Source organism: Akebia trifoliata, chromosome 12 (genome assembly GCF_017979445.1).
Source record: "Akebia trifoliata isolate Shusen 1 chromosome 12, ASM1797944v1, whole genome shotgun sequence".
Taxonomy (NCBI): Eukaryota; Viridiplantae; Streptophyta; class Magnoliopsida; order Ranunculales; family Lardizabalaceae; genus Akebia; species Akebia trifoliata.
The window spans coordinates 2575724-2719902 of record NC_141386.1 but is presented as its reverse complement, the minus strand read 5'-3'; the positions used below and the strand labels follow the sequence as shown (position 1 = coordinate 2719902).

General features: G+C 34.5%; 6 protein-coding genes and 1 pseudogene across 12 annotated transcripts; all 7 read right to left on the bottom strand.

The window, feature by feature from the left end:
* Positions 1-3736: 3736 nt before the first annotated feature.
* On the bottom strand, positions 3737-6758 carry LOC147388594 (large ribosomal subunit protein eL22y-like). Its single transcript, XM_086418917.1, has 2 exons — positions 6475-6758; positions 3737-4039 (listed from the first exon to the last, which is right to left on the bottom strand). Exons 1-2 carry the CDS (start codon positions 6705-6707, stop codon positions 3895-3897), a joined length of 378 nt encoding a protein of 125 aa, XP_086275043.1. The 5' UTR covers positions 6708-6758; the 3' UTR covers positions 3737-3894.
* Positions 6759-9327: 2569 nt separating this feature from the next.
* On the bottom strand, positions 9328-29652 carry LOC147388593 (putative serine/threonine-protein kinase SIS8). Its single transcript, XM_086419244.1, has 13 exons — positions 29083-29652; positions 26987-27427; positions 25351-25454; positions 23193-24370; positions 22745-22785; positions 21627-21695; positions 21150-21250; positions 13131-13209; positions 12956-13054; positions 10702-10770; positions 10480-10529; positions 10200-10376; positions 9328-9555 (listed from the first exon to the last, which is right to left on the bottom strand). The coding sequence occupies exons 1-13, from the start codon at positions 29476-29478 to the stop codon at positions 9474-9476; spliced, it is 2886 nt and encodes a 961-aa protein (XP_086275370.1). The 5' UTR covers positions 29479-29652; the 3' UTR covers positions 9328-9473.
* Positions 29653-36249: 6597 nt separating this feature from the next.
* On the bottom strand, positions 36250-43840 carry LOC147388592 (uncharacterized). Of its 3 annotated transcripts, none has more exons than XM_086419026.1 (12): positions 43680-43840; positions 43519-43563; positions 43355-43406; positions 43172-43245; positions 42948-43078; positions 41558-41676; positions 41251-41428; positions 40866-41148; positions 39877-40760; positions 37796-37891; positions 36625-36692; positions 36250-36420 (listed from the first exon to the last, which is right to left on the bottom strand). In XM_086419026.1, the coding sequence occupies exons 1-12, from the start codon at positions 43702-43704 to the stop codon at positions 36417-36419; spliced, it is 1959 nt and encodes a 652-aa protein (XP_086275152.1). In that variant the 5' UTR covers positions 43705-43840; the 3' UTR covers positions 36250-36416. The 3 variants fall into 3 exon arrangements, with proteins under 3 accessions (XP_086275152.1, XP_086275155.1, XP_086275153.1); XM_086419029.1 differs by having other exon boundaries at positions 43172-43250; positions 43680-43839; XM_086419027.1 differs by having other exon boundaries at positions 39877-40737; positions 40852-41148; positions 43680-43839.
* Positions 43841-46589: 2749 nt separating this feature from the next.
* Positions 46590-50861, bottom strand: LOC147388591 (WAS/WASL-interacting family protein). Of its 2 annotated transcripts, none has more exons than XM_086419094.1 (3): positions 50712-50861; positions 50435-50608; positions 46590-47111 (listed from the first exon to the last, which is right to left on the bottom strand). In XM_086419094.1, the coding sequence occupies exons 1-3, from the start codon at positions 50755-50757 to the stop codon at positions 46798-46800; spliced, it is 534 nt and encodes a 177-aa protein (XP_086275220.1). In that variant the 5' UTR covers positions 50758-50861; the 3' UTR covers positions 46590-46797. The 2 variants fall into 2 exon arrangements, with proteins under 2 accessions (XP_086275220.1, XP_086275221.1); XM_086419095.1 differs by having other exon boundaries at positions 50435-50605; positions 50712-50842.
* A 17077-nt stretch (positions 50862-67938) lies between these two features.
* LOC147388590 (disease resistance protein RGA2-like) lies at positions 67939-72807 on the bottom strand. 2 transcript variants are annotated; one of them, XM_086417516.1, is made up of 3 exons: positions 72385-72525; positions 68869-72176; positions 67939-68207 (listed from the first exon to the last, which is right to left on the bottom strand). In XM_086417516.1, the coding sequence occupies exon 2, from the start codon at positions 72034-72036 to the stop codon at positions 68932-68934; it is 3105 nt and encodes a 1034-aa protein (XP_086273642.1). In that variant the 5' UTR covers positions 72037-72176; positions 72385-72525; the 3' UTR covers positions 67939-68207; positions 68869-68931. The 2 variants fall into 2 exon arrangements, with proteins under 2 accessions (XP_086273642.1, XP_086273641.1); XM_086417515.1 differs by having other exon boundaries at positions 68869-72807.
* LOC147388588 (disease resistance protein RGA2-like) lies at positions 68307-136086 on the bottom strand. Of its 2 annotated transcripts, none has more exons than XM_086417518.1 (2): positions 132381-136086; positions 68307-68762 (listed from the first exon to the last, which is right to left on the bottom strand). In XM_086417518.1, exon 1 carries the CDS (start codon positions 135915-135917, stop codon positions 132435-132437), a length of 3483 nt encoding a protein of 1160 aa, XP_086273644.1. In that variant the 5' UTR covers positions 135918-136086; the 3' UTR covers positions 68307-68762; positions 132381-132434. The 2 variants fall into 2 exon arrangements, with proteins under 2 accessions (XP_086273644.1, XP_086273643.1); XM_086417517.1 differs by lacking the exon at positions 68307-68762 and adding an exon at positions 127477-127878 and having other exon boundaries at positions 129237-136086.
* LOC147388589 (mitochondrial uncoupling protein 3 pseudogene) lies at positions 97829-103842 on the bottom strand (annotated as a pseudogene). The gene is made up of 5 exons (XR_015170589.1): positions 103618-103842; positions 100836-101255; positions 99376-100749; positions 98467-98529; positions 97829-98379 (listed from the first exon to the last, which is right to left on the bottom strand). The product of XR_015170589.1 is annotated as a mitochondrial uncoupling protein 3 pseudogene (transcript).
* Positions 136087-144179: the final 8093 nt, after the last annotated feature.

The window sequence follows — 144179 nt, the reverse complement described above, 5'->3', positions numbered from 1 at the left end:
CCCCCTACGCCCCAATCATAGAATTGTAGATTATTTACCTTGGGATACATAGAATCATAAATCCTTTTATTTTATATCCCAAGGCAAATGATCTACGGTTTTGTGACGGAGGAGGGGGGGGGGGGGGCATCAGACTATCACGACTCAAAAAAATAATCTCACATAAAGGTCAGTATGAGATTTCACAGAATTTTAGATCGACAAATGACACTAGTGTGTCTCGTGTGATTATCATCTGGGATTCTATGAAATCCTTAATTAACCTTTTGTAAGTTAAAAAATTATCTCAAAATGAAGTATGGACCAAGAGGTCAATCCCCGGAGTCTTCATGGGAATGGATGTTTGGACATGCACTTTAATTGGTTCATAAATTAGAGGGAGTGAAAGTAAATTGATTCACAAGCAACTAATGAAATTGGCTCAACTAATTGGGTGAAGCAATTCTAGAAATTTGGTAGTGCTTTGTATATCAATCAAAAGAGCAGCTAATAATGAGATATACTAAACCTCACGAGGTTGCTGAGCGCAATGAGGAACTTGGGATTGCAATTCGGGCGGATTGAATTGGGTTGGGGATCAACTTGTGCCTGTGATCAACCCGACCTCAGGCATAAAATGCTCAATCCAAGCCCAACCCGATTCGGGTTGGCTCATTCCTCATTAATATAGTAATAATAATGAATTATAAAAAGATAAGTGGAATTTAAAAAAGATGATGATGAATAACTAAAGTTTGAAATGTTTATTGTGAATGAGAAAGAATCAAAGATATTTAAAAATATTTTTAAATTATAACCATATTAAGTTCGGATTCGAGCGAATCAAATTCAGGCAATCTGTTGTTTATGTCCGAACCCAATCCGTCTCATTCGGTCCAATTTTATTTTTTATTTTTTTGTCCAAACCTAAGCTTGAACCCTACCTAATTTTGCTCAAACATGACCCAAGGTCAGGTTGAACCAATGCCCACACATGTTGCAGACTTAGAGGTACCATTCACTTAATTTCACATTTATTTGATCACCATGTATTTATCTAATCAAATTAGGAATGTCATGCTCGATTACCTCACTCTTCTTTCCACTTTACATACTTGGAAAAAAAATTGGGAAAATTACTTAAAGGACCTGGCGGAGGAACTTGTTTTTAAATAGTCTATAAGTTTTGGGTGATCTCTTAATAGTTCATTTAGTAAAATTTTCTTTTCTTAATAGTCACTGGACCTCATCTCATGTTCATGTCTTTGAAATACTCCAAATGCCATTTTCTCATTTTCTTCGCATAGTGAGATTTTTCAATGGTGATTGTGATCATTTCCGACGATCTTTGATCACGAATGATAAATGGAGAATGATATTTTCTTAATTTTGAATATTTAAATGTATTTTTTTTAATGTTTCATTAAAATAAATGAAAAACGAAGTTGAGATTCTAAATTTTTTTATGATTATGTTGTGATTTTTTTATTTACAACAATGATTTATGAATTTTGGGTTTTTCAAGGAGATTTACCCAGTATTGAACTCAAAAAATAAAAAATCTCAATCACATTTACAATGTTTAGTTCACCACTTTTTATTGTCAAACTCACCACTTTTCATTTGTTTAGTTCAACACTTAATTATTGTTGAACTTGACAGTTTTTTTTATTTATAAAAATATTGTCAAACTCAATAGTAATAAATGTTGAACTAAACAATAAAATGTGGTGAACTCGACAATAAGTGGCATTGTAATGTGAATAAGGATTTTATTTTTTCGACTTTGATACTTGATAAATCTCTCCAAAATACTCAAAATGCATATATCATAGTTGCAAATCAAGAGTTGGGATGTAATCATCAAAAAATTTATCTCAACTTTGTTCTTTATTTCTTTTAATAAAACATCGAAATTTTAAAAAAAAAATTAGATGTTCAAAATTAAGAAAATATCATTCTCCATTTGTCATTCATGATCAAAGACATAGGATATGATCCCCACTGGAAAACTTAAGTGAAGAAAATGATAAAAGAGTAGTTTGGATATTTCAAAGGCATTATAAACGTGAGAAGAGGTCCAAAGACTATTAAGAAAAAGATAAATTTATTAAATTGACTATTAAGAAATCACCCAAAACTTAGGGCCTATTTAGAACAAAGTCACTCCGCCAAGGTCCTTTAAGTAATTTTTTCAAAAAATAATTGATCCTTAGGAGAAGACTCGTTTGAATCATCTCAGTAACATTTGTGAACATAACAAAATGAAAATTTTGATCTGAAAATCATGTTTGAGATGCAAAGTGACTCATTCAATATTATGATACATTTGCCCAATTTATGAGATCAACCAAATCAATCAAGTTCACTGTTTGTATATAATCAAAATTTTAATGATTTAAATGATTGTAATCATGTTTTTTAAACTGTCCATTTACTAGTTTCACTAGAAGAAAAACAATTTATTATTTAAATATAAATATATTATATAGGGGAATGCTAACTTTCAAAACTTTATAGGACTGTTAACATTCTCCAACATTTTTTTTTCCCATAATACTCAAATTCATTTTATCTTTTAGTGTAATAAGACATTTAATTCAAAATATTAAATGCCCTTAACATTTATTATGTGAGAGATAAGTAGTTATTTATCACTTAAATAAGCATTTATTATGTTTAAAAAAAACTTATTTTACATTAAAAGATAAAATAGATAGAAGTATTATTGAAAAATAAAAAATGTTGGAAAATAGTATGTCCCTTAAGATCTTGAATGTTAACATTCCCCTATTATATATTAATAAATAAATAATTTGATATTAATCTAAGAGACCGACTAGTTGCACACCACCGACTGTTGATTGTCCACCAACCTTTAAAAATCCTTTTTCTTTATTTATTTTTTATTTTATAAACCTCTATCTTAACCTACTTAAGGTTTAAGCTTTATTAAACTTGTAGTTTTTGTATTTTTCTATCGTGTTTTCTTTAGCTCCAACTTAATTAAGGCACTGATTTTCTTATCTTTGTTTAGAATTTAATCTTAAGCTGCATATTTCAAGAGAAACACATGGTTCTAAAACGAAAAAAAAATTTCTTGCAAAAATTATTGAACTAACAATAATTTCTTTTGACATAGTTAAGAGAAGAACCAACAAAAAAAAAAAGTGCAATTTTTTTAATTATTTTTGAAGTGTAATCATCCAAATGGAGTGCAAAGGTGATGGAATGTAATTGGCAATGGGTGGTGTGCAACTAGTTGGTCCCTAATTTTAAATATATCAACCTCAGTGAAAATCGCCATGACACAAGCTATCTTTTCCATTCTCTCGAGTCATGAGCTGTTTAAGAAACTTCGTTAAAAGGTGGATAAAGAGCCTAATCTATTTTTGTCAAACCTGCCCAAGCCACCTTTGTTGAACAGCCACCGCATCAAAGCTTCAACTATAGGCCCCAAAATCAACCCAATCTCAGTCAATAATTTCATGGGCATTGCATTCATCAACCACCAAACTTGTCATCCTTCGATTGTTGTAATCAGATACTTCATCTCAAGTAAAGTGTAAATTGAGGTCACACAAGCACGACTCACAATGGAATCATAAATATCACTCATATGAAAGTTTAATAGGGGTGACCTATCTTTTTCAAGAAAATTATGCAAGAACAAACAGATTAAGACAGTGGGCTTGTAATGGAAAGTAATGCAAGGCATGTTGGCTTGTTGAGAGGTGAGAATGCACCACAAATAAACTCAGCCAGAAATAGAAACTAAGTCATAAACAAAATATCTGGAAACAAAAAATAAGAAACTGATTAATTAAAACTAATCAGAAAGGCAAAAACAGATGCTTTGTTCTAAAGATGTTCAAACAAACTGATAGAAATATCAACGTAAGCAGGCCGGATTAATCAATCTTCTTCCTCAGCCTCGTTTTCAGCAATGTTGAAGTATCGCAACTCATACATGTTCCGGTCTTTGTTGGATGAGATGACTCGCAACCAATCCCTCACATTGTGCTTCTTCAAGTACTTCTTTGTTAGATACTTCAAGTACCTAGTGAGCCCATCACCCCAAAAAAACAAAAAATGTTAAATGAATAGTGGAAAACAATGGAACATTGGCAAATGGACTACAAATAGAAACAAAGAAGAGGGGGTAAATCTGTAATTGCATATTTGGTTGAAGCATCCTATTAATAAAATACTAGATCAGCCACATCAAAGCTCTAACAGAACTATGCAAACAAGGTGCTTGCGGCCCAGGGGCGGAGGAGCCAGAATTTTACCCATGTGGGGGCAACCAAGAGTAGAAAAAAATTTGTGAGGACACTAAGAGAAAAAAATAGTTGTGGGGGTAATAGTGGCAGATTTTTTATCTGTCTGTCGCAATAGCTCACTAATCCATAGACTTTGAAAATTCTTTTTTTTTTTTGGTGGAAGGTGGGGGGGAGGGGGGGGACGCACTGTAAATCTGCCCCTGTGCTTGCCTAACAACAAATAGTAACACTTAAAAATTAGTCAAATAATTACATCAATGATAAGTAGACCTTATATGTTGTTATAGAGCTCTTCAACAGAATGACATCAGGATTGCTCTATTGTCAAAATTATACAAGTTTAATGGGCCACCTGAGTTAGAAAAATAATGGTCTAATAATCAGTTCCAAACAATGTTAATTCTCTTTCTTATTTTGTGGCGGGTAAGCTGGGATTGAACCAGATTCTTTTCTTCATGGTCATGAGAGGAAATCTTCCTCACACTTCCCTAAATCCATCCACATCCACATTACATGGAATCTTCTAGAAGGATGAAATATCTTTGTCAAACAGATGTCAGATTCTGACATTCCTCGACTGTAGTTGAAAGAAATTAATTAAATGAAATCATAGATCATAACTTCTAACCTTATCGGTAGTCATTTTCTTCACTATATGTGTTCTCTAGTTTATAGGTATATAAAAGCATCATAAGATATACCATCACATAATCCATTTAATATCATTTTTACTAATACACAAACATGCCTCGACTCTTATAGTTCATGATAGAAATGATCATTATTATACACAAAATATAAAGCTTAGCCTTCCAATCCAATCACCTAGGGATTGCCAAATCCGATGCCTCATACATGTGTCCAACTCTGATGCCTACTTGTATCCCAGAAACATGGAATCGAAGTAAGAAATGCCATTAAACCTAAGTCAGGGTGCTACTCCTTGATATCCCAATAATGCTGATAGCTGCTAACATAGTAAACAAATTTGGATTCAACAATTATTCCTCCAAGGGGAGAGAAGTTTGGTAAATCTGATTAATTCTGGAATTTTTTATGAAAAAGGAAAAAAAAAAAAATTGGGTGGAGGATAGGTTACGTGACCATATGTGAGAAAGGAGTAGAATAACTATAATGGATAAGGTTGCATGGGATAGTTTTCTGGGGAGGGTAAATTAGTTAAGATAGAATGGGTTTTGTGGGATCATTCTTTGTTGAGAGAATGCTGGGTACTACCATAAGTGTGTGGTACATGGTTTTAAAACTCGCTTTGACGTCTTGTCTCGGACAAGTTTTCCAATACGTTTGGGTTGTCTCGATCAACAATGAGACAAATGAACCATGGTTTTAAATCTCGTCCAATCCATTTGACTTGCCTATCCATCTCGTTGGTGGACGATACCGAGACGGGTCCAATGAGTCGTCTCAGTCTTGGACGAGATTTAAAACCGTGATGTGATAGTTTCATAAGTGGGTAGGATTCTAGGGTTAGTTTTCCAATGTGGTAGGGTTACAATATGTAGAACTCTTGTATTCAAATCATGTAGTTGCTTCAAATAAAATTATCTAGAGAAAATCTTGAACCCTAATAGATTTAGAGACTCACCATCTCAAATTTGTTATTTTGGAGAACCAATCTCCCTCGAACGAGATCATTTTCAATCTTTTGCTTCTCTTTCTACTATTTTGCGATCTAATCTAACTAGGCACATATCAAATAGGCTAGAAAAAAATGTTACCAGCACAACCCAACTTTCGAGGGATTTTTCAAAATTTTGCCAAATTCAGCATATTTTGTTAAATTAAACTATCATCATGTAACTTAAATTCGAACACCATTAACTCCTGTTGAAGAATCCAGCTTAAGCCCTTCAAAAAGGACTCAAATTTTTACCCAACTAGTTGTAAGGAAGAACCCACATTAATAAACACCAACTCTCACACCTCTCGGCATTGAATCAAGTACAACATCTAAACATATTTGTAAGTTCTTATTTCCATTTTAAAATCAAAACCATAATTTTTAAAACTACACAAATATCCAAACATGCCTCAACATTCACCAATAACAGTCCAATTGATATTTGAAAAAAAAAAATTAATAAAAAAATTATAATCGAAAGACCCAAACAAAGAGAATCAATCAGAAACATAAATGACAAAAAAAATCTAGAAATTGAAGAAAAAAATCTATGGGTGAGACTAAATATACCTCTTGGAGAAAGGGTTTTCGGAGGTGACAGTGATCTTGCTTTTTTCGCGAGAGATGGTGATGGAATCACCTAGGGCACCAGCTTTGCCTCCAACCTTGATACGTTCCTGCAAGAACTTCTCCAAGGATGCGATGTCCATGATCTTGTCTTCGACTGGCTTTGCGCAGTCAATCACGAAACTCGCTCCCTTCTTCTTACCCTTTGGGGCAATCTTCTTGTCTTTGCTGCTCATCTTTTCTCTCTCTCTTCTCTCCTCTCTCTCTCTGTAAATGAAAAACCCTAAGATGGGAGAGAGAATTTATATGGCATTTCCTTTGGAACCCTAATGGCCTAATCCTATTAGGGTTTGATAATAGGCTTGATTTATAATTGGGCTTTCATGGGCTCAAACCCAATTTTAGTCCAATGGGTACACAGGGATGCAAATGAATCCGATCAATTTCGATCCAATAATCAAATAAGGATTGGCTCTGAATTGATTACTTCGCAATAAGATAAAAGGGAAATGTTCAACACCCTACACTTTACCAAACGTGTTTTGTCCTACATGGGTTAGAAGTTTTGGAATGGGCTGATTTTTGGTGAGGATGATCTCTACGATTAAAAGATCATCCTCATAAAAAAAATCAGCCCATTCCAAAATTTCTAACCTCATGTTTACAAGTTGAAAAATCGTGGACCGTTCATTTTTTGTAAATCATTTTTGATGGGGTTAGAAGTTTTGGAATGGGCTGATTTTTGGTGAGGATGATCTCCTTACCATAGAGATCATCCTCACCAAAAATCAGCCTATTCCAAAACTTCTAACTCATGTAGGACAAAACACGTTTGGTAAAGCATAGGGTGGGGACCGGGACCCAAGATAAAATATAAGAAGTTATGTAAATTGTATTATATTTTTTAATTGAAGTATATGAAACTTATTTATATTTTATATATCAAATGGGATTTGATCCTATGCAAATCTGACAATGGGTCAATCCGATTCTTGTCGGACCAATCTTCTTATCAAATTGATCCTAGATCGACCAAATCCAATCTAGACCCGATCCAATAGATTTGATGGGGGCGTACTAACCTTACACACAAACATTCATCATATTTGAATTTGAAAAGTGTTTGTGATTGATTGCTTGATTCTTAATATTTGATTTGATATATATAGAACTTATCAAAAGAAAATGCAGAGACTGGAGAGTTAGCAAATATATGAAATATGAAACATGGATTTTTTGAGAAAATGACTATGGAAAATTGAATTCCATATGAAAACCAATCTATAATTTGATTGGAACTAGAAAAAAAAAATGTGGAAAAGAGAATTGATGTTTTGTTTTCGGATGAGACTTACCATGAGAGCATAACGTTAGGAGATTGGAAAATCATTTCCTAGGGGCAGGTGTGAGAAAACATTTTTTAGAAAAAAAAAAAATTGTGATTGAAATTGAATTCTAAGGAAAATGTACAATCATATAACATGTAAATCACAATTTCCTTAGAAAACAAATTTTCCTGTCCATATTCCATACACCAAGATTTGGCATTCTTGATTTTCTGTTTACTAATAAGACCTCTGTTTTTTTTTTCTTCTGAAAATTTACTTGGATCACTGGGTTAAATCGAATTTTACTGTGTTTTATGCGATCAAAATTATTTTTCTTCAATTTTTTAGTTTAGGCAAATGATAACAAAAATTTATATTGAGTCGTGATAATATGACTACCCCACCCCACTTGGCATACTCTATCGATTACCTGATGTGACAAGTTCAGAAACCTTAGATCTGCGATCCTTAAGAAACATGTTTCTCTAGAGATGCAAATCTGCATCCTTAAGAAACATGTTTCTCTAGAGATGCGCCTTTTTTATGGGGAAGTGCCACCTGTATCCAGACGAGCACAAATCAACAGTTTCCAAATTTGTCACGTCAGGGTAGTCCAGTCAGGGTAGTCCATTGAGTTTGCCACGTGGGGTAGTCAGATTTTCACGATTCATTTATATTCTTTCGCCACCACCATCATCATTAGAATAGGTAAGATTAAAGATAAAATACCAATAGAATCCTCTGTTTTTTAGCTGTACTTTGAAGAAGATAACATGATAAGGACCATTAAGGGTTTTCAAATTTGTTTGCTTGGATAAAAGACCAAGCATTTCTCACAAGAGGTTGAAGACAGATATTTCAGTCATCAGAGGAGGGTCCGCAGCAAGTTGTTCCTCAAATAATCAACAAAACCCAGAAGGGTTTATCCTAATAATCCTTTACTCTACTCTCAAGTTAGTTAATGTTAAATTCCAAGCCATCATCCAGCATTTATTTACAAGTTACATAAATCCACACAGAGAAATTAGGATCTTAGATGAAATAATATGCACACAAAAACAAAAAAAATCAAATCTTTTCTGAGCCCAAAAGGATCCAAATCACCATCAGTAATTTTGAATCTTTGAAGAAACCAATATGGAGAAGAAAGGAATGCTGTCTTGTGCATTCCCCAAAAAGTTTTTTTTTTTTTTTCTTTCTTACTTTCTTTAGTGTTTCCTTTGATTTTTCTTTTTTCAACAACAAATTATCAGCAGAGATCAGATGTATACACTTAACGAAGCTCCAAGCTTCCATGAATTAGAAGAACCCCCCAAATACACAAATACACAAATAATCAGATTGTATAGTGTACCCTTTCCTTTTCTTTTTTCCTTGTCTTTTTTAAGTTATTATTCCTTCTTTTTTTCCTATTAAAATAGGATGGGCAAAACTACTACTTACTTCCCTATGATGTCCACTGCACTTTGCACGGTTGTTTGAGATCTCCAAATCGCAAACAGACCAGTTTAGCTGCATAGTGTTGTGGTCCCCACTTCGAATGAACCAACAACTTGGATTAAATCTTCAAACAAATTATGTGTCAAATGTCTCTGAAACAAGAATTTTGCCATCCCCCCACTTTTGAGGAGCAGCTGTTTCCCCTCCACCATCACTTTCGTTTGGATCTTGAACCTATGTTTTCTCGATGACCAAATGCTGCAGACCCCTTAGAAGGGACATGAGCTGTGAGAAAGAAGGGCGCAATTTCGGGTCACTGCACAAGCAACCAAAAAAAAAAAAAAAAACACATTAAAAATGAATTGAAGCACAAAGTGGTCCATCATGCAACATAGTGTCTTTAGACTTGAAATTTCTGAGATTCTGGTACTGCAGGAACTATAGTCATAGTAACCAAGTTCAAATTCTGCAATTATTCGCGGGGTATCAGTTCAGTTTAATTCAGATAAATCCGGAATTTTTTTTTAAATTTATGGCAGGGGTTCCGGACCCATAGGCAAGGGGCGAGGCAACTAGCCTCTTAGAGCACCATATCTAGTGAGGGGGCTTGAACTCAAGACCTATCCCCTTTTGGAGGGATGCCTTGGCCACTTAAATCCAGGAAAGTATAAAATATGGGGATTATTAAATTTTACCCTAGATGTTGACAATGACAGAATTTTAGAGGGAAATGAAGGAATATATAATAAAATTTTAGAAGAAAAAGAATCGGGACCAATAAACCATGAACAAGAAAAAAAAAATTTTGATTTGCCAATTCACCCCAATCCCAGATTAATTGGTGAATAGGCAAATAAATCCAATTCATGACCAAATTTTGTGACACTGATTGTATTCATGTGCCACACTCCTATACCTGAACTCAATGACTGGCGGAGACAGATATAACTGAAAACTTACTTCTGCCAACAATCGGAGATTATCTGCGCAACCATTGGATCAACGTCTTCGGGTATCTCGAGACGCCTATTTTGAAATCCCACTGCTCCAACTACTTGCATTGGGTTCATCCCACTCCATGGCATTCGCAAGGTAATCAACTCCCATAGTATCACACCAAAACTATAAACATCACATCTGAAAGCAAGGAGATTCAATTATATCAGCAAAAAGATATCAAGATGAAGAGCTATCCCAATGATTAGGGTTTCTGACAAATAAATAAAAGTTCTATACTCACTTCTCATTGGATGGTTCATTTCTTAGAACTTCTGGTGCCATCCACTCTGGCTGCAGTTCATTATCAATAAACATTAGTCAGACGTAAAAAAAAAAAAACGGCACCCTAAAACTTTGTAAACATAAATTGCAAACCAGGTAGAAAATATAGAATAAAAAGAAGATAAATATCAAGACACAGAAACGGTTCCTCAATGAGTAACAGAGTTAAATGAGGCATTACAGTTCCAGCTGTGGATTTTGATGACAGAAATGTATGGTGCTTCAGACGTGATAAACCAAAATCGCAGACCTGTGGAGACATGCCAAAAAGTTATCAGAAACTCAATTGCCTTTCCAAACTGAACATAAAATATATTAACTTGTACGAGTAATCTTTCCAAGAAGTTCTGTTTCCACCATGGGGATAATGTTTTTTTGGGTGTAAATTGCATAAAGGCCCTAGGTGTCTCTTTTTTAGAACATTTTGTTCAAATGGGACTCCTTTTGCAGTCTTAGCGCTTAAGGCCTTCTTGTATTCGCTGGCCATGTCAACGGCTGTTTGTACTTGGTTTTAAATACAACACAAATTATGGTTTCTTTTGGTGAAAAAAAAATACGATGATATTGACAATTCTGAGATTTCTCGTGTTTGGGAGTTGGCAATCTCTGGCCTTTTTGGGTAGGGAGAGGAGAGGGTAATATAGTATCTAACCCCTTTTATTCGTTTGTTGGTGGTGTCTTTGGAAGGAGAGGAATAACAGACTTTTTGTAGGGAATGAGCAACCTTTCCAAGAACATATTGTTTGATTTGTTTCCTCCATGAGGAAGATATTTTTTGTGTAAGTTGCATAAAGACTCTAGGGGTTTCTTTTTTGAAGACTTTTTGGTCAAATGTGACTGTTTTTATAGTCCTAGTGATTAACACCTTCTCGTGTGGTATTTGGATGTCCTTTCTTACTTGTTTTCAAGTGGATTGGGTTCTACCTCCAACTTTCTTCTCGCTCTTGGAAGGGTAGACTTTCAATCTTCTCTCTTAGAAAAGACATCTTTGGGCTATTCTTCCTTCGGCCATTGCTTAGGATCTTTAGAAGGAGGGAAACAACAAGGTGTTCCAAGGAAAGGAAAGTATGTCTCATACTGTGGTAATTGAGATTTTGGGCTTTCTTTACTTTTGGTTGAAGTTGAGCAATGATGTTATGGGGGTCTCCTTTGAGGATTTTTTTTCTTAGTTGGGATTCTCTTTGTGACTCATAGTTTAGTTTGGGTGCATGTTTGTGACCTTGTTTCTTACTTGTTTTTGTTGTTTTCTTTGTTTTTTCTTCTTGAGGGGTATCTCAGCCTCCTCTGTATTTTCAGCTTTCTTAATAAAATTTTACACTTATCTTAAAAAAAAAAAAAAAACGTCTATATTAACTTGTCTATTTTTTTTATTTTTTTTGTGATTGATAAGGCAAAGAAAGGAACACAGATACAGCAGCGAGAGTCGAGATGACTGTCCAAAAGGAAAAAAACAACAAAAGAAAAGAAACCACTAAGGCATTTCAATGCTACAAATGAACTCCCACCTAGACAATAAAAAAAAAAAATCCTCAAAAAAGATCCCTCTAAACACTTGAAAGATTTTGCACCAAAAGAACAGAAGTCCTAGAATTGATCTAATCAACTATTGAGACACTTTAACCTTTCCTTGAAAAATTCTAGCATTTCTGTCTAATCAAATGCCCTATAGCACCGCGAATGGCGTTAAAACTCCAAATTAACTTCTTAGCATTGGCGAAAGCTCAATCCCAAATGAAGCCACTCTCCAGGGACACCTCTAATGGATCCCGGAGCGCAACAATCCACCCCAAACAAGGAGAAAACATGATCCCACACCAACTTTGCTACCTCACAATGCATGAGTAAGTGGTTCGCGGATTCCTCGCTAGACAAACACATACAACACATGTTCGATCCACAGAAACCCCTTTTCCTAAGAAGACCTTGCGTTTGAATTCTTTCCCACACTGCCATCCAAACAAAAAAAAATTTGATGGCACCCTTGGACCCCAAACTGCGACATGAGGGAAAGTCGGATCTCCTCTCGAACTAAGATCCTTATAGAAGTCCTTAACTGAGAACAAACCTTTTTTAGATCCTTCTTAACTTGTCTAGTTACCAATAAACGAAATTAACTTGTCTAGCTCAATTTTTTGACAGCCTAGAAAGGTAAGAATTATAAATATTTCCTTCCTAGTATGTCATGAACAAAGTACAATTCATTTTTGCAAGCACATATATGAATAAATTAGATAATCCTAAAACTCCAAAATGCATATCTGCATTAGAGAATATTCCATAGGCAAAACAGAATGTGGTTTCCCATGCAACAACTCCAAAATAGATCACCCATAGACAGCTTAAGTTATTAATATTTAATCTATTAGAAGCATAATGAAACCAACATCACATACACTCAGGGAACACTTGTATCATAAATTTTATGAGAAACAAACCTTAACAACCCAATTTTTATCAACAAGAAGATTTGGGGACTTCAGATCCCGATGAACAATTGTAGGGTGGCTTGTGTGCAAGTAATTCATTCCCTTGGCCTGCAAGAAAATAGTGGAGTTTAGCAGACATAAATTTAACCAGTTACTACATTAATTATAATTTGCTGACGTATACCACATCCAGAGCCATACGCAATCGCCGCTTCTCATCAAGTTGTACGTTGGGGCGATGCAACAACCTATACAAACTCCCCCTGTAAACAAATAAATGAGATTAAGAACTTATACAACATGAATTAACTCCATAGGCTGCTTTCTGCATCTCACGACAACAAAGTGCATCTTGAAATTTAGTAATTGTTCGCTATAGACAAAAGCATGAGCAAGTGGGTTCATAAACTGACTTTGACAAACATTTCCAAACTTGAAAATGCGTTGGTTTCTATATCTCACAAATTCACAATAACAAAGTGCAGCTTAAAAGTAATTGGTGGCTGTAGACAAAAGCATGAGCATAGTGTCAAATGGGTACAAACAGGATTTTACAAACATCTCAAGACTTGAAAAATAGCAAATTTTTAAAAGAGTAATGATAACCTGAACATCTTTTTGAGAAGTTTTTGGGTGATAATTTCTAGGAAAATTTGATATACCTCCAAGAAATTTATGTTCTAGTTCTTTAGAAATATCATGAAATTTTTACTAGATACTCACAAGTCACTATTTAATGAATAAAGAAATTAGTTTCCCCAGCTGAGATTCCTGAGATCTAGTTCAGTCACTCCGGATATGAAACAAAATCATAGTTCACAGTTTCTTCATGACTTTTAGACGAAGCAACATGCATGAATGCCGTAAAGTGTTGCTTTTAAAATGTATCCTGAGATCTAAAAAACTAAAATTTGCTTTTTTTATGAGTAAAAAATAATAAACAATACAACTAGTACATTCAAGAGAATATCGTCTTAAAGAGAGACTTCAATCCCACTGCTGGAGTTTTCTCTGTGGTTTCCTTCTAAGCCTTTCAATGGCTTTTGGAACCAGAGAGATCATTGTGGAACGTAAGGTCTTTGTGCTAAAGGAAGTTTGGGTGCAACAAACTAGAGGGATGGATATTAAGGAAAAGGCAAAAGGTGGGAATCGACACTTCAGCTACTAGAGGATGAAGCGTTTTGGGTTTCTCAACAACTGGACCTAGCGAGAACTTCGTTAAAAACCTTTCGGAGTAAATATTCTAAACAAGGTAGAATTTTTATGATTCAAGGAGAGGTTAATAAGTTCGGCAGGTTCTTGAAACTTGAACAGTTTTCGGATAGATTACGAACTCGAAGGATTGTCTTTCCAGAAGGTGCAGGAGAAAAGGGTTGGGGGGAAGTAAGCATAGCTATCTCAACACTGTTAAAACCAGACGAGAAGATGAAGGCACCTGTGGAGGAGGGTGGTGTGACCAACTCGTGGGCGAAGGCCCTCTATCCCGCCCCAAACTCTGAGTGTCCTGAGGCCTCAGGAGAGCAGTCGAACAAGAATCATGTAGTCAACCAAGCTCACAATAATGGTGCAACGTTTGGGAAATGGAGATGGGCTTTTATCTGTAGATCTAATTCACTGGAAACAGATTGGGATGCTTTTTTGTCTGATATGAAGAAAGGTCTCTCTCTCTCCACATCGATTAAACTGTTAGTTTGGAAGCCTAGCACTAGAATACTGATGGTGGGCAGCAGAGCTGACTTTTTGAAAGTAAACATAAGGAGGACAGCCTCAGTGGGGGTCAGCACCTTCAGTTTGAGACCATGGTTCGCGGATTGCAATATCTTAAAACCAACTTGGAAGGATGGGGGTACTTGGGTAAGCATCAGGGGCTTACCTTTCCACCTATGGATTAATCAAGTTTTTCGTAAGATTGGCTCACAGCTGGGGGGTCTCCTAGAGGTGGACATGACTACTCTTAGATGTGCGAGATTGGATAGTGTGAAACTTAAGATAGGTGGATCTCCATGGAAGCTGCCAAGAGGATTGCATGTGTGGGTCGACGGTTTTCGTTACAAGCTAGGGGTGGAGGTGGTAGGTGAAGATTATGGTCATCATGACCTCATGGAAGAGTTGAGGAAAGGTAAAGACAAAGGGGTGAATATTTCAGCGGAGATCGGTATTCAGGTAGACGATTCGGATTTTCAGCCTGTGGAGGAAGAGAGGCAGTTGGAGAAGAAGATACCTGGAGGTAATGAAGGGGACTTGGAAATATCAAAACCGATTGAAGCTAACGTACGAAACAAGCTGTCGAGTACACATAAATTCAAATTTCGCCCTTTTTTAAGAACACGTGTCAGAAGCTATAAAAGACCAAAGCCACGTTGGTGGTCTACCTTTCATGAGAGTACTGTTAAAGGCCTAGCCAAAGTAGCTAGGAATATAGAGTTTATGAGTTGGCTTCGTAGATATGGGATAATTGACTTAAGTAAGCCCAAGGACGTTGGCCTGGAACTATCGAATTTAGAGGTCCAGTGTGGCAAGGCCCGGCCCGCGAGAAACAAGTTATACTGTTGGGTGAGAAGAAGGCTAGTTAGACGCGGCCTAGCGAAATCATATTTGGGCGAGATCTCTTCAAACACAGGCCCTATTAGGAATAAAAGTGTTCAGATGAGTAAGGCCTTGAAATGGGTTGGCCCATCTGCTAAACTTAATAGAAGTGGGCCGAGAGTGAGGAGGGCCCGAGATTCATCTAAACAAATGGTTTCAGGAGCTAATCAGTCATCCTCTCTTTATATTTCGAATCCAACCGAGAGAGACACAGGTAAGGAGACTGTTAGTTCTGGGGCTTCGGGGATTGAAGTTGGGATGTGGATGGGGTTCATCGTCGACGTCTCTCCTACTCCGATGGGACTAGTTTATGGGGATGATGGTACTAACAACAGAGAGACCGAACCGAACATGTGTGGCGTTAGGGATGGATTAACGGAGTATCAACCGGAAAGATGAATAAATCCAAGCCGAGGTATCGTTGCTCCGGGAACTAGTCTTGAGAGGGAGGTGGGGGCTCAACGACAAGTATTTACAGGTTTTACGAAGCAAATAGTAACGGAGGTTATCAAGGAAGGTGAGGATGGACAGTCCAAAGCCAGGCCGCAGTATGACAGAGGGGATTCAAGTGGTTTTAGATCTGAGGCTATGACAGTAGGTGGGAAATCCTATAGAGATATGAGCAAGGAGGGTGTTTGTCAGTGGCTTGATAGAGACTCGTGCAATAAAGAATTGGGTCAAACCCTTTCCAGCTCTAGATCTTCATCTGTTACAAAGGAAGCTGTCGAAGCTGTAGGGAGCGATGTGACCAGCTAGCGAAGATAACAGTAGTGGAGAGGGAGAAGAGAAGCAAAGAGAGGCAGTATAACTACCATCTTGTTTCATTAGAGAGAGTTTGGGATAGACTCCGCATGGATCTTTGGCGTCACCCAGTTAATTCGAAAGTCCTGGAAATCCCAAGCAACAGGTTAGGAAGGCATAGCAACTCGGGAGTTTTGATGGTAATGGACTCTACTAACCCATCCTCCCTAACCCAGGTATGTTTGTATCCTGGTGAGAATCCCAATTACTTTCTTCGCTATCTTGCTGCTCCAGTGTCTATGGTTTTGTCTTTGGATTTTTTGTCGTGTGGTCTGTGTGGTGTTTTTTCTTCTGACAGGTTTTGAACTCCTTTAGCCCACTCTCATTCCCTCCCCTCCTTTGAATCTATCCGAGAAGAGGAAAGTACTAGGGAGATCAGGAAAGATGTCAAGCAGTTAGCTCTGGTATCTTTACCTCCCACTCCGAAACCAGTGGAGACGGTAGCTGCAACTCGAACAGAGATGTACAACGATGGATATTGGGCCGACAGAGACATGTGTGTTCGACCAGAGGAAATCCGTAAGGAAGGGATAGCTAGAGCAGAATTGGAAACGGTAGAGTGGTTAGTCAGCGAAGCTTTGAACTTAGCGGCCTTGTCCCAGAGAAAGGAGATAGAGAATCCTCCCTGATCTTGAGGGTGGCTATCGGGGATTTGAAAGATATAATTAACTTGGAAGAGGAAATTAAGTGTATTAATGAGGCGCATGGAATCGAGGAGAAAAGTGAGTTCTTAGATGAGGAGAATGCGCAGGAAATTAAGAGCTACAGGGATGGAGAGAGTAATGAGTTGGTGGTGGTCGCTCCTTTGGAGATGACAAGGAGCTTAATCAGAGCAAGGGTGGATAAGAAGGTGACTAGGGAGGAGAAGAGGTAGGTTGGTCGTGGTAGTATCAGGTTCTCGTTAGGTGTCAAATGTCGATCAAAGTTTTATCTTGGAATGTCAAAGGGTTGGGTGATAGGAGAAAAAGGGCAGTGGTTAAAGCTTTTATCAAAAGTAGAGTCATCTCATTGTAACGCTTCAAGAATCGAAACTAGCTCATTGTGATGACAAGATCATTAAGGATATTTGGGGGAGGAACATCGATTGAATAGCCCTCCCTGCTAATGGGTCGGCCGGTGGGATACTCATGATGTGGAACAAAGATCGAATACAAGTGACGGATAACTTAGTAGGAGCCTTTTCGATTTCTATATTATGGAAGAATCGAGACGAGGATTTTCAGTGGATTTTTCCGGGATATATGGGCCTAGCATTAGTAGGGAGAGAACGCAATTTTGGGAAGAGCTGGAGGATGTAGCTGGATATTGGGAGAAACCTTAGGTCTTGGGTGGGGATTTCAATGTTGTTAAATTTACTCATGAGAGGAACAGGGACTCGAATATATCTCAAGGCATGAGAAACTTTAATGACTTTATAGGCAGACATTGCCTTATGGATTTTCCTCTGTTGGGTAGGCGTTTCACGTGGACCAACAACCAAAGCAATTCTAGGATGTCTAGAATAGACAAGTTTTTGATTGATAATGCGTGGGAGGATCAGTTTCAAAATGTGATTCAATCGGCGAGCCCTAGTCCGATCTCTGATCATATACCCATTTTGTTGGAAGCAGGACACGCTAAACAATACCCTCTCCCGTTCAGATTTGAAAATATGTGGTTGGCCCAACCCAATTTCTTAGATCTTGTCAGGAAGTGGTGGAGTGAGGGTCCCTCTTTGGGTAATCCAGGCCACATGTTTAAGATGAAGCGTAAATGTTTGAAAGAAAAATTAAAGGTGTGGTAATAAAGAAGTACTGGGGAGAATTGACATGAAAAAAAATGAGATATTGACAGAAATTTAATCTTTGGACAAAAAGGAGGAAGAAAGGAATTTAACTACGGTTGAGAGAAGCCATAGGATGGAATTGAAGTCGGAATTTCAAAGAATTGCGCTCATGGAGGAGATTAGTTGGAGACAAAAATCGAGAGTCAAATGGCTTAAAGAAGGGGATAATAACACAAAAAAATTTCACAAAGTGGCCAACTTCCATAGAAGAAGTAATCAAATGGACAAACTCTATATCGAGGATATCATGGTGGAAGGAGAGGAGGAAATTAGGAAAGGGGTGGTGGAATTTTACAAAGATTTGTATAAGGAAAATGAACCGTTAAGACCGAGACCGGACAATTTAGAATTCAAGAGTCTGAGTCAAGAGGAGAGGGTGTGGTTGGAAAGACAAATAGGGGAAGAAGAGGTCAAATCTGTGCTTTCTTCGATGAGTGGGGATAAGGCGTCGGGGCCAGACGGTTTTAATATGGATTTCTTTAAACATTGTTGGGAGATAGTATCGCAAGATTTCATGAAAGTTATCAAGGAGTTGCAAGATAAGCAGTGTTTGGACTATAGCCTCAACAGCACATTTGTGGCTTTGATACCTAAGAAAGCTGGGGCGGATAGGTTGGGAGACTTTAGACCCATTAGCTTGGTGAGTTCGGTCTATAAGATTATATCTAAAGTGCTCGCCTCGCGGTTGAAAACAATTCTCCCTAGTCTCATAGATGAGGAGCAAGGTGCCTTCATTAGGGGAAGACAAATTCTTGATGGTGTTTTGATGGCTAATGAATGTCTTGATTCTAGGATTAAGAACAAGAAGAAAGGGCTCATAGGGAAAATAGATTTGCAGAAGGCTTATGATCACGTGAGTTGGGATTTCTTAGAGTATATGATGGGCAGAATGGGATTTGGGAAAAAGTGGATAAGTTGGATTATGAAATGTGTTACGTCGGTGTCCTATTCGATTCTTGTTAACGGGAGTCCGGCCGGTTTTTTTAGAGGTTCAAGAGGGCTGAGGCAAGGGGATCCTTTATCTCCGTTCTTGTTTCTTATTATAGCTGAAGCCTTGGGTAGGTTATTTGGAAGAGCGGTCGAGCTAGATAAGCTCTCGGGGTTTAGAGTGAACGAAGGACCACTGATCTCTCATCTTCAATTTGCAGATGACACACTAGTTTTTTTGGAGCATTCGAGGGATCAGGTTAGGGTTCTCCGTGTTTTATTGTGTTGTTTTGAGGCTATGTCAGGATTGCACATCAATTTGCAAAAAAGTAAGCTTTTTGTGGTAGGAGAGTTGGCTGATATTCATTTGATGACGGCAACTTTGGGCTGTGGGCATGATACCTTACCTACGACTTATCTGGGTTTACCTTTGAGAGCTCCCTACAATAGTACCAAAATTTAGGATGGTGTGATTGAGAGATTGGAGAAAAGGTTGAGCACATGGAAAGCTAGTATCTCTCGAAGGGAGGGAAAATAACTTTGATTAAAAGCACTCTGACGAGTATCCCAGTTTACTTTCTCTCTCTGTTCACGCTTCCTAGGTCCGTAGAGATTAGACTGGAGAGGCTCATGAGGAACTTTTTGTGAAATGATAAGAGTGGTAAGAGGAAATATCACCTAGTCAGATGGAAGGTGTTATGTAGACCGAAGAAGAACGGGGGTTTGGGGATTAGGGGGCTTAGATTAGCCAACATAACGCTTCTAGGTAAATGGCTCTGGCGGTTCGGGGAGGAAAGGGGGAGTCTTTGGAGAAAGGTCATCATGGCTAAGTATGGGGAGAGGAGGCTAGGTTGGTATAGTGGCGAGGCGAAGGAGTCTTATGGGTGTAGCATCTGGAAAGGGGTTCTTAAAGTTAGCGAGGATTTTGAGAAAGGTATTAGATTCAAAACGGGGAAGGGGGACAAAATCAGATTATGGGAGGATTGTTGGTGCGGTACATCGTCTCTGGCTACTCAATTTCCATCATTGTACGTTTGTTCTATTAAAAAGAATTGTTCTATCCAGCAGTGTTCAGTACGCAACGATACCAGTCACACATGGGATTTGGGGTTCAGGAGAAATTTTAATGATTGGGAGCTAAATGAGGTGATATCTTTCCTAGATCTTTTGAATTCAGTCCACCTCAAAGATAGCGAACAGGATAGGTGGGAATGGAAGAGAGCTAAGGATTCGAAATTCTCTGTCAAGTCATTCTTTGAGAGTCTCAATCCTGCGGATGAGCGTTCCCTCTTGGGGCCCATCATTTGGTCCAAATCTATTCCTTCTAAGATATCTTTTTTTGTTTGATTGACTTCCCTTGGTAGAATACTCACAATGGACAATTTGATTGTTCGGGATTGGATTACTCCTAATTGTTGTCCCCTCTGTTTGAAGGACGAGGAATCTGTGGATCATATCTTAATTCATTGTTCTTATTCTCAGCAAATTTGGTCTACTTTTCTAGGTCTTTTTTGTATTAATTGGGTCCTTCCTTGTAAGTTTTCCTCCCTACTTGTTGAGTGGGCCAATAATGCTTTCCATTCCAGAAAGAAATTCTTGTGGGCTATGCTTCCTTCGGCAATCGCTTGGGGATTTGGAACGAAAGAAACAACAGGGTGTTCAATAGTAAGATTAGTAGCTATCATGCAGGTTTTTTGGAGACCTTGGGCTCGTTGTACCTTTGGTCAAAACAACATATGGAGTTTGCAGGATTAACCTTTGATGACTTTGTTTTTAGATGGGAAGCTCTTTGTAATCATTGATGTCTTAATTTCCTTTGCCTTTCTTCTTTTTTGAGGCTACCTCGGCCTCCTTGTTTTTTGTTCTTCCACTTTTCAATATATTATACTTTTCATAAAAAAAAGAGAGACTTCAATCAGAATTCGATCTGCAAAATTCAAGACTACAGCCAGCCATTGTGAGCACCAACACACAGATTTGAAGAAAGTGGTTTCATGTATTATATATATACCCAAAAACATCAGGCTGTCAATATGGATGCTGAAATGAACAGGTACAACCAACCTTGGAAGAAACTCAGTCAATATTGAGAGATTAGGAGGACGTGTGACTGCCCCCATAAAAAGAACAACATTTGGATGCCTCAGCCTTAGCATGATCCTAACCTGCATGACGCCACCAGTATAGGTTGAATGTGATCATTTTATAAAGAAAACCAATAAAATATAATTTTCTTAAATGCGATTGCAAACAATTAAAGCAGCAATGTTCAAGTGGATGGTTTTTCTTCAGGAATTCAAGGAGATCAGCTCCATTGATTAATTTTATAATTGGGAAGATGTTTCATCAGAGCCCCCATAGTTTTATGAGTATATTTAGGGTCCATTTTTTGCCTTCTTTTACATTTTCCAAGGTTTCTACCTTTTTCTCAATAAAATATTTGCTAATCCAAATTAAAATCACTTGATTCATATATCGCTTTGCCCGATAAGTTAGGTTTTTTAACAGCATAGACATAAACTTTGAAGTTGTGGTGCTTACTTCACATCTAAATTGCTCCAATGCATCACCAGATAAGTCTTGGTCCAAGAACTTCTTCACCGCAACTTCCTGTCATTCAGTGTTAATACCATCATGTTAATATCCACACAAACAAAAGCAATCTTATATCTGCGGAATCATGAGTCAATTTAAAATTTCTACCTAATAAAAAATAGAAATTCTACAATCAACAAGTTCCAAATTGTAAAAAATCAATAGATCTATGTAGTTAAGGGAGCTCCATAAACAAGAGTACACAGAAGGACATGGACTCGAAACACATGACTCCAGGATATGATGTAGTAAAAAAGCACAATCACATAACGTCAGTTAGTTGGAATACTCTGCTTCAAACGACCTGGCCTAGCTAGAAATTGCAGCTATACCAATTCAATGGTTGGATTGTCAGGCATCCCAAATGCCTGATTTGACCAAGATTGAGAGTTTTGCATAATTCAATGAATAACTTAATTAAAAAAAATGAGAGAGAAGCAATTGCATAGAGGGAGAATAATGACTGACATTATCTTATTATATGGGGAAAAATCTTGTTTCCACTACTCTTTTGGGTCCTTTCCATCATGTTAGTAGGTAGTGATAGGTTACTGTGTGGACAAGGGATGAGACAAGTATTTTCCAGTATCAGACAGCCAAAAATCATGCCTCAGCATTGTTGTTGAGAATGTCAAGTTTGATACCACTAAAACAGGTACTCGTAATCAACAGTGAAGAAAAGGTTAATTGTGATAAACTGTGGCCAATAATTTATGTCATTACAGCAGCAACAATACTTGATGGATGCGTATTGAAATAGTACATGCTAATTTATCCAAAAACAAATTGTGTGCGGTATATTATAACCAACAATACGAGCCCATTTGTATACACATTAAAAAGTAACTTTTTTTTAACTTTTGAATGTTGGAAAGTAAAAAAGTTTGTTTGGATTCATTAAACAAAATTATTTTTTAAAAGTAAAACGCCTTAACTTTTTGAAAAGCAAAAGAAAACTACTTTGTACTTTCAAAAAGCTACTTTCTCTTAAAACTACTTTCTACTTTGTATCCAAACGGGCTCTACATAAGATGATATTACTGATCTACCAAAGGTATACTTACAGTGCCATTCCAATCTGCTCGATAAACCTCTCCATATGAACCTGCGATATAAGAATAAAGAAAAGAATATAAATAAACACCCATGAAATATTAACAAGAAAGACAATAAACACTACCATATTTAGATATGAGAGTTACTATTGCCTCACCGACTTTTACTAACGCCACACCGACTGTGTGCAATTCTTTGGTGATATATATAGGAATTGGTGTGGCATTAGTAAAAGTTGGTGTGGCAATAGCAGCACGCTTAGATATAACCATTACACTAATTCTTAATATTACTAAATTAATAAAATTCAACAGAGCAAGCAAATGAAATGTTGCTATGAAGCTTTGCAATTAAAACGGAAATAATGGCCCGGCCACTAATGCCTTTTCTCACATTTCCAATGCCTAAACTACCAAAAACAACTTCACAAGATAAGAGTTTCAAATTTATTCTTACCAAGACCAATCCGTTCACCAATCTGAATATCTTCCCATGGAATCTCCCATTCTGCAACCTCATCTAGCATTGGGTCAATCCTCTCATTATGGGCATTGCTTGAAATATGTGGATCACTATCAGCTGTTTCAATGAGTTTCACCATGGATCCTTCAGAGAACTGTTGACACTCTTGCAAACCAAAGATTCCTTTAGCTTCCAAAGCATTGCCAATTCTTCCAGGATTTGCATGAGAAAATTGTGCACCACCATTATTCAAGGGATTTTCCGGTTGTCTTTGGCAACATTCAGTCTCACGCAACTTTGAAGATTTGTAGATTTTTTCCTCATTTGAAGATTCTACACCCACAGAATCTGCTTGGAACTTTTTGTTAACAACATTATCAACCAACACAAATCCCTCACTTGTTGTAGTAGAAAAAGGGAAATTAACAGCTTGGATTGTGTCAGCTGAGAAGTGATGTGGCCCATCTGTGGACGTGGAATGTGGAGTTGGATCCTTGAATTTAAGGTTAGAATAAGCATTTGCATCTTCTTTTTGCTTCCCTGCCATCTCCTCGGCAGAATGTTTTTCCTTAATTTCAGTTCTTGAGGAAAACTCATCATTATTACGCAGAGCCTCCTCATTCATTTTCACCTCTTGTATGAGATGAGGAGCTATATCAGAAAACAAATCTGGAGGAGGTGATGCACCACTTTCTAACAAAACAGCATGAAGTTTCTGTGCGAATTCCGGGTTTTGTGCTGCACTAATAACATATTTGGAAACATCTTTAACTTTCATCTTTTGGGCGGGTGAAGCTTTTCCACTCACTCCTGATGAGCCCTCACGTGATTTACGCAATGAAGGAAGAAGCTTCCCAAACTCATGTTCAAATTTCTCTTTATGAATTTTCTCTGCACTATTCACACCATCCCCTTTTGGTTGAATGCCCACATTTGATGTTTCATTTGACCCTGAACCACCAATTTCAGTAGTAAGATCAGGATAATAAGGTGAACGTCCTCTCAGCATTCCATCTTTATCAACCTTGTCAAGTCTCAAATTTGAATCCTTGACAGTCTGCTCAATGGTTTCACTGCTCATTACATTTAACGCGGAATTTTGAAGATGGTTACTGGGCATTTCAGAAGGAATAAGTGCTCCTGGAGCACCCATTAGATCTATTATGTATTCACTGCATCATTCAACAGAATCAGAATTATTATTCAATGTGTCCATGAGAACATTAATATTCTAAGTCGTCTCCCTGATGGCATTCTTAAAAATGGATGAAGAATTTATGATAGAATGGTCGCAAAAGAAACAAAAAATGTATCACATTTGAAGACTAAATGCCTTTACAAATAAAACTAATATAGAATTAAACATATTATGAACCAATACTCATCTAAGAAATAATGAAGTTTGATAAAGAGGTACAAATAGCATATGACTTCTAACCCAAAACTAGGATGGGTATAACGTCATGTAGTTTGTAAGAGAAAGTGCACTAGGACTCTTGGAAGTCATGCCATTTTGATACAGTGACGCTAACCAAAAGCTCATATATGATACTGCAGTTTGCACAAGGAAAATATTTAAGTGCTTTTCAAATAGTAGATTTATATGCGCAAAAGTTCCATTGAAATCTCATAATAAGAAATCAAGAATGACCCCTCCCACCACCCCAAAAACAAAATAATAATAAAGAACTAAGAAGAAAAGCACGAGTACACAAATGAACTACAATACCCACTAAAATTTGCACATCGCAATACCCCATTTGCCGTGTATTGGGGAATTTGGATGGAGCAACATAGTAGAACTTTTCAAGGGAAAGAGTATTCGTTGTACAAGGTCATTTTATCCATAGTAGGGTTAATATTCCTTTGGAGAAAAACTTTTAAGCAGTTTAGATGGCCTTTCTTTGAATTGTTTATATTGGATGTATTTTGTGCTGACTGAGTGGAGAGCAGCCTTTCTCCTCCTTTTGTTGTGTGTTTTCTTTGGGTTTCTTTGTAGGGTGGCTAGCTTGGCCACTCCCTTTTGTATTGTTTTTTTATTAATAAGCATTTCGTTCATCAAAAAAAAAAAAAAAAAATTTTAAAATGGCACATCACAATTTGAATAATTAAAAAAATCTACATCAGAAAGAACAGAGGATGAGGTCATCACCTTTCATAATCGATTTTAATCAAGTTCACAGCGCCCTCGTCTGTACCAGTGTAATAGCTCCCCTTCACCAACCTACATGGAAGACCGATCCGATCTGCTAGTACCTAGCACCAGAAGTATGAGACCATTAAATCTGTTCACTGAATTATCATCAATAAGATCAGAAGCATCTAAAAATATCTGCAAAGTCAAAATAACAGGAAAGTCCATATTTCACCATAAAGTAGAGAAAAGGCAATGATGAGCCAACCTTCCAATTACACTCAGACAAGCAGGATAGTGCTTTCCTCATGCTTTGGTTTTATGTGCGTGGATAAGTCACTTGGCTCATTTGTCCAAAATAAAATAACAAGAATAAACCAATAAAGGAACCCCAGAACTCTGGCTGGGAAAATCACAAAAAAACTGCATCATCCTAATTCATTTACTGCTGTAATGACCATGAATTCTTTGCTTCCCCACGTGATCGCCTGATCTGGAACTTAATCCCTTATCGTGATTTTTTGGTGTCTTTGGAAAGATTGAAATGATCAGATATTTTGAAAAGAATCTAACGTTGAAGCAATTGTAGTGAAGGTCTCGGTTTACTTCTGAGCATCCATCAAGCATGACATAAGTGAACTATAATGGATTTGAAAGGTATGACATGAGAGATTCTCTCATGGTTGTGTTCTTGCATGCTCTCAGTAAATCCTTCTATTTTTATCAATAAAATTCGTATCTACCAATAAAAAAAGAATGCGCAAACTATCTGGTATTGGGATGTCCTTCGTGGTCCTTACATCCTCCAAAAGATCCGAGTACCAGAATCACTTTAGGGGAGTTATAATCAGCTAAGGTGTACTCACATGTACATAGAGCCATATTTAGAACTACGTTAAAAAACAACCATCTTTTTAGTTAAAGAAAGTTCTTAGTTTAAATATTGTTTACCTTGACACATATATCGCCTACCAAAATATCCTAAAGGAACCAAAGAAGATTGCCACATATTTCAGATTGGCTATCAAACAAATCAGGACAACAAATACCATGCTTCCAATATTGTTTACATACATCAACAGACCTGAAATCATATTTCACTACACATTTCACCTATTTTCTTATTCACATTGAAAGACTACTTAAGATCATATGTCAAAAAAAAAATTGAATCCAAGATAATAATATTACAATGTTGGACCTAACAACAAACAAAGAGGTGGGGAAACTTCTTTTGATGATATCAAGATGTAGGAGCACTGGGTTCCTCTATGATGGTGCTAAAATGGTTAGTTACACTCACCAAAGCGATAAGAGGTCATAATTCATATGATGCATGATTTTGTGATCCACATCCTGAAAAATCTCAGCAATTAGGAGAAATAAAAAAGGCAATCCTATACACATTGTAACAAAGGAATTGGTCAAGTGTCATGATCACATATTATAACTATCAAAAAACCCATTTATGCAATCCAAGACAATTACTAAATTAAAAATAAATAACTAAATGACATCCCTATGGCATAGAAAGCAAATATATATGTGTGTGTGTGTGCGCGCGCGCGTGTGGATGCAGATATGAGGGTAATATATAAATATTATGATTTCTGAATGAAAGAAAGATGCAGATAAAAATCCTAAGAGGTTCAACCTTAAAGAGCAAGGCCCTGTGGCGTGAAAGTCCGACATCAAGAAAACCAAGAGGAAGGACAATGGAATTCAGAGAACTCCGCAATTCGCAACTCCTAACATTCCACCTACTTAAAATTTCAGTAGCATCACCAACTGGACCACCCATGGTATTCACAACCAGATCAGCGATCTTCTGGACCAAACCAGATGCAATTGGACCAAGTTCTAAAGCTTTGCATTCCACAGATAGAGAAACTGCCGTTCTCTCAAGTTGTTGAAGAGCTGGATCAACAGTGCGGTCTATTAAAATCACTTCATAATCACCATTAGCTGAAATGGATATCGATTGAAGATCCACCAGCGATGGCATTTTCCCTTCGCTGGTTGAATTTGAGGTGATGCCATAAACATCATAAAATCCATCGATAATTTTTTCATCAAAATCTACAAGATTATAGTTCTGCAAAAAAAATAAAAAATAATACACAAACAATTAACACCAATAATTTCTTCTTTATCCAGTATATAAAAAAAAAAAAACATTATATCTAAGCAGAAAAATAAACGATCATCTAGGTTAATTTTTTTCCCAGAAAAAAAAAAAAAAAAGAAGTTGAAAGAATTTTTACATTTCAAAAAATAAGAAACAGAACAAAGACCACAATATAGGACATTGCTTTTCGATTTGTTGTCTTTTTTTTTTTTTTCTTTTCAATTGGATGCATTTATATTTGAAATAAGCATTTTCATACATGCAAAATTAGTGCATTTTTTCTACATTTTTTTTTTTTTTTGCAATTATGAGAATATTAATGGCAAATATTTACCATTCCCTTTTAATTCCACATATGTAATTATGTTCCAATTATTTACAATTTCCTCATCATCTCCATCTTATCACAAACATTGGTGTTATCAACATGAAGCATTGCCATTCAACTCTGTCTAAAGTCATATTTGCAGTCAAGGCATGAGTTTACTTTTTACATCAACTTGCTAAGTTAAACTCATTGGAGGTACACATAAACGGTTCCAATCTTGTTACACGAAGTACTTTTTTTTCCCAATTAGTATATGAACAGAAAAATGGATATGGGTGGAGAAATCAATCCACAAATCACAACAATATGATAAACATTAAATGAGAAACAATATAGCAAACTAAAACAGAAAAATTACAATAAAATTTTAAGATTATAATATTCATGTAGACTGTGATTCCTATTCTTTTAAATGATTAATACGCTAAGTTCTTACCATTGTTAGATACATTTCAATTACTATTTCTTCTCAAGCAATCCATTGGACGCACGTACAAACCAATGTTACTTGGTTTATCATAATGTTTGACACAATCCTTGACGACAATTCATGCCAAAAATTCTCTCTAGGGTTCAACTCCTATAGAGCCCTAAGTGGTCATAGGGAATATACACAACTAATCATTAACAGGCGGCTTACCTCTCCACAAAAAAAAAAAATGACGGATCAATGTTTTAGTGGTAGGATCCTTGCTTTGAATGCAATAGGTCTTGAGTCCGCCATCACCGTGGGTTTTACCAACAAACAAAAACATACACAAGCAGGACTCAAGTACAAAATAAACAATAACTGTGCATCCATTATGCTAAAGATGAAGATTGCAATTAATTCACAGTTAAAGAATCAAAATTTATCATGACTTTAGACAGAATTGAATGGAAGAAAAAGATTCATTTAGCCGACCCCAAAATTTCAGGATAAGGCTTTTTGATGATGCTAAAGATTCAAAATTTCTGCCGAAATGCCCAAATGTTACAAACCATCAATTGGGGTCAGTTCGGTTTCCTTAGTTTTGTGATTTGACATGGTTTTAAGCCAGACAACTATGTTCCCACTATACAAATGCAGTAATTAACATGGAAAATTTTCATTTTTTTCCGAATATTAACTAAGACTGAAATTTTATTTGCATCTAAAATAAAAAATGTGAATTCCGAAGAACCCAAAATTTCACATAGCTCAGAAAAATTAGCAGCAAATCAAGGTATCCATGGTTTCAATTAAGTCGCCCTAATTCCTCTCTAAAACCAGAAGACCTAAGAGAAGAAGAATCAGAGATTTCAACAAACTTACCCAATAACGAAGAGAGAGAAAATCAAAAGGGGTTTCTTCAACAGCACTAGAAGGAGAACAACCTAAGCTCATCCGTTTCGCGGCCTTGATCTGGACCGATTCCGGATCTTCCCTCGAATCCGGATCCGAAGCGCTGATCGCCAACGCAAGCTGAACTTGAAACTCCTCTTCGAAGAAATTGAAATCTACAGTGGAAGAACTATCGGTTGATGCATTGATGGTACTGGTTCTTGGAAACGTAGATGTTGACGTTGAAGATAACTGAGGTGCAGTAGGTGGTAGAGATGACGGTAACGGAGAAGAATTGTTGTGAGTGGTTTCTGCTAAACGGTTTGGGGGTTCGTTAACGCCTCCACCGATGTGGAGTTTGCGAAGAAGATGTTTCATCCTGGACATGGCGGATCTGGTCTCATGGAGAGTCTCAGATCTCTCTCTCTCGATTTCGATCTCTTTCGAGGTCTCAACGTCTGTGAAGTCTTAATATACACCCACTCTCACAAAGCAGATTCTCTTAATCTGCGCACACCTTCGTCGACAAGCTTCCTCCATCCACTGGCCTTATAAATTAACCCCTCTAGTCTCTCGTCTTCCCTCCAAGTGGTTTAAAAACTCGTTCGAGATGACTCTTTGATGTGAATCGTCCATCACATTGACTCGGCCTTAATTCATGAAAACTCGGTTGAGTCGTATTTTAATTTTAATATATATAAAAAATTAATTGTTGATGTGAGGGTAAAGGAGATCGAGGTTTGGATCTATTGTCTTCTGTTCAATCCTCCTATTACCTCGCCACAGATTATCTTTACTTAAAAATACTCGAATGATCAAGTCAGTACTAAATTCAATAGAGATTTTTAATCAAAGAAGATGTAATATTTTGTACAATTATTCATGAACGAGAGTTTTATTTATAGATTATTTCTTAAGTTTTGGATGAAGAAGATATAGATCATGTATTTTTTATTTATGTAGGAAGACTCTATTTATGAATTTTTAAAGATCATTTATTGAATCGTTTATTTGTTTTGGAGATATACCGATTTCCTGTCTATGTACATTGACTTGACATCATTTTTTGGGATGGTCTTTCTGTTTGTCTTGATATGTGTTGGCTCATGTCAGTTTAGTGATTATCGAAGGGCATATCCTTGAGTGTATTTATTCAGTTCTCGCCACATAACAACTTTGTTTAGACACATTGTTGTCATTGTCCTCATATGTGTTTATCGTGAATTATGACATTATGTTTGCGGATGATATTTATGTATATTATAATACATGTTAAAGTTATATCAATTGATTGAATTGTGCATTTCTTATACTATTTTTTTTTTTTTGTTCATGTGATAATGACATCAATTTGTGCGAATCAACCTTCTATCATGTATTGAAAAGTGTTAGGTGATGCCTATTTGGCGATTAAGATAATTGACATTTTGTATGTTTGTATTGATTCACAACTTAATTAGTTAAATTTTATCGATATTGGAGGTCAAAACCTGAGACTTGTAAGTAGTTAATGGAGAGAATCATTCTGAATGTGTCGTTTAATCTTAGAACGTGGGTATTGCTCGATGTCCCTCTATGGTTTTGAGACTTTGAGTCGTGATAAGATGAGCCCCTTATGACATACGCCCTCAGCATAAAATCACAGATCAGTTGCCTCAGGATACACAAGGAAAATATTTATGATTTTGCATATCCTGAGACAAATGATCTACGATTTTGTGATGGTGCGGGCGTATGTAAAAAGGGGGGGCATAGTTGGGTTCTCAAATTTTTGTTGCAAATCAAAAGGTGAAGATTGTCTTCTATGCTATTTTTGGTTGTGGTTTTAATAATGACAAATTGAATAATATTTGATTGAAAATTTGGTGGACCACACGTAACAATAATGATGGAGATAGGATTAACATACCATAAAGAGGAGAGATTGAAAGAAAGATTCATTTGTGGATGTTTTCAAGAGGAGGAACTCTAGCCTTACTTGATCATCTTGTTATTTTTTATTATAAATTGCACGTTCTCGACGATGTGATATTTATTTAAATTTATCCAATCTCATTAAATAAATAACAATAATATAAATTTTCAATCTGAATCAGATAAAATTTTAAACAAAAAAAGATTTTGCTCAACATATTCTAATCTATGATTGGTGTTTGGAGTTTAGGGTGGGCCAAGGAATTAGCATTTGTTGTACCAATGTACCTCCTATACACATTAGTGGAAACACAGTAATCAAGTTTGGATTCGGGAATTATTTTACGAGGATCAATTTGGTTATATTCAAGAAAATTTTGAAAATACAAGAATATATAAAATTTTCAAGAAATAATCAACCTAATAAGTTACAAACATTGATGAATGTTGGTATTCTAACTAGAAAGTCTTCACTCGGTCAATACTTTATTGACGTATTATGAACACGGGACCATAAATGTATTTTCTTGGGATACACAAATACAAAACAGAGAAAACAAATCTATGATCCCGTGTCCGTAACACATCAGATGAGTATTGACTGAGTGAAGACTTTCTAATTAGAAAATCATTATTCAACATTGATACATAGGTACGAGAGTCGTGATAAATCAACGTACTAAAGATACTTGGATGACGTGGCAAAGGCACAGAATCATAGATCTTTTTCTTTGGGATACAAAAGGAAAAGATCTAGGATTCTATGCCCTTGCCATGTCATTCATGAACAGACCACATATTTTTTTTAGCGAGTCCATTTATCATTATCATTAGCCTACAAGATAAGCATAGAAACAAGACACTCGTGAGTGAAATGGACTCTTAAACACTCTTATCTTTATGGGTTGTCACGCTTACCCAACCAAAACTAACAAGCCATCTTATTTGATATTATTCTATTTACAATAAATTATCAAAACGGCAATGTATGTGAGGTCAAAGTTGCTGATTTTGTCATGTTTTTAAAATATATTTGTCAAAAGAGCTATATACATCCATTTTGGTGTATATTTATTTTTATCAAAATGGGTGTCTGTTATAAGTCGCATTTACCGCTTTACATTTTAGTCATCACTAAATAAAATATTGTTCGGTAGCCGTCCATTTTAAAAACCTTGGATCTAGTTCAAAAGAAAATGAAACTTAGAGGGGTGTGACGATGGATTTCTGATGTGGTAATCCATTTTAGCAAAACGACCCTAAGTAAGATTCAAAACCTTACTAAGTTAGTAAGGACAGTGTTCCACTTCTTCACTTATCTTTTGATTTGTGTGGCATTGTGTTCTACCGTATGCCACGGGTTTACCTCAAAGTGAGTCCATAGAAAGATAGTTTATTTCTAAAATCATCCCCATTTGGGGGTTTAGAGACAAAACTTTGACCTTATCTCCGTTCAAATTATATAATTCTACTTGGCTGTTTGGTAACAAATTTTAAGTAGTCCCTCAGAATAGAATTCCAACCAAAATTAACTCTGTTCCAATGAAAATCCAAGTTTCTTTGGTTAGTAACAGGAGCAAGATTTAAGATCTCGTCTTTGAGATATTATTTTGGTAAGAAGAAAATCCTAGACTGTTTCAATCAATCATTTTGAATTAGGGTGAGAATAAATTTAAAAAGAATTTGTTAATATACATATATGATATGTGCACCAACCAAACACATTTTGTTATCATTCACGATTGAACTTCTTCACAACTTATCTCCGTTGTTGTCCGTAAAGAACTTCACAATGAATCATCTTTATCTTCAACCAAGAGCTGCTCTGAACCTTGCAAGGCATCAAATTTAGAAATATTTTTGTTTGTTTATCATATTTAGTTTTTAATGTGTTTGTAATGGAGAAAAATGATTGAAAAATTAGGGCAAATGGTATGAATTGATTTAGATTAAGGTTAAAATTCTAATGTACAACATTTGAATGCTTAAAGACGTTGACAAATATTTTTAAAGAGTATTGATAACAAGAACCTATTAATAATTTGTTAAATCTACAACAAATAAAATAAAATAAATAAATAAATAAAAATCATTTTTTTTATGTTTGCTTGTGTCGATCTTGAAAGGTCAATGTCACATTTGACATGGATTAAGTCATGTCAGATGTGTTCTGCCAACATATTTTTTTATATCTAAAAACTGTCAACAGGACATAGACATGAATCGGGCAACATGGCTTAAGCGATGTCAAATGGGTCCTATTGGCACAAAAAAAAAAAAAAAAAAAAAAAAAAATTGTACAATATAAAACATGAAGACAAAATTCGATAAATGCATGAAAAGACATTTTTTTTTTCTATCACTTTTGAACCATTATATTTGTTCTAATAGTGGTCATTTAATTGAGTTATCTCCTTTTAGATTGAGTTCTTGGGAATCATTCATTTGAGTTCAAATAAATGAACTAAATCAATGAAAAACCCTAAAAACAAGATGAGATTTCAATAGAAACCAACTTCCATTATTATAATTTGTCAAAATAATGATTTTTAGATCCTTTTAAACCTACAATCAACAAAAAAAATGGAAAAACTGAGAGAAGTTCTCTTCATCTTCCCCAATGACACTGGAAGAAATTTGGGCTTTAGATTTCAAATGGTTAGTTGTAATGGTGAGTCCATCTACTAATACTAATGAGACCCATTTGTTATTTTCTTTTCTTTTTTAAGTGAGTGTGGATACCTAAAAAAGTGGGTACAATTCTGCTCACCCTTTGAATTATTCTCGGAAACATCAAAACATTCTCGAAATATTCAATGTGTTTGGTACAATTATGAAAAATTACTAATTCTATTAACTAGAAATAACCAATAAAGTCAAATGTTTGTGCATAGATCCACCTCCTACTAGGTTGGTGGAAAATTTGATTATTCAGAAATGGTGATTTGCAGTTTCTTTCAATCATAATTGGCTTGAGAGATAATTTTTAGTCTCTCAGCGAGCTTCGGAGTCAATAACGTGTCTGGTGGTTACTTAACTTTGGGATTCCTACAAAAGTTAGAGCCAAAATGGGGTTAGAAACTAGATCCACTTTTGACTTTTTGCACAAAGTCGGATGGAACGGATATTAAATGACTTTGGGATGAAAATTTATTTATTTTTTATATATCACAACGTGAGAAGCACCAAAGTGTAGGAACAAGGAATCAAGGAAGTGGGAGCAGCACCCGTTACAGGAGGATTCAATCACTAAAAGCATCTCGTCTCGAAAAACTGTTTTTTAATTCATTTCACCAACAGTAGGGCAAAATTATAGGATTTTGGCTTCTATTCCAAATCAGTTTTTTCTGAAGCCATTTCTTCATCTTTTCAACTTATTAGGATTTTTCCCAAGAAGCATAGATCCTCTACATTTTGTTGGAACCTTTTGAAATTATTGCTGACTAGCATTCAAGAATCTAGGATTGGATTTATGTACATGGATCATATTTAGGACCAAAATATGATTCAGATTCAATATGGAACCATGGGTGAACGAGAAATGTATCGAATTGATTTTTTTTATTTAACGAATGGATCTGATCGCAACCTCGAATATGGAATTTAAAGGGATCGTATTCTGAACCAAATGGTCCTTCAACCACGTCTTGCTCAAGAACATTATTTTCAAGTTTTCTTTGAATCAAACTAATCAATTCCAATGCAAATAAGGTAAGTAAACATGCGTACTTTGGTCCCATAATCATCAAATTTACAGTCTTATTAAAAAAAAAACATGATTAAATCACAACTTATCCTTCATCGATTAAATAACAACTTTTCCTTCAACAAAACATACATGCGCAAAACATGCATCAATTACTGCACTTTTCATCCTTAGTAGAAAGTTTTGATCAACTTTGAGCGTATATAATACACTACTTTGTATTGATTATGGTTATATAGAAATTTATTTAGAGAAGTTGGTCTCTCCTCTCAAGAGAGGACTTAGTTGATTGTGCATTATTGGGCATTTTTCACATATCTATATGATAAAATAGAACAATGGGTCCACTCTCTTTGTCTCAAGATTTATATCCAATAAAGAAAGTAACTTGAGGACAAGTTTCACATTTATTGCTTTTCCTCTTCTGTTTTTTTTTCCAAAAATACCTCTAATTTTATAATATATATATTTTTTCTCTTTTTCAATGTTACCCCCTCCAACTTTATCATCTTCATGCTTCTCCCCTTTTTCTCTTGTTGGTTATGTATTATTGAGTATTTTTCACAAATCTATATGGTAAAACACAACAATGGATACCACTCTGTCTCAAGATTTATATCTTATAAAGAAAATATCTTGAAACAAGTTTTACCTTTATTGTCTTTTTTTTTGCTCTTTTCAAAAATACCCCTAACGTTATTATCTTTCTTCTTCTTCCCTTTTTACAATATTACTCATCCAATTTTATTGTCTTTACTCTTCTTTCTCATTCCTCTTCAACTTTATTATTTTTTCTCTTTTACGCTTTTAAGTCCAAATTTCTTTTAATAATACCCTTCCAACTTAATTATTTATCCTCTTTTACCCCCCCCCCCCCGCAATTAACTCCAAAAAGGAAGCACATGCGATAGGCATGGGCAAACTCTAGCAAATATATAAATTTCAAATAGTCAAAACATTAGTATTCTCACACGAGAGTGTCATAATTTGGTGACATGGTGGTGAACTTACAAAGATAATCCATCTCGTTGGCTTAGGAGTGACCGGACGTAATTGGCCTTTCAAAGATACCATAGTTTCCCAAGCCAATGGTTTGGATTATCCAACTTCTATAATTTAATTCCCATTTTATTAGGATTGGTAGAGCAATTATCAATTGAGACTGCGAACTTTTGACATGTGAAACTGAAACATAGCTCTCCAAGTGAGGATTAACCTTTTACATAGTCCCATTATTGACGTCATCGATAGCTTCTTAAGACTTCTATCAATCTATCATTATAATACACTACATCAAGTATAAAATCAAGAGGCATTTCGGTTTCATCCATCTTAAGATTCACTTTTATGAGCTAGTCAGTTCTGAGTGCATAATCAAAAGCTTTTTTGAAATTTATACATTTTTTATTTATTGCTAAGCAACTAGTTTTATTCTCTATATCTTGTTTCACTATATTGCAAACAATTGGGTTTTCTTAATTTCAACATTTAAGAGCTTAAAGTGTTACTTACATATTAATTAATTTAAAGTAGAATAATTGAAACCAAAAATTTGATCTATAACAATTGTCAGATAAACCCGATCTTGAACGGATAATGTTTCTTACAAGTCTCAACAAAAAAGAACGTGGAATAAGAGAAAGACATACTTGAATAGCTGAATGCTTGGACCATAAACACCAAGGATTAACCCACCCACAAAAATTTATCTGCCAAGGAGAGAGAAAAAATGGTAAAACAGATCAATCTATGAATCCCAAAGTTTATTCCTCTTCAATTTACATAACAAGTGCTTTTGAGAGTCGAATAATCAGTTTCACACCCAATATGTGTGTTGTGACCTTGATAGGGCTTGGCATAACGAACAAAAGAAAAATATAGAAAAAATAAATTCGGCGTGTTAAGAGTTATACCTGGTTTTTCTTTCTCTAGTGACAAGAACAAGGGTACCAAATGCCACCAAAATTGCAACTCTTATTGCCTATATTGCAAACAAAGACATAAGTATTATAAAATACCTCATATATACCCATACTAGCTTGAATAACTACAATGATAATTGGGATTGAAGATAATTAATGATTATTAAGAGCAATAAATGTGTGAAAAGAATGGACCATTGTGTAGAGCTGGTTTGCCTAACTAGATTTATTTATTGTAGAAAAAAAAAATAGAATCACAAAGTTACGACAACAGTCCCATATCACATTCGACTTCTAAGATATTGCCCATTCAGATAAAATAAATTTTTCAATAATCTATACAACACTTCAATGGATTCCTATGTGACGAGTTTCAAATGTTTAGTTATTTAGTTTATCGTGGTGCACCTACATGACCGTATGAACCTAAATTTACCGTATCTCACGTGTTACACACGATCACTCTACGTTCGATTCATTACTGGATAAATAGAATGTTTATTACACTTAATAAGTAAAAATCTACAAGAAACTATTATTTGTTAAGTTTATCTCAATGTAGGTCTTAAATATCAACCAAACTGATTGCAGACTCACACAAAAACTTTGCTATAATTTAGAGCAAACACGTTACTTTGCACATTATACATATCCAACTCCAAGAGTCCAAAACATTTTTAGCACTGTTGGAGAATGAAGATAAAGTCGAAATCGTGAGAGATTTTAGAAGTAATAAATACACCTTAATGCTAAAGAGAATCAGACTGATACCCATACATTCAGAAATAGAATTAAAAAGAAAAGGCTATTTCAAGCAGAGTTTGAAGAAGATGATGAAACAACAATTCTACTATGCTATTTTCTAGGTCTATGGAGAACTCTCAAGCTTACAACCTTTAACATAATAAAAAATCACATGTAGCTAACACAAATTCTCTTTTCTAGCCATGAATTATAAAACAGAAATGATAAGTGACATTAACATTTTATAGAATGTATGCAAGAGAAAATATGTGGATTCAGCAGCATGGTATGTGGACCCACACGAATGAGTCAAGGACCGATTCTTGAAACTTATAACCATAGAAAATGTGGAGCTAAAGTTAATGGTGAACGAAGGTCCAGAATTTTTAAGAGAGAGAGAGAGAGAGAGAGATGAAACCTGTCTAATTAGTCCTCCAGAATCTCCATCATCCGTTGAACTTTCAAGGTTCTCATTTTTATTCACTTCAATACAAGTGTCGCGTTGCACATTTTGCTGAAAATGTTAAGAATTTTATAAGCATAACAGTCAAAAATTCTTGATTGATTCATTAATTAGTAGAATCCTGAAATACAACATTCAAACAAACCTGTGCAGTTGAAATGCACATTAGATGGAAATTTTCAGAAGATATTTTAACACCTTCAAACTAAACTTGGAAGCATGGTGATTCCAATTAACCTAAACAGTCTTGCACAGTGCACCCAATAAGCCTAAACAATCTCAACCACCTTAAAGTCAAAGTACTTACGGACACAGAGCTTTCAGTTCTAGCTCTTTTATTCTATTGGGGCAAGATGTTCAAGGTGTTTAGAGGGGTGTTTTTGAAGATTTTCTTGTTAGATGGGATAGGGTTTGTAATTTGGAGGAGTAATTTTCTTTTGTTTTGGTTGTGTTTGTTTTAGCGGTTTTTTCTTCTTTCGGGTTGGATAGTCATCCTCCCTTCTGTACATTCTTCCCTCTTTAATAAATTGTTTGTTTGTGTTGGTTGTTTTGGGTGTCCATGTGGACCCAACCCATGATTGTCACATATTAGGACTCCTCTTGAAGTCAGAGTTCTAATAAGATTGAGTCCCTATTGTAATAGGAGACTACAATCTTATTTCTTATATTTATTTCTATAAATAAATAAGGAGGGACGTGAAACACAACAACAAAATATCAGATTCTCTCAATATTTTTTCTTCTTTCTAAGTGGGCAGTTTTCTGGGTTTCTATAAAAAAATCCTAGGGTTTAAGGCGTGGAAATAGTGACTGCTCTGGAAGCGTCGACGTAACGGGAATTTGGATTTCCGATCTCCGACGATCGACTCAACGTAACACGACTCAAGGTTTGAATTTCCGCTGCGAATAAAAGGTATGCTCCCTCAAAATCCCAATTTGCCTATCAAAGAAAAAAAAGAACGATGGATGCCCTTGAAAAGAATCTCTTCGGTGACTGGAAGGCTAAAGAATTGATTGGGTTTGAGTGGATGTGCAATAAGTAGATACAAAGCATGATTGTTAAGCAAGATTTCACTCTGGAGTGTATTTCTTGTAGACCTTTATATCAACTATACTTGGGTTTTTGTGTATATCCAATTCAAATGGGAATTTTATGAATCAATATTCCTATATGTTGGGAGTAGTGAGCATGTCTTCATCTTCAGATGAGCATGGAAATGTCGAAACAAAAAAGACTCAGAAAGGCTATTTATGGTCTCAAACAATCTCCTTGAGAATGGTTTGAGCACTTAAATAGTTCGATGGTGGACATTGGGTTTACCATAGTCATCGAGTAATTTGGGTCCATGTTAAAGGGTGGCTGTTAAGAATGGTGATTAAACCTTGTTTATCATACAATGTCAGCATCATCCTTTAGTTTCTGTACGCAACCTTTTTTTCATTCACGTTTCATCTAACTTCCTGAAACACTTTCACTCCCTCCAGACTCCCGAGATCTTTCATTTGGGTTTGATGATCCTCAATGGAGATCCATAGAATAATAGCTTGCTTGTGGATTTCCCAAAAATAGAAGTGAAGCTAAAGATAATGGGACCTCAACTAGATTCTACAAGGTTGAGTTTTGTTAACCAACCAACTACTCCAAAAGACTGATCTATTGGAGAGGGGGAGGAACTATGAAAATGAGAGGGTCATGGGGCTTAACTGGGATATGATGCACCCGAGAGTGGAGGAAAATATACACTAAACACTCCCCCTTGCCCATAAGGGTGGAAAGAATCGAACCCATGAACTATAGAACCTAGTGCTCTGATACAATGTTAACCAACCAACTACTCCAAAAGACCGATCTGTTGGAGAGGGGGAGAACTATGAATATAAGAGGGTCGTGGGGGCTTAACTGGGGTATGACACACCCAAGAGTGGAGTAAAATATACACTCAACAAGTTTGTTTTGCAGAAAAATACAATAAACTTTTACTCATAAACAAACTAATATAAACTCCTAAGCATCATAAGGGGATAAGAATTCAAACCTCGTTTACAGATTCTATCCCAGGTAAACTAATTTCCCCTTGATTTGGTGCTCCAATGTCCCCACGACAGCCTCCCATTAGATCAATCACTTGCTTACTCCCAGTTGTAATACACAAACGTCTTGATTCATCTGAGAATATCAAGCTACCTGATATTTCAGAGGGAAATTGTTGCATTCCAGGATAGACTATTGATTGCTGCCTTTCACTTGAAGGTCCACAAATACTTAGCTTGTCTGACACTTCCACGCTAGTTCTCCATCCACTTTTCTCTAAAGAAACGAGTGTAGAGTCGTTCTGGTCGTTGGACACACTACAAGATTGGTCTATATCCACAGACCCATCAAGCATTCTTCCCGAAACCATAGCTATCTCTGCTACAGATGGTCCACTCAATTCTTCCAAAACTATTCCCTCATTTTTTTTATATTCTTTTTGACATGGTAGTTCAAAGTTAACATTTTTATTTGAGTTTGTTCTTTCCTCTGTAGTTTGTCTTGCACTTGACACCTCCAACTCTCCGATTTCTAGTGACATGGGCAGTGTGTCTGGAGCTCTTGAAACCTTCAACCGTTCGATTTCAAGTGACATGGGCATTGTATATGTAGCTCCAGAAACACTTGGTGCAATCAAATCAATTTGATCTTCTCTACTTCTGATGTCTTTTGGCCTTTGTTGCAAATTCACATCCATGGACTTCTCTATTGAAAATGAATTTAATTCTGTTTTGGCTATTTCATGTGTTATTTTCCTTCTTTCCATCTTCGCATCTTGTACACTTGGACCTTTCACAGAACCTTCTATCTTGGTCTTGTTTGATTGGGCTTTTGTCGTTGACGTGTTAACATGAAGGCTCAGTCCCTGTGCAAACAGGTTCCGTGGGTCTCATTAAGAAAAGAAAAAAAGGAAAAAAGAAAAGAAGGTTATGTCCTTGCAATAATAAGGGAGAAATAATGCATACTTGGACAGAAATACCTGAGACAAACTACCTTCAAAGGCACTTATCATTTTCCTTACATTGCTTGGAGTTTTCTCCAATGCACTCTGCTTCTCGGGACTATGAGTTTGATCTTCGTCCAATTTGTTAGGAATTAAATGGTTGTTTTTGGCAACCAAGGATTCTGAAATGGGCTTCATGGGATCATCAATAGGAGGTGACCCGGTCTCAATCTTCTCTGAAAGTTTTTTATTTGCTTCTGTTAAATGGAGTATTTTAAGTTCTTGTGATGGAAGCAGTATTGATGAAGCCCCTTCACTTTCATCTGTATCATTCTAAAGAGATGAAAAGCCCATTAGTGGAAAATCAACCGGTCCTCTTTAGTTTACACTTTGATGAAGTAAAATATTGTAGCCACAACGTGAAGAATTATTAACTGGGTCTGTTTGCTCCAATCGATCTATTGACGTTCCTTCTCTGTTTCCAAGACTAGATTGTGTATCCTTGTCATGACTAATAGGATTTGACATCGAACGATCTTGGAGAGATTCCTCGGCAACACTTACAGCTTCCATTTGAACAAGGCTTTCTTGTGAATCTTCAGAAAATGCAGGACTTGAACATCAAGAAAAAGCTTTTCAAAACAAGTTCAACATAAGATCACAAATATTACTAAAATTTTGTTTCAAAGCTTTCTTTTCATTCATTCTTTTTTTATGGTTAAGCTGGGATTGAACCTGTGACCTCATGGTTGAGGGTGACGATGCGATGTTACTACCAACTGTAGCCACTGCCGCAGTCTCCGCTTGTCTAAGACTACCACTGAGAAGCTCCCCAAGTTTCTTCTTCAGTGCAGATTCTCTCTACAAAAACATGCAAAAAATAAAATAAAATAAAATTAGAAGTATTAACAAGTGTGAACCAACCAATTACTCCAAAAGACCAATCTGTTTGAGAGAGGGAGAACCATGAAATACAAGAGGGCTGTGGGGCTTAACTGGGGTATGCACACACCCGAGAGTGGAGGAAAATATACACTCAATACTCCCCATCACCCATAAGGGTGGAAAGAATCGAACTCGTGAACCTAGCGCTCTGATACCATTTAACCAACCAACTACTCCAAAAGACCGACCCGTTGGAGAGGGGGAGAACTATGAACATAAGAGGGTCATAGGGCTTAACTGGGGTATGACACACCCGAGAGTGGAGGAAAATTTACACTCAACAAAAATAACAAGAGAAGTGAGAAAGTGAAAGTCCACTTAGATGGTTTGGGCATGTTCTATGAAGGCCAATTACATCCCAGTCAGAAGAAATATTCAAGTTGAACATCCTCAAAAAGAGCGAGAGGTACCAAAAACTTTTTCAAAAAATAAGAATGTGGATGGAAGAGTCTAGATTGTGTACACCTACGGTGGAGGATTGAAACCCTCCACCCACACCTCAATACATGCCACGTAAGCTACAATCTTAGAAATTAAAGCCTACAATATCTCCTTTTAAAAATTTCCTTGGATTGTGGCTTATGTGGCATGTATTGAGGTGTGGGAGGAGGGTCCCAATCCTCCACCCTGGGTGTATAGGATCCGGACTCGTGGATAGAAATAGTGAAAGCAGATATGAACTCACTCTCAATAACAAAAGAATTGGCTTTCGATAGTCTGGAATGGAGGAACACAATTCATATAGCCAACCCTAAATCTTTGGGATAAGGCTTTGTTGTTGTTGTTGATAATGGAGGTTGTCCAAACACCTTGACAATGAAGGACTAATCCAATCAGATGAACACAATCACCCTCAAACCACTCGCATCAGGTAAGCCCCCGGGAAGAATTGAACTTGTGATCTTGGGGAGCATACCCAAGTTGTGGAGCCAATGCACCACTCGTGCCGGTTGGCTTTGTTGTTGTTAATTAATAAGAATAAGAAGAACAAACTAACAACTATCTGAACTATGCCCCTTGGAGAATTGTTTAAGTTCTGAATAATTAATTGTTTCTTTATATTTTTAACAAACCATAAAGTTTGCTCTAATTTTTTCCGAGTTCTTCAAACCCTGTAGGGCATAATCGACAGTGGGCTAATCAGGGACAATAAATAAACAGAGCAAAAGAAATGAAAATTTGAATACCATCTCTCGAATCCGCTTTTGCTCTTCTTCACTTAGAACAAACTGCAATTTCATGTGCAGGTGCCCGCCTCCTTGGAGGGGAAACAAATCATCCCAAAATCCTTTTTCAACTACTAACATGGTCTTCACACCTGCACAAAAATGGCAAAAGAACCACCATTAATCACTCAAACAATTAAAGAAAAACCCCACTTAATTTTCAACAATTATTAGAAAAACAGAACCTGTCCTGGATAGTTCATTGCCCTCTGCATCGTGGAGGGTTACGATGAGGTTGTCGCGAAGTGTCGTTAAAGGGCTGTACTTAAATAAATTTAAATTTAGGTTCACAAACATGAAGAAAAACAACAGTGCAACAAAATAAAAGAGAGAGATTGAAAGTGTGGGGAGTGTTCTGTCTTGCTCACAAAGAGAAGTCTCCCTTGTCCCAAATCTGATACTCTCTCTTTCCCATTGAAACTGAAGTATAAAAACAGTTGCACCCATCAAAATAATGTAAGAAACACAACAAAAATAAAGAGAGAAAGATAAGCAAAAAAGATATAATAAAAAAATAGTAATCTACACTCACCCTTTACAGATGATGATGAAGTTGGAAGACCCATTAAATCAAGAACTATATTGAATTAAAAGAAGAAAAAAAAACTCTTTAGTTAAAAATGGACGAAGGATGTCTGCATTTTGAATTACAGTTATATGTGATGGAGAGAAGTAGAAAAGACTTAATAGTACCTGAAACATGAATGGTTCCTGGCATTTGAGAGCTTTTTTTTTTTTTTTTGTTAAGATTGGGAGAAGAACTAAGACTGAAAAAACAAATACAAGAAATTGGGTGTTTTGATTGAACAAATGAATGGGTGTGAAGGGGAGGAGATGGAGTTGGGTGGATGTGGTTTGGTTGGAGTCTGATCACCTCAAACATTTAGTTGCAAAAGGCCAAAATCTAATTCTTGTTTCACTTTACTATTTGGTAGCATGTGAAAAAATTAGGATTTATGTAATATTAATTTTTATAATTAATTTAAATAATTATTTATAATAATTTTAAAAAGATATTTTAATTTTATGTCATATTTTATCAAGGGAAAATGCTCAACAAACATTGAAATTTACATCGTTTCACGCATTGTTGACGATGTGTGTATAAAACCATAAATGCATTTCATTGAGAAATAAGTGAGAAGCATCTGTGATTCTATACACACCAATGTGTGAAACGATGTCAGTTTCGATGTTGCTCCAACGCGACTCTTTATCAAGTAATGTATTAAAGGGTATTTTTTTTATACCAATAAACTTATTTTAATGAATTCATTAACTCAATGCTAACGAGATTTGAACCTTGATCTTTGATATCATCACCACAAGATTTTACCAACTAAGAGCAACTCCAACGCAATCTGTTCTCAATTGTTGTCTTGGGTTGGTGGAGTCCAAAAATAGTGTCTCCAACCCAAGACCCATCCCTCACCATTTTTTGGAATTTGACATTTTCGATAACAAAGAAAGGTACTATCACTTAGTTACCATCCTTTTTGAAGGGAAATTTTTTAATAATTATGTTGAAAATAAGTAAATCTAAGGAAATTTTAAATTTGAATTGAATTAAATAATTTATAGATAGCAATTATGGTAACACAGTTGAAGTGCATATCACATAGATACCATAATTACTACCCACAATACCTAAAAAAGACTAATTTATGGGTATGGATAGAGGGTGTTGCGACGGAGTTGCTCTAAGCGAGCTCATACCTACATTCTAAAAGATATTTTGTGATTAAAACATTTATTAAGGTGATTTTAAATTTACATCAAACCCTTATCTCATTATGATAGTGAAGATAACATAATAAATAGATATATTATATTTTAAAAAATTAATTAAATTGTGAATTTGTAACTTGTAATCTTTTATTTTAAAGACACTGATAATTATCGAGTGTAAATGTAAATGTAATATGGGGACATTTTTGAAAAATGAAATTTTGCGTCTATCACGCTTACTCCCGCTGCGCTCGTTATAATGGTAAAGATTTAAAAGCGAGCTTTATAATTTCAAATAGACATTTAATATAATACAAGTATACTTTTTTAATTTAAAAATAATTAATGTGGATTTCTACCAACAATACCACCTCTCTCAATATAATAATAAAGGCACTCTAATCTAAAAATGTTTCCTTAATTTTAGAAACAATTGATATAGATTTGGATCAACAATACTAACCCTTCTTTTATTATAATTGTAAAGTTGAACTTTGAATTAAATAAAACGAGACACCAAATAAAAATATGGTTTGTACTCTTGCAATGATCCTGAATATGCTCACTTGTATGAATATCTTTTTCAATCTTGTATCAATATCCAATTGGATCGACATTTGATTATTTCTCAATGGCGGACCTATGAAGAAGAAAGGAGAAGTGGGCACCAATTATCTTCTGCCTTATCCACGGGGTTACTCAATCTTCTCATGGAGTTAATTTTTGGAAACCTCACATTTTTATTGGTCGACGTGTATTGATAGGTATTTCAAATTAACGAGTACCCACTTTAGATCAAAGTCTTGATTTTCTGACTCCTCTCTTTGACAAACTCCCCTCAAACTCTCTTGACGTGGCATGTGCACGGATCATAGATTTTTTTCATTGAGTATACAATTACACATATTTATGGGGATGTGCAATTGTGTATCTCAAGAAAAAAAAAACTATGATTCTTGGGGGGAGTCAAAAAAATCATTACTCTTTACATCAGGTTGGGATATTTTTCAATACAAGTGATTCAATGAGAATGTGGGGTCTCGAAAACTTCCCATGATATATTCTTTAAACCAATAAAAGGAAGAGAAAGCAACAGGCAATAAGTCATGATTTTCTGACTAAGAAATTTTCACTCAGTCTATACACGACTAACGTGATAAGGGTAGAAAATCATAGATCTTTTTTTTCGAGATACACAAGGAAAATGAGCAACGATTATGTACCCTTACCATGTCAGTCGAGTACAAATCAAGTGAAAATTTTCAAGTCGAAAAATCATTAGCGTTCTAAAATACATCAAAGACTCCCACCGGTCTATTGGATGACTACATTATTACTCCGTTTCACACAGCACTGAGTGGAGGTGTGCACGGAACCCTAGTTGTTTATCACTCATATCTCTAGGAAAGCATCCATGTTTTGTTCACACCTACACATCAGCACAGTGTGAAACACAGTCACTCCAGTATTTCCTACTTCAAAGTTTAACAAGTCTGGGTTGGGTTGGTATGATGGTATTACTATTAATTAATGGGTCAGGCCAAGATAGATCCGGTACATGTTTAGAGCCAAAATCAGGATTGGGAGCTTGGCTCACTATCGTAACTTTGAAAATTTGCAGAACTACCCAGTCCAACCCATAATTAGATCCGAACCCGTACAGGCCAAGCAAGGCCACTCAGGTACCTTTATTTGGATCGACCCGGTCCAACCATTAGAGAACATGGGCTTGGATTAGAATTTTAAACCCTTCTTATCCAGCTATTTATTGACAATCCCCACCACCAAGTTATAAAAAAAAAAAAAAATACTTCTGCAAATTCTCTTTATTAAAGACGGTTGAACTCCCCCAAAAAAAAAAAATCTCCAGCAAGAGATCTGAAAGCAACCACGTTAGGAGAACCTAGAGATATTCAACAAACCTCATAGTGCAACACATGCGAGATTACCCATTTGGGGTTGGCAACATTTGTTTTACCATTCAATTCTGTCTAAAACCATTCCAACAAAAAAAAAAGTACAAATTTCCATATTCACACCCCAAGCTTAGCAATCTCACACAAGTAGAAACAGGGATTCACAGTTATAAACTTGGAATGGATTTTGTCCTTATGAACTGTTTGAGAATGGCCTTCTCTTCGTCGATTTGTTTCTTTTCTTCACGATCCTTGGGCTTGATTTTCCTCTTCTCTTCCAATATCCACTTGTAAAGCTCACGCTGCTGATCCTCGGGAATGGGTTCGTGCACTTTCATGGCCTGTGCGATAGGTGCAATGGGTGCTGGTCTTTCAGACACTTCAACAGTTGTACTCGCGGCTGGAGTCGAGGGAACATCTGCAGCAACTTCACCATCCTCTACACTTGGATCTTTCTTCTTTGTTCTCACAAATAGGTAAGCTACATGGGCACATTCATAGCAAGAAAATTTATCAAACTGTTGTTGAGTCCAGAGCTTCACCATATATTGAGTCACTTTATATGTAAAAATGTCAGAAAGTCAACAAAAAATTGGGACTCGAAAGCAAGATATAAATACTGTCCATACAACTGTGAGAAGTCATTAGTGATGATTGAAACTATCAATCCAACACCCAAACAAAACCAAGATGCACACTAAATTTGCTTCTCATTCTCTAATCCCATGTATCATTATTAATAGTATCACCATCCATGTACAACATTCATAGATCTATTACTTTTCACTGATGTCCCCCATGATTATCAACAATCTGAGCCTTGTTTCACCTTTTATCCCTCAGAAACGGGCAAACTGAAATAATTAGTCACAATCAAGAACAATTTAAATATGCATTGAACAATGTATACAATCTTACATATGGTGTTGGTATCCCATTGTACTACTAAAGGTTATACTACGATTTTTCATACATCAATGGGTATTGGTAATTATACAAAAAACAGAAAATAAGTAAGAATCATATGAGGGTATTTGATAATTAGAGATAGTTTGAATGGAGTTATGTGCTTCGATTCTTATTCTAATCTTTGCAATTAACATTCAGTGAATTTTTTTCCATATAGCGAGGTGGCTGGCTGATCATATGAAGGTCTATATGTAGATATGTAAGCATCTACATCAACCTACAACCTGCATCACTAAATGTATAGGCATCATGAGTGTTAGGGTCTGTTTGGGAACCAGGCATGGCATTCAAATTTAAAATTGAGAATTCTAACATTACAGATTCCTGAAACTGAAAAGTCCTATGTTCTGTTGCCCGGTCGATAGAATCTGCAGGAAATTCCTTCCTTGCCATCAAATACTACAGAGCTTCTTTCTTCCATATAATAAACCAGCAGATATTGAAGGTTCCAAAGAATCCTACCTTGCGTTAATAAAGCATTTACGTACAACCAAGGGAGAGCCAATAACAAATAAAAAGTACTCTTGTGAATAAAGAGGGTCTTTTTTATCAGTAAAAAGTTAAAAGGCAAACCCAGTGACAGAGAGGGTCAACTGAAATGTAGACCATCCAACAACAAAATACAATGGCACCTAAGAGCCAACCAAGCTCCTCCAATTAAAAGCAAATAAATAAAACCAACGTCTCTAAAATCTGGGAAAACTGACCCCAATATACAACAATGCATTTATCTTCATAATGATAGCATCTATGTTCTCCTTATAATTGAAGACTAGAACACTCCAAAGATTATCCTTTTTGCAGACAAGTCATCAGCTTGCCATTCCTCACGTACAGTAAATGGGGCCTACCAACTCTTGTCAAACGCTAAGAGTAATTCAACACAGTGGGTGAGTAAATGCTCGATGGTCTCTTCTATAACTTTATACATAATGCACCCATTGAGTAGGGAAAATCAAACACAAATCCAATGATTTGTTGTAAGGATCTTGTCCAATACCACATTTTGAATGAGAAAGCTACTTTAGAAGGAGCAGAAGATTTCCAAATCATCTTATCAAGGTAGGGGGAGAATTCCTTCCAAGGTAACTCCAAATAGAAGGATCTCATTGTTAACCTATTATTTGTAGTCCACCTCCACTCTCAAATGTCTGAGCTTGTAGAGTAGTTAAACCCACTAGGTTCTCTCTCGATAGAGGAGTTGCAAAAGCCCACGTTCCCCAATCATTAAAATTACACCTAAACCCAAATTCCCATGAGGTAATTGGGTCTTCGATCTTCAAATATTGGCTAACGAAGGCATCCTTGAGATTAGAGAGCAAATACAGTGCAGGAAATTAAAATATCAAGTGGGAATCATCCCACAATAAATCAACCTAGAATATAATTGCATCACCCAATCCAACCTTGAAACATCGTTTGAAACATTGATGTATTTACAATTCCTTTCCAAACTCCTATAACCATAGGATATGAATGAGAATCTAAGAAACCAACCCCATGTCTGTTAAGACCCATACCAATGCTCCAAAAATACATAGGTGTCAATGGAGTGGAAAGTTTAAGTCTTAACCTAAGGATTGTAATAGGGGTCCAACTTGGTTCGGTTTGAGGTCAAATTGGAACCAAACTAACATTGGTCGGTTCCACTAAATAAGAACCAGAGCCGAACCAAATTCTATTGGAACCAAACCAACCCAAACTGAACTGAAGTTGGTTTGGTTCGGTTCGGTTCTACAGATTGCCAATATTCTATAAATTGTAGGTAATATTTTTTAATGAAAAAACAAACATGTAATAAACATAAAATTTCATATAATAATCACTAATCTGTTCATAAAAAATCATTAGTTTATCCATAAAAATCACTAATATATCTCCTAACTCCTAAAATAATTCATAATAATTATTATATACATATATATTTATTTATTGCATAGGGGTTCGGCACTCGGTTTGGTTATGTCCTATACAAGCTTGATCCAAGAACCGAACCAAATTGATCGGTTCTCCATTTTTGTAACCCGGAACCGAATTGCAACTTGTTCCAAATCGAACCAAGCTATCGGTTTGGTTAGGTTCTCGGTTTGAACCGGACCAAGTTGCACCCCTAGATTGTAATATAACCCCACCCTTCAAGATTGACGCCCTCGTTGGCCCACTTCATGGTGAGTCCCCCAGCCCCTTGGCCTTCTTTCCAAGTACCAGGTACCCATTTCTCTTTTTCAATAAGTCGCTCCTTCCCAGACTAATCACGGTGGCATATCATGGCGGACCCCTTCCATATCCCATACTATAGAAGAGACCCTTTTTCTCCTTTTTTTTTTCTTCCATAATCACCTCCTCATGACTTGAATCCTGGACGTGGTGTTGTCTCTGTTACCAAATGTTAAGACCCAAACCAATGCTCCAAAAATACCTAGGCGTCAATGGAGTGGATAGTTTAAGTCTTAACCTAAGGATCGTAACAATGTTGCTCCTTCCAAGGTTTAAACCCAAGACATGGTTCTGGCTTTGATACCAAACCAATCATACACCAAAAAGCACATAGGTGTTAATAGTGAGAAATGTTAAGCCCTTGTCTCTTTTGTGGTCATAACACACACCAATCAAAATTTCAACATATACCCAATTTTTATAATTCCAGCTACAAACTAATCATCCAATAACCCACCATTCAAGCCAAGATCTAAAAAAAATCTAGGGTTTCACTTAGTTGAAATTGAAAGTATTAAATGAGACCATTAAAATTCTACAATTAACAGCTATTTCTTACTATTTGAATCTAAGAACAGAGATGTATATAAATTAAAAGAAATAAGTGAGAAATCGAACCTCCAAGAGCAAGATTAACAGTTAAGAGTACAGGCCAAACGAACTTATAGCGTCTAGCGAAGGATTCCTTTGGAGGATGAGGAGTAGATGATGAAGGTGGAGGAGGATCCATAGGCTTTGGTGCAGGTGAAGAGAAATCTTTAGGTTTCTGTTGTTGGTGTTTCAGCTGAGTTGCTTTGATCGATCATCCCAAAACAAAAAACAAAAAAAACAAAAAAATCAAGATTACGGTTTTGTTTAAAGTTCTAAACAAAACAAAAGAAGAAGAAATACTAACATTTCTTGGGTTTGTTGGTGTAGAGCTTTGGACCATTATTGCTCATTCTTCTTTCTTTCTCCCTCTCTCTTCTTCCTTGACACCCATGTAGGGCTTAAATGGGGTCGGACCTGGTCCGGATCGGAGTATATCCGTATTCAAATCTGGAATTTTTTTAATGGATTCATATACTTAGGTGCTGTTTGTTAAATTGAAAAAAAAAAGTGCTGAATAGCATTAAGCGTTGAAACTTATAAGCGCTGAATTTAAGTGCTGAAAAAGTTATTTGTTTAGATGCTGAATCATGTTTGTTACACATTGCTGAAATTGATAAATTGTCTTTGTTACCCTTACAATCATATTATACATTGTTTGCATGTTTCAAATGCTTATTTGTTATCAAACACAATAAAATATATTATTTCTTATAAAATTAAAATACAATTTATTTTTAAATAATAAATCATACTCAAATCTTCAATTTATAAATAATAATTTCTATTTATAAAAACCCACAAATTTCAAATTAAAAATAATAATGTCATACAAGTCATCAAAATTTGAAATCAACTTTAAAAGAACTTAATTTTGGATGAATAATTTTCGATGGAAATGAAGGATGTGTAATTATAAAAGCACCCTATGAATTAATAAGGGCAACCCACACTATAGCCATTTTTTGTTTTGTTTTATATGGGTTAAAGTTTTTGGAATGAGCAAATTTTTAGTGAGGATGGTCTATATGGTTTAGAGATCATCCTCACAAAAAATTAGTCTATTTTAAAACTTCTAACTCGTCAAAAATAGTTTTTTTTTTTTTTTTTAAAAAGGGACAATTTACGGTTCTTGAACTTGTTTTGATAAGATTAGAAGTTTCAAGATGTGCTAATTTTTTGTGAGGATGATCTCCTCATTGTAGAGATCATCCTCATAAAAAATCAACTCATTCCAAAATTTTTAATCCATATAAGACAAAATAATTTAGCTATGGTGTGAGTTTATTAATTTGTGGGGTGCTTATATACTTATCCATGGGATATAAGAGGTAATATCCTTTTAAGAATAAGGGCATACTTGTCCATGCTAAAAAAAAATAAAGGGCATACTTGTCCGTGTTGAAAGAAGCAAAGTGCTTACCACTTCAGCACTTTTTTTCAGCATCAAAATAGTGTTGAATTTTTATCACTTATTTTCAACAATAAACGCTGAAAATATAGAGTAAACAAATGCGTTAGTTTGACAAAAGTGCTGAATTTAATTTTTTTCAGCAATAAATGCTGAAAAATAGCGCAAACAAACACCGCCTTAGTCACATATTTGAATATGATTTGGATCGTACTTGATAAAACTATATTCGAACCATAATTAGCAATTCGATGCATGAAAGGAAAAAATCATTACGGGATTAATTCGAATTCGATTCGAAATTTAAATTTAGTAGTTCGTTTAAAGAACAATAATTTAATACTCATATCCAAATACTTAGAAAAATTCCACATCTTTTGAAGAACAATAATGCTGGAGTGACTTCAGCCTGGAATCTCATATCGCACTTCGAGACATGAAAATATAGGATCTATAGATGTTTTCATCGAGATACGAGTGAAAATTAATATTCTCTTTTTGTTTTTATCAATCACAATATAAGATAAGGTCAAAGTTAGTTAACTAACTTGTGAAGAACGACTCATGGAAAAAACATATTATCTCAATCATTTATTTGCTCTAGAAGTTTATTTATGTATAAAACTTAAGAAGATCATTTGGCATGGCCAGAAGTATTATATATAGAAAATGTTCTTTTTAATAAATTCATTAATTTTATTTTTTTATTTTAGAATTGAGAGATTCCAGAAAAACAAAGTCTTAAAGGAGATTGGAATGAGAATTGATGGAATCTCTTATAATAAATTTATTAGTGTTTATTTTTCTTCCATCCCATAATTTGAAATGGAAATCTGATTATTTTTGTGGAAAATTAACTCATATTATTTCCAAATCAATTTGAATTATAGTCCAACTAGCCTTATTAACATAGTGAAGTTAAAAAGGCCTTACAAAGCCTCATCCACCGTAAAAAAGACCTCAAGAATCATAAAACAAGTCCTTAATAATAGTATCAAATCTTAAGGTATTGTTTACGCATCTCGAGGTCTTTTTGATGATGGATGGGGCTTATTAAATCATGGCTGAACCACTTTATACATGTCTTGATCGAACACCTATGAGCCGGGTTCTAGATTGGCGAATCACCAACCCAAAAATTGGTTCTTAACCATTTATGGTCTTTAATTCCGACAAACCCACCCATGATTAATTTAATCGGGCAAACAGCTAATTAAATATGTAATAAAATAGACAATTGCTTATAAATTTAATAATTTAACTAGTAATATTTTCAAGAATCGAGATAATCTAACTACCTCACGTGGCAAACTCAATCGACTATCCTGACCTGACAAATTTGGAAACCATAGATCTGCACTCCTTTGGATACATGGCTACACTTCCCATAAAAGTGTATCTCGGAGGAATCATGCATCCCACGGATCATATATCTATAGTTCCCAAACTTGTCACATGAGGGTAGTTAATTGAGTATGCCACGCGGGGTAGTCAGATTATCATGACTCTTTTTTCAATTGAAAGTTGAGATGAACTAAGAATTTTTTAAACAAGCTAAATCAACCATTTATTTATTATTCAAATTATATAATACATGAAACCTAAAACCAAAACAAAGAATAAAAGCAAGTAATAATCAAGTGGGCATCTCAAAACGACAAGTAGGGCATGTATGTGTCTCTTCCAACCACTTAATGATGCATCCTCTGTGGAACAAATGCGAGCATGGCATACTTGTAACATCAACACCCACCACCAACTCATCTAAACATATGATGCACATCACTTCCAACTCGTCCGCTTTCTCGAATTTCTTCGTCTCTAACTTCTCAACGGAAGATTTCAATGCAGGAATCAAACTTAGTTCATTAGTTTCCATCGATTCTCTCACAATTCGTTGAGTGTTATGGAAAGTAGCAGTAGTTAGAACTTCTATCTCTACAAAGATGACTACTTCTTTATAAAGTTGTTCCATGCATGTAATGCAGCTATGTGAGCGAAATACAATTTCGTTGAAAGTATCTAAATGGTCCATAGGAATAAGATTTAAGAGAGAAAGATCAACAAAGAGGGAATAGATCAGTTTATCATCATCAGAACGGATCAAAATATTGGGAAAATTGAGTGGAAATGTTTTGATCACTGCAGGATCTTCTAGTGGTCCAAAGATTGCGAGTGGGTCCACCCATTGATACATCTTTTTAACACTAGCGATGATCGTCGCTTTGGCTTCGGTCTTTTTAACATTTTACTATTTTTACCGTTTTGGTAAAAAATATTAATTCCAAAAATGATAAAATTACTGTTTTCGAAATTAATTGCTATAATTTACCGTTTTGATAATTAATTATGAAAACTGTACCATTTTGATAAATTTCTCTAAAATCTAACTAAGTTAGTAAGGAAAGTGTTTTTCAAATTATTATTATTATTATGAAATTTTAAATTTAAATACTTTTAATCATTATTAAATTTGTATTCACTTATCAAGTGGCTTACAAATCCTCAAGTTGAAGTTTATCAATTGTGTCAAATCTCGTTGGAGACAGAACCATCTTGGCATCGTTCACCACCGAGATGGATTTACACAACGTCTCAGACTTCACACCATCTCACGAAACAAACTAGAACTCTAATGATATTTTAAAAATGTCGGTCGACACATTGAAACTCAGCCAAATCATTTGAGATTTTAATTTTTTAATTAAAATAACTATTTTGTATGATCTAAATATTTATTTTTTAAATAGAAAATGATCTTGTGATTAATGATCTTATAATCTACTTTATTTTATTTTATTTTTAAATATAATTAAATCTATGTAGGTACATAAATAGTTGTACTTCGAGTTTTATGTTTCATCTCGTAAAGCATGAGATGAGTCGTCCAAGATAACTCAGGTTATTAAACGTGCGAGTCCGGATCCTATGCACCCAGGGTGGAGGAATGAAACCCTCCTCCCACACCTCACAATCTTTTCTTCAACATAAACTATATGTAGTTTGCCACCCCCGACAACAACAAAATCCTGGCACCACACCTGTTTAGCATTTTTCAAAACCTCGGACTCAAACGGTAATTCTAAAAATTTGAAAGCATATTAATATGTATAAACCTATGATTTATTTTTAATCATCCTTTATCTTTAGAGTCGTGATAATATGACGCCCCTCTTTGACACACACCCCCCTACGCTCCCATCACAAAATCGTAGATCATTTGCCTCATGATACACAATAAAAAGATTCATGGTTATCCGTACCCCGAGGCAAATGATCTATGATTCTGTGATGAGGCCTGTGTAGAGGGGGCGTTAGGAAATCATTACACTTATTTTTTATAAGATGGTTGCTGGACCCCTTAAATTGTACTTATCCCCACATAATTTCTGGGGGAATGGTTGGATGTTTCCCTTTTAGCTCTTCGGCACATATATCTTTATTATCTTGTTCAAATAATAATTGGATTTGAATTTGCCAAACTCACAATGGTGGGACTTTGGTGATTCTTAAATTGTCCTCGATAAAGGAGACTTGCATTTATATTACACTTTGTTTGGATTGAGAGAAATAAAGAGAAGAAAAGAGAAAATAAATGATTTTCTCTCAATTTATCTTGTTTGGATTGTTAAGTGGTGAGCTAAGAGAAAAGAACTGGAGAGAAGAGGAAAAAAAAAACGATTTTTCTTTCTCTCCAAAAGTGGAAAGAAACCTTTTAAAAATATTTTATAATTCCAACTCTGCCCCTATATTTCTTTTAAGGTATTTTAAATTTCAAAGTTGTCCCAATTTATCTCCTATCAATCCAAACATGGTAGAGAGAAATTGAGTTACTCTTATTTTTTCTTCTCTTCTCTCCACTTCTCTTAATCCAATCAAAATGTAGAGTCCAACTAGTCTTACTAAGTTAGTAAGGACTTCACCCTCACTAAGGGTCCTTGGGCTCAACTTGTGGTATCCAAAACCATAATCCGATGCTTCAGCGTTGTAGAGGACACTGTTTTTGGGTGTTGAATGCCAATGTGGTAATAAAATGACCCTTGGTAAGGCTTAAAATCTTTATTAAGTTAGTAAGGAAAATGTTTCTCTTTCTATCATTGATTTATTTTAATCTTATCTACGATATTTCAATATTATTAAAATAATATTTAAGGACTATCCCAATAAAAGAAGTAGCCATTATAATAGGACCTATATATAACTCAACAAGGTTTGTCTATCCATAAACAATTAAAGAGTTCCGATACCCCCTCTCGCACGTGCCCCTGACGTGGCATTGGCTAGAATCAAAGATTATTTCCCATTAGGATACTCATTGTATATCCCCATAAATATATGCAGCTATGTATCTCAAGAAAAAGAATCTATTATTCTAACAAATGCCACACCAGGGTGTGTTAGAGGGGGGTGTCAAAAAATCATTATTCATAATTAAATATTAGAAGAAAATAAATCTCGTACAAGTTATTCTTTTATGAACTCAGTAATTTATTTTTGTTTTTCTTATAGATTAATGAAACATTGGAGAAAGCCAAATGGCCAAATGCACAAATGGTAATTTTTTTTTTTGCAAAATTTGATTGAAGGAATCTTGAGAATTCTAGAATGCATGACTAGTGTTGGGATGAAGGAGTTCATGGTCATCCCATAACAAAATATCAGAAGATCTAGATACAAATGTAAATGTAAAACATGATTATAATGTGTTGATTTGTTTAAATTATTCCATGTGTCATATACATGTTATTTTAAATCATGAAACATAAGAGGCATTAAAAATATCAGCAATTATGTAAGGATTTTTTAAATTACCTATTTTTTATTAGAATTTTATAGAACTTTTTTAAAATATATTTTTATTCAAAATTTATAAAATATAAAAAGTGTTTTAAAATATTTTTAAAATATAATGGTTAAGTTTTTAGTTTAGAAAAGAAAAACATTTTCTTTATTGACATCCTGACTACATTATCTTGTGTCATCTAAAAACATGATCCAATGACACACGGATGTAGAGGACAAAATTCTTAGAACTTGGAAATTGATACATGGAAAGGAACGTATTTTTTTCACTTAAGATTTAAAATTTACTAAACAGGTTGCATGGGTTGGATTACGTTACCTATTTAATAAATGTGTCAGGTTCAAGTTTAAGTTTTTGACACGATTATTAAATCGGTCGGTTTGGGTTTGTCACATTTTCAAAAGACCTTACCTCAACATGGCGTGACCCCCACCCATTGACACCCCTATAGTTAACTTTATTATGACCTTTGTTTATTTTATTTTTTTTAAAGAACATAGGATGAGAATTGATCGAAAGTTTGTTCTAATAGAAGAAAGCTTCTATTAATACACCAAATTTTACTTATAACACACCTTTCTACATATAAACAACCAATTAATTTCAAAAGGATTAGCGCCTTATAAGTAAACACTACAAAATAAACTGTCTTTATTGGGGTTTTCAATCGCCGCCATATGCTAAAGAAGCGTCGATATTATATAAAAACGGCGGTTAGCGTTTAGCTGGCGTCAAGGAAAATTATAGTGGCGTTTGAAACAACAGTTATAGAACCACCACAACAATAATAGATTTTTGACGATGGTTTTATAACTAATTACCGGCGATTATGAAATATCGATAGAACTCTTTGTCCACGTGTATTTTTCTATTACTGGCAGTTATAAACGGCGCTTATTGGAAACCACCACTGAAATTTGTATTAGAGGCGCTTAGTTGATCGGCGGGGAATGTATCCTTTTAACGTCATTTATTGTAAATTGCTGCTAAATAATGTATTAGATACTGCCGGTAATATATCATATTAATGGCAATTTCCTGGAAACCACCGGTGAATAATGTACTAGAAGCGCTTTAGAAACTGCCAATAATAGTATTAATAAAATATTTAATATATTATTAATACTATTACTGATGGTTTCTAAAGCGCCTCTAATACATTATTTATTGGCATTTTCTAGTAAATGCCGTTAATAATAAATAGAAAATCTTAAAAAAAAAAAAAAAAAAATCCCTATTTTGCTTACACCAATGTGGACCTCCAGCTATAAAAGAGTTGAATCAAAGACCTTGGAGTGCACCAAGACAAACGAAAAATAGAAAGGAAATGGGACCACACTGAATTTACATACGCGCAATGAATGAACAATTGGTCAACCGACTCCTAGTTAGTCTTACACAGGAAGCAATAATTAATAGCAAACAAACATGCCTCTAATTCTAAGAATATCCAAGGTAGGTGAGAAACAATGCATCTTTAAAAAGTCCATAAAATGCTAAACTATGTAGCACAAAACAATTCTGATTAATTGAAGGAAAAAAATTGATGAACACTTAAAAGAGAAGTAGTCGCATTGCTTAACTGTGAACAGCCACAGCTGAAACTATATCACATGGGATGGGTCTCCCTGCTACACCAAGACCCTATGAAAGCCTTACATTTTTCCAACTTACTACAGGGGTACCCCACTTAATCATGCAACTAAACATGTGTTCTCTAAATTGTCAATGTAGCTCAATGTTTCTAAATGTGGACATACATATCATACTTGGATTAATCTAAGCATTTTAGAATGTCATGCATACGATCGTCCATATTTCTTGGATATATTAATGCAATATCTATAAATACTTAGAAAAAAGAATTTAAAAAAAAAAGCATTAATGTAGTAGTTAATAGTTAGTTATTTTACCAAGTAGACAGGCAGTGCTGACCCTAAGAATAAAATCGCCTTCGATGTTGCTGTTGGTGGCGGTTCACAACAAAATCGCCTCTAAAAGATGGTTATTTTTTGCTGATTTACATATGAATTGGGTGGCATTAGCAAAAGTTAGTGTGGCAATAGAAGCTCTCTTATTTTACCCCATTTAAATGAGTTGAGATTCAACTCTATGAACATCTAAACCGAGTTGGGTTTTCAAGTGTAGTTAATCAACATGAAGTTTTACACAATTTTAAAACTCGAGAACTTGAATTGAATCGAATGTCCAACTAATTTAGAAGGATAAAAATCTTACAAGTCTACTCAGATGAAATAAATAAATATATTTAACATATAAGTATTTTTAAGATACATCTCCTAAAAAATATCATATATAGCCTATTAAAGTGGTTGAGTTTCTGACGCAAAGTGGTTCATTTTTGGGATGACTCGGTCGAGACGAAGAGTTGAGTCAGTTGATTTGCCGAGTTAACTTGGCAAGTTGGGTTCATAAAGTTTTAGGGTCAAGACACCTTGAAATCCAATCCAATCAAATGGAATTGACTCGGTCAAGTTTTGAGCTGACTCAATGAGTTGTAAAACTATGATTTTACGTGCTAATGTGTAGTAAGGTGAATATTTCCTTGTGCACCCTATGATATCAACCATTTCATTGGTTGATCTTTGGGTAGTTTGGGAAATATAGGGAGTGAAATGGTGTCCTCAAAGAGATCTATGACAATGATTTTGTTGATGTAAAAACTTATGTTATACTTCAGATGTACTAGATAATAACTCATTCAAACTTTTTTCCCTTGTTAGTTGTTAATTTATTTTTGTTTCTATTTTTTAATGGTAATAAAAATTATTGTTTAGGATGTAAATTTGGATATTTTGTGAGTGTAGAGGAGAGAAACTAAACAAGACAACTTTAGAAGCATGGATGAAAGAGAAAAAGGCCCAAACTCTTGAACACACACTCAAATTGTTTGATGAGATGAAAGGGAAAGGGTTGAAGATCTTCTAGATAAAATTCCGAAAATATGTGCAACTTTTGTTAAAATTCCCGTTCAAGTACACTGTTCATTTTACTTCCGAAAATATGCATGATGAGATTGCAGAGATTTTAATGTAACGATCTCGCTTATAAAAGGTAGCGAGATCACTAATATTTGTTCGAAAAGTGACAATCTTGCTAAAAGATAGCGAGATTGCTGCTATTTATATTTTGAAAGTAACGATCTCACTAAAATAAAGTGCGTGAGAGAGGGAAAAATTTTGCCGCTTAGAACCAAACAAACTAAATGTATTAACGGTGAATCATTAATTATTGTCATTAAAAACTATATTACCGACGTTAAAAAAATGTTGTAAAGCATATTTTATAAATTTAATTAATTTAAAAAATGAACGAATTAAATTACCATCGATTCTTAAGACAAAAACCGTTGTTTCATGTGTATTAGCGGCACAAGATAACCGTCATTTAATCTTTTTTTATGCATTTAAAAATTAATCGAGCTAATTAACGACTTTGTTTTTTTATGAAAAGCCGTTATTTGTATGGTATTACCAGCGGTTTAATAATTAATGTCGTTGTTTCACGTGTATTAGCGGCACAAGATAACCGCCGTTAAATCTTTTTTTATGCATTTAAAAATTAATCAAGCTAATTAACAACGTTTTTATGAAAAGCAGTTATTTGTATGATATTACCAACGGTTTAATAAACAATGTCATTGTTTCATGTGTACTAACGGCACAAGATAACTGCCGTTAAATCTTTTTTATGTATTTAAAAATTAATTAAGCTAATTAACGGCATTTTTATAAAATGCCGTTATTTGTATGGTATTACCAGTGGTTTAATAAACAATGCCGTTGTTTCATATGTATTAGCGGCACAAGATAATCAGCATTAATTTTTTTTTTTTATGCATTTAAAAATTTATCGAGCTAATTAACAGCATTTTTGTGTGATTGTATTTTGTATTTGTTTTTTTAATTCATATGCTACGTAGTCATTTAGGTCAGTGTGGTTCTCTACACCCAATCACCATGGTTGAAGCATTTGCTTTAATGATCTAATTATTTCACTTATCAATTTACATTCACTACGTGAAAAAAGGGGTCAAGTAGACGCCAAGGTCTGGCAAATTTAGCCTTTTTTTTTTTTTTAAACCCAGTGTATAAAAGAGTCTTGTAGAATTTAACCCTACTGTAGTGATTAAAGTCTCGTAACAGGATTGATGCATATGAAGCAATTCCTTTAACATGATGTACCCAATTTGGAGAATTTTACCACTTTTTTGAAAATTTAGAGAATTTTGTGACTATGCCTATAATTGGCCAAGTTTGCCATAGATATCACCTCGGGACCATCCAAATATGGTACGATTATTTGCGAAGTCAAGAAAACAAAATTTACTAAACAGTGTGATTTGAGCGCATGTGATTTCGTAGATATAAACAAAATCCAAATGGATCAAGCCGCCACATTTGATGGCAAGTTGCTAATATAAAATTGCAAAACATGTTGGAACATAAATGTCCCATACACATGTTTTGATGTTGTCTATATATATTCGAATTTATTATTAATTATGTCAAAAATGTATCAAAATTTTCTAAGTATGGAATAATAGAGTTGAAAGTATACATAACTCCCCTTTATATTCGCCAGTTTGTTGAAAAGGGATAGGATGTATTGGTTTCGATAAGGATCCAATTTGATAATCTATCAGATTGATTTTGGACTAATTATGTTTTCGATCAGATAAGGACCAGATATTATGAAATGTCAAAATGTATGTAAATAACATTATATATTTTATTTAAATAGATAAAGTTTATGTATATGTTGTTAATCAAATAGGATTTGATTGGGTCCAGACCTGATTCAATTATTATTGGATAGAATTTTTCTTTAGTGTTTAAAATGCCAAAAATAAAAAAAAATTTCAAAATCCCAAGAAATGGATTTTGCATAATTTCTTATTCTAGGAAATCTCTAATCTAATTATGGGAGAATAATTTTTTAGTTCAAAGCAAACATAACATCAGATTCTAGATTCCAGTTATGGGTAAGAGCTAGATTCTAGACTTGAAACAAAAGCCATGAAAGATTCAATTTTTTTTAGGTCAATGGATTGGATCAGACTTAAAATCCAATGCGTTCCGATCCAATAATATTTCGACTCGATAACTTATTGCATCGAATCTAGATCAATCATGTCCCGATCTGATAATATGTTAGAAAGTATATAGATCATTTTATATATTTGTTGAGATGTATGAAGTTTATTTATATTTTGTATATAAAATCGGATTTTGCCCGATCCAAACCCTATTCGATTGTTAATAGATCGAATATGGATCTTAATATTTAGTTCTAATAAAAATCCGATCCGATAAAGGTTAAATCTAATACTTATCGGATCAGTCCTGGATCCGACCCGATTCATTAACAACCCTATTTCTTATTTATTGGAAAAAAATAAGTTTCATTTTTACCACAAAAAATATAATATCACTACTAAAAATAAAGTCACACAATCATAAACTAATATCTATCGAGACATAAATTAAATATCCCAAAACATAAATCAAGTTTTATCATAAAAAATAGATAATTTAAAAAATTCTTAAATAATTGTTGATATATTCAAAATTATACGTTAATGATAGAAAGATTAAACTGGTTGATGCTCTTAACCTGAACCTAACCCATTTAATAATAGTGTTAGACAAATTGAGTTTGACTCAAACCCACTAATTTTGTGTCGTGTTCGTGGGTTATGTTGAGATTGTCACACCTCAAAGTTGTTTTGCAATTGAGTCCATTAACAACCTTACTTTAATGATGTCAACTGCCCAACCTGACAATATCAAATAGGTGCCGGGTAGTATCTTACATCCAGGGATTAAAAAAAGATTCCATTTTGCCTTTAAAATACACTCCATCTTTCCTATTATCTCGTAAATGTATTAAAAACGTTCTTAATTAAACAATTTAAAACTACAATCACATTGGCTTACTTCTTTAATAACACACTTTTAAGATCAATGTTGCCAGTCATGTGACCTTAGGGAGAAACCAGTTTGATGCTGCTATGATTACATGAAAAAATTATACCAAACATTGTCAAAATGACATGTGGCACTTTGAAATGTTATAATCAAAACAAGTTCAAATGATTAATGATAAATAAGTGTTATAAAAAATGGTCAAATCTATGATTAACAATCAATCATGACAATTTATCAAGTCCACCAAAAGATCATCAATAGATTTAGTGGCAATTGTGTGTACCACAAGACCAGGAGGAAGGCGATTAATCATTTATATAAATAATCGGATGATGTGTGTGTGTGTGTGTGTTTTTTTATTTATTTATTTATTTAACAGTTAGGTATTCTGTAGATAACGGATCGGGCTCATATCTAGGTTTTGCCCAATCCATAGACTATGGTCTTGTCCAAGGACAAGTCCTGGGACACGTGCAATGCTTGCACATCACACACACCAAGTGAGTGATCTTCTATTAAGAGTATCAATGGGATGGTCTTGGTTCCAGGTCATAATCTAAATCGTTAAATTTTATAGGCTTTATAAATTAAAATTGAAATCGTTAGAAAATTTTTTAAACAATTCTAATTGTTGGTTCTTATTAATTTCTCAATCAACTCCATTCCAAGAGATTAGATTGTAATTGATTCCAACAAAAAAGATCCAAATCCTGAGTGGGTACCCATTAACACACCTATCCCAAATCTTCGAGATAAAGAATTTTTTAATAGAAAATTGATGAATCAGTAGATGAGATAAAAAAGAGAGTCCACATGGCACTTAAATAAGCTGTGAGCACAGATACTTCTGTCTTACTTAAAAGCATGCGCTAAGTTCCCGAACTCAACACATCAACGCGCTTTTTACTATGCAACTCTCAGTCTCAATCTCTCTTCTTTAACTTTCTTTTCTTTTTCTTAATTTTTTTTCCTTCCTCTCTTTCTTAGCAAGAATATATAAATCGAAAAGAAAGAAAAACAAAGGAACAAAGGATCAAAGCTTTAAGATGGGTTCGAGGCTTGTAATGTGGAGCGTGTTAGGAACCAAATCTTTGTTGATTTTATTCATATTTTCATGGTTTTCGTCTGTCACAGCTTCTGTATCTTACGACGAAAAAGCTATAATCATAAATGGGCAGCGGAGAATTCTTATTTCCGGATCCATACATTACCCACGAAGCACTCCTGAGATATTTTATTGTAAATGTGGTTGATGGATCTCTCTAATCTTCTTGTTTTCTGCATTTTTTGAAGTTTTTGGCCAATGGGGTTCCTCTACTTTTCTTGTTTTATGCAATTTTTGGTTTTTCTGGAATATTTCGCAAGTGGATATCTCTAATCTTCTTGTTTTCTGCATTTTTTTTTTTAAGTTTTTGGTCAATGGGGTACCCACCTCTGTTTTTATTGTTTTATGCAATTTTTGGTTTTTTCTGGAATTTTTCACTAATGGGTCTGATCATCTTGTTTCCTGCATTTTTTTGGTTTGTTGAAATTTTGCCCATATGAATACTTCTTTTTTTCCTCCAATTTTTCTTGAATTTTCACAAGTGGGGGTGTCTCTGTTTCTTTTGTTTATCCATTGTTTTCTTGAATTTTCTTTGAAGGTTTTTTTTTTTTTTAATTATTATTTAAAAATGATGTTTTCTGGCTGGGTTGCAGATGTGGCCAGATCTTATTCAGAAGGCCAAAGAAAGAGGTTTAGATGTTATCCAGACCTATGTTTTCTGGAACTTTAGGTAATAATAATTCCAACTCTATGTTTATTTCCCTTTATATCTATCTTTAAAGAAGAAAAAAAGAAAAAAATTAATCTAGTGGTGTTCTTGATGCTGAACAATCTGTTAATTTGATGTTGGGTACTTAGGTTCACTTCATTGTCTTGCTTCTTTTTATCAATTATTTCTTGTTAATTTGATTGCAATTCTTGAATGTTTGTATAATAGGCCGCAATGGAACAATTTACAAAAAAGATCGTGAACTTAATGAAAGAAGAAGGGTTGTTTGAATCTCAAGGAGATCTAATAATTCTTACTCAGGTAAACCGATCAATTGTCTAAGCCATCTATTCTCCTATTTCCTTGTTTTCAAGAAATGGGGTTGTGATTCTTGGGTTTCCCAATGCGAATTAACACTATGTGAAAATTGAAAATTGAAAATTTTGACACGAGAATTTGACTGGTCAAAGTCCACAAATTTTAGAAATTGAATTTTGACGGCCCATGACTCTTGAAAGTTTTTATGTTCCCCAATTCGACAGCCTAGGGCCATCAAATTTTTGCCATCCTCTGTTAATTTGATGGTTTTGTTCCGTCGAAAAAATATATTTGACAATGAAAAATTTGATGCTTTGATCCGTTGAAATTTTATAAAATTCGATGGCCTTGGGCTGTCAAGTTTAGGGTTTTTTTTTTTCTCACATTGTGACTGTATCTTAGGTGGGTCCTATACCTGTAGCTTATTTTAAAATGCAAAATCTTTGTTGGATTTTCTTCTTTCTTGTTCCACCCTTCTCATCCTTAGCAGTAGAATATTGTTGTTGAAGCAATTAATTGAATTCCCAAACTAGGGATGTCAATGGGTCAGTTTTGGGTTGATTTCACATGTACCCAAAACATGAACCTAAATAAAATCTCAGTTCTGGTTCTTATCGATTTCGGTTTCAGGTATGAGGTCCTTGGAATCAAAATCGGCCCAATACCAATACATGGAAACAAACATTTATTTATTATTGAAATTATATAATACATGGAAACTAAAAATGAATCAAAACAAATAATAATCAAATAGGCATCCCAAAACGACAAGTAGGGCATGTGTATCTCTTTTCCAACCACTTGATGATGCAACCTCTATGAAACAAATGGGAGCATAGCATACTTGTAACATCAACACCCACCACCAACTCATCTAAGCATATATGGTGCAGCACATCTCTTCCCACGACTCGTCCGCTTTCTCGAATTTCTTCGTCTCTAACGTCTCAACGGAAGATTTTAATGCAGGAATCACACTTTGTTCATTAGTTCCAATCAATTCTGTCAATTCTCTCACAATTTGTTGCACTCTTTTGTATTCTACGTCTCCAACGTTAACGTCATGGAAAGTAGTACTAGTTAGAACTTCTATCTCTACTAAGATGTCTATGTCTTTATAAAGTTTTTCTGTGGCACACAATGCAGTTTTTTTTAGCAAAATCGGATACAATTTCGCTGAAGGTATTCCAATAGTCCATAGGAATAAGATTTGAGAGATAAAGATCAACAAAGAGATGATAGATCAGTTCATCATCACAACGGATCAAAATATTGGGAAAATTGATTGGAAATGTTTTGATCACTGCAGCATCTTCAAATGTGGTTTCTACCCATTGATACTTCCTTTTAACACTAACTACGATCTTCGCTTTGGCTTCGGTTTGTAAAAATGGCTTCTCAGCGTGTTCTTTGTATGTAACATTCAAATCCAAACTTGAAACGCGAGTAAACTCATCATTATGACTATCCATGGCTTCTTCAAGCAAACTCTCTCTCTATTGGGAAACTGATGAACTCCTTTTTTCCATTATAATTCTAATTTTCTATTTTTATTTTTATTTTTTAATATTTTTAGACAGTTCTAGTTGTGATAGAAGTCGGACTGGTCGTGATAGAATCGACCTGGTAATATTTAATTTTTTTTAGTAAGACTATCCTTACTAATTTAGTAAGATTTCAAAAATTACTAAGGGTCGTTTATCTCTTCTTGTCGAATCCAAATACATGATCCGATGTCACAGGGTTTGTAGAGAGAAAATTCTATATATTAACAAAAAAATTAATTAATTAATGTTCACTGTTTTATTTTTAGGGATGTGTATCCCGAGGTATACAATCTATGGTTCTAACACATGTCATGTCAGGGGAGTATTTTGTGTATGCCACGTGAAAAAGGGGAGTATTTTGTGTATGCCACGTGAAAAGGACAGTCTGATTATTACGGCTCTTAATTTTTTAGTAAGGCTATCCTTACTAATTTAGTAAGATTTCAAAACTTACTAAGAGTCGTTTATATGGGATTAGTTGAATTTTAATTTTAAAATAAATAATTTTGTTGATTTTATATTTTTTTATCTAAGTTTTTCCATGAAATCTAGAGGACTGTAGTGTTAGATTACCAATGTAGAAAAAGTAATGATTTTCTTGCTCCCCCTTGTGGCATACTCAAAATACTCTCCAAATGTGGTAGATGTGGCATGTGCTAGAATCATAGATTTGTTTTTCTCGGGATACACAACTGCACATATTTATGGGGATGTGTAGTCTGAGACATAAAATCTATGGTTCTAGTACATGCCACATCAACAGAGTATTTTGAGTATGCCAGGTGGGGAGTCAGATTATCAAGACTGTAGAAATCCATTTAAGCTCTAAGTAGTGAGGAAAGTGTTTTTCTTAATTTTTTTTGAGTTATTAGAGTCTGCCTAGCCTTACCAACTTTGTAAGATTTCAGGGTTGTTAGCCTCACCTCGTGCCAATGTAGAGGATAAAATTCTATGAACTTCGAAAAAAAAAATTATAAAAAAATTAATTTTTATCGTTGAATTTTAATTTTAAATTTGGGAGTTCGTGGAAGTCTAGTTGTTGTCTATTTTAAAAATCATGGATCAAGCCCATTGATTTGAGCAAAACGACCCTTAGTAAGACTTAAAATCTAACTAAGTTGTTAAGGAAACTATTTTTCAAATTATTATTATTATTATGAATTTTTAATTATTTTAAATACTTTTAAACATTATTAAATTTGTATTCACGTTTGACTTAACTAGCCGAGTTGAGGTTTATCCATGGTTTCAAATTTCATTGGAGACAAAGTCATCTAGGCATTGTTCACCACCGAGATGGATTTACACCGTGTCTCAGACTTCACACCATCTCATGAAACAAATTAGAATTCAGATGATACTTTGAAAATGTCAATCGACACAGAGAAACTCAGCCAAGTCTACTGAGATTTTAATTTTAATTTTTTAATTAAAATAACTATTTTGTATAATCTAAATTTTATTTATTTTAATAAAAAAAAATTATAATCAATTCTATATAGATATTTTAATGAATAGTTGTAATTCGAGTTTTATGATTTCTTTCGTAAAACATGAGATGACTCGTCCAAAATAACTCGGGTTATTAAACATGCCACTCCACGTTTATACTATGTGTTTTCAAACTTAATCATTCATTCAATATGACCAAATATTCGAAATCATGCTCTACTTATTTTATCTTCTTAATATTGAGTTCCAACTAAAGGAAATCTTCAATGAGGACATACAAGATTTCAAAGCCGTCCATAGGGAAAAAGTTACAAAAATATTGGAAAAAATCACAAGCTAAATCTGTTTATTCTCTCTTAATTGATTTATAGTCGATTACCACTAATAAAAATACAAGACACAAACATAACAAATCAAATGACGCAATGTTATTCAAAATAATAATACAAACTACATATCAAATATCATAGGTGAGTCTTGAACACGATGATAGCCATGAACCTCAACTGCTACTTCTTTAGGAATATCTTCCATAAAATTCAGAACCTTTTAATTTGTTCTTTATCCTGGACAAAACAAATATATTTTTTTTATCACTGTTAATGACATATTATAAAAACTATACAAAAACATTTTAAAGGTTTAAACTACTAAACATAGAGAAGTCCTCACTTTAACTATTAGCCAATGTCCCTTATGCTACAAAATTCTCAACAGATCATAGATCGGTCACCTACTAATTCCATAGGTTCTATTTCATTATATAAAATTCGTTTTCAAGAGAATAAGAATTACTTGATGGGAATATGAATTCCATTGTTTGATTGAAACCTTGTAAAATGTCAAAAAGAGAGTTGGTTTTAGCATTAGTTATAAAATTATCGAGTTAACTTTAAACTCGATTGAGTCAACTCGGTCTTGTTATTTGATTATACATAATATTTTTGTTGGATAAGTATCTTACCAAATTTGAATATTGATTTAAAATAACTTGTCCCATCATCAGAACCGTTAGCATGTGATGTGATGATGAGAGCCTCAAATAAATTCGAAATATTTGTGTGTTGTATTGGGAATCTATTTGTATTCTCCCATCATCTGAACCGTTGGTATGTGATGTGCTGTGATGTGATGATGAGAGCCAATTAGGAGTGGAGGTGTTTCTCTTCCTAATTCAAAATTCAAAATTCAAAAGTAAAATCAATCTTAATTAAAAACGAACTTTACCTCTCTCTCTCAGATCTCGGTGGAGTCGTGATGCATACGTGTCTCAAATATTAAAGTCCCTCATTACTCTCCTCTTACGTCGATCTTGTCGATCTTGATGTTGGGGATGTGTGATATGATGCTCCAGTCCTCTCCTACCTCCTTTTGGCAACGTGCTCCCAAAACAGAGCACCCAATAATTTTCAAGTGTTGAAGCGAGGTGAGTTGTTTCAGCTCCTCAGACATGCACATCAAGGAATCAGAGTAAACGATTGACAAGCTTTGGAGCGATGTAAGATGAGCCAAACCTTCAGGGAGTGACGAATGTGGTGAAAATATAATAGATAGAGACTTGAGATTGTTGTTGCTGTTGTTAACTTGGTTGGTTGGCAATGACATTGAAAGAACACCTACATCCCCCATTAATTCCAACTCTTCAAGGAGTGGAGGAAGGCATGGTGTCCAACTCAATTTTGGGCAAAATTCAATGATCAGTTTCCTTAGTGAAGCAGGGAATATGTAGTGAGGCAGCTCCTTTAACTTGGGGCAATGAGAAATTGATAATGTGTGGAGAAGTGGCATGATGATGATTATATCTCTTCCTCCTCCACTTCCAGCAGCATGTTCTTCTTCTTCTTCTTCTTCCCTTGTCAACATCTCCCACTCCTCCAACTCATCCATACTCCACAAAGTAAGTTCCTTCAACTGTGGGAATGCTACCACAACTCTTGATTCTCCACCACCTCTTTTTGTACCATCATCATCAACATCCACATTAATTCCTAAAAACTCAACACCTACACGTTTCACCGATTTCATTTCTTTTATATCAAGGCTTTCAAGGACTGGTAAATTTCCAAGAGCTGGCAAAACCTGTAACTTTGGACAGCTCCGAAGGTATAAGTATCTGAGACATGGCATAATCACTCCATCTTCTACCCTCAAATCCCACTCCTCCAACTCATTCATATCCCAAAAACTAAGTTCCTTCAACTGTGGGAATGCTACCACAACTCTTGATTCTCCACCACCTCTTTTTGTACCATCATCATCAACATCCACATTAATTCCTAAAAACTCAACACCTACACGTTTCACCGATTTCATTCCTTCTATCCAGAGGCCTTCAAGGACTGGTAAATTTCCAAGAGCTGGCAAAACCTGTAACTTTGGACATCTCCAAAGGGATAATTCTCTGAGACATGGCATAATCACTCCATCTTCTACCCTCAAATCCCATTCTTCCAAGTTAACCATATCACTAATATGAAGTTCTTTCAATCTTGGCGGAAAAATCGGAAGACCATCACTACCTGCAATTCGGCCAAACACCTGGCCCATGAATTTAACCTCATCCATGTTTTCTATTTTGAGTTTTTGAAGAAATTGAAATTTCCCAAAAGTAGGAAATTGCACACATTTCTTGCAATCATTTAATTTAATAACATGAAGATTGGACAATATCAAATCCACCATCCACCTAGGAAACTTAGAACCAAAGTAACCTTTTATTCGCAATTCCACCAAGTTTCGATGTGGTTGGAGGCCTTCCAGCAAACCCTCAATCCTCTCTATCTCGCTTTCTCCCACATTTTCCAAATCACAAACCTTGAAGCTCAAACCTAGACCACGAAGATGTTGCTTATTCTTCAATTCTGCTTCATTAGCCTCATTTACATCCGCCACTCTTTCCAACCCAGATATTTCTAGATCCCCTTGGAGGTGGTTGAGATCTTTTAATTCTCCAATTTTGCATCCACCTCCCCTAGTATCATCGCCAACAATGAACTTACACAATGTTCGAAGGGAGCTTAATCTACCAATTCCTTGAGGTAGGTATCTTAGTTCATCAGTTTTTTCAATTTCGAGATGCCTCAGCTTAATCATTTTCCTAATCCCTTGAGGTAGTTTACATAGCCTGTCACAATAATTGAGTTTCAATGTCTGCAAATTATACAATCTGCACATTGTTTCAGGCAATTCCTTCAACCTTGTCCAAGACAAGTCAAGGTATCTAAGATGTATCAACTTCTCAACCTCATTTGGCAGTTCTTCTACAGGGTGATCGCGCAAAGATAGTTCTCTTAGACATGTCAATTGACAAAACAAATTAGAAGGAGCTGGAACAGAGTGTGATTCGTCTGAATATTGTCCATTAATGATGAGAGTGCGTAGATTCTTTGCCTCGTAAATGGAAGGAAGGATGGAACTTAAATCTGTAAACCTTGTATCGTTTAAATGGCGGACCTTCTTGCTATTGTTGTTGAATTCTGTGTTATTATCATCCATGATAAAGCATTCAGTCTTCGTCAGAAATTGGGCAAAATCATGAATAAGATCATGCATCTTGCAGTAAATTATGTTTCCATCGTCATCTAGTTTCATGTTTTGGAAAAATGAGCGCATCAGTAGTTCATTGAAATATTCAGCGCCCACTACTTCCCATTCTGTACTTCTCGTGGAGTTAAGAAGACCCTGCGCCATCCACAACTTAATTAACTCATCCTTTCCCATCTGATGATCTTTTGGAAAGACAGCGCAATACATGAAGCAACGTTTCACATCTGAGGGCAATGCATAATAACTCAACAAGAGAACAGGTAAAACTTCTTTTTCAACATCTTGTAATTCCCATGCATCATTTTCCAAGACTTGTTTCCACTCTGATCTGGTTTTTTTGAAGAACATGAGACCTCCCAAAGCCTTGATGAAAAGAGGCACACCCTTGCACTTTTTTACCATGTCCACGCCGATATCTTCTACTTTCTCACGCTCTTCGTTGGTCCACCCGTGAAAAGCAATACGTTCAAACAATTCCAAACATTTCTCCTCGGACAATTTCCCCAGATCATGAGTGTAGGCCGAATCCACCATCGATGCAACTTTCTTACTGCGCGTAGTAACGACAATTCTACTTCCTTGTGCACCAGCCTTGAAAGCTAGCTTCAATGGACTCCAGTCGGTGTGCTTCTCAGTCCACACGTCATCCAGCACGAGTAGAAACCGCTTTCCCATGACAGATGTATATAATTTTTGATGCAAAGGTTCCCACTCAATGGAATTAGGGGCGTCCTCACGAGCAGCTTCAATGATCGCTTTGGCAAGCCTTGTTAAATCGAAAGGATCAGATACACACACCCACATTCTCTTCTCGAAATGGTTATTCACCTTATCATCATTGAAGACCATTTGGGCAAGAGTGGTCTTCCCATATCCCCCAGGTCCACATATAGAGATGACAGTTGGTACATTACTTGTTTCTAGCCGACTACTCTCGCTCAACAATTTGCTTAGTATAATATCTTTGTCCTGGTCACGACCGCATACATCTAATTCATCAATCAGAGAGCTAGTCATTCGAAATGTTGGTGGTTCCGCAATAGTAGTAGTAGTAAACTGGAACTGGTCCTTCTCCTTTGCAATATCATCTAGTTTGTCCCTTATTTCTTTTATCTTATGGCCGATGCCACGACGTAAAGAAACTTGACTGAAGCAATTCCAATTGCAATTGCAAAGAGAAAACAAATAGGAGCATACCTCCTCTAATACGCCAACTTCCTCTTCATTTTCCGATCTGTGAATTTCAATGCGCCATTCGTCCAACACATCTTCCATGTCGTAGAGCACGTCTTTGAGATTTTCTAACCAAAGCTTCACCGTTTCCTTTTTTACTTGTTCCTCCTCTGCATCTGTGAGTACGGCTTGAATATGTTTGAGTGTGCAAGTAAGCTTTTCAACTTCTTGAGGGGTACCCAACACCAGTTTCACCTCTTTCTTCGCCTCTTCAAGGATGACGGATCCCAATTCCGTCAAAACAGTGGAAACGAGAGCGTACGCCATACTTGGAAATGAGATAGAAGGTTGAAGCAAATTGATGAAGATGAAGCAAGCAATGAGGATGAAGGGTGAAAGTCAACAGTCTAACAATGAAATATTAGAATCTATTATTGGTTTGGTGGGAGACTAAAACAATGATTCCACTGTCGTGTGCAGTGCTAGACAGCTAGCTTACGATGCTTTTTTGACTATTATTATATAAAGGCAACACAAAGCTGACAAAAACTCATGGTGTCATTCACATTACCGTAGATGTTTTTCCACAAGATACGAGTAAAAACAATCTACGGTTAAATGGGCGCCACCACATCAATTTTGTCACGCTTGTGGGTTTGTTCGCGTCTTTCCGACATTTTCCTTATTTATTTGAATTATTTCTAGTAAAGCGATCATCATCTCTCTTCATGAGAGTTGTTATTGGCACTCCAACTTTTACTTATCAAATCTTAATTTAAAATAAAGAATTTTTCTTAAAACGTTCACAACTTTTATCCAAATTCCAATTTCAATACCCATTTTAATTTCAAAAACATGTATTTTGAGTGAATTTATCCCTTTTATAATCAATGAATTCACTTTTACATCCACAAATTCATAAAATATTAAAATTAACAAATTCTCAATTTCATAGATTATAAAAATGATAAAAGCATGTTTTAGAAATTAAAATGAATTGTGTACCCGACTCAACGCGCAAAATGCAAAATCATCCTTTTATTTTTTTAATGGATTTTTTTATTTTTAAAATTTGAGATTTTATTTAAACCTAATCATAATTATAAAATAATTATTAAAATTGTGAATGACTCTTATAATATTTTGTAATATTAAGATATAATTTTAAAAATTGAATTGTAATATTAGCACAGTTTTCCTTTTTTTTTTTTTTTTTTTTTTTGAAAGGGACGTGTGAAAGATGCTTGAAAGTACCATTCCACCGACATCTCTTTACTTTTTTTTACTAACACCACTGAGGTAGGTAAAACAGCCACCAAAGATTGGATTTACTCTCTATACGAGATAAGTAAATTTTGATTTGAGAGATTTACCGATCAAACTTATTTGTAGCAATTTTATTACAAAAACTCCTTAGTTCGTAAGTTTGCTACTGAAATAAATCTTATTTTATTAATCATGCTATCATGATTAACTTAGTAAGATTTTAAATTTTACTAATGATCGTTGGGCTCATATAGATTACCAAATCAGCAATCTAACAATAAGATCTTTTAGATTTCATGGAAAAATTCAGATTAAAAATAATGTATTTGTCGTGGTCATGATCACAAACTTCTAATACATCAATCAGAGAACTAATCATTTGAATGTTGGTAGTTCCGTGGTACTAATCAAAACTGATCTTTTGTGTCTAGATTCATCGAAGGGTCGATATTGCGTGAGAGACATAGGTAAAGCAAATAACGCTTTTAAAGGGGTAATTTAGTAAAATCCTTATAAATTGATAATATTAGGTTTAAAAAACTTCTATTGGCACTCTAACTTTTATTTATTTCCCTCTAATTTAAAATAAAGAGTGCGCTGATTTTTTATGGGTTCGTCACTTCTAATATCTATGAATCCGGAGATATACATACGAATTCATTGATTATTTTGGAGGTATAAATTCTTCAACCCATGAGATAACGACATGTGTCACTAAGGAATGCGAGGGTTCACAGGATACATTCGTTTGACATGTGTGTGTGTGTGTGTGCAATTGCTCGGGTGGTTCATCGAGGGAGGGGGTTTAGACGAAACCGGGGAATCAATATTTTATGGATGGAAATTATTCTAATCCTTGGGATACACAATTGTACATGTATCTTTCTTCTTTAATCAAAATTTCAACCAATGAGGGTGAAGGGTGAAAGTCAACAGAACAGGAATGAAAGATTAGAATCTATTATTGGTTTGGTGGGGAAACTAAAGCAATCAATTATTTTACAATCACATGTGCTGTGTATTGCCCAATTATTAATATTAGGGTCAGAAATGATTCCTATCGTGGCATATGTGGTGTGTATTGCACCGACATCTCTCTCGCGTACGTGCTCATTTTACAACTGCACAGACGTAAAGCAAATAACGTTTTTAAAAAGGTAATTTAGTAAAATCCTTATAAATTGACGATGATATTAGTTTTAAAGACCTTCTATTGGCACCCTAACTTTTATTTATTATTCTCCAATTTAAAATAAAGAAAGAGTGCTGATTTTCTAACTCACTTCGACAGACTAACTCATCCACGCTGCATGTGCAAGAACCTCGGGATACACAATTGTACATGTATTATGTGGATTGCAATTGTGTATCCCGATGAAACATTTATGATTCTTGCACTTGCCACATCAGTAGAGTTAGTGGAATTTGTTAAAGGAGAGTTAGAAAATCATGACTCTTTTTTTAACCTATGAAATCACTCGTGAGTTCGTCACTTCTAATAGCTATGAATTTGAAGATATACCAGTGAATTCATTGATTATTATGGAGGTATAAATTCTCCAACCCATGAGATAACGACATGTGTCACTAAGGAATGAGAGGATTCACAGGGTATATTCACCTGACATGTGTGTGTGTGAAGTCGCTCGGGTGGTTCATCGAGGGAGGAGGCTCGGACGAAGGTCGGGGAAATAGAGTTTCATAAATGGAAAGGATTCTAATCCCTAGGATTTCGGGATTTAGACAATTGAATTAGAAATGACTCTTACAAAGGGATAAGGAAGGAAAACGTGTAAAATAGCAACTCACTCTCTATAAATAAAGAAGGACCCACACATAAAGGTATGCAATTTCTCTACACTAAAACCCTGTTGAATTTTCTCTAGAACTAACTTAGGTATTGAAGGCTTTGTGGAACAAGAAATAGGGAAGATCTCGAGGAGTTGAATATCGTCCGATCGGACGAACAAGAATCTTGAGATGATCACAAAACACGACTCCACAATTATAAAATTGACGAATTTACTTGAAATATATGTTTTTGGAATATTCTAATAATATTTCTATTATAACATTGAATCATTTTCTCGTGAAGATTTAGATAAAGATTAGACTGAATTAAAATAAACTAGATAAATTAGAATTTTTACAATTTTTCGAGTATTTTATGTGTAAACTCAATTATGTTTTTGTGTAACTAGAGATCTAATAATAAAAGAATTGTTTATTTATCATGGTATCATAGTCATTGTTGATTCCAATCCAACAATTAGGCCAATGTTGCTCTTGATTCCTATCCAAACGAATTACTTCAATATTGAACACAAACCAGCCAAAAATAGCTTAAACTTGACTGCCTAGTTCTAGGCTTGGCCTTGAAACTTTGATGCAAAATTCTAGAATGGTGAGCACAGATCAACCATGACCACCAAGTAGGATTGCAACCTGGGCAGGTTGGACAGTTAACCCAGGCTCAACCCAAGTTGTAAAACCCTCAACTCAAGCTCAACTCAACCTGACCATCAGGTTAGAGCTCATTAACCCAAGCTCAACCCGAGATTGAGCTTCTAAAATCGGGTAGAGTCCTGGTTGGGCCAAGTTAGGTAACTTTTGGCGGGATGCATGGGTTAACCCTCATATTTCAAAATACCCTTCATCTTTAATCAAATTTTCAATCAAACTTAACCTTAAAAAATAAAATAAGATTACCAAAATATTCTTCATCTTTATCAAAATACCCTTCATCTTTACCAAAATATCTTTATTCTTTAATCAAAATTTCAACCAAACTTAACCTTAAAAAATAGGATTTTACCTGTTTGGGTTTAGTTCTAGGTCTTCAATTTGGACCGATTTTCGACATGTGATGATTTATATGTTAATCGACGTAATTAACGAATTTTATGTGGTAAATTTGTTAGATACACAATAATTAGGGACTTGAACGTTATATTTCTCAGCCCTGATCAATTAGCTAAACCTATCACCTACAAAATGACATAGGTTAAGGCTAGAAAAATAGTTTATCTTTTTGAGGACTCGTGTTACCTGTTAACACATTTTTTACGCCTGACTTTCCATGTTAGATTTTTCACATTTAGTTATGTCAAATTGTTTGTGACACACTTTGCATCAAGGCTTCAATTACTTTTTTATAAGTTTATAATTATTTTTAAATTAAAATAATTATAATTTTATTTTTTCATAGGAAGAACGCTCAATGGATACGTGAATTTTTGAATCTAAAAAACATTTATGACATTTGAAATTTGATTGATAGTATAAATATTTTATTATATTATCAGATATCTCGTGATATCTTATTCTGTTACATTCAATTTGAAAATCAAGATTATTTTGAACTTCATCTTTCTCTTTTCATAAGAAATCACTACTCAAGAGATAACACAAAATTCTATGAATTTCTTTAAATAAAAAAAAAATGAACAAAAAGTTAGTTTTCAATCTTAGATTGCATTTTAATTTTAATTGGGAAGCTCGTCAATAGGACAACTTCTTCTACCAAAAACCTGGTATTTTTTTTCTTTGGGAAAATGACCCTTAAAACCAAAATTTCAAAAAATCGGACAAACAGGTCATCATTTATAAAACTATGGACTTTAAAAAGGACTTTTTTGACTTCCGTTAGAATTACTATTAAAAAATACCAAAAACACCCTTTTTAAAGCTCCTCGCTGTAGACACCCCATTTTTGCATCCGCCTGATTAATCAAGTTGTCGACCCGATCGCAAAGGTTCCCAATGATGGATGTCTATTCCAATGCTTTATTTTGTTACCAGATATATTTCGGAAATCCGGATGAGGTATCTCGAACTGACAAAACTTAGAAACCACGCTACGCTAGGAAAATACGACCCCAGAAACATAGAAATCATCATCTTGCAAATAAAAAAGAAGATTCACGATAAAAATCACTAAATTACCAAAATACCCCTAACATCAAAACAACTCTAGAGCCTGCATTACACTTAGGAAAACCCATTCAAACACATAAAACAATAAATCGAAACCAAGTAAACCACTTCGCCAATTTTCACAAAATTTGACAAAATTACGAAAATACCCCTCATAAAGTTCACGATCATTTCATGCAAAAAACTTCATAAATGATAAAAACCAACATTCCCATTGAATTCCTTACGAAAAACTGATTCCAAAACATCTTGGAACATTGAAAAACGACTTAAAACGTAAAAAATCCTCTCCGAGGGCAAAACGGTAATTTCACAATTTTCATAATTAAAAAATTCGAAATTAGTAAATAAAACATTAAATAATTAAAGTGAAACATTAATGAAATTAATTTAAAAAGTTGAATCTAAAAAATCGATTAATTGGACTCTAAGGCAAAATTGTTGAGGGTTCGTGGAATATTTCTTTAAGGACCCCTCCATTTGGGGGTCCAAAGAATTAAAGATATAATAGAAAGGGGTTTTTCAAAAATTTAAAATCAATCAAGCAAGACTAAAGTCAAGATATTAAAGTTAATCAAATAAGACCAAAGTCAAAATAAAAGTAAATCAAGCAAGACTGAAGTCAAGGTCAATCAAGTGAGACTGAAGTCAAAATTAAAGTCAATCTCATAAGACTAAAGTCAAAACCCTAAATTAAAACCCTAATCTAAACTAATCAAGTCAATCTCATAAGACTAAGGTCAAAACCCTAAATCCAAACCCTAATTTAAAACTAATCAAGTCAATCTCATAAGACTAAAGTCAAAACCCTAAAACCCTAAAGACTAAGTCAAAACCCTAATTGAAACCCTAATCAAACCCTAATGCTTCTAAAAACTTTATAAATAGGAGCCTCCACACCCTATTTTCGTATCAAAGAAAAAACCCTAGAAAAAGTAGGTGAAGAAGCCTCTACAACCCCTCCAAAACCCTAATTTTGGAGCCCCAACTCCTTCCCTAACACCCCTACTCCGATTTCAGCCTAAAAAACACCCAAAAACCTTTCAAAAACACCCCAAAAATCCACCACAAATTCAAAGCATCCAGATCCAAGAAAGAGACACCTTGCCTCGGAGATCAGAAATCAGATCCGGAGACAAAGTGAAGCAAGGAGTACGGTACAAGGAACTGTTTTTCAGATATGAGGGAATAGTGCTTTTGCAGATCGAAGGTAAGATTTTTTATTATTTTTTTAATCTAGGTTTTATCATTAGCAATGTAGATCTATTTGGGATAAGTAGAGACCGGCATTGGCCGGGCGGGGTTGGTGCCTAACACCTTCCAACCCTGTAACATGATCCCCGGATTCAGATTTCTATAGTAGATTAGTTCTTTTTATCCATTGTAGGGTCAAATTGGTTCCTAGACCGTAATAACTAAGTGGCGACTCCCAAACCTCAAGGGTCAAAAGCGGATCCGCGCACCCCGCGGATCGAGGGCGCTTTCACTCGCCTCCTCACCCTTGTTTGTTTTTTTTTTTTTTCTTTTTCATCCCATCTCATGGAAGTCGGTTTAGAATTTTCCTATTTAAAATACCCTTCATCTTTAATCAAAATTTCAACCAAACTTAACCTTAAAAAATAGGATTTTACCTGTTTGGGTTTAGTTCTAGGTCTTCAATTCGGACCGATTTTCGACATGTGATGATATTTATACGTTAATCGACATAATTATCGAATTTTATGTGGGAAATTTGTCAGATACACAATAATTAGGGACTTGAACGATATATTTCTCAATGCTGATCAATTAGCTGAACCTATCACCTACAAAATGACATAGGTTAAGGCTAGAAAAATAGTTTTTCTTTTGGAGGACTCGTGTTACCTGTTAACACATTTTTTACCATGTTAAAATTTTCACATTTAGTTATGTCAAATTGTTTGTGACACACTTTGCATCAAGGCTTCAATTGCTTTTTTATAAGTTTATAATTATTTTTAAATTAAAATAATTATAATTTTATTTTTTCATAGGAAGGACGCTCAATGGATACATGAATATTTGAATCAAGAAAACATTTATGACATTTGAAATTTGATCGATGGTATAAATATTTTATTATATTATCAGATATCTCGTGATATCTTATTCAAATCATATCTTATTCTGTTATATTCAATTTGAAAATCAAGATTATTTCGAAGTTCATCTTTCTCTTTTCATAAGAAATCACTACTTAAGAGATAACACAAAATTCTATGAATTTCTTTTAAAAAAAAAAAAAATCAATAAAAGTTAGTTTTCAATCTTAGATTGCATTTTAATTTTAATTGGGAAGCTCGTCAATAGGACAACTTCCTTTACCAAAAACCTAGTATCTTTTTTCTTTGGGAAAATGACCCTTAAAACCAAATTTTCAAAAAATCGGACAAACAGGTCCCCATTTATAAAACTATGGACTTTAAAAAGGACTTTTTTTTACTTCCGTTATAATAACTATTAAAAAAATACCAAAAACACCTAAGCTCCTCGCCTCCTCACCCTTGTTTGTTTGTTTTTTTTTTTTTTTTCCACTTTTCATCCCATCCCATGGAAGTCGGTTTAGAATTTTCCTATTTAAAATCCTGAAATCTGAATCTAATTAGTATACCATCAGAGCCATTTAGTGTTTAAGGAAAATGTTTGGTCAAGAAGGTGTCGTCACGGCTTGAATGGCTTCGAGATGTGTTTTGATGGCAATCCAATGACTTGGATTTAAGGAGGACATCTTTTGTGGAGGAACAACAGTACCATACTCTCTACAAATTCTGCCTCTTGTCCCCACATGCCACGCACACCCAGTCATTCCATTCGTAATGAATCCAATCAGTTTTCATCCCATTTTTAATAATTGAAAAAAAGGGGTAGTTTCGATTTTTTATTTAATAATTAGACGGAATTTAATGTTTGACAAATGGGCCCTCAAATTGTCCATATTTTATACGTGTGGACCTGTTGGTCCATGTTTTCATAAATTTGGTTTTAAAAGTCATATTCCCTATTTTTTTTTTATTTTAAGAATAATGGTAAATTGACTCCCCCTATGACAAATTCTCCACACATGATAAATTGCATAGAACCATAAATTTTCCTTGGGGATACACAATTACACATTTGCAGGCAATAAATTCAATTAGAAAGAAGAATCCAATGAGGAGGGGCTCGTGTCTCATTAGCTTGTTAGTAAAGCAACAGATTACTAAGGCAATAATTATTACTTGATCTGGGATAATCTATTTTAGTATTAGTGTCGAAATCAATAAAAAAATAAAATTAACATATGTAATAGGTTTCTTATTTTTAGTACATTGATTTCTATGCATTTGTTACATAGTTGTCTACAAGGTGGCATGTGCGTAGGCCTATGTAATCAAAAGGGGCTTACTTAGCTATCGAACTCCAAGCAATTTTAGAAGCTTTAAAATTGGCCAAGAGGAAGGAGTTGCGGCAGATTTTATGATCTCAAATTCTCTTTTTGCAATAAAGAGTATAAAAAATGAGATTACTTGTTCTTGGAAATATGCAAACCAAGTAAAGGAGATCCAAGTACTTGTAGAGCAATTCAATTCACGTGTGTTCGAGTTCTCTTGGAGAGAAACAAATAGGGTCGCCGATTTTTTTGTATTAGAGGATGATTCTTTCATTCCTCAAGAACTTGGGATAATGGTCTTTGATGATCTCACTTGTAACTATGTTAGGAAGAGATGATTAATAAAAAGGGAGGGGGCTTTTAAACCCAGCATGCCGATCAAAAAAAAAAACCTATCATTATCAAGGATGAGAGTTAAATAGTACAAAATATAGTTGTGAGTCGAGCCGGGTCAGTCGGCTGAATTGACACCCCTAGCTTCGAAGTCCACTTTACTTAGACTTGTCTAATTATAATAGGGCTAGTTGTAAAGGTGCCCTAATTGTTTTTTTCCTGTCTTATATGAGTTAAAGGTTTCGGAATGAGCTGATTTTTGGTAAAATGATCTCTATGGTAAGGAGATCATCATCGCAAAAAATCATCCCATCCCGAAACTTCTAACCCCATCAAAACAAGTTGAAGAATTGTAAATCATCCATTTTTTTAAAACCGCTTTTGATGGAGTTAGAAGTTTTGAAATGCGTAGATTTTTGGTGAGGATGATCTCTTAACCATAGTGATCATCCTTACCAAAACATTATGAAACTTTTAATCCATGTAAGACAAAAAATTTGGCTAAGGTGTGAGGCGCCCTTAGTAATAATTGGGATGCCTATAACCTAGCCCTTGTAATAATAGTCTAACCAGAATGAACTAAAGAAGATTATTATAATCAGTATTTGAACTTGGGGTGTCAATGGATAGTCGAAAATTCGGATATTATTTGAAAATTTCAAATATTAGATTCGAATTTGGATAGTTTTATATATTCAAATCCTTATCGGATATGGATTCGGATATTAATATTTCGAATCCGATTCGAAATAATATATAATATATTTTATTTATTTTTTATATAAATAATATAATATATTTTATTTCATTTGATTGATTTATTATATAAATAATATAATAGATATAATAGGCGTTTTTTTAATAAGAAAAAATAGTTGGATAAGGAAACATTATGTTTTTTTTTTTATTTTTTATTTTTTATTATTTATTTATTTTTTTAATATTCAAATTATTTGAATTCTAATCGGATAATCAGATTCGAATTCAGATAGAGTTTTAGAACATCCATCGGATTCGAATTTGAATTCGGATATTAGATAAAAATTTCATATTCGGATTCGGATATTGTTGTATCCGAACTGATAAGCCTTCATTGACAGCCCTAATTGAACAAACTAAAGAAGATTAGTAGAATCGAGTCCGAATTGTTTGAAATCATGCATTAAGGGGAATTTTATATCTTTTCCTCAGGGAATTAGGAAATATTTCAGATGTCCCAATTAATATATATCCTCATCTTAATCATAAACACTTTTTCTTTTATCTCAAAATCTTTCATCTTTATCCTTGATTTTTCATTATTAAAACCAATCATCTTCAACTTTTAATGTTAAATCTGCATTAACATTCCAAACATTAATTAAATTTTTGGAGAAGTAAGGTTAAGGTGGAAAATACCCTTGATTTGTTTTCAAATTCAGTTATCCCCAATTTCTTTAACCGATCAATTTTTAATGTTCAATCTGCATTAACATTCCAAACATTAATTAAATTTTTGGAGAAGTAAGGTTAAGGTGGAAAATACCCTTGATTTGTTTTCAAATTCAGTTATCCCCAATTTCTTTAACCGATCAATTTTTGGCTAATTTACCAAAACATGCATAGAAAATTGAAAATTTCCAAAAATGATGTACTATTCAAATTAGTTTCGAAAACAGTAAAATAATTTATTGTTTTCATAAGCAATTTTTTTTATATACCAAAATGTTAAGAAATTAAATGAATAGTATTTTTTACAATTTTCATACGCAAAATACCCTTTTCAATTTCATATTAAAATCACTTAATTACCCTTCTTTTAATTTATATTCCAATTACATTTATACCTTTTTTTTTTTTTTTTTTTTGGAAGATAAGCTGGGGGTTAGGCAGACCCCCGACCAGCTATATTAAATTAACAAAGAACATTACATTCTCAAGAAAGGTTGCCCAGTGGCGTCCCTCTCAATAATTTTACTCAAATCCCTAGACAAAGGGGGGGACCATTGAATTATATCAGAAGACAACATAAATGAAGCTAGGTGATCAGCAGCTCGGTTGGCCTCTCTGTAGGTGTGTTCGTAATTATGCCATTGGAACTTGATTGCTATGGTTTTGATAGTATGCACTATGTCTTTGACCCTCCAAGGGACCTCCCACTTGCCTAATAAGCAATTTATGGCAATGAGAGAGTCGGCAGTAATGATGAGCCTTTGCAGGTTCAAATTTATCGCCATTTGCACCCCTTCTTTAATGGCTTGGAGCTCATGATGGAGAACCGATACCCCCTGCCCTCTTCCAGCCATGACTCTGATTACTCTCCCTGTGTGATCTCTAAGAACAGCTCCCAAACCTCCTATGTTGCCTCGGAGAGATCCATCTGTGTTTAGCCTATGAACTCCAATTGGAGGTGGGTTCCAATAGCAAGTCGAGAAGGCTGGAAGGGTAAGCCTTACATTGATGCCCCATCCCTCCACAATCTGTCTGTTGATGTCGCTATCTCCCATGGTTATGTTTAGGCCATCTATTCTTCTCCTTGTGTCCTCGAGAATCATGTTACTTAAGCTTCTACTATCCATACTTGTATTGTTAAAAATTCTTCTACACCTCTCCTTCCATATGTGGTAGACAAAACCAGCAAATAAGGCTTTCTTGATTTGAGATGAAGTGTTGCTACCTCGGCAGTGATCCATCATCCATTGGACTTCGTCATCCCAAGAACCAATTTGCTTCACTATGAGAACTTTGGCTAAGACAAAGTGCCAAACGTCTCTGCTTAACTGGCAGCCAAAGAAGAGATGGTTGATGTTTTCCCTGTCAGTATTGCAGAATATACATGTAGAACAATCAACTATGTTTCTGTTTCTTAGCCAATCTTTGGTTTTCAACGCATTGTTAAGGGCTAGCCAAAGAAAGAATTTGTGTCTTGGGGCAGCAATTCTACCTATGAGTAGGCTGGTCCATGCGGGTTGATAATCATCAGCGTAGCAACATTCAAAGGCACTCTTGATAGAGAAAGTACCGTTGGTAGTGCCAGTCCACACTACTGAATCAGAACCTTCATTCCTTAAGCTTATTTGCTGTAGTTCATGTAAATTAAATGCCCTCAAAGATGTAGCTAGTCTTGTTTGCTGATACCGTTGGTAGTGTTGACGCCATTGCCCATTGTCTATCAAAGCTGAAACCATAGCTTCACTGTGCATAGTTGAGTCATACCTTAGCTCTTGCGGGAACCATTGGAAGAGAATACCTTGGTGGTGCCAAGGTTCATGCCACAAGGAGGTGTGGTTGCCATTAGCAATGGAGTGTTTAATAATGGAGGAGGCTAGGAATCTAGCTTTAAGAATCTTACGCCATGCCCAAGATGCTTCCCTCGGACACTCCATGGTCCAAAAGTGCTTTGTCCTCACCTTGAATTTTTGTATCCACTTGACCCATAGGTTATCCTTGTTAGCTGCTATCATCCAAACTAATCTTAAAATGGCTGATTGGTTCCATTGCTTCATGTCTTTAAGCCCGAGCCCTCATTCTTTTGTGGGCTTACACACTCTCTGCCAACTAACACAGTGCATTGCTGAAGTCTTGTTAGTCCCAGCCCAAAGAAATTTAGCACACATCGAGTTTACTTTCTTGGTTATCTTGGTGGGGATGATGAAGGTACTGGACCAGTAGATATGGATGCTGTTGAGCACAGATCTGATCAACTCCACTCTCCCCGCAAACGATAAGAATCTTCCTTTCCAAGACTTGATTCTAGCACCCAATTTATCCAATATAGGCTCACAATCTTGGCTTCGAAGTCTCGAAGAGATGAGGGGCAGCCCCAGGTACTTGACAGGCAGGCTGCCTTCGGAACACTGAAGGTTAGCCTTGATAGAAGCTTTTAATTGCCCATGCACAGCAGCGAAAAAGAGAGTGCTCTTAGTGGAATTCATCTGCAGCCCAGAGTAATTCTTAAACTCCTCTAAGGTTTCCCTGATAGCTTTTGCTGATTTCATATTACCTTTGGCGAATATCATCAAGTCATCGGCAAACATAAGGTGGGTGATGGTGGGCTCATTACAGAGAGGGTGCAGATCTATCTTCTTGTTCCTTACCTGATTCTTTAGGAGGATAGACAGCACCTCCATCATGAGAACAAATAGATAAGGGGATAAAGGGTCTCCCTGTCTCAAGCCTCTTTTCCCTTCAAAGTAACCTTTCAGGCCACCATTAATACTCACAGAGAATTTAGGAGTAGAAATGCACATAAGAATCCAGTCTACAAAAGTTTCAGGGAACCCCATTTTAGAGAGACAGTCTTGCAAGGCTCTCCAGTTTAAGCTGTCAAACGCTTTCCTTAAATCAACTTTCATTGCAAACCTGGGACACCCTTTATTTCTATGGTAGTTTCTGATGATTTCATGGCTTAGAAGGATATTGTCAGCGATTCTCCTACCCTGTATGAAGGCTGATTGGCAGGGGCTAATCATCTTATGGGCTACCTTCCGAATTCTGTTTGCTAAAACTTTGGCAACACACTTGTATGTAACATTGCAGCAAGAAATGGGCCTGTACTGGTCGAGGCTGATAGGCATTTCGACTTTAGGAATTAAGGTGATAGCTGTTGCATTGACTTCGTTGAGCAGCTTCTTGCTTCTGAAACAACTACTAATTGCCTTAGTGAAATCTTGACCCACCAAATGCCAGGTTTTTTTAAAGAACCCCGCTGTGAATCCGTCAGGTCCAGGGGCTTTGTTCTCATCCATTTGGAAGAGAGCATGCTTTATTTCCTCCTCAGAAATATCCATGCCTAACATTAGCACATCTTCATAGTTCAACCTGTTCTTAACCTCAGAAAGATCAATATGAGAGAAGTCTCTTTCAGTTTCATAAGCATTCCCAAGAAGATTTTTGAAGAAGTCTATTGCTGATTTCTCAATGTCCTCTTCATCTGTAACAATTCTACCACAGTCAAGTTGAAGGCATTGGATACGGTTTCTAGCCCTTCTGCTCTTAACTGACTGGTGAAAAAAGGCAGTATTTGAGTCCCCTAGTTGAAGCCAATTGATTCTAGATTTTTGTCTTAGAATTGCCTCTTCACATCTAATCAGGTTGGAATATTCTCCAGCAACCATTCTCTCCTTCTCAGCTAGGTGTTTGCAAAGGGGAGCTTCTTGCAGTGCAATCTGAGTTTCTTCAAGAGTCTTTTTCAGCCTGGATGTATCCGTAGATAAAGTCCCAAACTTAAGCCTACTCCAAGTCTTGAGTCTACCTTTGACCTCTTTGAGCTTTTGGGTAAGTCTAAACATTGGAGTACCATAGGTTTTTACATTCCATGCTTGCTGCACCACACCAAGAAAACTAGGATCATCAGCCCAAAAATTGAAGAATTTAAAGGTTTTACCTTTGGGGATGAGAGGATCTTTTAGAGACACCACTATCGGGCAGTGGTCAGAAATCCCAGGAGCACGAAAGGTAACTTCAATATCATTGAATTCGTTAATCCACTCAGCATTCCCCATAGCTCTATCAAGTTTGGAAACTATTCTTCCTAGCTTTATTAGCTAACATTATATAAAAGAGTTGAGTTTTGATAAAATGTAAAGCGTAAAAATGGTAAAAAGGTCTCAGAAAGAGAAATCGACATTTTTGGTATGAAAAAATTGAAAAATTGCGGTTGATTTTAGTTTTTTATCTTTTTGGTACAAAAATTTATTTCCCAAAATGATAAATTACTTGATCAATTAGTGCACCTTTTGGGATTTTTTTTTTTTTTTGAATTTTCATGCTCCATTTAAATAATTTGATATATATATATATATATATATATATATATATATATATATATATATATATATATATATATATATATATATATATATATATATACATATACATATGAAGATGATTGACATCGGAAAAAAAAAATTAGAGGGTTTTTTATTTATGAATGAAGATGAGGATGATACATAGGTCATTTTCTATTTATACGAGTGTATACAATTTTTTCAAATTGTACATTTTCTATATAATGCTTCCAATTATGTGTGTTTCTTGCAAAGTTTGTCGTGCTAATAGTTTTTATGGTTCGCCACTTTAGAGTGGCTGCGCTTCATATTCATAGATTGTGATAAAAAAAATTTCTTGTTGTGCTTAGGTTTTAGTAGTTTAGTCATTTGTGCATACATGTAATTTAAGCATGTAACTTATAAATTGTAGAGGGTAAAATCGGTATTAGACATGTGGCGTAAATAAGATTAATATTGGTCACATGATAGATTTAATGTGTATCTTGAGACATTGATTGGTAGATCTTGAATTAGATTTTATTTGATTTGGTTAAGATTGTAATCTTATCTAAAAATAGAAAATCTACTAATTAACTAGAGAATATCTATTTCTAGATAAGAATAGATTTTGTAAATAATTTTAAATGATTTTACTTTCTTTTAAGGGTTTGACTTTTTATCTATATAAGGAGAGCTATTAGGTAGAAGAGAGAAGGGTTTTAGAGATGAGGTAAAAGAAAAAAAATGAGGTTAGATTTTGTAAATGTTGTATTTGTTTCAAGAATAGTGGAATGACTCTTCGTAATCTGAAAATAGTCCAGATTTGGGACGAACTCCGTGAACAAATCTTACTTCTTATCTTTTCTTCCATTTTTCCATTTTTTTTTTTTAAATGATTTTTTGTGTGATTTTGATCATTCGTGTGCATTAATAACAATGAAAATCAATTGTAAAGGGTAAATCTCGAAGAATCGATTGTTTCTTGAATTTTATTTTTTTGATCTAAGTTTTTTATGAAACTTAGAGGGCTGTGGTAGTGTCAAATTGTTTGTGACACACTTTGCATCAAGGCTTCAATTGCTTTTTTATAAGTTTATAATTATTTTTAAATTAAAATAATTATAATTTTATTTTTTCATAAGAAGGACACTCAATGAATACCTGAATATTTGAATCTAGAAAACATTTATGACATTTGAAATTTGATCGATAGTATAAATATTTTATTATATTACCAAATATCTCGTGATATCTTATTCAAATCATATCTTATTCAAATCATAGTACCAAACTCTCTACAAATTCTGCCTTTTGTCCCCACATGCCACGCACACCCAAAATGGCTATGATGAATCCAATCAGTTTTCATCCCATTTTTTTATTTAATAATTGGACGGAATTTAATGTTTGACAAAATGGGCCCTCAAATTGTCCATATTTTATACGTGTGGACCTGTTGGTCCATGTTTTCATAAATTTGATTTTAAAAGTCATTTTCTCTATCTTTTTTTAAAGAATAATGATAAATTGACTCCCCCTATGACAAATTATCCACACGTGGCTGTGCATAGAACCATAGATTTTCCTTGGGGATACACAATTACACATATGGGGGGGGGGGGGGGGGGGGGGGGGCAATAGATTCAATTAAAAAGAAGAATCCAATGATTAGCTTGTTAGTGAGACAATAGATTACTAAGGCAAAAATTATTAATTGATCTAGGATCCAATCATAAGAATAATGTTTGATATAAATAAATTGCTTCATGAACTCCATCTTAAGATAATCTGGGGGACAACTTAGTTCAAGTTGATGTAAAATTGGAATCGAACCAACATAGGTCAGTTTCACTAAATAAAAGTCAGAATCGAATCAAACCGAATTAAGAACGGTTTGATTTGATTCTAAGTTTGAACCGGATCAAGTTGCACCTCTAAGATAATCTATTTTAGTATTAGTGTTGAAATTAATAAAAATTAAAATTAACATATGTAATAGGTTTCTTATTTTTAGTACATTGATTTCTATGCATTTGTTACATAGTTGTCTAGAAGGTGGCATATGTGCAAAGGCCTATGTATCAAAAGGGGCTTACATAGCTATCGAACTCCAAGCAATTTTAGAAGCTAATCATAATTGTAAACAGTTATTAAAATTATGAACTAATGTTATAATGTTTTATAATATTAAGATATAATTTGAGGCAAACCTCTCTAACATGTGAATGGTGAGTTTTAATCTTTAATTAGGGTATGATAAATAATTTCAGAAATTGGATTGTAAAAAGAAAGAGTTGGGGTGCCATTAGTGCAGTTTTCATTTTTTCTTTTTTCCTCAAAGAGACGTGTGCAAGACGTTTGAAAGTACGGTCAGTGGCATGTGGTGAGTATTGCACCTTAAGATTGTACCACACATCCTAACATGTGGTGTCTATTGCACCGACATCTCTCCATCTTTTTCACAAACAATATTGAGGTAGGTAAAGCAACCACCAAAGATTAGGGTTACTCTCTATGAGAGATAAGTAAATTTTGATTTGAGAGATTTACCGGTCAGACCTATCTGTAGTAATTTTATTACAAAAATCTTACTTTATTAATCATGCTACCATGACTAATTTAGTAAGATTTTAAATCTTACTAATAATCGTTGATCTCACATAGATTATCAAATCAGCAATCCAACAAGGCGTTTTAGATTTCATAGAAAAACTCAGATTAAAAATAAAAATAAATAAAAATCCGACACCTAAACTTACTAAGATTTCAAATCTAGGTTGATTGCATTTTAATTTTAAATTGGGAAGCTCGTGAATGGGAGAACTTCTTTCACTAAAAACCTGGTATTATTTTTTGGGAAAATGACCCTTAAAATCAAAATTTTGAAAAATCAGACAAACAGGTCTCCATTTATACAATTATGAATCTTAAAAAGGACTTTTTTAACTTCCGTTATAATTACCATTCAAAAATATAAAAAACACCCTTATTATTATTATTTTTTACACATATTTACCGGCAATATATTCAATTAAAAAGAAGAATACAATGAGAAGGGGCTCGTATCTCATTAGCTCGTTAGTAAAGCAATAGATTGCTAAGAAGAATGCTTGGTATAAATAAATTGTTTCTTAAACTCCATCTTGAGATAATGTGGGGGACAACTTAGTTCGGGTTGAGGTTAAATTGGATTCGAACCAACATAGGTCAGTTCCACTAAATAAAAATCAGAATCGAATCAAAATGCCAACAGAACCAAACCGAATTAAGATCGGTTTGGTTTGGTTCTCTGTTTGAATCGGATCAAGTTGCTCTCCTAAGATAATCTATTTTAGTATTAGTGTTGAAATCAATAAAAAAATAAAATTAACATATGTAATAGGTTTCTTATTTTTAGTACATTGATTTCTATGCATTTGTTACATAGTTGTCTACAAGGTGGCATGTGCAAAGGCCTATGTAATCAAAAGGGGCTTACTTAGCTATCGAACTCCAAGCAATTTTAGAAGCCTTAAAATTGGCCAAGGGGAAGGAGTTGCGGCAGATTTTATGATCTCAAATTCTCTTTATGCAATAAAGAGTATAAAAAATGAGATTACTTGTTCTTGGAAGTATGCAGACCAAGTAAAGGAGATCCAAGTACTTGTAGAGCAATTCAATTCACGCGTGTTCGAGTTCTCTTGGAGAGAAACAAGTAGGGTCGCCGATTTTCTAGCACATCTTGATTCCTATGGAAATGCATTTTTTTTTGTATTAGATGATGATTCTTTCATTCCTCAAGAACTTGGGATAATGGTCTTTGATGATCTCACTTGTAACTATGATTCGAATTCGAATTCGAATATTAGATTTAGATTCGGATATTGTTGTATCTGAACTGATAAGCATCCGTTGACAGCCCTAATTGAACAAACTAAAGAAGATTAGTAGAATCGAGTCCGAATTGTTTGAAATCATGCATTAAGGGGAATTTTATATCTTTTCCTCGGGGAATTAAGAAATATTTCAGATTCCCCAATTAATATATATCCTCATCTTAATCATAAACACTTTTTCTTTTATCTCAAAATCTTTCATCTTTATCCTTGATTTTTCATTATTAAAACCAATCATCTTCAACTTTTAATGTTCAATCTGCATTAACATTCCAAACATTAATTAAAATTTTGGAGAAGTAAGGTTAAGGTGGAAAATACCCTTGATTTGTTTTCAAATTCAGTTATCCCCAATTTCTTTAACTGATCAATTTTTGGGCTAATTTACCAAAACATGCATAGAAAATTGAATATTTCCAAAAATGATGCACTATTCAAATTAGTTTCGAAAACAGTAAAATAATTTATTGTTTTCATAAGCAATTTTTTTTATATACCAAAATGTTAAGAAATTAAATGAATAGTATTTTTTACAATTTTCATACCCAAAATACCCTTTTCAATTTCATATTAAAATCACTTAATTACCCTTCTTTTAATTTATATTCCAATTACATTTATACCTTCCTAGCTTTATTAGCTAACATTACATAAAAGAGTTGAGTATTGATAAAATGTAAAGGGTAAAAATGGTAAAAAGATCTCAGAAAGAGAAATTGACATTTTTGGTATGAAAAAATTGAAAAATTGCAGTTGATTTTTTTTTTTTTACCTTTTTGGTACAAAGATTTATTTTCCAAAATAATAAATTACTTGATCGATTAGTGCACCTTTTGGGATATATATATATATATATATATGGGTCCCGTTCAGCACCCTAAGCTTTACCACACACTTTAACAAACGTGTTTTGTCTTACATGGGTTAGAAGTTTTGGAATGGGCTGATTTTGGTGAGGATGATCTCTATGGTGAGGAGATCATCCTCACCAAAAATCAGCTCATTCCAAAACTTCTAACCCCATCAAAAATGATTTACAAAAAATGGATGGTCTGCGATTTTTCAACGTGTAAACATGGGGCTAAACATTTCGGAATGGGCTGATTTTTGGCGAGGATGATCTTCTAATCATAGAGATCATCCTCACCACAAATCAGCCCATTCCAAAACTTCTAACCCATGTAGGACAAAAAACGTTTGTTAAAGTGTGTGGTAAAACTTAGGGTGCTGAACATTTCCCATATATATATATATATATACACACATATGAAGATGATTGACTTTGGAAAAAAAAATATTAGAGCGTTTTTTATTTATGAATGAAGATGAGGATGATACATAGGTCATTTTCTATTTATACGAGTGTATAAAATTTTTTCAAATTGTACATTTTCTATATAATGCTTCCAATTATGTGCGTTTCTTGTCAAGTTTGTCGTGATACTAGTTTTTAGTTGGTGCAAATTTGGATTTATGGTTCGCCACTTTAGAGTGGTCACGCTTCATATTTATAGATTGTGATAAAAAAAATTTCTTGTTGTGTTTAAGTTTTAGTAGTTTGATCATTTGTGTATACATGTAATTTAAGCATGTAACTTATAAATTGTAGATGATAAAATCGGTATTAGACATGTGGTGTAAATAAGACTAATATTGGTCACATGATAGATTTAATGATAGATCTTGAATTAGATTTTATTTGATTTGGTTAAGATTATAATCTTATCTAAAAATAGAAAATCTGCTAATTAACTAGGGAATATCTATTTCTATATAAGAATGAATTTTGTAAATAATCTTAAATGGTTTTACTTTCTTTTAAGGGTTTGACTTTTTATCTATATAAGGAGAGCTATTACGTAGAAGAGAGAGGGATTTTGGAGATGAGGTAAAAAAAAAAGGAGGTTAGTAAATGTTGTATTTCTTTCAAGTATAGTGGAATGACTCTACGTAGTCTGAAAATAGTCCAGATTTGGGATGAACTCCATGAACAAATCTTATTTTTTGTCTTTTCTTCCATTTTTCCTTTTCTTTAATGATTTTTTGTGTGATTTTGATCGTTCGTGTGCATTAATAATAATGAAAATCAATTGTTAAGGGTAAATCTTGAGGAATCGATTGTTTCTTGAATTTTATTTTTTTGATCTAAGTTTTTTATGAAACTTAGAGGGCTGTGGTAGTGTTGGATTGGTGATGTGGTTATCCATATGAGTAAAACGACTTTTAGTAAGGATTAAAATCTTACTACATTAGTAAGACAAGTGTTTTGCTATTTAAATTAAAAATGACGGTGTTTGGATTTGTATTTAATTAATAAAAAGTATAAGGATTGTAAAAAAAAAAAATTAAGATAAAGAAACTACTACAAAAAATTTCCAAACAATCCTCGAACAAGATTGCGCGGTCACTATGCTTCAACAATATGCCCGTCAACAAAATCGTACTCAGTGCCAGGCTGCTAGTTTATCCTCTTCTTGACTTCTATCACTATTATTTGAATTATGTCCAGTAGGGTTGTCATCATCTTTTTTTTTTCCTCATAGCTTGAGAGTTGTTATTGGCACTCAAACTTTTACTTATCAAACTTTAATTAAAAGTAGAGAATTTTCCTCAAAACATGCACAACTTTTGCTCAAATTCCAATTTCAATATGCTGCTCATTTTAATTTGAAAAACATATATTTGAGTGAATCTTTTGAAATCAAGAATACACTCATATATCCACATATTCGTAAATATTAAAATTGACAAATTCACAAGTTCATAAATTATAAAAACAACAAATACATATTTTAGGAATTCAAATAAACTGTGTACCCTACTCAAAATTTTCAACACACAAAATGGAGATTAACCATTCTTCAATTTTTTTTTTTATTTTTTGAGTAGATTTTTTAATTTTTAGAATTTAAGATATTATTTGAACCTAATCATAATTGTAAACAACTATTATAATTGTGAACGACTGCTATAATGTTTTATAATATTGAGATATAATTTGAGGCAAAACTCTCTAACATTTGAATGGTGAGTCTTAATATTTAATTAGGGTATGATAAATAATTTTAGAAATTAGATTGTAATAAAAAAGAGTTGGAGTGCCACTAGTGCAGTTTTTCCTTTTTAATTTTTTATTATTGAAAGAGACATGTGAAAGACGTTTGAAAGTACTCTCAGAGGCATGTGGTGTCTATTGCACCGATATCTCTATCTTTTTTACAAACACCACAGACGTTCGTAAAGCAACCACCAATATTAAATTTTGATTTGAGAGATTTACTGGGCAGACCTATCTGTAGTAATTTTATTACAAAAACTTCATTTTTTTTCGTAAGTTTGCTACTTAAACAAATCTTACTTTATTAATTATGCTACCATGACTAACTTAGTAAGATTTTAAATCTTACTAATGATCGTTGATCTCACATAAATTATCAAATCAGCGATCCAACAACAAGGCCTTTTAGATTTCATGGAAAAACTCAGATTAAAAATAAAAAAAATAAAAACCTTTTTAAACTTGATCATAGGTATTTAAAATTGATGGCGTCCGTAATCTTAAATTTAAAACTAAAAATAACGGTGAAAATTAAAATTCATTGCTTTAGTAAATCTTGCCATTCAATGTTGTTAGAGACATTCTGACTACCAACAGCTTTAATAATCGCTTTGGCAATCCTTGTTAAATCGAAAGGATCAAATACACACACCCACATGCTCTTCTCGAAATGGTTATTCACTTTATTAAAGCAATCTATTTTTTTTTTTCTTCCTTCCTTTAGAGCTGTTATTGGCACTCCAATCTTTACTTATCAAATCTCAATTAAAAATAAAGAACTTTCCTCAAAACGTGCACAACTTTTGTCCAAATTCCAGTTTCAATACTTTTGCTCATTTTAATTCTAAAAACATGTATTTGAGTGAATTTGTCACTTTTGTATTTAATGAATTCACTCGTATATCCACAAATTCGTAAATATTAAAATTGACAAATTCACAAGTTCATAAATTATAAAAATAAGTCGTGCTGGGGTGACACAGGATTTATTGTGATTCTCGCAATTCTAACGTGGAGATGCGTACATAATCATAGATTATTTTTACTCGTATCTCGAGAAAATACATTTATGGTTATATGCATATCCTACGTTAGAATTGTGAGAATAGCACTAGCTACCCAGTGTCAACTCAGCATTAGTGTATAAAAATGACAAATGCATGTTTTGGGAATTCAAATGATTTGTGTACCCGACTCATAATTTTCAACACACGAAATGGAGATTCACTATTCTTTTTTTTTTTGAATGGATTTTTTAATTTTTAGGATTTAAGATTTTATTTGAACCTAATCATAATTGTAAACAACTATTAAAATTGTGAACGACTGTTATAATGTTTTATACTATTGAGATATAATTTGAGACAAATCTCTCTAACATTGGTATGATAAATAGTTTTAAAAATTAGGCTGTAATAAGTAAGAGTTGGGGTGCTACTAGAGCAGTTTTCCTTTTTAAAATTTTAATTTTTGAAAGGGACATGTGAAAGATGTTTGACAGTACTCTTAGTGGCATGTGGTGTGTATTGCACCGCAAGATGTGGTGTGCATTGCACCGACATCTCTCTATTTTTTTACTACACCACTGAGGTAGGTCAAGCAAACCACCAAGATTAGATTTACTCTCTATACGAGATAAATAAATTTTGACTAACTTGGTAAGCTTATTACAAAAAACCTATCTGTAGCAACTTTATTACAAAAAAACCCCGTTACTTCATTAGTTTTTTACTTAAACAAATCTTACTTTATTAATCATGCTACCATGACTAACTTAGTAAGATTTTAAATCTTACTAATGATCGTTGGACTCATAGATTATCAAATCAGCAATCCAACAACAAGGCCTTTTAAATTTCGTGGAAAAACTCAGACTAAAAATAAAAAAATAAAAACCCTTTTAAGTTTGATTGTAGGTATTTAAACTTGATGGCTTCTGTACTTCTAAATTTAAAACTAAAAATAATGGTGATTATTAAAATTGATGGCTTCTTTAATCCAAAACCACAACCCTCTAAATTTAATCAAAAAACACAAATCCAAAGATATTAAAATCAATTTCCTTTTTGAGTTCAATCCAACATTTTGAAATTGGACGGCTACCAATTTTTAGTTTTAAGTTTTTTTTTTCTCTTTCACCCAGCTAAACCCCCAAGCAAACTCTATTTTATATATGATTTTAATAAGATATCACGAGATATTTGATAATATAATAAAATATTTATGCTATCTGTCAAATTTTGGATGTCATAAATGTTTTCCCGATTCAACTATTCACGTATCCATTGAAGGTCCTACCTATGAAAAAATAAAATTATAATTATTTTAATTTAAAAATAAATATAAACTTATAAAAAAGAAATTGAAGCCTTGATGCAAAGTGTGATCACAAACAATTTGACATAACTAAATGTGAAAAATCTAACATGGAAAGTCAAGTGTAAAAAATGTATTGACAGTTAACACAAGTCCTTCAAAAAAAAAAAAAAAAACTATTTTTTTAGCCTTAACTTATGTCATTCTGTAGGTGACAGGTTCAACTAATTGATCAGGGCTGAGAAATATATCGTTCAAATCCCTAATTATTGTGTATCTGACAAATTTCCCACATAAAACTCGAGAATTACGTCGATTAACGAATAAACATCATCACATGTCGAAAATAGTGAGAATATTGGCACCCACTTTTTGAGAAATCAACACCCACTTAAAAAAGAAAAAGAAATGACAAATGGATCTCATTCATAATAGTTCTTGAACCCACCATAATAACTAAACATTTGAAATCTAAAACCTTAAATTTTTGCTCATGCCATTGGGGAAGATGAAGGAAACTTCTCTTAGTTCTTCCATTTGCTATTGATTCTAGAGCTCAAAAGGTTCTAAACATCATTATTTCGACGGATTACGATAATAAAATATGATTACTATTAAAATTTCATTCTATTGTAAGGTTTTCTCATTGATTTATTTCATTTATTTGAACTCAAATGAATGATTCTCAATAACTTAATCTAAAAAGGAAATAACTCAATCAAATGACCACAATTACAATGAATATGATATTTCAAAAGTTGTAAATAAAATTTGTATCTTTACATGCATTTTGTATTTTAAGTTTTATAGAACAATTGTGTCACTCCAGTATTAGTCTACTAATTCTAATTATAATTTTTCAATAATTTAAGAAGACAAGACAAAGAATAATATGTCCAATACATTTTTTGTGAGTGTCTTTCTAATTTAAAAAAAATAAAAATGAATGTGTATCTATGAAAACAAATAAAGATTAAACATCAAAGCAACTAAAAATCAAGTAGGCATCTCGAAGCGTTAAACAGGACAGGTAAATTTATCTTCCAACCACTTCATGATGCATCTTTTGTGGAACAAATGCGAGCATGGCATCCTTGTAACATCAAGGCCCACCAACTCATCTAAGCACACCATGCACATCTCCTTCAACTCCCCTTTCTCAAATTTCTTTGTCTCCAAGGCTTCGACAAAAGATTCTAATGCAGGAATCACACCTAGTCCACTACTTTTTATTATATCACACACAACATGTCGATTAATTTCTTCTACCTTTTCTTCATATAAAGTCCTAGTTAGAATTTGTACTCACTACATCATAATGCGCCAAAAACGACTGTCCTTACAGTCGCAAAAAGAGTCGTTTAAAAAGGAGTGGTTTTTAAAAAACGACTGTCCAAGACAGTCGGAAAAAACGACTGTCAAAGACAGTCGGATAAAAACGACTGTAACATCGGGCTATAGCGACGGTAAAATAGGGATATAGCGACGGTCTCCGACCGTCGCTATAGGGTATTTTTTTAAAAAAAAAAATTTACACCTGCCCCCCTTCACATGTTGCTGAATATTGAAGATACCCCTATGTTTTGACATTGATGACCTAGACCCCAACTAACAATATGAAAAGACCAAAATGCCCCTCATCTTCACTGAAAACAAAACATGTTTCAAATTACATATAACCTATTTGTAATGAAGCAAATCCCAAATCCATATATATACATTTTCAATGAAACCCTTGGCCTTGATAGAGTAGCACTAACACCAATATGAGAGACATTCTAATATTTATAATCACCAATGTTACTCATTATGGGATATCAGTTGATCACAAATGAAATCAAAAGCTTGGAATATAATAAACAAAATCATAGTCTTAGAAGCTAATCAAATACATTATGTACTTACAGACTAATGCCCCCATGTCTGGTCTGATGCTCTGGTCTCCTCTATTTTAATACTTTTGATACATATAACTACATATATGTTTCTATACGTGTGAAGATGCATACATCAACCTCCCATACCATAGGAAGGACGAGAGAATGGACAGTAAGTATGCCCTTCTTCATAGTTTCTGGATGCTATTAAGTTGATCTGCCAATGGGCGCAGAAAAACTTAGCCATCCCACAGAAAAATCGAAAGAGTCAACAATGCGAAGAAAGAATAGGTAAGAAAGATACCTTGATGAGCTCAGACTCTGAGCTGGGGTGCATATATGCTATTAGGACACTCATGTGGAAATCCTGGGTTCCAAAATAAAAGCAAATTTTGTTGAGATCTTAACTTACCATGTAAGGATCACATAAAGTACTCAAAAAAGCTAGCAATCCATCTTCATTATGATGAGGGAAGACATGTTCTCTACGAGATAAAAACTTCTCCATATGCAAAACAAGAGAAACCACCACATAAAGGAATTAAAAATATCATATAATTTCAATGAACCATTGTCGGTTCCTGCAATGTGCTAAAATGTAAAACAAACAGTGTAGAAATTTTAAGATTGGGAAGGGATTAAAAAAATGTAGAAAGCAAATGTTTTGAACATGCAACAATTGGTTAAATCTACAATCACAAAAATATAGAAGGTAAGTATTGTCCATGAGAAAAATACCAGGTCATTTATGGGAAGGAAAGGTCATGCCCAACCATGATATTCTGCTTAAAGTTGAAAATAACATTGATGAAAAAGAATACCTGATTGAACATTGAGTGTGCAGCTGCACTTCCAAACACATGCACCCATTGCAAAGTGAACATTAGTAGAAACAAATCTGTATATTGAATATTATACAAGAGTGAAAGGAAAGCCCAAACAAATATGGATTGAGATAATGAAAAAGGAGAGGAACTCGCTTTCAACAATACATCATGGCTCAGGGCAGGGAATTAAATGGAGGGATAAATTCATTAGGCCAACCCCAAATCTTGGGATAATGCTTTATGTTGATGAATCTTTAAATTTGGGTGTATACAAAACAGTTACATAACAGAAAAAACATAAAATAATGAAGCCTCCATAAACTTGGCATTTGAAAATAGCTCAGACTCCCAAAAATTTAAAATTCCTATTAATGGAAGATACCAACCTGGCCTTGACGGAACAGGGCTTTCGCATTAGCCTCTCCATCCCGCATAGCGAAGTCCGCATCCAACAATGCCCCTTTCAAATCTCCTAATTTCAGCTTGCCAGCATAAAGTGTACACATCATACATCATTAGTTAATTGAAAATACAACTACGAGAATGATATCAGAATCCAATGCTCAAGTAGTAGATAAGCTAAGAGAGGAAAAGCTACACAACTCAAAACATGACCATGTCTTCTAAAGTTGATATTACTTGGAAACTTCAAATGGGAGCCATATCTATGTCCAGCATTTTTAAGTTAATCCTGCTTTTCTTAAAGGCGTGTTTGATTGCATGGCCAACTTTAAAGAAAATAGTACACCATGGAAAACTCAAATTTAAGCTGTTTGAGTGCAAAAGGTAATAAAACAATGCAGGTCTGATTTCACATTACTGATGAAGAATGGCAAAATAAACATTTTAGTGCAGATATTTTGCTAAAGAAAATAAGAGATGTGCAAGAAAAATAATCATAAATTGGATATTTACCACACAAATGATTGTTGTATGCCCAAATATGCAATAAGAGGGATTATTAACAGCATTCGTTTGTCGAACAAAAGAGCAATATGCAATAAGAGGGATTATTCAGTGCATTCGTATGTTTCTAGTCCTGCTTACATTCTTCAGTTTTGATTGGTAGGCCATAAACGTTTCAGCAAGTTAATCATAATCTATGATTGCTACCTTTCACCTCTTAAATACCTTGTGGCCCTTTTATGCAGTTAAATTTGTTAATGTTATCATGAGTCATGACGATGATGATCATTGAAGGCTTATCCTAAAGTTTTGGGATTAGCTGAATTTATCATGTTCCTCCATTCGATTCTACTGATCTTTCGTTAATACACTTACGTTCATATCCACTCTAACTACCTCAATCCACATCTTTTTTGGGCTGTCTTACTCTTTTAGAACCTTCAAGTTGTAGATTCTCTACTAATTGAGGATGTTATCGGTTGTCATTGCGCAGGACCATACCATCTCGATTGACTTTCCCTATTTATGTCTGTTTTGTGTTCCATATTCAATGATCTTGGACTTTTTTCTAGCTGAAGCAAGCTCCCACATGCTTGTCTCCCTCAACATTTCCAATCACAAAGCAAAAAACCACTTGTGGCTGATTTTTCCAGCCTCCCTGATTCTGGACTTGATTCTTATTGAGTTCAATTTTTTCAGTGTGTTAGAAAGACTACCAACATTCTCTTCTTTGTTTATTTGATTCTTTTTGTTTTGCTAGGTAGGTCTTCTCAACCTCCTAAATTTGTCAAACCAGCAACAAGTTGCAAGGACTTCAAATAATTATAGTACCCATCGACATTTAGAAGACCAATCTGTACCACATACACATAAAGTTAGAACACCATTTCAATCTTTCTCTCCCCTCAAAATTGTCCTAACAAAGGCATTGATGCATTACAGGTTTGTTATGAATTCCAAGTTGTGACCAGGTTATCATCTCCAATAACCTAGCTTCTTTCCCTGCAGCCTGATTCATCATTCTTGTTTTCACAACATCTGCTGGACAACTCAAAGTAGTTGCTGAAAGACCTGACATGATGGATGCCAAGGTGTGAGCATATATATTATCCTCACAAACCTGGTTTTGGATAACAAAACGCTTCGCATGATCATAACAGGCTAACTCTCCCATATTTACCAAAAATGCTCTCTGGACAGTGGGAACAACTCCTTGCCATAATCCCCTAAAACCTTCTGTTCTTACAATTTTGTTTAAAGCATCAAATGGACCAGTGTACCTTGGTTGGAGGCCTTGACTCACCAAGCGACCGTCCGCTTGCATCCTCACTTTTATGAGATCAGCAGGGCTTGCCACAACCTGTAATTTTTTGGTAAGCAAAAGAAATTACAAAGTGAACATAGAAAAAACTTTGAAACCAATAAACATTGGGTTTTTAAGAAAATGATAATGGGCAGCCCCATTGAAAAAACTTTCACAAAGCGCTTAGAAGTATTCTTGTAAATTGCGAAACACAATAATGTTTCTTGAATAGATTAAAGAAACAACATAGTCATAGAATGACAATAGGTAAAATGAGCACGTTGAGAAAGAGAATAGTTGGAAGAAAAATTAGAAACAAATTCATGATTAAGTTAGACAGCATTGAATCCTGAGGAAGGGAATGGTTATCTTCCTAGCCTGTGGTGCACGTTTAAAAGTATTGCAAGAATTCGGTAGGGTCAACAAAGAATCTGATAAGATGATCATATTACCCAACCCATCACATTCTTTTTAAAGGTCAGTACAAATTAGGTAATGATCCAACAAAAACCCAAGAGATTGGAAAGCCATTGCCCCTTGATAGGCTAATCTGTACTGCAGTAATCTCCTTGGTGGAAACAATAAATACTAACTCCTACCCTCACATTGTATGCGTGTTACATATACTTTCTAGGCAGATAGGACATTTTCTTACTCTCTTGGAGCAAAGTAACTATTCCACCAAGAAGCAGCGTGGGCTTCCATAACAACAAAACAAAGACAACCAATATCTATTAACTGTGGACTCCTCAAAAAAAAAAAAAAAAAATCAAAACAATACCAACAACAGCAACCATGGATGTCAACATGTAAAGAGGCATGACTGCTACGGAGAATGCTGTATAACTATGGAACCTAAAATTAAACTGTCAAATGAAACAAGATCTAAAGTGAAACCTGCGAAGCATCCAACCAATAACATCCCTGGTAACATTTTTGAAGCTGATGATTGACCAGATAATGAAGAATAAAAGGAAAAAATCCCAAGTTGACAATTGATTTACTGATATAAGATCATACAATATTTTGTTTCATATGATGCATACCGTTATGCTTCCCTAATAATAAGGATGCTCAAATTGGGTTTATGTTCTTGGGGGCAGTGTTGATAGAAAAGAAGCTTGCAGAAACTCGAATCACGATTCATGTTGTTAGATGGTTAATTCATACAGATTTTTTCCTCTATGAAATAACATTATGTAATAATCTAAAAAATAATCTATATAGAGTCGTGCTGGAGTGACCTCAAGATTGTACCTCATATCTCACTTTCCTGAGTGGAATTATGTAGGAACCCTAGACAATGATTCCAATACACTTCCACACCAGGAAAGTGAGATATGAGGTACAATCTTGAGGTCACTTCAGCATTATTCATCTATATAATATAATATGTAACTACTCTAACTCATCATATAATGAAAAGGTTTGTATGGCTACTTACAAAAACAATCTACCAGGCAATCTTGATATGCAACATTGAGAGGCATTCTTCAAAACTCAAAGATAAAAAGCAAAAGATCTTTTCTCAAAAAAATCAAAATCGTGTTTTCTTAAATAGTCTAAGATGGAAGATTGAGAAAAAGAAAGGAACAATCCTTGTCTTGAGCAGCATTACTTCATCAACAATTTTCGGCATCTCATCAACGTTTTCATTCTCAATCTTTATATTTGCGTCGAAAGGACATGCATTCTTGCCATTCATGTTTAGGTAAAATAAAATAAAATAACAACCACTCGTTATCTTTCACTTTATTTATTTATTTTTATAGAGTTTATAGTTTAAGAAAAGCAAAAAAATACATAGGATTCACTATTTTCACCTGAAAAATATGGCCCTTGTTTTTATTCCAATAGTGTAAGATTTGAATAGTGAATGGTACACGAAGAGCAAAATTCAAAAAGAAATAGTTGGGACTTGTATCCAAAGGGTTTCCATATGTAAGATTAAATCATTTTGGTTAAGATTTGAGTTGTAAGATTTAAATCACAAATTGTAGGACTTTAATTAGGAGTATCAACAGGTCCATTTCAGTTTGAAACGTCTATATGTGTGAACATTGTCCAAAAACTCAATCAAGTTAAAGGTGATGTCTTGGTGTTCATTCAGACAACACAATCAAACATTCAAAACCTCTAGTAGATACTTGAAATAATTCAGAAAAATTAATTAAGAATATATTTTTTTTTTTCTAAAAAATTAAAATAAAATTCAAACAACATAAGAACACTAGATACAATCAATTGCTCTTCAGATCAAGTACATTAAATGCACTCAAGAACTGTTTCAGATTAGTTTAGAACGTCAATGAATCCAATCAAACCTTATTCGCGAATTAAACTAAACGTCGCAACTGAAGATTTAATAAACTCAATCGAAGACCTAAAATTCTCAGATAAACAATGAAATTGAAGTTACCTGAGCAATTACGCTAAAGATCCCTCCAATGAACGCTTATCCAGAAAGAGAATCGTTCGAAACAACATTTCTTAGGTGCTCGTATCCGACGATTCGAATCGGAGTGTAGAAAAGATGCCTAAGAATCGCTGGAGATAAACCCTTGTAGAGACCTAGAGAGCCTTCTCTTTGTATAATCTCCGAGGCAACTCGGAAGGCATTGCTGGGCCGAGTCAAAGCAAGATTTCGTCAATCGAACAAAGCCCTAAAACTTTCGATCAAACGCCGATCGATTGTGCCCTAAAACTTGCAAATCGAAAATGATTGCGTCTTCAAAATCACAGATTCTGTGAGTGAGAGATCGAGCAAAGATCTTTCAATCAAACTCCACTCAATTTCTTTCCAAAAAAGAAAAATCCGAACGATCTACTTTCAAAAATGAAAAACCTGATCGATTCAGCGAGAGAGAGAGTCGAGTGAGTGAGAGAGAGGGAGAAACGCTAGATCAAAGCTTAGAGTTGATTCGAGAAGATAGATCCGAGAGAGAGAGATTCGAGAATAGAGATCCGAGAGAGAGATTCGATAAGAGAGTGAGAGAGAGAGAGAGAGAGAGAGAGAGAGAGAGAGAGGAGGGAGACAGAGAGACGAGAGACGAGAGAGACGAGTAGAGAGTGAGAGGAGCGTTCGACAATGGCGGAAGTCGAGTTCTATCCGAGGACGAAAGACAGAGTTGAGGACGAGAGAGAGAGAGTGAACGAGGGACCGCAGAGACAGTCGTTTTTTTCTCTCTTTTAGAATGGCTATTGGCACCCCAACTTTTACTTTTTCCGTAGAAACGACGGTTAAACGACAGATTAAAACTGTCGTAATTAACGACAGTCTTAAGCAGTCGTTTTTAGCGCAATTACGCCGTCGCGAAAAATGCAATATGACGTAGTGACTTCTACAACTATGACTACATGTTTATAACGTTATCGTATGGCACATAATCCAGCTTCATTAGCGAAATTGGATGCAACTTCGTTGAAGATATCCCAAGAATCTCAATGAATAAGATTTGAGGAACAAAGATTATTGAAGAGATGATGGAGTTCATGGGCATCATGGATCAAAATGTTGGGAAAACTGAGGGGGAATGTTTTGATAACTACAGGACTTTCTATTTGTTGAGAGATCATGAATGTATGATTAGTAACATTAGTTTCATGTGTATATTTTATCCATTGATGTATCTTTTTGACACTAATTACTAGCGTGGTTTTGGTTTGTAAAAATTAATTCTCTGCATGTTCTTTGTATGTAGCATTCAAATTAAAATCTCAAAGGTAAGTAAACTCACCCAATTATAGAGTATTATGATGTGATGCATTTTAATAAGGTGTATAATGATACACCATATCATCTCATGGAGTTTAGAATTAGATGAGACAATATTAGAAAAGATTACATGCCAAAATAGGATCAATTCCATCAATATTGTTCCTCTATTTAAACCCTATTAGGATTATGTAATATGCATCTAAAAAGAAAGAAAGAAAACAATTTTAAATTTTCTTTATGGTATCAGAGCAAAGTCTCTTTTGAGAGACTGATCTTGGTAGTCTACCATCCGCCACCATCAGTGACAACACTGCCGACGAACAATCATTTATTAGTAGCTTATGTTTATTAGGTACTTCATCAAACAACTTATATGCATCACCATATTCACTTCTTCTCTAACACCTACATTGACTTGTAGTCTTACTCATTGTATCTTGTCTTCGAATCAGTGGTAGTAACAATGCCGGTGGAGTTAATTTTGTTAACCCTATTCTCAAGTATTCCACACATTCTTCCAATCATCGTTGCCAACAATATATGATTGTGATCAACAATAAGACCTATCTCCATCACTCGACGCCTTCTGAATATTATCAAGGGCTCAAGTTTGCACCATGGATAGTCATCAAATCATCATCATCACCTGATTTCACTATTTATTGTGACGCTTGAACAATGATCAAGGAACCTCTGAATCTTCATTAATCAAGTTCGTTTTGGACTTATTGGCCAAAAAGCCTTTGAATCCTAGTGATCAAATTTCTTATGGCCCAAAATCACGTTTTGAGCATTTTTTAGCCTCTGGATCCATTATGATCAAACTCATCTTGACCCATAAAGGTCCAATTTCAATATCGAATTAAATTCCAACAAGTTTCGATATAAGCCTAAACCGATCATGTTTCAATGAAAGTCTACTTGAGTTGAGTTATTTTTCTCCTCTTCTACACATATGAGCATCTGGGTTGCCTATTATTTCCTTAAAGGCACATTTGACAACAACAATTCTTCAACGATCTCTTAGGCTTTCATTGACGACTCAAATTCGACAGAGGCAATTCTTATCTTACAAGACGAAGAGAAGGATTCAAGGATTCATCATATTTTGTCAAACTCACATCGATCTTCAATCACCATGAGTTTGAGGGAGAATGTTAGAGTATTATGATGTGGTGCATTTTAATAAGGTCTATAATGATACACTATATCATCTCATGAAGATTAGAATTAGATTAGACAATATTAGAATATATTACATGTCAAAATAGGATCAATTGGTTCTTTTCCTTCAATATCTTTCCTCTATTTAAATCATGTTAGAGTTATGTAGTCTGCATCTAAAAATAAAGAAATAAATCAATTTTAAATCTTGGCACACAAACTCTCTCTCTCTTAGAGTCAGACTAGCCTTACTAACTTAAATAAGATTTCAATTCTTACTAAGGGTAGTTGACCTCATCTTATGGCCTAAAAAACATGATCATATCCCATAGGTTTCTAGAGGACAAAATTATATAAACTCCAGAAAAAAGGAATTTATGTATACCGTGAATTTTAATTTTAAATATAATTGGGAGTTCTGTGAAATTCAGTAGCCGTCCTTTATCAAAACTTTGGATGAAGCACAAAGAGGTTTTTTTTTTTTTTTTGGGTATATGAAATTTTCCATGAAATCTAAAGGTCGGTGGTGTTGGATTGCCAATGTGGTAATCCATTCGAGCAAAAGGTAGTAAGAGTTAAACTCTTTTTAAGTTAGTGAGAAAAGTGTCTTTCTTATACTTATACTTTTAGGAAAACTAGCATTACTAACTACCAAGATTTCAGATTTTATTAAGGGTCCTTAAGCTCACCTTGTGGCATCAAAAACATGATCCAATGCTACGGGGTTATGTGTTGAAATTATCTAATTTACCAGGATAATACATATTCCCAACTATTTACAAAATTGATTAAAAAGTATTTTTGGTACATAAGTTATATTTTTTGAACAGTTAAAATGCTATTAATAAGTAATGTAAATTCTCCTAATAACGGAAATATACTGATTTTGGCATTGTTGTCTTATTGTTTTAAGAAAAAATAAACAATTGCCACAATAGAAAAAAAAAAAAAAAAAGCGATTTCGTAAATATTTTGGTAAATTTATTTATTTTAGTCTATTGACCCTTATCTTCAATCTGTCATTTTCAGCATAGCAAACAGTAGATGGTTTTATCCCAAAATCCCATCGTTATCTATGACAAATTAATTTAAATTTATTTAACGTCACCTTCTATCACTCGTTTTCTACATGAATGTAGTATTCTTTGATATACTTATAATAAGTGGCTTGAATGCACCCCCCCCCCCCCCCCCCCCCCCCCCCCCCCCCCCCGACTCAACTTAAAGCCAAAACGCTTATTTTTCCCCTTCAAAACCAATTACATCTTCAACTTTTTTTTTTCCAAAGCAGTCAACTTCAACTTTCAGATACTATATATACTCGCCCTGACCTTCAAACCTCAAGGATAGATAAAAAAAAAAAGCTAGGGTTTTCTTCAAAGGAATAAGACAATGTTGAAAACAATGGATAAAGATAAGCTTAAATAGATTAAAATAATTTATCATAGAGCTTAAATAGCTTGAAAATGATAGATTTGAAAAGAAAAATTGAAAGTGTTTTTTGCTAGATATTGAAGATGAGGGTATTTATGTCATTTAGAATTAGTCTATAAGAGGACACCGAGGTCAAGGGGGCATGACGTTAGATTTAAAACATAGAAGTAAATGAATTACTGACGTCATAAACTATATGTTTGCCACTCCCCACAACAAGAAAATCCTAGCTCCACCCCTGTTTTAGCTTTTTTCAAAACCTTGTATTCAAACAGTAATTCTAAAAATTCAAAAGCATATTAATATGTATAAAGCTATGATTTATTTTTAATCATCCTTTATCTTTAGAGTCGTCATAATATGACGCCCCTCTTTGACACACATCCCCATACGCTCCCATCACAAAACTGTAGATTATTTGCCTTAGGATACACAATAAAAAGATTCATGGTTATCCGTACCCTGAGGCAAATGATCTACGGTTCTGTGATGGGGGTGAATGTAGAGGGGGGCATTAGGAAATCATTACACTTATTTTTTATAAGATGTTGCTAGACCCCTTAAATTGTATTTATCCCCACATAATTTGTGGGGGAATGGTTGGATGTTTTCCCGTTTAGCTCCTTGGCACTATGTGAAAATTGAAAATTTTAACAAGAAAATTCGATGGGCCAAAGCCCACAAATTTTAGAAAGCTAGTTTTGTCGGTATATGGCCGTTGAAATTTTTTATGGTCCCCAATTCGACGGCTTAGAACCATCAAATTTCTCACATCTTCCATTAATTTAACTGTTTCGATCCGTTAAAAAAAAAAAAAAAAATTTGACAATGAAAATTTTGATGCCTTGATCTGTCAAATTTTATGAAATTCGACGGCCTTGGGCCATCAAATATAGGTTTTTTTTTCAAGTTGTGTGGTACATATATCTTTATTATCTTATTCAAATAATAATGGGATTTGAATTTGCCAAACTTAACCATGGTTGGACTTTGGTGATTCTTAAATTGTCCGCAACAAAGGTGACTTGCATTTCTATTACGCTGTCGTTGGATTGAGAGAAATGGAGAGAAGAGAAAATAAATGATTTTCTCTCCATTTCTCTTGTTTGAATTGTTAAGTGGTGAGATAAGGGAAAAGAATTGGAGAGAACAGAAGAGAAAAAAATGACGATTTTTCTTTCTCTCTAAAAGTGGAGAGAAATCTTTTAAAAATATTTTAGAATTTCAACTCTGCCCCTAGATTTCTTTTAAGATATTTTAAAATTCCAAAGTTGTCCCAATTTATCTCTGATCAATCCAAACATGATAGAGAGAAATTGAGTTACTCTTCTGTTTTCTTCTCTTCTCTTAATGGGTTTCTCTTCTCTCCACTTCTCTCAATCCAAACAAAGTGTTAGTCCAACTAGTCTTACTAGGTAAGGATTTCACCCTCACTAAGGGTCTTTGGGCTCAACTTGTGGTATCCAAAACCATGATCCGACACTTTAAAGTTGTAGAGGACACTGTTTTTGGGTGTTGGATGCCAATGTGGTGATAAAATGACCCGTGGTAAGGCTTAAAATCTTTATTAAGTTAGTAAGGAAAATGTTTCTCTTTCTATCATTGGTTTATTTTAATTTGATCTACGATATTTCAATATTATTAAAATAATATTTAAGGACTGTCCCAATAAAAGTAGCCATTATAATAGGACCTATATATAACTCAACAAGGTTTGTTTGATCATAAACAATTAAAGAGTTCTGATACCCCCTCTGACACACGCCCCTAACGTGGCATTGGCTAGAACCTTAGATTTTTTTCCCCTTAGGATACACATTGTACATCCCCATAAATATATGCAGTTATGTATCCCGAGAAAAAGAATCTATGGTTCTAACACATGTCATGTTGGGGCGTATGGGGGCGTGTGTTAGAGGGGGGCATCAGAAAATCATTATTCATAATTAAATATTAGAAGAAAATAAATCTTGTACATGATATTCTGTTATGAACTCAATAATTTTTTTTTTCTTATAGATTAATGAAACATTAGAGAAAGCCAAATGGCCAAATGCACAAATGGTAATTTCTTTTGCAAAATTTGATTGAAGGAGTCTTGAGAATTCTAGAATGCATGACTAGTGTTGAGATGAAGGAGTTGATGGTCATCACATAACAAAATATTAGAAGATCTAGATACAAATGTAAATGTAAAACATGATTATAATGGGTTGATTTGTTTAAATTATTCCATTGTGTCATTTACATGTTATTTTAAATCATGAAATATAAGAGGTATTAAAAATATCAGCAATTATTTAAGAATTTTTTTAATTACCTATTTTTTATTAGAACTTTCATAGAACTTTTTTAAAATACATTTTTATTCAAATTTATAAAATATAAAAGGTGTTTTAAAATATCTTTCAAGTAATTAAGGGTTAAGTTTTTAGTTTGGAAAAGAAAAATACTTTCTTTATTGACATCCTGACTACTTTACCTTATGTCATCCAAAAACATGATCCAATGACACATGAATGTAGAGGACAAAATTCTTAGAACTTAGAAATTGATAGTTGGAATGGAATATATTTTTTCCACTTAAGATTTAAAATTTACTAAACACGTTGCATGGGTTGAATTAGGTTACCTATTTAATAAATGTGTCAGGTTCAGTTTAAATTTTTGACACGATTACTAAACAGGTCAGTTTGGGTTTGTCACATTTTCAGAAGACCTTACCTCAACATGGTGTGATCTGACCCATTGCAACCCCTATATTTAACTTTACTTTGACCTTCGTTTATTTTTTTTTCCGGAAGAACATGGGATGGGAAATGATCGAAAGTTTGTTCTAATACAAGAAAGCTTTCATTAATACACCAAATTTTACTTATAACACACCTTTCTACATATAAACATACAATTAATTTCAAAAGGATTAGCGCCTTATAAGTAAAAGTTGACGTGTCAACAGAATTTCTCCAAAATAAAAAGAGAGATTTACAAGTCAGACCTATCTGTCGCAATTTTAATTATTATACAAACTCCCTTAATTTATCAAGATTGTTAATGAACAAACCTTACTTTATGAATCGGAGTAGCATAACTAAGGGTCGTTGAGCCCATGTGGATTATCAAATTGGGAATCCAACACGACAACCTTCTAGATTTCATAGAAAACTTAGATTTAAGAGAAAAAATTCACAAAAAAAAAAATCATTTTTGAACTTTATCGAAGGTGTTGAAAGTGGATGATTACTGAACTCTCAAATTTAAAATTAAATTTCAACGGTGAAAATTAACTTTTTTTTTTCAAAGTTATTAGCATTTTGTCTTTTATAACTGTGCGGCATCAGATCATGTTTTTGGACGCCAAAAATTTATGCACTTAGAATCTACTCCTAGGTACGTGGAGGAACATACTAACCACATCAATTTGAATTTTAAGATGGGGATTGTTGGAGAAAACTCACTTGTTTACAACTTAGACCAAGAACAGCCAAGAATCAAAAAATAGAAAAAAACTCAAAACTATCAGTCTTATTGCATCCTCACACAATTACAAGTTCTCATCTTAATTGCTGTACAATAAGATCAAAATGAGTACAACCTCTATCCTTGGTTAACCAACCCCCTATATATATATATATAGCAACAGAATGCTGTTAACAGATTGTTATAACCAACTAACTGTAATGACAACTCACTACAAGTCACCACAAGACACATGGCACTAGACTCTTTAAATCTAAGCCTAATATTACAACAAATCTCCACCTTGGGCTGATTTAATTGACTTTAGTTGTTTCTCCTCTTGAACTCCAAGCAATTCCAAACAATGCTTGAACTTAGGAGCTGCCAAGGACTTAGTGATCATATCAGCAGGATTTTCTTCAGTGACCACTTTCTCCAGCTTTATTTCTCCCTTAGCAATTACATCTCTAATATAGTACAGCCTCACATCTATGTGTTTCGTTCTTTCATGATAAACTTGGTTCCTAGCCAAATGAATTGCACTTTGGCTGTCACAAAGCACCTTTGTGTCAAACTGCTTCAATCCCAGTTTTTCTGCCATTCCACTCATCCACTTAGCTTCCTTCATAGCTTCTGTCAGGGCCATAAATTCTGCTTCTATAGTAGACAATGAAACCACATGTTGCAAGTTTGCTTTCCAACTCACCACATTTCCACAAAGCTTGAACACATAACCAGTTAGAGATCTTCTACTGTCCAAACACCCTGCATAATCTGAGTCTACAAAACCAGTGACTCCATCTTCACTGATTTCATGTTTCTTGTAGACCAAACCAACTGTAGTGGAACCTCTGAGATACCTCATAATCCATTTAACACCTTCCCAATGCTGCTTCCCTGGACTTCCCATATATCTACTGACGACACTTACTGCATATGCCAAATCAGGACGCGTGCACACCATAGCATACATCAAACTCCCCACAGCATTTGCATAAGGAATCTTGGCCATGAACTTCTCATCTTCTTCAGTTTTAGGTGAATCTTCAGATGAAAATCTGAAGTGTTGTGCAAGAGGTGTTGCAACAGGTTTTGAAACATCCATGTTGAACCTCTTAAGTACTTTCTCAATGTAACCACTTTGAGAAACAAACACGATGCCTTGCATTCTATCACGTGTGATCTCCATGCCTAGAATCTTGCTGGTTGGTCCCATGTCCTTCATTTCAAATTCTCCCTTAAACACCTTCTTCACCTCCATGATCTCAGATTTATGCTTGCCTGCCACAAGCATGTCATCTACATATAGGAGCAAGTAGATGACATTTCCACTATCCATTGTCTTGCTGTAAACACAATTGTCATACTCACAACGTTCAAACCCATTCCATATCATAAATGAGTCGAACCTTTTATACCACTGCCTCGGGGATTGCTTAAGTCCATAAAGAGACTTATGTAGCAAACAAACCTTCTCTTCATTTCCTTGTTCAATGAATCCCTTTGGTTGCGACATATGAATCTTCTCACTCAACTCTCCATACAAGAAAGCTGTCTTCACATCGAGTTGCTCTAGCTCCAAATTATCCCTGGCTACAAGTGACAATAGCATTCTAATTGAGCTATGTTTCACAACAGGTGAAAATACCTCATTATAGTCAATGCCTGCTCTTTGAGTGAACCCCTTAGCCACTAACCTAGCTTTGAATCTAGGTGGCTGAACTCCTGGAATTCCTTCCTTCAGTTTGTATACCCATTTACAGCCTACTACTTTCTGACCTTGTGGTCTCTCCACCAAAGTCCAAGTCTGGTTTTCATGAAGTGACTTCACTTCTTCCTTCATGGCTGCTAGCCATTTTTCTGAATGCTTCCCTGTAACAGCTTCCCTATAGCTTCTTGGCTCTTCATCTTCAATCTCATTTGCTGCTATCAGTGCAAAAGAGATCATTTCTGCGTAGCCAAACCTCTCAGGTGGTTTCACATTCCTTCTCACCCTGTCTCTTGCTAATGAGTAATTCTCTATTGAACCAAGAACTTCAGTACCAACTCCATCTTTTTCTTGATCATCAGCTGGTGGTGTTGTAGACCTCTTCTCAGGCTCCACCTCAAACTGAACTCTTTGAACAGATTCTTCAATGTCCGAACTTGTATTTTCCAGCTTGCCATAGAACATATCAGCTTCTCTAAACACCACATCCCTACTTATAAAAGTCTTGGGATGTCCTTTATCTGTGCACCAGAGCTTGTAGCCCTTGACTCCTTGTGGATAACCAATAAACATGCACTTTACTGCCCTAGGTTCCAATTTTCCTTGATTAACATGTGCATAGGCAATGCTGCCAAAAACTCTCAAATTTGACAAATCTGGTGGCTTCCCTGACCATCTTTCTTCAGGAGTTAGCATGTCTATGGCCCTTGATGGACTCCTGTTGATCAGATAAGTGGCTGTAAGAACAGCTTCTGCCCAAAAAGACTTGGTAAGGTTTGCATTTGACAGCAAGCACCTTACCCTCTCTAATATTGTCTTGTTCATCCTCTCTGCAAGTCCATTCTGTTGAGGAGTCTTCCTCACAGTGTGGTGTCTAGCAATACCCTTCTCCTTGCAATGCTGATTGAATTCATTTGAGCAAAATTCAAGACCATTGTCTGTTCTAAGCCTTTTAATCTTCTTTCCTGTTTGAGTTTCTATCAACACCTGCCATTCTTTGAACTTGGCTAAAGCATCATTCTTATTTTTAAGAATGTAAACCCAAAGCTTCCTTGAATAATCATCTATCAAAGTTAGAAAATACCTAGCACCTCCATGAGATGGCACCCTTGAAGCTCCCCAAAGATCCGAGTGGATATAATCCAATGTGCCCTTTGTGCTATGAATGCCCTTTGAGAATTTCACCTTTCTAGCCTTCCCAAATATGCAATGCTCACAAAACTCTAAATCTGTCACCTTAACTCCATTGAGCAAGTTTTGATTGCTGAGCTCCCTCAGGCCATTGGCACTCATGTGCCCCAATCTCATGTGCCAGAGTTGAGATATAGAGATCTCATTACTTTCTGCTGTAGCAGTTTGTCCAGGTACTGCTGTCCCTTTTAGAATGTACAGTCCATTCATCAAGCTCCCTTTCATCATCGTCAATGACCCCTTTGAAACCCTCAAGACTCCACCTTGAGCCCTAATACTATAACCTTGAGAATCCAGCATACCAAGAGAAATCAAATTTCTCTTTAATTCTGGTACATACCTCACCGATTCCAAGATCCTGACTGAACCATCTTGAAGCTTCAATTTTACAGTTCCCATTCCAAGAACATGACAGGCTTTGTTGTTTCCTAGCAAAACTTGTCCACCATTGCATTCTTTAAATTCTGAAAACCATGTCTTATTGGGGCACATGTGAAAAGAACACCCCGAATCCAAGACCCATTCTTGATCAGTCTTGAATGTTGTAACACATAGTAAATCAGAACTTTCATACCCATCCGAGGCAATATCTGCATCTCCATTGTCTCTTTGTTTCTCTCCATTTTTCTTCTTTCTTTCTGGACAATCCTTCTTGAAATGTCCCTCTCTATGGCAAATAAAGCATTTCTTCTTATGCTTCGACTTTGATCTGTTCTTTCCTCTTGAGTTGAAGTCTCTCTTCTCTGTCCTTCCTCTGACATGAAGTCCCTCTCCTGCTCCATCCTCCGTTCTTGCTTCAAATTTCTTCTTGAGCTCCTTTGAGAACAAAGCAGCTTGGACTTCTTCCAATGACAATGAATCCCTGCCATATATCAGTGTATCAGAGAAGCTCTCAAACTCACTTGGCAATGATCTCAGTAGCAACAATGCCTGGTCTTCATCTTCCACCTTAATCTCGATGTTTTCAAGATCAAGAATGATCTTATTGAAGTCATCCATATGATCTTCAAGAGAGTTTCCTGGTGCCATCTTCAAAGTATACAATTTCTGCTTCAAGAACAGCCTATTTGCTAAAGATTTTGTCATGTACAAATTCTCTAATTTCAACCAAATAGCTGCTGCAGTCTTTTCCTTTGATACTTCCCTCAGCACCTTGTCTCCTAGACTCAAGATTAGAGCATTATGAGCCTTATCCAGCATGTCCTTTTTCTCCTTCTCAGTCAATGCTGGAGGCAGATTCTTTTCTCCTGTAAGTGCCTCCTCGAGCCCTTGATGAACAAGAAAGGCTCTCATCTTCAACCTCCAAAGGCTGAAATCATTTTTCCCCGTGAACTTCTCTATGTCAAACTTGATTGACGCCATTGTCCTTCCCCAAAAGCTCTGATACCAATTTGTTGGAGAAAACTCACTTGCTTACAACTTAGACCAAGAACAGCCAAGAATCAAAAAATAGAAAAAAACTCAAAACTATCAGTCTTATTGCATCCTCACACAATTACAAGTTCTCATCTTAATTGCTGTACAATAAGATCAAAATGAGTACAACCTCTATCCTTGGTTAACCAACCCCCTATATATATATATATAGCAACAGAATGCTGTTAACAGATTGTTATAACCAACTAACTGTAATGACAACTCACTACAAGTCACCACAAGACACATGGCACTAGACTCTTTAAATCTAAGCCTAATATTACAACAGGGATCCTCACTCGTTGGGTAAAAACTTGATAAAGTAAGGTTCCCTTGGGGTGGTCGGGATTTTAAAAATAATAATAAAGATACACCATATCATCTCATGAAGATTAGAATTAGATTAGACAATATTAGAAATATTACGTGTCAAAATAGGATCAATTGGATCTTTTCCTTCAATATCTGTCCTCTATTTAAATCCTATTAGGTTTATGTAATCCGCATCTAAAAAGAATAAATCAGTTTTAAATCTTCTTTAACAAGGCACACAAACTCTCTCTCTCTCTCTCTTAGAGTCCTACTAGCCTTACTAACTCAAATAAGATTTCAATTCTTACTAAGGGTCGTTGACCTCATCTTATGGCCTAAAAAACATGATCAGATCCCGCAGGTTTCTAGAAGACAAAATTATATAAACTCCAGAAAAAAAGAATTTATGTATACCATGAATTTTAATTTTAAATATAATTCAGAGTTCTGTGAAATTCAGTAGTCGTCCTTTATCTAAACCTTGGATGAAGCACAAAGAGGTTTTTTTTTTTTATGTATATGAAATTTTCCATGAAATCTAAAGGTCTGTGGTGTTGGATTGCCAATGTGGTAATCCATTTGAGCAAAAGGACCCTTACAGTATGACTTAAACTCTTTTTAAGTTAGTGAGAAAAGTGTCTTTCTTATACTTATAATTTTAGGAAAACTAGAATTATTAGCTAGCAAGATTTCAAATCTTACTAAGGGTCCTTAAGCTCACCTTGTGGCATCAAAAACATGATCCAATGCTATGGGGTTATGTGTTGAAATTATCTAATTTACCAGGATATTACATATTCCAAACTATTTACAAAATTGATTAAAAAGTATTTTTGGTACATAAGTTATATGTTTTGAATAGTTAAAATGCTATTAATAAGTAATGTAAATTCTCCTAATAATGGAAATATACTGATTTTGGCATTGTTGTCTTATTGTTTTAAGAAAAAATAAACAATTGCCACAATAGAAGAAAAAAAAAAAGTGATTTGGTAAATATTTTGGAATTTGTACTACCACGATAATTTCGAGACCCCTCCTCCATGAGTTGGTAAATTTATTTATTTTAGTCTATTGACCCTTATCTTCAATTTGTCATTTTCAGCATTATCTACTTCCCAAAAATATTCTATTTTGATTATTCTTCCCGAAACTAATCTTCCTCATGCTTGTCAACTACTATGACAAATTTATTTAACGTCACCTTCTATCAATCGTTTTCTACTTGTCAAAAAATCCTGTCTTGCCTTTAACTTTGAAGTTTGAAGTCGATAGAATCTTACATGAGGTTGCAGACGACGGGGGTGGGGGGGTGTCATCAGTTTGGAAACAAGGGGATATCTCAAATATTTATTAAAATAATGACATATTTTCTTGAACGTAAATCTTTGATATACTTATAATAAGTGGCTTGAATGCTATTTTTCCCCCTCAAAACCAATTACATCTTCAACTCTTAGATTTTTTTTTCTTTTCCAAAGCAGTCAACTTCAACCTTAAGATACTATACTTGCCCTGACCTTCAAACCTCAAGGAAAGATAGAACTTTTAGATTAAAAAAAGGCTAGGGTTCTTTTCAAAAGGAATAAGACAATGTTGAAAACAATGGATAAAGATAAGCTTAAATATATTAACATAATTTATCATAAAGCTTAAATAGCTTGAAAATGATAGGTTTGGAAAGAAAAATTGAGAGTTTTTTTGTTATATATTGAAGATGAGGGTATCTATGACAAATTAATTTAATGTCACCTTCTATTTATCATTTTCTACTTGTCAAAAAATCCTATCTTGGCTTTAACTTTGAAGTTTGAAGTAGATAGAATCTTAAGGTCGAAGAAAATGATAAATTTATTTACATGAGGTTGCGAACGCCGCGGGGGGGGGGGGGGGGGGGGCATCTGAAATATTTATCAAAATAATGGCATCTTTTCTTGAACTTAGTCTATCAAAATAATGGCATCTTTTCTTGAACTTAGTCTTCTTTGATATACTTATAATAAGTGGCTTGTTTTTCCCCCTCAAAACCAATTACATCTACAGCTCTTGATTTGTTTTTTTTTTTTTTCCAAAGCAGTCAACTTCAATCTTAAGATACTATACTTGCCCTGGCCTTCAAACCTCAAGGAAAGATAGAACTTTTAGATTAAAAAAAAAAAGCTAGGGTTCTCTTCAAAGGAATAAGTCAATGTTGAAAACAATGGATAAAGATAACCTTACATAGATTAAAATAATTTATCATAGAGCTTAAATAGCTTGAAAATGATAGGTTTGGAAAGAAAAATTGAGAGTTTTTTTGCTAGATATTGAAGATGAGGGTATTTATGTCATTTAGAATTAGTCTATAAGAGAACACTGAGGTCAAGGGGCATGACGTTAGATTTAAAACATATAAGTAAATCAATCACTGAAATCATAAACTATCTGTAGTTTGGCACCCACCACAACAAGAAAATCCTAGCTCCCCCCCCCCCCCCTGTTTTGGCATTTTTCAAAACCTTGGGACTAAACCGATAATCCTAAAAATTCGAAAGCATATTAATATTTATTTTTAATCATCCTTTATCTTTAGAGTCCTCATAATATGACACCCCTCTTTGACACACATCCCCCTACGCTCCCATCACAAAACTATAGATCATTTGCCTTAGGAAACACACTAAAAGATTCTTGATTATCCGTACCCCGTAGAGAGGGGCGTTAGGAAATCATTACACTTATTTTTTATAAGATGATTGCTAGACCCTTAAATTGTACTTATCCCCACATAATTTGTGGGGAATGGTTGGATGTTTTCCCTTTTAGCTCCTTGGAACATACATCTTTATTATCTTGTCCAAATAATAATTGGATTTGAATTTGCCAAACTCAACCATGGTGGGACTTTGGTGATTTGTAAATTGCCTACTACAAAGGTGACTTGCATTTCTATTACGCTGTGTTTGGATTGAGAGAAATGGAGAGAAGAGAAGAGAAGAGAAAATAAATGATTTTCTCTCCATTTTTCTTGTTTGGATTGTTAAGTGGTGAGATAAGAGAAAATAATTGGAGAAAAGAGGAGAAAAAAAAAGACGCTTTTTCTTTCTCTTCAAAAGTGGAGAGAAACCTTTTTAAAATATTTTATAATTTCAACTTTGGCCCTAGATTTTTTTAAAGATATTTTAAAATTTCAAAGTTGTCCCAATTTATCTCCTATCGATCCAAATATGACAGAGAGAAATTGACTTGCTCTTCTTTTTTCTTCTCTTCTCTTATTGGGTTTCTCTTCTCTCCACTTCTCTCAATCCAAAAACAGTGTTAAGAGTCCAACTAGTCTTACTAAGTTAATAAGGATTTCACCCTCACTAAGGGTCCTTGGGCTCAACTTGTGGTATCTAAAACCATAATCCGATGCCTGTAGAGGACACTATTTTTGGGTGTTGGATGCCAATGTGTTAATAAAATGACCCTTGCTAAGGCTTAAAATCTTTACTAAGTTAGTAAGAAAAATGTTTCTTTTTCTATCATTGGTTTATTTTAATCTTATTTACGATATTTCAATATTATTAAAATAATATTTAAGGACTATCCCAATAAAAGAAGTAGCCATTATAATAGGACTTATATAAAACTCAACAAGTTCTGTTTGATTATAAATAATTAAAGAGCCCTGATACCCCTCTGACACACGCCTCCTAATGTGGCATTGCCTAGAACCATAGATTTTTTCCCCTTAGGATACACACTGTACATCCCCATAAATATATGCAGTTATGTATCTCGAGAAAAATAATCTATGGTTCTAACACATGCCATGTCGGGGAGTATGGGTGCGTCAGAAAATCATTATTCATAATTAAATATTAGAAGAAAATAAATCTTTTACAAGATATTCTTTTATGAACTCAATAATTTATTTTTGTTTTTCTTATAGATTAATGGAACATTGGAGAAAGCCAAATGGCCAAATGCACAAATGGTTATTTTTTTGCAAAATTTGATTGAAGGAATCTCAAGAATTCTAGAATGCATGACTAGTGTTGGGAAGAAGGAGTTGATGGTCATCACATAACAAAATATCAGAAGATCTAAATATATAAATGTAAATGTAAAACATGATTATAATGTGTTTATTTGTTTAAATTATTCCATGTGTCATTTACATGTTATTTTAAATCATGAAATATAAGAGACATTAAAAATATCAGCAATTATTTAAGAATTTTTTAAATTACCTAATTTTTATTAGAATTTTATGGAACTTTTTAAAATACATTTTAATTCAAATTTTATAAAATATAAAGGGTGGTTTAAAATATTTTTCAAGTAATTAAGAATTAAGTTTTTAGTTTGAAAAAGAAAAACACTTTTTTTTATTGACATCCTGACTACATTACCTTGTGTCATCTAAAAAACATGATCTAACGACACATGGATGTAGAGGAAAAAATTCTTAGAACTTGGAAATTGATAGTTGGAATGGAACATTTTTTTTTTTCCACTTAAGATTTAAAATTTACTGAACACGTTGCATGGGTTGGATTAGGTTACCTTTTTAATAAATGTGTTGAGTTTTGTTTTAAGTTTTTGACACGATTACTAAACGGGTCGGTTTAGATTTGTCACATTTTTAGAAGACCTAACCTCAACTTGACGTACCCCACCCATTGCCACCCTATATTTAAGTTTATTTTTTTTTTTTTTGGAAGAACATGGGATGAGAAATGATCGAAAGTTTATTCTAGAAAGTTTCTATTGATACACCAAATTTTACTTATAACTCACCTTTCTACATATAAACAACCAATTAATTTCAAAAGGATTAGCGCCTTATAAGTAAAAGTTGACGTGTCAACAGAATTTCTCCAAGATAAAAATAGAGATTTACAAGTCAGACCTATATGTCTGCAATTTTAATTATTACAAAAACTCCCTTAGTTTATCAAGATTGTTAATAAACAAACCTTACTTTATGAATTAGAGTAGCATAACTAAGGGTTGTTGAGCCCATGTGAATTATCAAATTGAGAATCCAACACCACCACCTTCTAGATTTCATGGAAAACTCTGATTTAAGAGAAAAAAAATTCACACAAAAATACATACATACATACATATATATATATATATATATATATATATATATATATATATATATAGAACTTTATGAAGGTGTTGAAAGTGGATGGCTACTGAATTCTCAAATTTAAAATTGAATTTTAACAATAAAAATTAATTTGTTTTTTCCTTTTTTGCATATCAAAGTTATTAGAATTTTGTCTTTTATAACCGTGTAACATCAGATCATGTTTTTGGATGCCACAAATTGATGCACTTAGAATCTACTCCAAGGTACGTCGAGTAACAAACTAAGCATATCAATTTGAATTTTAAGATGAGGATCCTCACTCTTGGGGTAAAAACTTGATAAAGTAAGGTTCCCTTGTGGTTGAGAGTTTTTTTTTTTTTATAAATAAAAATGCAACAATTAGGTCTACCGGGTAAATCTCTTTTTGGTTTATTTTACATGGGTGTGATCTTTAGGAGGCAAAAAATTGACTGAGTCCACTCGATTTGGTTATATTTATAGGTGGCTCGTTCCTAAAAATCGTTTGAACCAATAATGTGCATGCCAACCCAATTACACCACCAAACGACATGATGGTATTTAATTTTTACTATAAAAAAATATTATTAATTTTTAATAAATTATTTTAAATATTTAATATATTCATTTAATACGCCTTAATCAACTCACAAGTCTTCAAGTTGGCTCAACTCTATGGATATAAAGGGATGTTTGGAAGGAGAGAGTTGAGGATTGAAAGTTGACAACTCATGGAAGTTGCAATATTCGTACATGTTTGGAATGCCCAACTTAAAAAAGTTTGAAACTCTTCATAGCTCCTTTTTTAGAATCGTGATAATCTGACTAGTCTACCCCATGAGACAAACTCAATCGACTATCCTAACGTGACAAATTTGGGAATTGTAGATCTGCGCTCCTCAGGATACATGGCTGCACTTCCCCATAAAAAGTGCATCTTGAGGGAATCGTGATTTCCGAGGAGCACAGATCCACGATTCCCAAACTTGTCACGTCAGGTTGTCAATTGAGTATACCACGTGGGGTAGTCAAATTATCACGACTCTTTTTTTAAGAGTTACAAGTTAAAATCTCTAATTATAAGGCGAGAGTTATAACTTCTTATTAATTGAGAATTGATCCATAATTCACCCTAGAGCCAAATAAAATAAAACTGATGGGGTTGATGATGATCATCATGTATGGAAATATTGAACAAGAACTCAACTTCTATCGAACATCTTTTACTGCCCAAGTAATAAATAGAAAAATTATACTAGTGGCTCATGGATTTACACTATTCCATCATCAGGGTATTTTAGTAATTTCACTATTATAATGTAATACCTAGTTAGGTTTTTCGAGATATTTATATTTCTCATTTTAGTGAAAGGGTGTAATCAGTAACTACGAATTTTTTCTTCATAGTGGAAATAATGTTTTCTGTGGACGTACCTCAATCTTAAGGGAACCACATAAAATCTCTGTGTTACTTTGTGTGATTGCATCTTGTGTTGGTTTTTTCAATTCGTTTTCTTATTTCGATTGCACCTGTTTTCTTAACAAATAGTGGGCCGAAAGGTGTGTACAAATTCGTGTTTTGTAAATTCATGGGTGGGTCAGTGCAGTTCTCTATACCCAATCACCATGATTGAAGCATTTGATTTAAAGATCTAATTATTTCACTTATCAATCTACATTTGTTACGTGAAAAAGGGGTAAAATCGACATCAAGGTCTGGCAAATTTAGCCTTTTTTTTTTTACTTAGTGTTTAAAAGAGTCATGTAGAATTTAACCCTAATGTAGTGATTGAAGTCTCGTAACAGGATTGATGCGTACGAAGCAATTCCTTTAACATGATGTACCCAATTCGGAGAATTTTACCACTCTTTTGAAAATTCAGAGAATTTTGTGACTATGCCTATAATTGGCCAAGTTTGTCATAGATATCACCTCAGGACCATCCAAATATGGTTCTATTATTTGCCAAGTCAAGAAAACAAAATTTACTAAACAGTGTGATTCGAGCGCGTGTGACTTCCGCAGCCAAACCTGCAAGCACTATTTCTGAGATATAAACAAAATCCAAATGGATCAAGCCACCACATTTGATGGCAAGTTGCCGATATAAAATTGCAAAACATGTTGGAACATAAATGTCCCATACACATGTTTTGATGTTGTATGTATATATATAGATAGATAGATAGATAGATAGATATTCGAATCTATTATTAATTATGTCAAAAATGGATCAAATATTGTGAAATGTATTGTTGAAAAAGGGATAGATGTATTGGGTTTCGATAAGGATCCAATTTGATAATCTATCAGATTGACTTTGGATTAATTATGTTTCCATCAGATAAGGACCAGATAGTATGAAATGTCAAAAATGTTTGTAAATAACATTATATATTTTATTTACATAGATGAAGTTTATTTATATTTTGTTAATCAAATAGGATTTGATTGGGTCCAGACCTGATTCAATTATTATTGGATAGAATTTTTCTTTAGTGTTTAAAATGCAAATATATATATATATGGGAGCGGTTCGGCAGCCCTAAAGTTTGCCAAGTTTGGTGCCAAACATTTTTTGTAAATCACTTTTGATAGGGTTAGAAGTTTTGGAATAGGCTGATTTTTTGTGAGGATGATCTCTACAGTGAGAGATCATCCTCACAAAAAATCAGTTCATTTTGACACTTCTAACCCTAATTTACAAGTTGAAGAATCGTGGACCGTCCAATTTTTGTAAATCACTTTTGATGGGGTTAGAAGTTTTGGATTAGGCTGATTTTTAGTGAGGATGATCTCCTCATCATAGAGATCATCCTCTCAGAAAATCAACTCATTCCAAAGCTTTTAACCCATATTTTGAAAAATGTTTCGCACCAAAATTGGTAAACTTTAAGGCTGTTGAACCGTCCCCTATATATATATGGGTCCCGTTCAATGGCCAACAGTTTGGCAAACATTTTGGCAAACACTTTTTCAAAACATGGGTTAGAGGTCTTGGAATGGGCTGATTTTCGGTGAGGATGATCTCTACAGTGAGGAGATCATCCTCACCAAAAATCAGCTCATTCCAAAACTTCTAGCCCCAGTTTACAAGTTGAAAAATCGTGAACCGTCCATTTTTTGTAAATCATTTTTGATGGGGTTAGAAGTTTTGGAATGGGCTGAAATCGAATAAAAAGTAGAAATCGAACCATTTTCAACGTCTTTCCTTATTTCTTTTTTTTCTTTTCTTGCATAAAGCTTGGTCATTAGAAGAATAGAGAGAGAGAGAGAGAGAGAGAAAGGTGGATAGGTTTTGTTGGGTGTATGAGTTGTTGGAAGTCATGAACAATCCACTTTGAGGTTTTAAATATATTGTTGTGGTATTGACTCCATCTGATTAACACTTCCATTTCATTGTTATTCATAGATATGGCTCCCAAGAATAAAGATAAAGAAAAGAGTGTTGATAGAGCATATTTTTCTAGAGACCAATCGAAAAGGAAGCACTTTTTTGAGTTGTGCTTAAGTGAGGTGAACAAGGAAGGATACAGAAGAGTATCTCTCACCAGTGCTTCATGGAAAAGATTAGAATCTGAATTCAACAAGGCATGGGGAGTGAATTTTGGTCATAAGGTGTTCAAGAATCAATATGATTACTTGAGAACTGATTACAACATATGGCAAAAACTTGTTGGATTGTCCGGGCATATGCTTAGTGCGGATATCAATACTATAAATTGACCTCCGCAGAAATGGGATGATATCTAATTATTTTTATATTATTATTTGAAATAGAGAATTCTCGAAGCTAAGAAGTTTAGGAACAAACCTCTCGTAGATGCTGAATTGATGATCGGTGTATTTGAAAGCACTCTTTCAAATGACGATAAAGCATAGAGCCCCTTCTCATCAATCTCGCGCCCCACTGTTGATAGTGATGTGAATGGTCTTGAACCTATAGAGTATACAAATTTGGACGCTGAAGACACTTATGGTGACTCATTTTTAGGAGAAGGGGATACATACTTTCAAGGTATAAGTGTGGAAGGCACCCCTAATACCCCCAAGAATGAATAGTGACATCGGTGTCATCTCACTTGAAGAGAACACATCACAAGTTTCGATGAAGAAGAAACGTAGGAATTCGAATAGTGGTGACACTATTGAAAAAAACTTGGAAAGGCATATTAATGTCATCAAAGAACAGATTAATAAAGAAGAGGCTAACAAAGGACCTTGTTTTAAAGATGTGAATGAAGTTATGAAGGATTTGAAGAACTTAGGGGTGATAAGCATTCATACTTATCATGTTGCTATATTGAAATTTGCACAACTATCGAAATTGGAATATGCATTTATGGACTTGGATAATGAAGCAGAGAGGATTTAATTTTTGGAGTTTATTGTAAACAATTAGTTGAAGTCAAACATTTTTTTTAAATAAAAATCAATGATGTATTGGTTATTTTGATATTTTGATATTTTTGGATAGTTACTATGGATGATTATTTTATATTTTGATATTTTTTAATAGTTAATATGAATGGTTTTTTGGAGTTATTATCATTGATGATATTATGAAATTTTTTATTGTTTAATTGGAATTATTATCTTATTACCTAATCAAATATGCATGTTTTAACTTACTAGATAGATTGCATGTTTGAAAAATCTTTTTTTACAACTTCAATTAATACTAACTTTTTTTAATTTTTCATTGTATTTTAATGATAATGACACCAAAACAATGGTTGCTGATGAGATTGGTAACATTACTTTTTATGCTTAAACTTAAAAATCGTATGAATGTTCGATAAAGGTTGTGCACATCATTACTTTCTGGCAAGGCATATGTACGAGAACTTTTGGAATGATCTTCAACACAAATGTACGAGATATTTAGGATGGAGAATAATGCCTTTGTACAATTATGTCAATATTTTCGAGATAAAAATTGACTAAATGATAATAGATATATAGACGTAGAAGAGAAAATGACAATGTTTTTTATGATAATATGTCATAATTGTCGGAATCGATTAGTAAAATATTGATTCCAACATTCTGGAGAAACCGTAAGTAGGTATTTTCATGAAGTGTTGGATGCAATGATACAGTTTGTACGAGAGATAATAGTCCCCCTTAGCATTTGACAAGCCAATGGGAGAAATTCGATCTCATGTACATTTGAGAGAATGGTCATTTAAGGGTGCTGTCGGTGCATTAGATGGCACACTAATTGATGCGCACATTCCGCTTGATCAACAAGTCCCATTCAAATGAAGGGGACAGGGAAAATGTTTTCAAAATGTAATACGGTGTGTGATTTTGATATGAAATTCATATATGTGATGGCTGAATGGGAAGGAATTGCACATGACTCGAGGGTATTAAATGAGACACTGCGTAACTCAATTAACAATTTTCCAATGCCTCCTCCAAGTATGTATTTTCAAATTATATTTTTAAAATTAATCTTATAATCAATAATATAAATTTTACATATATTTTATATTTGTTGCAGATATGTATTATTTATGCGACGCTGCATACATACACACTAGAGGTTTTATGACTCCATATCACAACACACGGTATTGGCTAAGAACATATTGTGGAATGCGTGCAATGGGTAGAAAGGAGAAATTTAATCATACACGCGCTCGATTAAGGAATGTCATTGAGAAAACCTTTGGTGTATAGAAAAAAAGATTCATAATTATGAAGAGAATGCCTTCATATGATTATCACACTCAACGGGACATTGTTATTGCATGCATGGCAATACACAATTTCTTACATCATGTTTCTCGTCATGATGAGTTGTTTCGACAATATGAAGTTGATGTCGACGAAGAGAGTAATTCTTTAGTAGAATCTGAACCATCACAAGATCCACCATATTATAATGACATATTCTCATCTCAAGCACAAGCTGATATAATCACTTTACGTGATCAAATTGCAATTCAACTAGAAAATGAATGATTGTTTATTGTTTGAATATTACTTTGTTGGAATGTAATTTCTCATGTATGAATTCAATTTAAAAACAATACTTTTGGGTTATTTAATTTGTTAGGAATTGAAATTAAATATGTGGATAGTTTCATTATGCGTAACATGTTATGTTTTTTGGTTAACAATTTATTAGAATTATAAAAGGGTAATATTGTCAAAATGACCATTATGTTTTAAAATTCTATTTGTAACCAGAAGCTTTTAAAAATTATAAACAAATAACTTTTCCAGAATAAGATTCTAGATTCTAGATTTCAAACTTCAGACTTCAGAAGTGTTATCAAACATACCCTTAATAGTGCCAAATTTAGACCTAGAAAATTTTCTTGAAATCACGTTAACCAAAAAGACTTTTTTTATGGGGTTTTGAGGATATGCAAAGTTACACACCAAAGCTTCTGAAGAAATCTTCATTCTGTCATCAACTAATGCACTTACTAGAAAGGAAATTTTGGATCGGATTTTCTAAACTAGGACATGTTTGTAATTGTCAAAAAACTTGGTGCTAGGATGAAACTTCTCTCATTGTAATTGTTTGGGCCTTGATAACAGTTCCTTTGTTACTATTCTATTACCATGCTGATGAAATGCGTAGACCAGTAGCATGTATAGTTTTCTACAAACAAAATTGGTATCACACCAAAAATATTTTCACCATCTCATTTGATGGTCAATCAAATTAGAATAAGCTCCTTTCCCAATAAAATTAATAGAAGGATATACCTCTATACTGCATTAATTTAACATCATCGATTAAAATGATAGGAAAATCCATAAGAAAGGTGTTCATGAAATAGGATCTGAGAATTGCTTTTCTAAAGTTATTTTCTAAGTTATCCACACATGAGCAGGATAATTTTAATCATTTGATAGATCCCAACAACATTATTAACTTTCAATCAGTCAGTGATACACTATACCAACTACTTGGATTTAGCTACATGAATACTGGTCTATATTCAGACGTGTTCAGATCTTGGCTTACAATCACCATTCACTCACATCCTTTTTCACACTTTGCCTCATCCTTTTAAGGCATATTCAATAGTATAAAGATATTTCAGATGAAGAAAGAGAGAGAGAGTAAATGGAAAACCTGTACTGCACTGTGTGCCATGGGATATACTGTTGACTGAGCATAGACAAGAGAAGGCCAAGACCCGGGTTCAGATTGGCAAACTAAATCTGTCAAATAAAAAACTATAAATCAGCCAAACACTCTCAAACACTGCATGATGATGGAATAAACTTAATGAGGAAGAGAAGAGAGTTTGTATCCTCTTTCAAAAAAGTACAGATATCATTGTTTCTTAACATGTCACCAACCATAAGGACACATGTGACCACTAATTTAAAACAATTTAATGACCAACTCATGGCCCAAAACTACCTCCCATCAAATAATGCTAAGAGTAACATAGAGCCTGCACTTTGGGCTAGTAAAAGTAACTGTCCATCATAAATGGAGAAAAGATGCACTGACTGGAAATTAAATATTCTTTGCTATGATAATTTCTTGTCTTGATTTCATTCGCTTATAGGTATATTATCTTACGATTAGGTTTACTGGTAATTGAAATTCATTGATAAAAAATTATAGTCAAATAATATTAGGAAACTTATGGGTAATCTATAATCTGTTTTGTTTTAGTAACTTATGGGTAGAATAGTAAGAAAAGATCTGGGAACACATGTCCAACGTTACTCAAATCCAACAGTTAGAACCAATGATCAGACTATAAAAGGTATGGGCCAAAAACGCATTGGGTTGTTGAGCTACAAATAATGTGCCCCATGGCATTCTTTGGGTGAGGGGTCACAGTGACAAAAGAATTGGTTTGATAATCTTAAAGAGTGATCAAACAAGCACAATTGGCACTAATTAAAAAATGTGAAACCAAGGAAAGCAAGCATTGTTTTAATAACTTGTGAATCACAAGATATAAAGGAATGGCCACAATCTAGAACACGTATGAAGTGGAGTTTTACACATACAAGACTTGAAACACTAGGCAGTCTTACTGGTGAAAATGTGAAGAAGTGGGACCAACAACTTTATCAAGCCAAGTTTGCCTTTAAACGATCAAAGAATAGGAATAAAGGGTTCAGCCCTTTTCAAGTTGTTTATTACATGGTTGTAATAGACCATCCGAATGCAGCGACAATTAGATGGTTACCAAAACTCAGCTACAACAGCATAACTCTTGAAAATAATTCTAAAATATTTACCAAATCACGTTTTGTGAATTTTTTTTTTTCCGAAAATGGTAAAGATCAAATAACATGATAAAATGGATATTTTACCAAATTAATGTTAGGGGGCATTTATGATAAATACCAATTCTAATCTAAATCCTATAACCGTCTAGGAAAAAAGAAATTTGGAATGTGTAACGATCCAATAAATAAGAGGGGCAACGAATCATATCAAAATCCAACCGATTTGAGTTAACTCGGTCATAAAAAACTATTTTCCCCCATTTTGGCCCATAAAATACAATTTAAATCTCATTTTAAGAAAAATAGTAAAATTGAAATTAAACCTTGGTATTCTTGCAGAAATCAAGATCGCTCCAACATGTCTCATCAACCACCTTATCAGGACTCCTATTTGGATCCATATAAACAGCTCCAATCGAAGAGGTGAACACAACGCGACGAACTCCACATTCCTTGGCTGCATTAATTACGTTCTTTGTTCCATTAACAGCTGGTTCAACCATCTCTTCTGGATCATCAGTTACAGGAGAAGCTGTGTGGAAAACTCCATCACATCCTCGAATAGCTTCTTGTAAGCTCACAAAGAAAGAGAGAGAGATGAGATCGAGAGACAGACAATGAGAGTGAGAGTGAGTAAGATTGAGCGAGAGATGGGAAACGTGGTCCGAAGGTGCGAAATTTGGGTATTAAAAATTGACGGGCCAGGCCCAACAATTTTTTTGGTTAAATCCAAATGCATGATCATATGAACTTGAAAAAAAAAAATTTAATTAATTTTTAGGGATGTGTATCCCGAGGCATACAATCTATGGTTCTAGCACATGCCACGTCAGGGGAGTATTTTGAGTATGACACGTGAAGACTCTTAATTTTTTAGTAAGGCTATCCTTACTAATTTAGTAAGATTTCAAAACTTATTTACTAAGAGTGTTTATACAGGATCCTCCATTGAATTTTAATTTTAAAATAAATAATTTTTTTGAAATTTTTTTTTTTTTATCAGAGTTTTTCCGTGAAATCTAGATAACTCTAGTGTTGGATTACCAATGTAGAAAGAGTAATGATTTTCTGGCTCCTGTATGTCGCATACTCGAAATACTGTCAAGACGTGGCATGTGCTAAAACCATAGATTTTATGGCTTAGACTACACAACTGCACATATTTGTCCATTTTAAAATTTTTCCATGAAATCTCAAGGGTTGTGGTAATTGATTTGAGCAAACGACGATTAGTAAGACTTAAAATCTAAGTAAGTTAGTAAGAAAACTGCTTTTCAAATTATTATTATTATTATTATTATTATGAATTTTTAATCATTTTAAATACTTTTATACATTATTAAATATGTATTCACATTTGACTTAACTGGCCGAGTTGAGGTTTATCCATGGTTTCAAATTTCATTGGAGACAGTCATTTAGGCATCATTCACCACCGAGATGGATTTACACTGTGTCTCAGACTTCACACCATCACATGAAACAAATTAGAACTCAGATGATATTTTGAAAATGTCAATCGACACAATGAAACTCAGCCAAGTCAATTGAGATTTTAATTTTAATTTTTTAATTAAAATAACTATTTTGTATGATCTAAATTTTATTTTTTAAATAGAAAACAATCTTGTCATTAATGATCTTATAATCTTATTTATTTTAATAAAAAAATTATAATTAATTCTATATAGATATATTTTAATAAATAGTTGTAATTTGAGTTTTATGATTGGTCTCGTAAAGCATGAGATGACTCGTCCAAAATAACTCGGGTTATTAAACATGCCACTCCATGTTTATACCATGTGTTTTCAAACTTAATCGCTCATTCAATATGACCAAATGTTCGAAATCATGCTCTACTTATTTTCTCATCTTAATATTGAGTTCCAACTAAAGCAAATCTTCAATGAGGACATGTTTTAAAATCCCTAATATAAGATTTCAAAGCCGTCCATAGGGAAAAAGTTTCGAAAATATTGGAAGAAATCACAAGTTAAATCTGTTGAATCTCTCTTAATTGATTTATAGTCCATTATCACTAATAAAAATACAAGTCACAAACATAACAAATCAAATCACACAATGTGTTTCAAATTAATAATACAAACTACATATCAAATATCATAGATGAGTCTTGAACACGATGATAGCCATGAAACTCGCAACAACAACTGCTACTTCTTTAGGAATATCTTCCATAAAATTCAGATCCTTTTAATTTGTTCTTTATCTTGGACAAAACAAATATTTTTTATCACTGTTAATGACATATTATAAAAACTATACAAAAACATTTTAAAGGTTTAAACTACTAAACATAGATAAGTCACCACTCTATCTCTAAGCCAACGTCCCTTATCAAAAGAATTACATCAACAAAGTAGAATGATATAATACAGAACCTACACTAATTCCATTAATTGTATGAAATTTGTTTTCAAGAGAATAAGAATTCCTTGAAAAAGTGATCATTGGAAAATGAATTCCATTGCTTGATTGAAACCTAGGAAAATGTTAAAAAGAGAGTTGATTTTAGCATTAGTTATAAAATTGTCGAGTTAACTTCAAACTTGGTTGAGTCAACTCGACTTGATCGGATTTTGAGGTGACATGGCCCCAAAATTCGAAGAAACCAACATGGAAAGTGTAATCAACTTGGTAAAACTTGAAAATGCACCAAGTCAAATAAAAAACTTGATCGTTTTACTTGATTATACATAATATTTTTGTAGAGAAATAAAATTAAATCTTTTATTTAGTTTAAAATAGAAACTATTTTTTTAAAAATACTTTTATAAGTCAAATTTTATATTATTTTAAGTTGTTAGGCTTGACTCCACTGGATGGCCATCGAAGTCGAAATTTTTGAATATAAAACCTATATCGTTTAGTAGGTCTATCAATAGTCAATTATCTAAATTCATATTCAAATAATTAAATATTATTTGAAGCTTTTGGATATGGATTCAAATTTGAATATTGAAGTATCCTCTCTCGAAAATATTCAATTCAAACCCAAATAGTTATAATAGTTATTATATATATCAAATCTGAATTGGATAAGTATCTTATCAAATTTGAATATTGATTTAAAATAACCATCCCATCATCTGAACCTCATGTGATGTGATGAGGAGAGCCAACCTCAAATCAACCAATTAGGATTGGAGTTGTTTATGTTCTTAATTCAAAATTCAAAATAGAAATGTAAAATCTTACTTAATTTAAAAAGGAACTTTACCTCTCTAATATTAAAGTCATTGACTGGATATTCTCATATGGAAAAACAAATAAATTCGGAATATTTGTGTATTGTATTGGGAATCTATTGTATTCTCCCATCATCTGAACCGTTGGTATATGATGTGATGATGAGAGCCAATTAGGAGTGGAGTTGTTTATTTTCTTAATTCAAAATTCAAAATTAAAATGTAAAATCTTACTTAATTAAAAACGAACTTTACCTCTCTCTCAGATCTCGGTGGAGTCATGATGCATGCGTGTCTCTAATATTGAAGTCAATCACTACTGTCCTCTTCATGGTTCTGGATCTCGATGTTGATGTTGGGGATGTGTGATATGATGCTCCAGTCCTCTCCTACCTCCTTTTGGCAACGTGCTTCCAAAACAGAGCAGTACTCAATTTCCAAGTGTTGAAGCGAGGTGAGCTGTTTTAGCTCCTCAGACATGCACATCAAGGAATCAGAAAGCCAGATTGACAAGCTTTGGAGCGATGTAAGATGAGCCAAACCTTCAGGGAGTGACGAATGTGGTGATCCAAAGATAAATAGAGACTTGAGAATGTTGTTGCTGTTGTTAACTTGGTTGGTGGGCAATGACCTTGAAAGAACACCTACATCCCCTCCTAAATACAACTCTTCAAGGAGTGGAGGAAGGCATGGTGTCCAACTCAAATTTGGGCAATCAGAAATTTCCAAATTCCTTAGTGAAGCAGGGAATATGTAGTCAGGCAGCTCCTTTAACTTGGGGCAATGATAAAGGCGTAATGTGTGGAGAAGTGGCATGATGATGATGATTATATCTCTTCCTCCTCCACTTCCAGCAGCATGTTCTCCTTCTTCTTCTTCTTCCCTTGTCAACATCTCCCACTCCTCCAACTCATCCATGTCACGAATATAAAGTTCTTTCAACTGTGGGAATGCTACCACAACTCTTGATTCTCCACCACCTCTTTTTGTACCATCATCATCAACATCCACATTAATTCCTAAAAACTCAACACCTACACGTTTCACCGAATTCATTTTTTCTATACGAAGGCTTTCAAGGACTGGTAAATCTCCAAGAGCTGGCAAAACCTGAAACTTTCGAAAGTTCTCAATGGTTAATATTTTGAGACATGGCATAATCACTCCATCTTCTACTCTCAAATCCCACTCCTCCAAGTTAACCATACCACGAATATCAAGTTCTTTCAATCGTGGAGGAATTGTCACAACGCCATCACTACCAGCAATTCTACCAAACACCTGACCCATCAATTTAACCTCATCCATGTTTCTTATTTTGAGTTTCTGAAGAAATTTAAACTTCCCAAAAGCAGGAAATTGCACACATTTCTTGCAACCTTCTAATTCAATAGCATGAAGATTGGACAATAATGAATTCACCATCCAACTAGGAAACTTAGAACATGGGTAACCGTTTATTCGCAATTCCACCAAGTTTCGATGTGGTTGGAGGCCTTCCAGCAGATCCTCAGTCCTCTCTATCTCGCTTTCTCCCACATTTTCCAAATAACAAGCTTTGAATCTCAAACCTAGACTACGGAGATGTTGCTTATTCTTCAGTTCTGCTTCATTAGCCTCATTTACATCCGCCACTCTTTCCAACCCAGATATTTCTAGATCGCCTTGGAGGTGGTTGAGATCTTTTAATTCTCCAATTTTGCATCCACCTCCCCTAGCATCATCGCCAACAATGAACTTAGACAATGTTCGAAGGGAGCTTAATCTACCAATTCCTTGAGGTAGGTAGCTTAGTTCATCAGTTTCTTCAATTTCAAGATGCCTCAGCTTAATCATTTTCCTAATCCCTTGAGGTAGTTTGCGTAGACTCTGACAATAGTTAAGTTTCAATGTCTGCAAATTATACAATCTACACATTGTTTCAGGCAATTCCTTCAACCTTGTCCGAGACAAGTCAAAGTATCTTAGATGTATCAACTTCTCAACCTCATTTGGCAGTTCTTCTACATGGTGATTGCACATAGATAGTTCTCTTAGACATGTCAATTGACAAAACAGATTAGAAGGAGCTAGAACAGAGTGTGATGCCAATGAATATTGTCCGTTGATGATGAGAGTGCGTAGATTCTTTGCCTCGTAAGTAGAAGGAAGGATGGAACTTAAATTTGTAAACCGTGTATTGTTTAAATGGCGGACCTTCTTGCTATTGTTATTGAATTCTGTGTTATTATCATCTATGATAAAGCATTCAGTCTTCGTAAGAAATTGGGCAAAATCATGAATAAGATCATGCATCTTGCAGTAAATTATGTTTCCATCGTCATCTCGTTCCATGTTTTGGAAAAATGAGCGCATCAGTAGTTCTTTGAAATATTCAGCACCCACTACTTCCAATTCTGTACTTCTTGTGGAGTTAAGAAGACCTTGGGCCATCCACAACTTGATTAACTCATCCTTTCTTATCATATGATCTTTTGGAAAGACAGCGCAATATATGAAGCAACGTTTCACATTTGAGGGCAATGCATAATAACTCAACAAGAGAACAGGCAAAACTTCTTTTTCAACATCTTGTAATTCCCATACATCACTTTCCAAGACTTGTTCCCACTCTGATCTGGTTTTTTTGAAGAACATGAGACCTCCCAAAGCCTTGACGAAAAGAGGCACACCCTTGCACTTTTTTACGATGTCCGCACCAATATCTTCCACTTTCTCACACTCTTTTTTGCTCCATCCGTGAAAAGTAATACGTTCAAACAATTCCAAACATTTCTCCTCGGACAATTTCCCCAGATCATGCGTGTAGGCCGAATCCACCATCGATGCAACTTTCTTACTGCGCGTAGTAACGACAATTCTACTTCCTTGTGCACCAGCCTTGAAAGCTAGCTTTAATGGACTCCAGTCGGCGTGCTTCTCAGTCCACACGTCATCCAGCACGAGTAGAAACCGCTTTCCCATGACAGATGTATATAATTTTTTATGCAAAGGTTCCCACTCAATGGAATTAGGGGCGTGCTCACGAGCAGCTTCAATGATCGCTTTGGCAAGCCTTGTTAAATCAAAAGGATCAGATACACACACCCACATTCTCTTCTCGAAATGGTTTTTCACCTTATCATCATTGAAAACCATTTGGGCAAGAGTGGTCTTCCCAATTCCCCCAAGTCCACATATAGAGATGACAACAGGGACATTACGCGTTTCTTGTTGACTACTCTCACTCAACAACCTGCTTAATACTTTATCTTTGTCATCGTCACGACCGCATACTTCTAATACATCAATCAGAGAGCTAGTCATTCGAAATGTTGGTGGTTCCACAGTAGTAGTCGTCATCCCACTATCAATAAACTGGAACTGGAACTGGTCCTTGTCCTTTGCAATTACATCTAGTCTGCCCTTTATTTCTTTAATCTTATGGCCGATATCATAACGCAAAGAAACTTGACTGAAGCAATTCCAATTGCAATTGCAAAGAGAGAACAAATAGGAGCATACCTTCTCTAATACGCCAACTCCCTCGATTTCCGATCTGAGAATTTCAGTGCTCCATTCGTCCAACACATCTTCCATGTCGTAGGCCACGTCTTTGAGATCTTGTAACCAATTCTTCACCCTTTCCTCTTTTAATTGTTTCTTCTCTGCATCTACGAGTACGGCTTGAATAGATTTGAGTGTAGAAGTAAACTTTTCAACTTCTTGAGGGGTACCCAACACCACTCTCACCTCTTCAAGGGCGAAGGAACCCAATTGCTGTGAAATAGTGGAAACAAGAGCATGCTCCATACTTGGAAATGAGAGAGAAGGTTGAAGGCAAATTGATGAAGATGAAGCAAGCAATGAGGATGAAGGGTGTAAGTGAACAGAACAGGAATGAAAGATTAGAATCTATTATTGGTTTGGTGGGAGACTAAAGCAATGATTCCACTGTCTAGTGCAGTGCTAGGCTGCTAGCTTTTGCCCTTTTTGACTTCTATCACTATTATTTGAATTATGCCTAGTAAAGCTGTCATCTTCTTTTTTTTCTTTCTTTTTTTTTTTTTCCCCTTCCTTGAGAGTTGTTATTGGCACTCCATCTTTTACTTATCAAACCTTAATTAAAAATAAAGAATTTTCTTCAAAACGTGCACAACTTATGTCCAAATTTCTGTTTCAATACGCTGCTCATTTTAATTTCATAAACATGTATTTGAGCGAATTTGTCACTTTGATAATCAATGAATTCACTTGTATATTCACAAATTCACAGATATTAAAATTGACAAATTCACAAGGTCGTACATTATAAAAATGACAAATGCTTGTTTTGGACATTGAAATAAATTGTATATTCACTTCTATTTTTGTTTTTAATAGATTTTTTTATTTTTAGGTTTAAAGATTTTATTTGAGCCTAATAATAATTGTACACAATTATTAAAATTGTGATCAACTGTTATAATGTTTTATCATATTGAGATATAATTTGAGGCAAACCTTTCTAACTTTTGAATGGTGAGTTTTAATATTTAATTAGGGTATGATAAATAATTTTAAAAATAAGACTGTAATAAGTAAGAATTGGGGTGCCACTAGCGCATTTTTCTTTTTTTTTTTCTTTTTTTTTCTTTTTAATTTTTAATTATTTCTAAGGGACGTGTGAAAGATGTTTGAAAGTACTCTCAGTGGCATGTGGTGTGTATTGCACCGCAAGATGTGGTGTGTATTGCACCGACATCTTTCTTTTTTTTTTTTTTTTCCTACATTAAGTGAAGCAACCACCAAGATTAGGATTACCATCTATACGAGATAAATAAATTTTGACTAAATTCATAAGTTTATTACAAAAAAACCCCTCTTACATCATTAGTTTTTCACTTAAACAAATCTTACTTTATTAATCATGCTACCATGACTAACTTAGTAAGATTTTAAATCTTACTAATGATCATTGAGCTCACATAGATTATCAAATCAGCAATCCAACAACAAGGCCTTTTAAATTTCGTGGAAAAACCCAGACTAAAAATAAAAAAATAAAAACACTTTTAAGCTTGATCGTAGGTATTTAAAATTGATGGCTTCTATATTCCTAAATTTAAAACTAAAAATAACGATGAAAATTGAAATTGATGGCTTCCGTAATCCAGAACCACAACTCTCTAAATTTCATTGAAAAACTCAAATTCAAAGATACTAAAATCAATTTCCTTTTTGAGCTCAATCCAACATTTTGAAATTGGACGGCTACTACTCTTTCACCTAACTCCCAAACTTAAAAATAAAATTTAATGGTGAAAAATAAGAGCTTTTCGGAAGAAATATATATATGAAGTTCATCTAATTTTGTCATTACAATCTTGAAGCATCTGATCATGTTTTCGGATGTCACAAGGTGAGTTCATGGACCCTTAGTAAGGGTGGAATCTTTACTTAGTCGGGTTAGTCAGACTTTCAAAATATCCCCCCATTAATATCTGATTTGAATATGGTTAAATATATATAATATATTTATAAATTATAATATATACCATAAACAATGTATCTCGAGGAAATTATCCCTCCTCCTTTGTTTTGTCACTTCTTCCCCTTCTCAAGAATATCCTCAACTTTATTACTTTTTTCTTTCTATCCCTTCCTAAATAATATCCACAAAATTTTATATTGCTTTCTTCTTTTTCCCTTTTCTAATACTACCTTTCAAATTTTGTGTTTTTTTTTCTCTTTCACCTCATTAAACTCGAAGCAAACTCTATTTTATATATGATTTGAATAAGATATCACGAGATATTTAATAATATAATAAAATATTTATGCTATCCGTCAAATTTCGGATGTCATAAATGTTTTCCTGATTCAACTATTCACGTATCCATCGAAGGTCCTACCTATGAAAAAATAAAATTATAATTATTTTAATTTAAAAATAAATAAAAACTTATAAAAAAGAAATTGAAGCCTTGATGCAAAGCATGATCACAAACATTTTGACAAAATTAAATGTGAAATATCTAACATGGAAAGTCAGGCGTAAAAAATGTGTTGACAGTTAACACAAGTCCTCCAAAAAAAAAAAAAAAACTATTTTTTTAGCCTTAACTTATGTCATTCTGTAGGTGATAGGTTCAGCTAATTGATCAGGACTAAAAAATATATCATTCAAATCCCTAATTATTATGTATTTAACAAATTTCCCACATAAAACTCGAGAATTACGTCAATTAACGTATAAACATCATCACATGTCGAAAATTGTGAGAACATTGGCACCCACTTTTTGAGAAATCTACACCCACTTAAAAAATAACTTTTGACAAATGGATCTCATTCATGATAGTACCTGAACCCACCATAATAACTAAACATTTGAAATCTAAAACCTTAAATTTTTGCTCAGGCCATTAGGGAAGATGAAGAAAACTGCTCTTAGTTTTTCCATTTTCTATTGATTCTAAGTTTCAAAATGTTCTAAAAATCATTATTTCGACGGATTACAACAATGAAATATGATTACTATTAAAATATCATTCTATTGTTAGGCTTTCTCATAGATTTATTTCATTTATTTCAACTCAAATGAATGATTCTCAATAACTCAATCTAAAAAGGAAATAACTCAATCAAATGATGAATATGATAGTTCAAAAGTTGTAGATAAAATTTGTATCTTTCCATGCATTTTTTAATCTTCATTTTCGTACTTTAAGTTTTATGGAACAACTGTGTCACTCCAGCATTAGTCTACTCATATTCTAATTACAATTTTCCAATATAATTTAAGAAGACAAGACAAAGAATAATATGTCCAATACATTTTTTGTGAGTGTCTTTCTAATTTAAAAAAATAAATAAATAAAAATGAATGTGTATCTATGAAAACAAATAAAGATTAAAAATCAAAGCAATTAAGAATCAAGTAGGCATCTCGAAGTGACAAACTGGGGGTAAATTTATCTTCCAACCACTTCATTTTGCAGCTTTTGTGGAACAAATGCGAGCATGGCATCCTTGTAACATCAAGACCCACCAACTCATCTAAGCACACCATGCACATCTCCTTCAACTCCCCTTTCTCAAATTTCTTCGTCTCTAAGGCTTCGACAAAAGATTCTAATGCAGGAATCACACCTAGTCCATTACTTTCCATTATCACACATAACACGTCACTTAATTTCTTCTACCTCTTCTTCATATAAAGTCCTGGTTAGAACTTGTACTTCTATGACTTTGACTACATGTTTATTACATTATCGTATGGCACATAATCCAGTTTCGTTAACAAAATCGGATACAATTTCTTTGAAGATATTCCAGGAATCTCGAGGAATACGATTTGAGGATCAAAGATTATTGAAGAGATGATGGAGTTCATGGGCATCATGGATCAAAATGTTGGGAAAACCGAAGGGAAATGTTTTGATAACTGCAAGACTTTCTATTTGTTGAGAGATCATGAACGGATGATTAGTAACACTAGTTTCATGTATATTTTATCCATTGATGTATCTTTTTGACACTAGTTACTAGCGTGGCCTTGGTTTGTAAAAATGAATTCTCTGCATGTTCTTTGTATGTAGCATTTAAGAAAAAATAAACAATTGCCACAATAGAAAAAAAAAAAGTGATTTGGTAAAGAGTTGTGCTGGGGTGACACAGGATTTACTGTGATTCTCACAATTCTGATGTGGAGATGCATACGTAAGCATAAATGGTTTTTACTCATATCGCAAGGAAACACATCTATGGTTATGTGTGTTATTAAAACAATTCAAGCCAAGACCAAGTTGGTGAGTGCGAACGACAAAAAATAATGCTACATGAATCAACAATAAACAAAATAAAGTACAAAAAAGTAGAGAGACACAAGATATACGTGGTTCGACAATGTGCCTACATCCACAGGACAACGATGAGTACTTCTTTATTATTGAAAAAACAATCCGAGAAGATTACAATCTCTATTGAGAACTTCCTACTACTATCTCAATTCTCTAACACGAGAATAATCTGCTATATGCGTGGATTGAACCCCTTCTTCTCTACCCTTCAATACGAAGAAAACATGCAAGCTATGATTCAGTTTTCTGCCCTCTTTGGCTGCGAAAAAATTGTTGCGTTTTTTTGAGAAACCCTGTTAGAAGTTGATGTTAAAATCTCCTTCTATGCCTCTTTAAAAAAAACTGTGTTGTATTCGCTACTCTATATCCTGAAAATAATAGCTGTTGTATCTCTTTTTTCCTTTGTCCTAGTAGTTATCAAAAATAACATGCGCAACCTTATTTCAAAAGAATTGGTCCCAATTCCTATTAAATAGGATCTACAGGTAGGTATCAAAAATAACATGTGTGTAACCCTATTCCGAAAGAATTGGTCTCAGATCCTATTAAATAGGATATGCAGTATAACCTCTACATGTTTCTAAAATTCAGGAGCCAAATTACTACAATATCTCCACCTTGGCGACCAATTTTAGGATATTTACCAGCACATATATCTCCACCTTGGCATGAAATCCCAAGTCAAAATAACCTACTCGTCGTTGTCTTCCTGGCCTCAAAGGCCATTACCTCGAAGGGCCCGCCCCCATGGGGCATCAACACTGAGAGAGTTTGATCAAGTTGAGGCAATGCTCCAACTTGACCCCGGGTACCACCTTCGTCAACATATCAGCCGCATTTTCCTTGGTATCCACTTTCTCTAATATCATGACTTCGTCCTTGATGATATCCCTGATAAAGTGGAACCTGACATCAATATGCTTAGTCCTCGCATGGTGAACATGATTCTTTGCCAAATGGATGGCACTCTAACTATTACAAAGAACTGTAATATCCCTTTGAGTAACACCCAAATCATGAACCAAACCTCGAAGACATATGGCCTCTTTCACCGCCTCTGTCACCACCATATATTCTGCATCTGTTGTAGACAATGCAACCACTGACTATAACATGGACCCCTAAGATATAGGACCCCCTACCAATAAAAAACAATAACTTGTAGTAGACTGGTGCCTTTCCAAATCTCTTGCATAATCTGAATCAACATACCCTGTCACAACTAAAATCGACAATCTCTCATAAACCAAAATCCAGTGTATCTTGAAGATACCTCAATATCCACTTCACTGCCTGCCAATGTTGCTTTCCCGGGTTTGCCATAAACCTACTAACAAGACTGACTGCATGAGCGATATCCGGACGTGTGCAAATCATGGCATACATAAGACTACCAACTCCACTAGCATAGGGAACCTGTGACATGTATTCCCTCTCATCTTCTGTGTTAGAAGATAACATACCTGAGAGCCTGAAGTGTGCAGTCAAAGGAGTGCTAACCGACTTGGCCTTATCCATGCCAAACCAACTAACAACCTTTTCTAAGTATCGTCTTTGTGACAATGTCTATCTGCCCTTCTTCCTGTCTCTCACTATCTCCATCCCAAGTATCTTCTTCGCTGAACCAAGATCTTTCATCTCAAACTCTAGGCTAAGTTTTGACTTCAGCTTATCAATTTCCCCCATACTCTTCTCATCAATGAGCATGTCATTAACATAAAGTAAGAGAAACATGAAAGACCCTTCATTTAGCTTCCTAATGAATACACAAGGATCATACTCACTCTTTGCATACCCTTGCTCAATCATGAAAGTATCAAACCTCTTATACCATTATCTCGAAGCTTGCTTCAACCCATACAATGATTTTTTCAGTTTACATACCTTCTCTTCCTTACCAACAACAGCATATCCATCGAGCTGAGACATATATATGTCCTCCTCCAAATCTCCATGCAAAAATGCAATCTTGACATCAAGTTGCTCGAGCTTTAAGTCAAACTGCGCGGCCAATGCTAATATGACTTGAATAGAAGTGTGTTTTACCACCGTAGAGAAAACTTCATTATAGTCCACACCTTCCTGTTGTACATATCTTTTAGCCACCAATCTTGCCTTGTACCGTATACCTGTACAAATACCCTTGGAATCTGGAATCCCATCTTTCAATGTGAAAACCCACTTGCACCCAATCGGCCTATTCCCTTTGGGAAGTATAATAAGCTCCCATGTATGATTTTTTTGAAGAGATAACATCTCCTCATCTATAGCCTCCTTCCACTCTTCTTTATGAACACTACGCAAAGCCTGCTTATATGTGTAAGGAGCATCATCATATTCATCAAGAATTGAGAATGCACAAGATGCACCCTCCTTGTAGCCAAATCTCTGTGGTGCACGTCTAACTATGGGTTCTCTACCTGCTGCTAAAGATGGTGTCTGTAACTGTTGAACCTGTTGTTGTGTAAGATCTATGTTCCCATCAATAGGAACCTCATCATCTACAACTGTCTCATTAAGAATCATATGTGGAACTGTATATGTATCACCCCTTGTATCAATAGAAAATACATCATGCGTATGAGATCTAAGAGCTCCACCTGTAGAGAATCTATTGCATCCTTATCTTTATCGTAGCTATCACCTCTCCAAATAGGAGAGTCATCTTTGCATCTTTCACACTTTGCTTATAGCAAAGCCTCCCCATGGAACTTCACGTCTCGATTGATCACAATTTTTTGCAAATCAGAGCACCATAGTCTATACCCCTTCACATTATCTAGATAACCGAGAAATATTGCATTCTGGCCCTCACTTCAATTTTATCCTCTCTAACATGAAAATAAGCTAGACATCCAAATACTTTCAAGTTAGAATAATTTTAAGCAATACCGGACTAGACCTCCACAGGAACCTGAGACTCAATAGCTGATGAAGGAAAACGGCTAATGAGATAGCACGCCGTGTTTACTACTTTAGCCCACCATATTCTGCCCAAACTTGCATTGGACAACATGCACCATGCTCTCTCTAACAGGGTACGGTTCATCCGTTCCATTACCCTATTTTGCTGTGGTGTCGGCTTTATTGTGAAATGTCTCCTAATGCTATGCTCTAAACAAAACTCCTTCAAGGGATCCTCGTTGCACTCACCACCGTTGTCAGACCTCATAACCTTGGTCACCTTGCCTCTTTGCTTCTCAATCATATCTTTCCACTTCTTGAAGATATCAGTGACTTCTTTTTTATGCTTCATGGTATACACCCATACTCTCCGGCTGAAGTCATCAATAAAATACACAAAATACTTGGAACCCCTTTTGGATGCGACTTTAGACGGTCCCCAAACATCACTGTGGATCTAATCGACAATCCCCGCGGTGCTATAAATACCATCACCAAAACTACACTGCTTCCCATAGACGCAATGCTCACAAAAATCCAGCTTTGCCATTTTATCACCGCCAAGCTAGCCTTACTTGCTCAAACTTCTCAGCCCACTCTCACCAACATGCCCAAGCCGCATGTGCCATAACTGTGTGCGGGCCAAACTCTTCTCATCAACAACTTTAGAAACCATAGGTCCACCTTCAACTAAACTGCCTTGAAGGAAATAGAAATTTGCATGCCTAACGGTCGACAGAAGCAACCTATCACCAAAATACACATTGCAATAACCATTTTCACCAACAAACCTGTAGCCTTGAGTTTCAAGCACCCCAAAAGAAATCAGCCCCTTTGAAAGAGCTGGAACATGACGTACCTCTATAAGCTATCTACATGACCCATCTGCTAATTGGAATCTGACTATACCAACACCCATAGTCTTGCAAGGCCGAGAGTCACCCATCATCACTGAGTTTCCCTTAACCTCACGATAGGTGGTGAACCATTCCTTGACGGGACATAAATGATATGAAGCCCCCTGTATCTAACATCCAGCCATCATACAGATGATCATGAGAACCCTGTGGACACGGGATTTTTAATATTTTAAAACATCCCTCCACTTTGGGGTGTTTTGGAGTCGCCACCATTCAAATGCGGAATTGGGTGTGAATGGTCACCCGAAATTGTATTTCTTGAAAAACATGTCACTTTGGACATATGATGACTCTCGTTGGATAATGCACGTGGCCCAACCTTTGATTCAAGGTAAGGGGGTCCATTTATGGAGTAGGGAAGGTGTTAGGCACCCTACTCCATCCACGTAATGTGGTAACCTCGGATT

Bases quoted from the DNA above. Each gene is read 5' to 3' on its own strand.
- LOC147388591 (XM_086419094.1), bottom strand. From the start codon at position 50,757: ATGAGCAATAATGGTCCAAAGCTCTACACCAACAAACCCAAGAAAT. The intron at 50,609-50,711 runs GTTAGTATTTCT...GATCGATCAAAG, and splicing joins CACCAACAAACCCAAGAAAT to CAACTCAGCTGAAACACCAA. The intron at 47,112-50,434 runs GTTCGATTTCTC...GTGCCCATGTAG, and splicing joins TGTTAATCTTGCTCTTGGAG to CTTACCTATTTGTGAGAACA.
- LOC147388593 (XM_086419244.1), bottom strand. From the start codon at position 29,478: ATGTCCAGGATGAAACATCTTCTTCGCAAACTCCACATCGGTGGAGGC. The intron at 22,786-23,192 runs GTAAGAATAAAT...CTTATATCGCAG, and splicing joins TGGTGAACGGATTGGTCTTG to GTTCATATGGAGAGGTTTAT. The intron at 13,210-21,149 runs GTTGGTTGTACC...ATTTGTTTACAG, and splicing joins TTGACTGAGTTTCTTCCAAG to GGGGAGTTTGTATAGGTTGT.
- LOC147388594 (XM_086418917.1), bottom strand. From the start codon at position 6,707: ATGAGCAGCAAAGACAAGAAGATTGCCCCAAAGGGTAAGAAGAAGGGA. The intron at 4,040-6,474 runs GTATATTTAGTC...TGGGCTCACTAG, and splicing joins GAAAACCCTTTCTCCAAGAG to GTACTTGAAGTATCTAACAA.
- LOC147388588 (XM_086417518.1), bottom strand. From the start codon at position 135,917: ATGGAGCATGCTCTTGTTTCCACTATTTCACAGCAATTGGGTTCCTTC.
- LOC147388590 (XM_086417515.1), bottom strand. From the start codon at position 72,687: ATGGCGTACGCTCTCGTTTCCACTGTTTTGACGGAATTGGGATCCGTC.
- LOC147388592 (XM_086419026.1), bottom strand. From the start codon at position 43,704: ATGCCAGGAACCATTCATGTTTCAG. The intron at 43,246-43,354 runs GTGAGCAAGACA...ATTTAAGTACAG, and splicing joins GACAAGGGAGACTTCTCTTT to CCCTTTAACGACACTTCGCG. The intron at 41,429-41,557 runs GTCACAGGTTCA...TTGATGTTCAAG, and splicing joins TCGTCACCCTCAACCATGAG to TCCTGCATTTTCTGAAGATT.